The sequence below is a fragment of the Nycticebus coucang genome, chromosome 22 (assembly GCF_027406575.1).
Source record: "Nycticebus coucang isolate mNycCou1 chromosome 22, mNycCou1.pri, whole genome shotgun sequence".
Lineage (NCBI taxonomy): Eukaryota > Metazoa > Chordata > Mammalia > Primates > Lorisidae > Nycticebus > Nycticebus coucang.
The window spans coordinates 4208575-4347946 of record NC_069801.1 but is presented as its reverse complement, the minus strand read 5'-3'; the positions used below and the strand labels follow the sequence as shown (position 1 = coordinate 4347946).

Below are 139372 nucleotides of genomic sequence, written 5' to 3'. Positions count from 1 at the left end.
TCCAGGCGAGAGGTGACCCACAAGGACGTCAGTGGAGTGACGAGCAGGAGTCAGGTTCTGAATTGATTTTGAAGGCAGAGCGGTTGGGATTTGCAGGCAGCTTGGATGTGGAGCTTGAGAGAAAGAGAAGAATCAAGAATGATTCCAAGAAAGGGGAGCACGTTTGTGGGGGAAGATTGAACGGTGGCATCACATGGCCCCAGGACCAGTGCTCTCCCTGGGTGACCTGACTCCTCCCAACACTGTTCTTCTCTCTTCACTCAGGAGGAAACATGAACTCGGGGTTTCTCTACTCCATTACAAGCCTCACAATTGAGAGCTTACTTTCCAGCTATTCACCATTGGTAGATCAAGAATAAACCTGGATGGATGTTAATTAAGTATTTGCTGGCTGGATGCCCATAGCTCAGTAGTTAGAGCACCAGCCACATGCTCAGGGGCTGAGGGGTTCGATCTTGGCCCAGGCCTGGTAAACAAACAAACAAAAAAAGCCGGGCATTGTGGCAGGTGCCTGTAGTCCCAGCTACTAGGGAGGCTGAGGCAAGAGAATTGCTTGAGCCCAAGAGTTTGAGGTTGCTGTAAGCTATGATGCCATGGCACTCTACTGAGGGTGACAAAATGAGACTCTGTCTGAATAAAAAAAAATAAAATAAAATAAACTGGTTGCTCAAGGCTCTGGGAATACAGACATGAGCCACCATGCCCTGCCCAATCCTGTCATTTAATGATTATCAGAGTCAATGTCAACGTGGCTTAGATGCCAGAAGGAAATGGCAAAGGGGTGATTTCGGTTGTTGTCATTAAAAGTAGACAGATCTGGGGCGGCGCCTGTGGCTCAGTGAGTAGGGCGCTGGCCCCATATGCCAAGGGTGGTGGGTTCAAACCCAGCCCCGGCCAAACTGCAACAGAAAAATAGCCGGGCGTTGTGGCGGGCGCCTGTAGTCCCAGCTGCTCGGGAGGCTGAGGCAAGAGAATCGCGTAAGCCCAAGAGTTAGAGGTTGCTGTGAGCCCTGTGACGCCACGGCACTCTACCCGAGGGCGGTACAGTGAGACTCTGTCTCTACAAAAAAAAAAAAAGAAAAAGTAGACAGATCTGGCTCAGCACCTGTGGCTCAAGCAGATGGGGCACCAGCCTCATACATCAGAGCTGACAGGTTCGAATCCAGCCTGGGCCTGCCAAACAACCACGACAACTACAACCCTCCTCCCCCCAAAAAAATAGCCGGGCATTGGGCAATCGCCTGTAGTCCCAGCTACTTGGGAGGCTCAGACAAGAGAATCGCTTAAGCCCAAGAGTTGGAGGTTGCTGTGAGCTGTGATGCCACAGCACTCTACCCAGGGCGACAGCTTGAGACTCTTGTCTCAAAAATAAATAAATAAATAAATAAAAGTGGACAGATCTGTAAATATGTGTCTCCTTTCAGAATATTGAGAAATCAGATGTATCAGAAATGGGAGGTGTCTCTAAGTGAACAATGTGCACCTTTGCTGATGGGCTATGCCTCAAGATCGGTGGTTCTCAAAGTGGGGTCCCTTGATTAATTGCATCAGCATTATCTGCAGATTCTGAGGTCCCACTCCAGCCCTGCTGAATCAGAAATGCCTGCAGAAGAGCCCAGCAATCTCTGCTTCAAAAGCCCTCAAGTGGGAGAATCACCGTTCCAGAGAAGCAGCTCCTCCTTTACTCTTGCCCTTTGGGAGCAGTGAACACCAGTTTGAGTAGGGAGGGATTTTTTTTGTATACCTTTGCCTTGTAGGCACCCTAAATGGAGCTTTTTTAATTTAAAAATTGGCTGTATTTCTTATAAGCAGAGGGCATCACATTCAAACATTTTGGTAGGGGCATCCCACCTATTACACACACACACGCCCAGGTGCTCTGGTAACACAACCCAGTAATGTGCGCAATTTGTGATGGTTAGGATGTCAACACTGAAACCTTTTTCCTCTGGTACAAAGTTTCTCTGCAGAGGAAAACAGTGCCAAAGATGCCAGGCATTGTTGTGTTTAGTCAAATACAAGGCTCACTTTTCCTTTTTTTTTTTTGAAACAGAGTCTTACTTACCCAGCGGCACAGCTCCCAGCAACCTCAAACTCCTGGGCTGAAGCTATCCCCCTGCCTCAGCCTACCGAATAGTTGGGACTACAGGTACCCACTGCAATGCCCATCTAATTTTTCTATTTTTAGTAGAGATAGGATCCCACTCTTGCTCAGGCTGGTCTGGAACTCCTGAGCTCAAGTAATTTACCCGCTTCAGCCTTCCAGAGTGCTGGGATTACACGGTAAGCCACCAGCGCCTGGTCACAGGGCTCACTTTTCCAATGTTCGTGTGACTGAGATAAAACCAACTGTTCTTTCGACATGGCATTATTTAATGTATCAGTGATTCTTTCTAAATAGGGTATAGGGAAACCCTTCCAAAAGCCAGCCTGCCTCACCATTTGAAATGCATGAAAACTCAGTTCTTTTTCTTTTGTGTAATAAAAGTTTGAGTCCTCCCAGCAACCTAGCTGCACGCCTAGTGAGATGCTGCTGAGCTTACCAAGTGCGTGTTCAGAAACACACAGAGAAGTCCTTTCTTACAATCCCACAGTCTGGTGGCCCATCCATCTTCTGTGACTGTCTTGCCTCCCGCTGATACGTTCTCTCGATTTGAAGGAAAATGGTGATGGCCAGGAATTTCATATGAGCAGTAGGTGCTGAGTCAGCGTTGACTGAGCAGATATTTCCTTACAGGCTCAGGGAAACAGGTCACCAGGTCGTTTCCCACCTTCTGGAGCTGGAAACGCTGGGTCAGAAAGAGAAATTGCCCACCCTAATGAGCATAAGAAGTCTGTGTCAAGGGTAGGGGGAGAATTCCCTCATTTTCTATGTCACTCCTCAGAGGCCACTTTGCCTGAGTGAAAAGAGTCCAAATTCCAGCGACAGGCTCTGGGAAGGAGAGAAGAATGCCTCTGCTGATCTCTTTCATGCAGGGTAAACTGAGTCCGCCCACATGGATGAGCCACCTGCTGATGATACTCAACTCGACCATCTCCCCACCAGCACCAGGCTTGGTGGGGGGGGAGGGTGCCTGATGCCAGAGCCAGAACTGGGGTAGGAAGCAAAGCAGCCAGGGTACAGCATCTGCAGGGGTACCCACCCTGTACATGCACAGCCCTGCGAGTGAGCTCCTCCACGCAGCTAGCACCCTCCCCGTGCCCAGACCTCCCCCAAGACACAATTAAATGCTACAGAGGATTCTTTAACAAGGTCTGGTGCCATGAGGACGAAAACAAGCTAAAGGCACTACGGAGCCTAATTCTACAAACCATCGCATCGTCAGCAGTAAATTGTGCAAGAGGGAAAAAAGAAACAGGAGAGGGAATTGGAGGGAGTTTGTTCCCAAACTCCTATTTGGCCATCAGTATCGTGGTATCAGCAGAAACTCCTCAGCTTCCTTCCCGAGTTGTTTCCGGCGTTACTTTGCAATTTGGGAACATCCTACAAAAGTCAGTGGACCATCAGTCAGGAGTGGGCCCTGGTCCTGCTATGGCATTGGGCAAGTCACGCAGCTTCTGTAAGCTTTTCCCTCCTCCTCTAAAAATGTGCAGTACCCATGGCGGCACAGCATGAGTGGTTACGAAGATCAGAGAATACCTCCCCATAAAAAGTTCTTCTGAGAACCCGACACACACTGGAGGTGCCATTCACTCCTAATCATTTACAGTTCTCAGCAGCTCTTTGTCCAGACAGTCATTTTCACTTTAAATTGGAGTACCTGCAGGCCGGCACAGTGGCTCACACCTATAATCCCAGCGCTCTGGGAGGCCTACGCAGGTGGATTGCTTCAGTTCAGGAGTTTGAGACCAGCCTGAGCAAGAGTGAGACTCCCATCTCTTGAAAAATAGCCAGGCATTGTGACGGGTACCCGTAGTCCCAGCTACTCAGGAGGCTGAGGCAAGAGGATCAGTTGAGGCAAAGAGTCTGATTTTTTGTTTGTTTGTTTAGCAGGTTCCGGCCAGGTTCCAACCCGCCGGCCCTGGTGCATGGGGCTGGCGCTCTAACCATTGAGTTACTGGCACCCAGACAGGCAAAGAGTTTGAGATTGCTGTGACCTATGATGCCATAGCTCTCTACTGAGGGTGACAAAGTGAGACTCTATTTCAAAATAAATAAATAAATTGCACTACCTTCATTTGAGTTTATAGGAATTAAGAAAGTAAGTCCTGGTGACTTAAAACACACCCCTGTTTATCTTTTATGTGTTACTTCCTGTTTGTGTTTATAATGCCTATTTAACCCACCAGGCCAAAGTGGGTTAGACTGTCTTCATACTGGGCTCTGAAAGTGACTACGAGATGCAGGCTTCATACATACTCACTTTTGAGTAAAAGGTAATCAAACGTCTAAGTTACACCTGGGCTGGCCTGAGAACAGAGCCACCCGTGGCCGGCTCAGGACCTATAAGGAGAAATGCTCTCCAGATCCAAACACTCACTTCCATTCATTCATCAGCCTCCATTCATTCACTGACCTCCCCAAATCCTCTGAGGATGTGGCCAGGCAAAGAGCCACCATACAGTTCCATTTCAGGAAATGTCCATACTAAGTGCCAAGGACAGCAAAGAGAGAGTGTCTCTATTTGGGAGGACATCGGCAGAGTCAGCCGCAATGGGCCTTGAAGGCCGGGCGGGGCATCCGCGTCTCACAGCATCGTGATTGCGGTTAGACCAGTACCCCTTCTTTACCCACTCGTCCATCCCACAATCTTGGCATTTCTATACCGGCCTGGGCACTCTCGGCCCTGGGTAAGTGGAGGACAGAAACACAGCCTGGCGATTGTGGGAGTTTGCCTCCTGGTGAAGAAGACAAACAATAAAAAATAAATGAATCAAATAAGCAGCCTAGCTTCCTATGTGATAGTCACTTTGAAGTCAACAAAGCTACAAAACGAGACAGGGGACGCGTTGCCAGCGGGGTGCGGATGGTGGGTGGGAAGCTGTGGTGGGGAGAGGTGAGGGACGGTTGCGGGGAAGAGCACATCAGGCACAGGGAACAGCCTGTACAATGGCCCTGTGGAGGTAAAGAACTTGGGCTGAGAAGCCCCTATGACCCCCAGACAGGGAAGAAAGAAGTCAGTACTCAAGGGGACATGTTGGCTTTGATGAGGAACTTGGGTTTTATTATACATGTAGTAGAAGTCCATTTGTGAGACTTTTCAGCAGGGGACTCATATGATCTAACCTTTTTTATTTTTTGAGACAGAGTCTCATTTCGTCGCCTTCAGTAGAGTGCCGTGGCGTCATAGCTCACAGCAACCTCAAACTCTTGAGCTAAAGCAACCCTCCCACCTCAGCCTTCCGAACCGCTAGGACTACAGGCACCTGCCACAACTTCCAGCTGGTTTATTTTTTTCTCTAGTAGAGATTGGTCTCACTCTTTCTCAGGCTTGTCTGGAACTCCTGAGCTCAGGAAATCCACCCAACGTGGCCTCCCAGAGTGCTAGGATTACAGGCCTGAGCCCATATCCCTGGCTGGTCTAAACTTTTTGAGAGCCAGGACTCTGTTTCTCAATGTTTTCCAACTATTTATTGAATTGAATTGAATTTTACCCACTCTGCCAAGAGTTAGCCACAGGAACCTTGGCCAAATCCCTTCACAGACATCTGTACCCCTGAGTCTTCTCTGCACTTGGTAGGCATAAGCCCAGTATTCACTGGACGGAGACTTCAGGGGCCTCCCTGCAATGGGAGGACGGAAGATGGTTCCTTCCAACTCTAGCATTTGCAGGAGTCTGTGACGTCAAACTGCAAAAACAGTCGTAGAGTTATCCAGGCTTCTTCCAGTGCTTGGTTCCGATTGAATTATTATAGCTCCTTTCTCTGCAGAATGACCCAAAAACCCTCCTTGGACTCTCAGCCACAAAGGGGGAATTAACAGTAACATAAAAAGTTAAGAAGGTGAGAGAAGATTATCACCCTTGTCAACAGTAAAATCTGCTGCTGATCTTCAGTTGTGGAGACAGGCACATCTATTATTTATAGAATACAGATTGTTAAATATTAAATACTTGAGCCTGGGATAGTGCGAGGGTAAAACCAGGATTGTGAACTTGTCAAAATCATAAAAATGGTAACTCTTTGCAAGGGTGAGGTGCGCCTACATTTATTACTGCTTTTATTGTACTATAAATTAAGGAGGGAAACCCATGATGTGTCAATTTCAAGTTCTAAGTGATAGGCCATCATCGTTGGGGCAGCATCTGTCTATACTTAACACTGCTTCACAAACAGTTACCAGCCCATTTGCATAGAACTATTGACTAGTTCAGCTGGGAAGCCAGCGACAGATAAGGTTTTCTCCTTATTTACCACAGGAATGGCAGGCAGTCAAGCATTTTATGAGCTGGTCATTTTTCTTGTAGTTACTTGCACATTTGTCCAAAGTTTTGTGCTGATGATGGCAAAAATATTTCTTAAAAATCTTAAAAGTCACATGATGACAACTTAATTCTTGTAAGATGTTTACATCCCTCGACTTATTTTTTTGTGTGTGGGTTTGTTTGTGTTTTGTTTTTTTTTTAAGACAGAGTCTCAAGCTGTAGCCCTGGGTAGAGTGCCATGGCATCATAGCTCACAGCAACCTCAAACTCTTGGGCTCAGGCGATTCTCTTGCCTCAGCCTCCTAAGTAGCTGGGACTACAGGCACCTGCCACAATGCCCAGCTATTTTTTTGTTGCAGTTTGCCGGGGGCCAGGTTCAAACCCACCACCCTCGGTATATGGGGCTGGCGCCCTACTCACTGAGCCACAGGCATTGCCCTTAAGCTATTCTCTTGCCTTACTTTTCTATTTTTAATAGGGATGGAGTCTCGCTTTTTGTTCAGGCTCGTCTCAAACCTGTGAGCTCAAGCAATCTACCCGCCTTGGCCTCCCAAAATATTAGGATTATAGGCATGAGCCACCGCGTCTGGTCTACAGCTCTCAATTTATCCTAATTTATTTCTGGCCTGAATTTTTCATGCAGATTAAAATCTTGAACCACCACCACTTGCTTCATAACATGACGTGAGACACCATGAGATCTGTTTACTTGTCTCTAAGGGCCCATAGATGCAAAAGCTTGATTTCTTGATTTTCTGATCATAATGAAATGATTTTTCCATCTTCTTACAATGAAGATTTGCACATCCAATTTTTTTTTCCTTTCTTAAAAAAAGTGTTGAATTAAGCCAAAATATTTCCAATGAAGTGCCTGATTCAAGTACAAATTCTGCCTGCTAGAGTGGGCAGCCTTATGTTAGATAAGTGGTCAGTGGGAATTATGTATTAAATTATCTCCCTTTAAAACTTATTGATAGGCCAATGCCTATAATCCTAGCACTCTGTGAAGCCGAGGTGGGAGACTCCCTTGAGCTCAGGAGTTTGAGACTAGCCTAAGCATGAGCAAGACCCTGTCTCTACTAAAAATAGAAAAACTAGCTGGGTGTTGTGGTGGACGCCTGTAATCCCAGCAACTCGGGAGGCTGGGGCAAGAGGATTGATTGCTTAAGCCGAGGAGTTTGAGGTTGCTGTGAGCTGTGATGGAGTCACAACACTCTACAAAGGACAACACAGTGAGACTCTGTCTCAAAAAATTAATTAATTAAATAAAACTTATTGATAAACTTATCAATATTTGGATTAATTTTGATGTTAACGAAGTAAATCCTTAACATTTCCATTTTAGGTAGAAAAGGAAAACTATAACTCACTTGTGTAACAATTTTAACCTTGATTATCCCTTTTCTTGATTGAACCCTATACAATGATATTAAATTTAAAAATTAATCTAGCCTGCAGGATGGATAATTAGTCAAAACTAGAGAAAAGTCAGATGAAATTAACAATGAGATCAATTTCTTAATTTTATGTCACCCCTCTTTCTCCTGCACATTTTTTTTTTTTTTTTTGAGACAGAGTCTCACTTTGTCACCCTTGGTAGAGTGTCATGGCATCACGGTTCACAGCAACCTCAAACTCTTAGGTTTAAGTGATTCTCTTGCCTCATCTACCCAAGTAACTGGGACTACAGGGGACTACAGTAACTCTCCTACACCCACGGTGTTGGTTTAGAGACGAGGTCTTGCTCTGGCTCAGGCTGGTCTCAAACCTGTGAGCTCGGGCAATCCACCCGCCTTGGCCTCCCAAGTGCTGGGATTACAGACGTAAGCCACTGCACCCAACTCTCCCTAGGCATTTTGAGGCACATTCTCAATATGAGTTTGTATACCTTCTTCTAAATTCTGCTGAAGTTATAATCTGGAAAGATCTACTAGACTATTCCTTTTAGAGATAGGGAAACTGAGGTAAAACAAAGTTCCATAAAGACAGGAGGAAAAATCAGAAAAAAAAATGATTTAGAAAGAGACTAACTAGGCAAGTGGGAAAAGCCAGAGCTCAGAGGACCTGAGACAACCCAGCCAAGAAGAGAGTGAGTCGGGCGCTTAGACAGGGCACAGGAAGAATTTCATTTCAATTTCATCCAAAACCTGCCCAGGGAACCAGCGAGCAGCCATCCATCCAGTTTGTAGCAGGAAAGCAGAGAGTTCTCAGAGGTAGATCACTGGCGAAAAGGGAGATTCGATGGAATAGATGAAATCATTGAGAACTTGAAAAATAATTGAGAACAGGATTAAGGCAGGTCACGCAAGAATAAAAATAAAAGAAAGGCAATTAGATGCTCTAGGAAAAACTACAGAAAGTATACAAGGAATAAAGATCCCCAAATGCAAACAAAATGCATCATAATGTAAAGCAATCAATGGAATATAAACATTTTTTATACATTTGGAAAAATGGAACAGAGCTCATTGACAGGCTGGGCAACAAACACTCCCCTAAAGATGTCATTATAATGTTTTTAAATCTTTTTCTTTCTTTCGTTCTTTTTTTTTTACAACCCACCAGTAATTCCAGCACTCTGGGAGACCAAGGTGGGTGGATTGCCTGAGCTCAGGGGCTCAAGACCAGCCTGAGCAAGAGTGAGATCTCATCTCTAAAAAATAGCCAGGTGCTGTGGCGGGCGCCTGTAGTCCCAGCTACCAGGGAGGCTGAGGCAAGAGGATTGCTTAGCCCAAGAATCACTTTGTGACCCAGGATGACAAGGTGAGACTCTGCCTCAAAAAAAAAAAAATATATATATATATATATTTTATAACTGGTGGGAGAATTTAAGTACTGTAATATTATGAATACTAAATCTTAACAGAAGAGAGAAAACTCAAGAAAGGACTCAAGAAGAAATAGAAAATCTGAATGGACTTAAAACAAGTAAAGAGACTGAATTAATAACCAAAAATCTTCACACCCCCAATACACGATCCAAAGCCCAGGCCCAGAATTCACGAGTGAATTCTATCAAATGTTTAAAGAAGAATTAACACCAATCCTTCATAAACTCTGCCAAAAAATAAGGCAGGAAGAGGGAATACTTCCCAACGCATTCTGTAAGGCCAGTATTTCGGGATACCAAAATCAGCCAAAGGCATGACAAGAAAGTCACATATCAATATCCCCAATGAATATAGACGAAAAAACTCCTCAACAGGGGCGGTGCCTGTGGCTCAAGGAGTAGGGCGCTGGCCCCATATAGCAGGGGTGGCAGGTTCAAGTCTGGCCCAGGCCAAAACTGCAATAAATAAATAAATAATTTTTAAAAAGTCCTCCACAAAATACTAGCAGATCAAATACAGCAATACCAGAAAATACTAACAAGAGCTGCAAATCAAATCTGTATAAAAAGGATTATATGACCAAGTGGGGTTTATCCTAAGAATGCAACGTTGGTTTAATATATGAAAATCAATAACATAATACACCATTTTAATAGAATAAAGGACAAAACCACATAATCATCTCAACAAATATAGAAAAAGCATTTGACAAAATCCAACCCCTTTTCAACAAACTGGGAACGGAAAGGAGCCCGCTCAAAGGCTGTCTATGAAAAACCCAGAGTGAACTTCATATTTAACAGTAGAAGACTGAATTCTTTCCACTAAAACCATACGTAACACGTGAGATTTACCCTCACCAATTCTACCCAACATTGTACTGGAGGTTCTAGCCACAGCAAGAACAAAAGGCATCTAGATTGTAAAAGAAGTACTAAAACTATCTCTAGACACAGATTATATATGATTTTACATGTATAAAATCCTAAGGAATACACACACATAAATATTAGAACTAATAAACAAATACAATAAGCCTGCAGGATGCAAAATCAATATACAAAAATCCATTGTATGTCTGTCCACCAGTAATGAACAATCTGAAAATGAAATTTAAAAAGCCAATGTTAGCTCAGGACCTGTAGCTCAAGCAGCTAAGGCGCCAGCTGCATACACCAGAGCTGGTGGGTTCGACTCCAGCCCAGATCTGCCAAACAACGACAACTACAACCAAAAAATAGCCGGGCGTTGTGGTGGACGCCTGTAGTCCCAGCTACTTGGGAGGCTGAGGCAAGAGAATCACCTAAGCCCAGGAGTTGGAGGTTGCTGTGAGCTGTGAGCTCTCTACCCAGAGAGCTTGAGGCTCTCTCTCAAAATAAATAAATAAATAAATAGCCAATTTCATGTACAACAGCATCAAAAACTAAAAATTAAAAAATACTATTGAAGGGCGGGGCCTGTGGCTCAGTCGGTAAGGCGCCGGCCCCATATACCGAGGGTGGCGGGTTCAAACCCGGCCCGGCCAAACTGCAACCGAAAAATAGCTGGGCGTTGTAGAGGGCGCCTGTAGTCCCAGCTACTCGGGAGGCTGAGGCAAGAGAATCGCTTGAGCCCAGGAGTTAGAGGTTGCTGTGAGCTGTGTGAGGCCACGGCACTCTACCGAGGGCCATAAAGTGAGACTCTGTCTCTACAAAAAAAAAAATATATATATTATTGAAATAAAGAAGATCTAGGGCGGCGCCTGTGGCTCAAGGAGTAGGGCGCCGGTCCCATATGCCGGAAGTGGTGGGTTCAAACCCAGCCCCGGCCAAAAAAAAAAAAAGATCTAAGTCAATCAAATCCAGTTTCATGAATTAGAAGACTTAATATTAAGAAAGCAATTCCCCAAATTGGGCCACAGATTCAACACAATCCCTATCGGAAACCTACATGTGAGAGGAAGACTAAAAAATCTTAGACGAAAACAGTAAATAATCTTTATGACCTTGGATTAAGGCAATGATTTCTTAGATATATCATGAAAAGCGTAAGTGACAAAAGAAAAATAGATACATTGAACTTCAAAATTTTAAACTTTGGGGATTCAAAGGATACCATCAAGGAATTTTTAACAGTGGAAAGTAAAAACACACCCATAGAATGAAAGAAAATATATGCAAATCATATATCTGATAAGGGTCTAGTATCTGAAATATATAAAGAACACAAATCAACAATAAGCATGCAATCCGATTTTAAAATGGACAAAAGACTTGTATAGATATTTCTCCAAAGAAAATACATAAATGATAATGAATAAGCTTATGAAAAGATCCTCAAAATTATTAATGATTGGCTTGGTGCCCGTAACACAGTGGTTTCGGCGCAAGCCACATACACTTAGGGTGGCGGATTCGAACCTGACCCAGGCCAACTAAACAACTGTAACCAAAAATAGCTGGGCGTTGTGGTGGGCTCCAGCTACTTGTGAGGCTGAGGCAAGAGAACTGCTTAAGCCCAAGTGTTTGAGGTTGCTGTGAGCTGTGACGCCACAGCACTCCACCAAGGGCAACATAGTGAGACTGTCTCAAAAAAAAAAAAGTGTTAATGATTATTCAAACCAAAATCACAAGTCAGATACCACGTGACACCCTCTAAGATGGCTAAAAAAAAAAAAAGCCAGACACAGCAAGGGTTGGTGAGGATATGGAGAAGTTAATGGCTGCTGGAGGTTGAGAGAAAGGGACTAACAGAGATGGGGTTTCTTTTTTGCAAGGACAAAAATGTTCTGGTTTCAGAGAATGGTGCACTCTGGATTTGGAGAATACACATAGTAAAAACCAACAAATTGCGTGCTTTAATGAAGTGAATGTTACAGCTTGTGAATTACATCTCAATAGAGCAGTGATGAAAATAAAAAAAGAGAAGAGGACAAGGTTGGGGATATGTGAGCTACATCTTCATCTTCCTATTTAGGAGTCAAAAGATACTGTCCAGAATCAGTAAAAACACATAACAGAGGCATAATCATAGAACAGCAGAGGAAATTCCAGAAGAATTAAAGCAAGAAGCAATTAAAGTTGTCTTGGGGGAGACAGTTGGAGTAAGAATGTTGCTTTTCAATATTATTATCTCTTTTTTACTTTATTAACTTTTTTATTTGTTATTTTGGCTGGGTTTTTTTCATGGTTGGTTTTGTTTTGTTTTTTGAGACAGAGTCTGGGTAGAGTGCTGTGGTGTCATAGCTCACAGCAACCTCAAACTCTTGGGCTTGAGCAATCAATCCTCTCGCCTCCGTCTTCCCAAGTAGCTAGGACTATAGGCACCTGCCACAATACCCAGCTAGTTTTTCTATTTTTAATAAAAAAGCCTGACTCTTGCTCAGGCTGGTCTTAAACTCCTGAGCTCAAGCAATCCTCCCACCTTGGCCTCTCAGAGTGCCAGGATTATAAGTGTGAGCCATCATGCCCAGCCTTTTTTATTATTTTGTGCATGTGTGTTTATTTCAAAGAAGGGAGGGAGGGAGGGGAGGAGGAGAGGGAGGGGAAGAGGGGAGGGGCGGAGGGGAGGAGGGGAGGGAGAGAGGAAGGGAGGAAGGGAGGAAGGGAGGGAGGGAGGAGGGGAGGGAGGGAGGAGGGGAGGGAGGGAGGGAGGGAGGGAGGGAGGGAGGGAGGGAGGGAGGGAGGGAGGGAGGGAGGAAGGAAGGAAGGAAGGAAGGAAGGAAGGAAGGAAGGAAGGAAGGAAGGAAGGAAGGAAGGAAGGAAGGAAGGAAGGAAGGAAGGAAGGAAGGAAGGAAGGAAGGAAGGAAGGAAGGAAGGAAGGAAGGAAGGAAGGAAGGAAGGAAGGAAGGAAGGAAGGAAGGAAGGAAGGAAATCTTAGAAATGCAGCATTTTTTCAAAGCTCCCAGAGATTGAGGCCAGGAGAAGGGAAGCTTTGAAAGGTACTTGTGTGACACTGAGACAGGAGCCTCTGGACCAAGGCTCTTTCAGGAAACTGCACAATGAACCTATCTCAGCTCCCCACAGGCTGCTATTCTCACCCTCATCTCCTGCTGTGGCCAGATGACCCTGTCTGGGCTTGAGCAAGGGTAATGACTGATGCGGATTTTTGCCCAACCAGCTGAGAGATCTGAGAGTGACACTGTCAAAAATGGAATGGTGAAAAAAATTAACTGTAAAATTAATTAAATGTCATGCACTCAAAGACGCAGTAAGAACAGGGCCAAGGCTTAAACAGTCAGCCCTCAACTTTCATATAGCTCTTTAGTGTCCCCCCAGGGTACCAAGAAATCAGGGGTTCAGGCTGTCCTCAGCCCCCTCTCCTGGGTGGAATCAGTTGCTAAGCTAACACACCACTCAGACAGCTCTCCATTAGATTCAGAACTCAGAAAATTACAAAAACGAAAAACCCAAAACAACAAAAAAACCTTCTGTGTAGAAGATAATTCTGTCCCAGATCTCTCCCTCCGAGTCATGAACATAATAGATTTGACTTTTTACGTCGTTCGTGTGCCCCCCCTAAGAAGCGTAAAGGAAAGGTTACACTGGCAGGCAGCTGGAAGAGAGTTTAATTAATCCCAAAGTGTGCGCCTCATTTGGAAAGTGCATCACAGAAGAATCCTGTGTTTACTGAACTAGATCCTTAAGGCTATTATCCCTCCACCGATGGGGAGGATTTTTCCAGGGGAGCCTCATCCCCTTGTGGTCTGGAAGATACAGCCATTAACACTAAGACCCTCACAGGCAACTGTGATTGAGTATGCTGAGGGTGCTGGAACCTTCCCCTTGGCATCCCCGTGTAAGGCCTAGTCCCCTGCTTTTCTCCTCTCCTGGGGGAGGGGAGCGCACAGCTGGCTTTCCCCAGACCATTCCCTTGAGGAGCCAAGGGCAGTCCTATGTTTGGCTCCTAGTTTCCTGTTCTTTTTTTGAAATAGGATGCTGCCCATGTGCTACAATTAATCAGAAATGGTTGTGCATGAATCTATGCACCTTGGATGACTCTCAGGTCAGATGATCTTTATGAAGGAGGGAGAAGAAGGGGTCCCCAGAGTGAAGATCAAGAACCACCTGAAATACAAAGGGGACATTTGTCCTGGGCTTTTTTTTTGGGGGGGGGGGTGTCTAAAAGAAAAAAAAGAATACAGTTGTGGGCTGTGCCCATAACTCAGTGGGTAGGGTGCTGGCCACATACACAGAGGCTGGCAGGTTCTAACCCAGCCCAGGCCAGATAAAATCAACAATGACAACTGCAACAAAGAAGCAGTGGGGTGTTGTGGTGGGCGCCTGTAGTCCCAGCTACTTGGGAGGCTGAGGCAAGAGAATTCCTTAAGCCCAGGAGTTTGAGGTTGCTGTGAGCTGTGACGACACGGCACTCTACTAAGAGTGACATAGTGAGACTGTCTCAAAAAAAAAAATACAGTTGTGCTTTAATACAGCATTACCTTTATCAATTAAATAAGTGACAAAAAAAACTAAAAAAAAAAAAAGCGAGCAAGCTTAGGTCACATTGTGGATGGATATAATCAAAGACGTGAGGCTAAGGGAAATAAGCCAGTCGCAAAAGGTCACCTGGTGCACGATTAGGTAAAATAGTCAAATTTATAGAGAGAGAAAGTAGAAAGGTGCCTGATGGGGGCTAGAAAGACGGAATGAGGAGTCAGTGTCTTATGGGGACAGAGCTTCAGTCTTGCAGGGTGAAGAGTCCTGGAGATGGATGGTGGTGATATTCACACAACAATGTGATTCCACTGAACTGTGCACTTAAAAGTGGTTACAATCGTAAATTCTATGCTATGCATATTTTACCACAACTTTTAAAAGTAAATTAATTAAGAAAAAATAAGCTTAGGACTTATTCTGTTAAAACATACATGGTGTTCAGCATTCCATGGATTTCAGAGACAGCTCCGAAGTCCAGGCAGGGGTTTCTCAGTGGGCAGCTGAGGGCAAGCCCAGACTCTTCTGGAGACTGGGAGGGAAGAAACATCTCTTGTTCATGAGTAATGACTGTGGTTTTCTGGCAAACATTAAGGAGGAAGGAACTAAAAATACTTATCAGCCGCTCTGCCAAAACTCCACAGTGCTCGGAACGTACCAGGCCAACATGTTGAAGCACTTTCTGAGTGAGAGGGAACTGCCTAGATATCAAGGTCAAAGTCATTTCATGCCTTCTCCTTTGCCTCTCGCGGAGACTGGTACACAGGACAGGGACAGGGTGCCCAGCACCCTCCAGACAGCTGTGCACCCAGGAGAGGGGCAGCAGCAAGAGGAACTGGCCGGGGCCCCAGGATGCAGGTCAGTGACACCTCCCCCACCCAGCGACAGGCCCAGCCGAGCACTGCCAGGCCCCTTCTGCTGCCAATTCAAAGCTAAGACAGAAAGAGCAACGTAGACATTTCCCGAACACTCCCTCCCAAGCTGCAGGAATGCCAGCCCAAGATACCCGCAGAGGGAGTGGGAGAGAAGGAGAAATAGGTGTGGTGAGGAGGTAGCCCCAACAGAGTGTGGTCTTTGAGACCCGAGCTTCCTTCAAAGTGCATGAGAATCGCCAGGACCCAAGTAAAATGCAGGCTCTGACCCAGGTTGAGATCCTGCATCCGAGCACACACCCAGGCGTGCCGGTGCTCGCTGGCCCACGGACCACACTTTGAGGCACCCTCAACAGGCACAGAAGGCAAATAGGGATGGAGGTTGGCATTGTGTGACTCAGGGGTGATGAGGTCCTTCTTTGGGGAGGTCGTACATGTTCTGAATGCTGGCCTTACCATCCAGGTCAGCTTTGGAGCTGACAGCTGTGACTGTATGAGCCAATATGGGAGAATGTTACTCAGCTTGGGCACTTCCGAGGCCCCCTGTGGGTCTGGGGAGCACAGGCACCCACTAACCACTGGAGACAGCATGTTGTTGCAGAAAGGGTACACGCTGAGCTCGGGCTCTGACACACCTGGATTAGAATCCCAGGTCCTCCACATCAGCCACATGACCTTGGGCGAGCCATTGGGAGCCTCCTTTCCTTATGTATAAAGCGAAACTACAAATGGAACCTTTTTGAGATAGAGTAATGTCCCCTGAAAGCTGTATATATCCTAATTCCCAGAACCCATACATATGTTACCTCACGTGGCAAAGGGATATTTACATATGTGATTAAATTAAAGCTCTTAAATTAGGGACATTATCCTGATAGGTCCAATGTCGTCACAAGAGGCAGGCAGGAGGGTCAGAGTCCAGAAGGGGATGTGATGAGGTCAGAGAGAGATCTCAAGATGCAATCCTGCTGGCTCTGAAGGGGCTACGAGCCCAGGGATGCAGGTGGCCTCCAGATGCCAGAGAAGGCAAGGAAACAGACTCCCCCCATAGCCTCTGGGAGGAGCACAGCCCTGCCAAGCCCTTATTCAGTCTAGTAAGACACACTTCCTCCATACCTGTAAGGTAATAAATTTGTGTTTAGGCCTCTGAGTTTGTGACAACTGTGTCAGAGCAGGAGTAGGAAGTGGAATAACCTTGCCCACAAAACGTGTGCGTGTGGCTCCCAGCACAGCGGTCAGCAGGGGCTTGCTGGGGCAACGCATGGTGAGGACACACAGGCTTTGGGCTCTCCTGAGCACGGTTGCAGCTCTACCAAGTGGCGACCCTCCCCCTCCCCCTCCCCCTGTGCTGGGAGCTGTGATGGTTTTTCAGAATGTCGCTCATCACTAAAAGATGACCATAGACTTCGTGAATCTACGCACTTCAGATGACTCTCAGGTCAGACAATCCTTGTGGAGGAAGGCAAAGGAGAGGTCTCCAAAGTGAAGATCGACCCCCCAAAATACAAAGGGGACATTGGTCCGGGACATTCCCACCACCACCGTGCATTTTCCTTTAACTAAGAGAACTGAAGTCCACTTTTTAGAATTTATTTATTTATTTGTTTATTCATTTAGAGATGGAGTCTCACTTGGTGGCCCTGGATAGAGTGCTGTAGCATCCTAGCTCACAGCAACTTCAAACTTTCCTCAGTCTTCCAAGTAGCTGGGACTACAGGTACCCACCACAACACCTAGATACTTTTTCTGTTTTATTTTTTTTAGAGATCAGGTCTTCCTCTTGCTCAGGCTGGTCTAAAACTCCTGAATTCAAGGGGTCCTCCCACCTCAGCTTCCCAGAGTGCTGGGATTACAGGCGTGAGTCACCGCACGCGGCTGAAGTCCACTTAAAAAACAAAAAAATCTCTAAACCTGTACAACAACTTCACAAAGAAAGGCCATCATAAGGGTGAGGAGGAAAGATTGTAACCTAGGTGATCTGCAGCCAGTTCTGAGTCCTTGAGCAAGGCACAGACTAGGAGCCAAGCCTCTTGGGGAAGAGGCAGCAACAGAGGCTGGGCCCCAGCCCAGCTGCTGCTTACTCAGAGCCCCAGCCTCTGTTGCTGCTCGGTCCCCACCATGCCTGAGACTCCCTGGGCCCCAAGATCTCCAAATCTGGACCCAGACCAGGGTGTCATGTATTATAACTACAGAGTAAGTTATTCAAATTATGATCATTTCAGGAACCACTTTCATGAGAAAATAAATTTTAAGTAATAGCATTTTAAACTTTTTACGGTTACATTTGTCATGTGACCTGGGACAAGGTATATTTTTGCACCAAGATGGGACACATTAATTATCTCCAAAGTAACACTCACTCAGTGACAACATTACCGGATGAAAGGACAGGCTGAGCCAGACAGCCGTTTTTACACCCGAGACATGTGAGCCCACATCCAGCCGGGACAGACAGACAGACACACACACACACGAAGGATAAAGGTAGGATAACTGGGCCCATGGTCTAAAGTAGTTCCCTAAAACACAGAAAGATTCCGGACAGAGCAGGTTTTAATTCAGGCCCAGCAAACACAGTAGTTTGTTTTTGTTTTTTTGAGACAGTCTCACTATGTCACCCTCGGTGGAGTGGGAGTGCCGTGGCATCACAGCGCACAGCAACCTCCAACTCTTGGGCTTAAGCGATTCTCTTGCCTCAGCCTCCCAAGTAGCTGGGACGACAGGTACCCACCACAACGCCCGGCTATTTTTTTGTTGCAGTTGTCATTGTTGTTTAGCTGGCCTGAGCTGGATTTGAACCCACCAGCCCCAGTGGCCAGCACCCTAACCACTGTGCTATGGTGCTAAGCCCAAACACGGTAGTTTTATGTGTATGTGAGCGTGCGTGCATGTGTGTGAGTGTGCACCTGTTTTCTTTATTCATTTTTTTTTTTTTTTTTGCAGTTTTTGGCCGGGGCTGGGTTTGAACCCGCTACCTCCAGCATATGGGGCCAGCGCCCTACTGCTTTGAGCCACTCCTTTGCGCCCTCTTTACTCATTTCTTTAGCCGTTAATTACAACAGTTAAACGTTGGTCACATGCTCCCCCAAATTTCAGAAACAGAAAAGAAACTTCAACCAATAATGAACTTTCTCCCTAGTTTCTGTGGGAACACAAAGGCTCTGGGCTGACCCACCGTCTATGTGGGTTCTTCACGGAAGCTCAGGCAGCCGACAGAAGGATCCTGTGAATGGGAGGTTTCCTGGCAGGAAAACCCATGACAGTAGACACAGGAGGCTCACATAGTATCTTTCGTCCTTGGGGAAGACAAGAAGCTTACGAATAATGCTTTGTACAGTTTATACGCTCCTTTTCTATACATTTATCACCTGCTCAGGACTGTCCATATAGTAATCTGCAAGGCCTAGTGCAAAATGAAAATGCAGGTCCTTAGTTTAAAAAGTATTAGGAATTTTGGGGCGGCGCCTGTGGCTCAAGGAGTAGGGCACCGGTCCCATATGCCGGAGGTGGCGGGTTCAAACCCAGCCCCGGCCAAAAACCACAAAAAAAAAAAAAAAAAAAAAAGTATTAGGCATTTTAAGAAAGCAAAGCATTCAGCTAAGCACAGAGCCCTCTGTGACTGCCTCGGCCGCCTGTGAGGCTAGCAGGCCCTGCACGACATTCAGAATCAACCATTTGAAACCGTGTCCTAACGGCAGCCTACTGTGCCCACAGAGCCCCCACCCCAGCCAGCCCGACCTTCACCCATCCCAGCCCCAACTCCCCGCCAATGCTCTCAGCTGCAAGTTATAACAGCCCAACAAAAACTGGCTCAGTGGGTAGGGCGCTGGCCACATACACCAAGGGTGGCAGGTTCAAACCTGGGCCAGCTAAAACAACAATGACAACTGCAACCAAAAAATAGTCGGGTGTTGTGGTGGACGCCAATGACTTGGGAGGCTGAGACAGGGGAATCACTTAAGCCCAAGAGTTTGAGGTTGCTGTGAGCTGTGATGCCATGGCACTCTACCCAAGGCAACAGCTTGAGACAAAAGAAAAGAAGGAAGGAAGGGAGGGAGGGAGGGAGGGAGGGAGGGAGGGAGGGAGGAAGGAAGGAAGGAAGGAAGGAAGGAAGGAAGGAAGGAAGGAAGGAAGGAAGGAATTCTTCCCAGCAATGTCCTTGAGAAAATATTGAACTGATTTATAAACCCATCTCTGCACCAACCCCTATCACAGAAGACCAACCTTGGATTCTTTGACCAAAAACAAGCGAGGGGTGGGGAGTGTGAAAGTACCTTGATTGGCTTCAGCAGCCCCTTCCCCTGCGCAGCTGAGGTCAACTCCTGAGCACAGAATGCTACACAACGGAGAGTGTTGTGGAGACAACTCTAAATTACAAGCCTTGTCCACATCCTTTGGTGAAAATTGCCCACAGGCAGCCAGGTTCTGTAGCACATGACATTGACCCCTATCTGTATTTAACTGGACCATGGACACCCTGACCTGGGACAGACAGTCAGTGGCTCTGCGTTGCCCTGGTATGTAGAAGGATGGACTGGACTAAACGTCAAATGGGCTGAGAGAATGGGACAGTTCGTGTTGAAAGTTGATATTTAAACATTACAGCAGTGTAGAAAGAAGCCATGGAGGCTACAGTGGGCCTCGAAGAAGGAAAAGATCGGCCCCATGTGACTTACAGGTGAGAAAATAAGGGGAGAGGGCAGGGAATGGGAGGACCAGAGCAAAACCCAGAAACTCCTGCTCCCGAGGTCCCTGGGGCAGCCCTGGATCCAGAATAGTCCCTCTTGTCGCTGTGATTCTTCAGTTGCATGTCTGGCTTATCCTGCGCTCCTATGCCCAGCTTCTCTCTCTTCACCCACAGGCTCCTGTTCTTTGTTTCTCTCTCTCTCAGAAGAGTCTCTTCTTACATCAGGATCTTAGGTTTAATTGCAGTTTCTGGCTGAGCGAGAGAGAGAAATACGAAAACATAGCCATTCATTCATTGAACATACATTGAGAACTCTCTGTGCCCTGAGCCCCTCCACTAGGCTTTGGGGGTACGAACCAGAATCTACGATAGCATTAGGGAAAGAGAGAAGACAGACACATAATTATACAGCCACGAGAGAGCACAAGAAGAAGGGAACGATTCAGAGTCCCCAAACCTGGCAGCCTCAGAGCTGAATGTCTCCGAAACATAAACCACACTGGAAATTTACACTCCGAGCTGGGGATGAGATGCAAATGTTTGATAATAAACAAGCGTATGGCAAATTTATTTCAGTTGCCCTCCCCACTGCTTCCCCTGGTTCTATAATCCCTCTACCTCTGTTAAAAAGAATTAAAAACGAACAAACAAGGTTCATCTGAAGAGTTTTGCACAAATTAATTCCTACAGTGGGTAAAGCCCACAAAAGTACAGCTTCTAGTTATTGAGAACTGTGGCAACAAGAGCCATATCCATGGTAACTGATCAGAAACATAGAAAATCTATGATGAATCTCTGATGAAAAAGATAATCAGACTAGATGATACTGACTTAGCATTGAGTTATGGAAATCTTATGCGAAAAAGAATTATACCTTCAGAGAGAACCAGGGGACCCACTTTTCAACACAACATCCATCCACAAAAGAATTCCCAGGGAATTGCATTTTCTCTGAAAATAGCCCAGGAATCTAAGATCCAAACTCTATGTGTTAGCAGGTTGTGGGTTGGGGAGAGGGTCCCAGGGAATGAAGAAGAGCTCGCGTATTTCAATGGGAAATATTTACCTACACTTTCCAGATTCATTTATTTCATGAATGTTCAACAAATCCACTGTAGATTCACTGACTGACATCAGATATGGAAAATCTAGTTTAAGAAAGCCATAGGCTGGGTAAGGTGGCTCGGGTCTGTAATCCCAGCTCTCTGAGGGGCTGAGGCAGGTGGATTACTTGAGTTCAGGAGTTTGAGACCAGCCTAAGCAAGAGCAAGACCCCGTCTCTACTGTCAATAGAACAACTAGCTGGGTGTTGTGGCAGGTGCCTGCAGCCCCAGCTACTCAGGAGGCTGAGGCAAGAGGTTCACTTAAGCCCAAGAGTTTGAGGTTGCTGTGAGCTGTGACACCATAGCACTCTACCAAGGGCAACAGAGTGAGACTTTGTCTCAAAAGGAAAAAAGCCATAAAGTCCCATGGTGGGGAACCTTCTTGCCAGGCCTCCCAAACAAAAAAGGCTTCTCCTAACTTTGCAGAAGCTCAGTTCTCAGAGACAGGTAAAACATATCCATGAGTGAGACCCCAGCAGAGGCCTGGGAGTGACACTGTGACCATTAGCCTCTTCCCGGGGACATTTCTGCCCTTTGAGTGTCTGATAATGGCCTGGAGTGTGACCTGCACCCTGAGGAGACACGGCTACAGGACACTTGGCACCCGTTCTCATCTTTCTGTGTGTCTCTACGCTAAAAATGGGACATATCTACAGACCTTCCCCTCCTTGCCTTGCCGAGACCTTGCTAACATGCACAATGTGCTGTTAACTTATTTCTGAGAAAAATAGCACTGCTTAAATCACAAAGGCTGAAATTTAATTTTTATATTACGGTCGAGAAAATCAAGCCCATGGAGATAGACCTAAGGTCAGCTGAAGGAAACAGGAATTGATTTCTTAATGAAATCATTGGGCACCAAACCCCTGGCCAGATGTGACCTGGCACCTGTCCATCTCTGCTTCAGAGAATCCCAACTGTCGCCCTTTCATACTTAGAAAACAGATTAATAACGTAGCAAGCGGTGATTACATTAAGTGCGTGCCAGCTGCCCTTCCGATGAATTGGAGTGAGTGGTAGTATATTCAAGTTGTGTCTTCAGAGTCTATGAGTTTTGATAATTGAATTTATCCCTAGCAATGAGTACAGTGCTAGGAAATCTAGATAAATGCGTTCCAAGCTTTGTTTGCTTAAGTGTTTCCTCAGCAGGGACCATTAGCTTCCCTATGACTTTTCTGGGCGTTTGTTCATTACCTCTGGGGTAGAACTTCAGTGTTGTCCAGCTTCGCTGCCACCCTACAGAACCTGTTTTTAAACAATATAAGGATGGCGGTGCCCGTGGCTCAAGGTTAGGGCGCCAGCCCCATATACCAGAGGTGGTGGGTTCAAATCCAGCCCCAACCAAAACCTGCAAAAAAATAAAATAAAAATAAATTCTATTTCTAAAAAAAAAACAATATAAGGGGAAAACAAGCAAATCATACCAGAAAAATCAGACAGCTTCGCTTAGTTGTGGGGGGAGGCAGAAAGGGCTGACCCTTCTCCCGTCCCCCCACCCCCCACTATACACACAGCAGCCCCTGGAGCCCTAGGGGCACAGTGTCCACATTTCACTTTCTTGCCCCTTTCCTGATTAATAAAACACCGCTGATGCTTCAGGGAGGAGGCAGACTGGGGGTGGCCTTGGCTTGGCTCTGCGGGGGAGGGGAAGAGCGTGAAAGCTGCCCAGGAAGAGAACACACCGAAGGCAGAGGGCTGGGACTGAGGGGTGAGAGCCGTGCGGAGCCTGGGAGTGGGCCAGACTGGGGGACAGAGGGCTGTGACCTGTCGGGGATGTGGGTGGGGCAAGGACACTTGAATATCAAGCTGAGAGACTAGGCCTTTGTCCTGAGTCCCTGGGCTCTGCTAATTGTGTTTCTTTGCTGGGGCCTCCATAAGGAAGGCCCACAGGCCAGGCAGCCTGAACAGTGGAAATTTATCTCCTCACAGTCCTGGAGACCGGAGGTTGGAGATGGAGGTATGGGCAAGGCTGGCTTCTCCCAGGTCCCCCCTGCTGGCTGTGGACAGCGTCTCCTCCCTGTGTCCTTCTATGTGTGTCTGTCCCAATGTCCTGTTCAAGGACGCCAGTCGCATTGAATCTAGACGCCCCCTCATGACCTCATTCTAACTGAATTCCCTTTTGAAAGACCCTCTCTCCAAATACAGCCATACTCTGAGATACTAGGGGGCAGGATTCACATGTGCGTAAATTTGGGCAACTATAATGTTGAGATTTGTATTTATATTATAATTCATGTTATAATATATATCATATATTTATGTTATTGTATATATAATACAAATGTTATAATTCATATATATTTTAAAATTGTCTGTCAATAATGCAAAATAAATTTGCACGGCTGCAGGCACAGAGTGGAAGTGGAAGGGCAGAAACAGGTGGGAAGTGGAGACCGAGCATGGCTGGGCAGCTGGGGAGCATGAGTGTGACAAGTTGGGAGCAATGAAGGGTCATTATAATTCACTGCTGGCTGGGATGGTGTTCAAAGAACAGAGTAATTAGTGCAGGAGGCAGAAAGTTGGGGCCCAGTGAGGGGCTGGACACACACAAAGGGGAAGTCCCTCTGCGTGTGTAAGTAGAGAATTGGGTGCTGGAACCATCTTCCCTTGCATCTTAATTGATCCTGAAGAAACACCCAGACACAAGGCTGAGTACACCAGTCAGCAGGAGGAGCACTTCCGTCATTAGGGGACTTGATTTTTTTGTGTTGAAATCTTGGAATACACTTGGCAACCCCTGTCCGCCTCCAGAGCCCTCCCAGGCACTCACAAACATAACCCCCAAAGGGGACAGAGAAGAGAGGCTTGACACCCGCCAGCATGTACACGCCGTGTGTATCTCCATGGGACTGCCTTTTTTTAAAAACTTATTTTTAGACAAGCTCAAATGACAATCTAGAAAAGCCAGACTCCAGAGAACAATGAGAAAATGTAGGGAAGCCAAATATAAAAACACTGGCACATGCAAAAAATAAAAAAGTCCATTCACTTCCACAGATTACAACTGGAAATTTCCAGAGGAACGAGTAGATTTTGGAAGAGAAAAAGAGATTATATTTTATGGGAAGAGGTACAATAACCATTCTCTTCCCATAAAACAAGTGATGGAAGATTGTCTCTGCTCTATAGATACACACTGCACATTTTCGGGGTAATACTAACAGGAAATCAATAGGATCTTTTATATGTGGAAAGACATTATCTCTCCCGACTCGAGGCACAGCTAATTGGGCTGCAGACGATCTTCACAAAAACTTGCCGCTCACCATTAATCTTGGTCCTGGGATAATAAGTAGCCTGTGAACCCCCAGATCTTTGTTTATTTTTAAATTATCTTGATTATTAATTTATTTTCTGGGGGGGAGGAGATAATCTTGTTCATTACAGCCACAGAGCCTCCAGAGGACTCCCCATGACAAGTGTCTCCCCTGTGGGCCAGATGCTCTTGAAAACCCCTTTCTACCACGTCCACTCTGGGTGGTGGCCGTATCATTAGCCACCAGATGCTTTATCGGGGCATAATTTGATGGCTATGACAGGCTCAGCCAGATTTATTGGATCTCCTGGTTTTTGCCTTTATTGATCGGAAATAGAACCAAAGTTAATATTAGCAAAAAAACATTTTGCACTGGGTTTTTTTCCCCATGAAAGGCTTTGGCGACCAGTGGCTTTGAACATTTATTATACTAAATGGTTTTGGCCAACTCTAGACCACAGGTCTTGTGATATCTGAGAGACTAAATATTCTGGCCCCACCTTCCCTAGGAGGATCTAAGCACTCTCCTGGTAAAGAACTCTGATTTTTCTGAGAAACCAATTTAATCTTCCCAGAGTAGGGAGCCCACTGAGTGTGGGTCACCACTGGTTCTGCTTGGGCTGCCATGAAAAAATACCAAAACTGAATGTCTTAAAACAACAGAAATGTATTCTCTCACACTTCTGTAAGCCAAATCTGAAACCCACTCAGTGGGCTCTGTACTCGGGGCTATGCTTTCCCCAACAGCTCTCAGGGAGAATCCTTCCTGGCTATCCCAGCTTCTGGGGATTACCCTGGTGTCCCTTGGCTGTGGCTGCATCAGCACTCCCATCAGGGGCCGTCCCCTCCCTGTGTCTTCATGTTCACTCCCTCTGTGAGTGTCTGTGCACAAATTTCCCTTTTTTTTTTTTTTTTTGAGACAGAGTCTCACTGTGTCATCCTTAGTAGAGTGTCGTGGCATCACAGCTCACAGCAACCTCAAACTCTTAGGCTTATGCGATTCTCTTGCCTCAATCTCCCAAGTAGCTGGGACTACAGGCGACTGTCACAACACCCAGCTACTTTTTTTGGTTGCAGTTGTCATTGTTTAGCAGGCCCAAGTTGGGTTTGTCACAATACCCAGCTACTTCTTTTGGTTGCAGTTGTCATTGTTTAGCAGGCCCAAGTTGGGTTCAATCCCGCCTGCCTTGGTGTATGTGACCAGCACCTGAACCACTGATACATGGCGCCAAGCCAAATTTCCCCTTTTTATAAGGTCACCAGTCATACTGCACTAGGGCCCATCCTAATGACTTCATTTTAATTTAATGACCTTAAAGGTCAAGCCTCCAAAGAGTCACACTTGGAGGTACTGGGGTAAGACGTGACCTCCGCATACCAATTTGGGGGACACCATACAGGTTTTGAGGGATGTGCCACAACGTCCTCACCTCTTATTAAATGCAGACTAGAAAATGCCTAATACGGCGAGGTTGCATCAGGGTTTCTTGACCTGGGCACAGCTGACATTTTGGCTGAATAATGCTTTGTTGTGAGGTGGGTTGTCGTGGGCATTATTTAGGCCTTTTAGCAGGATCTCCGGCCTCAGCCCACTGGATGTATGTAGCTCCTCTCCCCATGCTGGTGAGAACCAAAAATGTCTTTATTTATTGCCAAACGTCCCCTAAGTGGGAGGAAATGCTCCTGGGAGAACTGCAGAGGTAAATGAAATGAAAGCCAACCTTACAGAATCAGGGCAAGGTGAACACCTGTAAAGAGGTCAGGGTGCGGCTCGGCACCTGTACTCAGTGGTTAGGGCGCCAGCAGGGCTGGTGGGTTCAAACCTGGCCTGGGTCTGCCTTGCTAAACAAAAATAGCCGGGCGTTATGGTGGGCATCTGTAGTCCCAGCTACTTGCTCTACTGAGGCAAGGGAATCACTTGAGCTCAAGAATTTGAGGTTGCTGTGAGCTGTGATGCTACGGCACTCTACCGAGGACCACATAGTGAGACTGTCTCAAAAAAAAAAAAAGAGGTCAGGGCGGCCACACATAGGTCAAAGCATGTTTCCTGCAAGTGATTGATCCTGAGCAATTCCCTACATGTCTGGATTCCTCCATTCATTTAATAAATATACACGTATTTATGTATTTATTTAGAGACAGAGTCTCACTGTCACCCTGGGTAGAGTGCTGTGGCATCACAGCTCACAGCAACCTCAAACTCTTGTGCTCAAGCAACCCTCTTGCCTCAGCCTCCCTAGTAGCTGGGACTACGGGCACCTGCCACAACGCCCAGCTAGTTTTTCTATTTTTAGTAAAGAGGGAGGGCTCTCGGTCTTGCTCAGGCTGGTCTTGAACCCCTGAGCTCAGGCAATCCATCCACCTCGGCCACCCAGAGTGCTGGGAATTTCAGGTGTGAGCCGCCACGCTCAGCCTAACAAATACCCATTGAGTGACAAGCTACTGGGGCCGTCTGGAAAGTACAGGGTTAACAGTAGCTGGATACTTTCCAGACAGCCTGCAGCACGTCAGGCACCTACACAGGCAGGTAGGGAAAGAAGAGAACCAATGAGCTTTTTTTTTTAAAAGCCCTGCCTCCAACATCGCACATTTTAGCGGGGAAGATGGAGCATCAACAATAGGTAAAGGTGCAGCGTGTTAGAGGGTGATGGTCTGAATGAGAAGACGCTCCCACAAGCAAGGGGGCAGCATGTCGAATCATGTTAGATGTGAGGGATGAATGTTGTAGGCAGAGGGAAAAACAAGGGCAAAAGCCTTGAGGCAGGGACAGCTCTGGGACGTCTGGAGAACAGCAGGAGGCCTGGTGTGGCAGGAGCAGGAGATGGGCAGGGGGGGCGTGTGGGTACCCTGAGTGGGGACTTCATGTCACCCGACATTTACCAGGACCACCCTAAGAAGGGGCTGTAGAAGGGCATTCAAGTACGTGATTGTCATATCCAAGAAAGAAATAGCGACCCAGGGGCCAGCACGATGGTGGCAAGAGGCGTGGTGGGATCCTGGATGCCTGTGTCAAAGGCAGAGCCAGTGAAAGGTGCCAAGGTGACCAACGCAGGCTGGGGCGGGGGCGGGAGCGAGCCTTCAGCTTCAGAGAATGGAAAAATCAGAGTTGCTGCTGACTGAGACGAGAAGTCAACAGAAGGAGCAGGTTTGGAGGAAACATTGGAAGGTTCGTCGCTGATTGCAGTGAAATGAATGTTACACAAAATTTACCATTTTATCCATTTTTAAATGTACAGCTCTGCAGCATTTAATACCTTCACATTTCCAAGCAACCATCCACCTCCGGAACTAGGGCACTAGTCCCAGAGCTGGGCACAGGCTGGCCTGAACTTAGGGTTACCAGACGTCCTTCTTTTCCTGGGACGGACCAGATTATACCTATTGCCCTCTTATAACGAACAGTGGCTCTTTTCACTCTGAAGAGTGCTCCAGTCTGGGCGGTGGTATGGTCACGCCACCTACTCTGAAGTAACAACAACCAGGCGGCATCTCTGGTAAAGCAAGGGTGCAGAGCTTGGGCGACTCCCAGCCTCTTCCCAGGCTCCTCCGGCAGGGGCACATCTCCGGTACTCAGAACCAGCTATAGGATGGTTTACGGTCTGTTTCTGCCAATGCCTAAACTACCTTGGAGGAGTCTGCTGGGGGCAGGGGCCATACCCTTGGGAGTAGAGGGAAGCAGATGCCAAGTCACGCACAGGAGGGCAAGTGCACCACCTCGGGTCGGTCGATGCACTTTCCTCTTCTGCTCACTGGTTCTGACGCACTTTACAAATGAGGCGTCTAGATTGGGAGCCTTTGGCTGTGACACCTCCTGCTAGAATTCCCATCTCACCCACAGTCCACCCTGTGGGACCATCTGCTTCCTTACAGCAAATCTCACCTCACCTGTTGACATGTACACGCACGTGTCAAAGCCAAAGAGAAGCCTGGAGAATGAGCGGCGTGAAGAGCTGGGCTGTTCCCGGGTCGTCCACACTCCATCAGCCCGGAAGGCTGGAATGTGGTAAAAATCAAGGTGGTGTGCAGGTGCAGTCCAACGCCCCCCGGGACACGCGCAGAGGAATGAAACTCCGTGGCAGGCAAAAACGACAGCCCTTGTTTAATTCTGAAGTTTACGTGCATATGGGCACCATTCTATCACTACCTTTCGTTTCCATGGAAACCATTTGTGATGTCACGCAAAGAGGATTCTGACCAGAGTGAGAAAAGAGGAGCAGTGATGGAAACCAGCTTTCCAATGAGCTGCAGGTAGAGAGAGGGACAGGGAAGGAACCAAGCCAAGGAGCCACACCCAGAGCTGTTGTGAGAGTGACTCACTTACTCTTCTCTGGGGTGAAGGCTTGTGTCCCAAGGAGTGCCCAGAATTCATTCTGATGATCTGACTGGCTGCATGACCCTTCCAAAAATCAGCATTACCTTCCAGAAAAAAAGAAAAGTGCATTCTTCAGCCAAGCAGGAAGGCTCCCTGCTATAACCCAGGTGTGGACAGGGACAGGGTGAGGGGGCGGCAGCCACTCCTGGGATTGGCTCTCTGAGGCTGCTTGAACCACTACCACAAACTTGATGGCTTAAAATAACATAAATGTATTTATTTCCTCACATTTGTTTTTGTTTGTTTTTAGGATTTGTTTGTTTAGATCAAGTCTCACACTGTCACCCTGGGTAGAATGCCATGGCGTCAATCCTCACAGCTCACAGCAACCTCAAACTTCTGGGTTCAAGCAATTTTCTTGTCTCAGCCTCCCAAGTAGCTGGGACTACAGGCACCCGCCGCAACACCTGGCTAATTTTTCTATTTTTAATAGAGATGGCGTCTTGCTTTTGCTTAGGCTGGTCTTGAACGCCTAAGTTCAAGCAATCCATCCATCTCAGCCTCCAAGAAGGCTAGGACTGTAGGCATAAATCACCACCCTCGGCCTTATTTCCTCATATTTCTGGAGGCCAAAATCTGGGCGTCAGCAGGTCCAATCCCTCCTTGCCTCTTCCAATTTCTGGTGGCCCCTTGGCTTGTGGCTGCATCACAGTGTCTCTGCCTTTACATCGCTTGTGTCACTTTGTCTAAAATCTCCCTCTTTTTCTTAGGACACCTGTCACTGGATTCTGAGTCCATCCTAAAGCCAGGATGATTTCATCTCCAGATCCTTAATCACATCTGCAAAGACTCTTTTTCCAAATAAAGTCACTTTCACAGGTTCTGGGAGCTAAGATGTGGACAAACCTTCTGGGACCCACTTTTCAACCTGCTACACCCACACAACAGGAGACTTCGCCTTGGCAGGAACTGAAAAAATTCACCTTCTGAGCACAAAATGGGCAAAGCTGCAGGTCTTGAGGTTTTGGCCAATTTCAAAGTAATGGCATGAACAATTCCTGTCATTCCAAGACCTGGGCATGGCAGGGAATCTGGGGCGTTGCCATGGCGATTTCCAACCGCAAAACTTTTGTTCTCTTGTGTTGCTTGCAAGGAACTAGTTACTGGAACCCCCTATGAAACATATGAGTCCCATGGGTGGCACATCACTGGAGTGTCCTCATCACTTAAGGAGAACACCCCTCTGCCATCACTGAAGTAACAGCACCCATTTTGCTCTTGGGATTTCCCCCAACAATATCCTGGAACTTCCTGTCTGAATCACGTATCAAGTGAAACTTAAATCACGTATTAAACCTTGGAAGTGAGGAGGACGGAAGAGTTAGAAGGGAAAAGACCTGCTCTGACACTTACCCCGCTCTAAGACTCGGACGCAGAAGAGATTTGGAAAACACTTGACTCTACCAAGATGCTTTTGGTAACAGGATGGTAAATGAAAGGGCCCCTGTACGAACAGCATGTCACAATTACTGTGACTCTACCAGGCACTTATCTAGATCAAAGGAGCTGGCAGAGGGCCAGGGAGCAGGTGACAGCCTGTTTCTTTAGGAAGCAAAAACTTGGAGAAGCCCTGGCTTTTGCTCACCCTACTTGAAATTTTCATGCAGGTGAAAGCGAAGGTTTGGTTAAGTGCATCAGAGTTTCACCCTGGACAGGATTTTGCCTAAAGGTTCTGTGAGTGATTTACTTCTTCATGAAATAAAGGCCTGTGTGACTGTCCTCTTGTTAACACATCCATCACCTTGTGGGGTCTGTGTCCTGCTCCGAGCCTAGTACTGGGGCCTCGTGCAGCACGATGGGACCTGAGCACCCAGTCTGACTTTGCGGACATGGTACGGAGCCCTGAGGACCTACCAAAAAGGAGGGTGTGAAGGAAAACCCTCTCTTACCACAGCAGAAATGGTTTTTTCTCCTGTAATACTTAGACCAAGATCAGCTTAACAATGAAAACTCAGAACCGGGAAAGCAAAGCCAATGGGATATGTTGACTCCAGGTTATCCATCTGTTTGGAGGTCATGCATTTTTTTAAAGTGCCAGAAAAACAAACACACTGTCTGCAAAATATAAAAAGAGCCCCGCCTCTGGGAAAGCAGGTGCTGCAGGGGCCGTTTCTCCCCAAACCATACCCCTCTATTCTAAACCTTCAGGCCCAGTTTCTGTGCACACGTCCATTCATCGGGACCACAAGTCTGCCCTCTGCTGGTTAAGAGACACTGGAGCCTTAGTCCAACTGGGAAGGGGACCAACGTGGTGGCCCTTGGCCTGCTTCTTTCTTGGGGATGCAGTGGGGGTGCACTTGCCTCCTAATTCGTGGGGGTTTTACCCTGGAGTCAGAGATGCCGAGTGGGCGATGGAACATCCTCAGTCTTGGTGGGTCATAGGTAACATCTACATACCACCTACGCCAGATTATAAAATGAGGCTGTACCCTGAAACCTATCATTATATAAATTAATCTAAATGAGAGGAAATAATAAGCCAAATAAACACAAAAGCAGTAATTAAAAGACACGAGTCTGAGTGTGGATCCTGGTTTCTCTACTTACTAGCTCCCGGAGCTGGGACAAGCACATAACTCCTCTAAATTCCAGTTTTCCTGACTGTGAAAGGAGGCTGTTTATAATTACATCAGGGAATTGTTGAAACAGTCAGACAAGATCATTCATCAGGTAGCACAGTACCTGGCGCATAGGAAATGGTTATTAAATGGAAGCCTAAATATTTTTCCTTTTTTTTTTTCTTTGTTGAGACAGAGTTCTACCCTATGCCCTGAGCAGAGTAGAGTGGCATTGTAGCCCACTGCAACATCAGACTTGGGCTGTGGGCATCCCGCTGCCTCAGCCTCTGAAGCCGCTGGGATTACAGGTGCTCGCTGCAGCGCCCAGCTGGGTTTTTCCATTTTTTTCATGAGTCGGGGGACTTGCTCTTGCTCAGACAAGCCTCGAACTCCTGAGCTCAAGCAATGCTCCTGCCTCAGCCTCCAACAGTGCTGGGTTTACAGTCGTGAGCCACCATGCCCAGCTAATGTTTTTTTCGATTCATATTCTAGAAGCTAAAAAAAAATTTTTTTTGAGACAGAGTCTCACTATGTTGCCCTTGGTAGAGTGCCATGATGTCATAGCTCACAGCAACCTCAAATTCTTGGGCTTAAGTGATTCTCTTGCCTCAGCCTCCCAGGTAGCTGGGACGACAGGTACCTGCCACAACACCCAGCTATTTTTTGTTGCAGTTGTTATTGTTGTTTAGCAGACGCAGGCCAGGCTCCAACCTGCCAGCCCTGGTGCATGTGGCCCATGCCTTACTCACTGAGGGGGGGTGCTTTCGGAGGTGATTAGGTCATGAGGCTACAGCCCTCAAGAATGGGATTAGTGCCCTTGTAAAAAGAGACTCCAGAGAGATCCCTCACCCTCCTGCCATATTAGAGCACAGAAAAGAGGTGGACATGAACCAGAAAGAGGATCCTCCTCACCAGACACCAAATCTTCAGATGCCTTGATCTTGGACTTCCCAGCCACCAGAAACCACCAGAACTGTGAGAAATAAATGTCTGGCTAAGCCACCCAGCCCATGGCATTCTGTTATGGCAGCCAAACGGACTGAGATAGGAGGCTTGCCAAATGGCAGAGCCATGTGCTTCCTGAGCTTAGTGAGAAGGGGGCTTGGGGTTTCCTTGGCAGGACAGCACTCCTGAGGTCCTTGGTACTCAAATCTGAATTCTGTCCCTCTGCCTATCAGGGGAAGAAAACATCTTCCGGCTGCTCCACTCCCATCCTATTTTATTCCCAGCTCTTTCTCTCCTCTCTAGCACACAGTCCCCCTCTTATCTGCCCTTATCTGAGGGGACATATTCTGAAATCCACCAGGGATGCCTGAAACTTCAGACAGTACCAAGCCCTGCATGCACAATTCTTTTCCTGTAAGTCCATACATGTGATAAAGTTTAATTATTTAAGTTAGGCACAGTAGAGATTAACAAGAATAAGTAATAATAAAACAGAAAAACTGTAACAATACATTAGAATCACTATTCTTGCACTTTGGAGCCCTTATGAAATACAACAAGGGCTGAACAAGCACTGTGGTAGGGTGACAGTTGATCTCATAACCAAGGTAGCTGCTAAGCAACAAATGGGCAGATGATGTACAGAGTATGGATGTGTTGGAAAAAGGCACAATTCCTGTCCCAGGTGGGATAAGTCCAGACAGCACAAGATTACATCAAGCCTCAGAATGAGGTGAACTGTTTATTTCTAAAATTTTCCATTTGGGGGGGTTGGGGGTGGAGCAAGATGGCGGCCAAGTAACAGCTTCCCTGCAACTGGGCACAGTGAGTCTGGGCAGATAAGACTCCAGGCATCTCTGGCTGATGGGATTTGCCTATAATCATCCCTTTGAGGATACAGGGAGTCAGCAAGAGACTTCTGGACCCCAAGAGGAGGACAAAAACAGTGGAAAACTGGCAAGTGGTTGCGTGTGTTCAATCGACCTGATCCCGCCAGCAGCCGTAAGTACAAGCAGCAGTGAGACTGCAAACCGGAAAGGCCTTACCTGTGAACTGTTTCAGTGTTTTTGGACTTAGCACACAGTTGAACTGCCTTGCGGAGAGCTTGAGTAGGAGTGCGGAGAACTTCGGGCATTGTCTAGGGCCCCAGACTGAGCCGCTGACTGGATGGAGCTAACAGTGTTCGGCTGTGGGCCGCAGGGAGCCATTGTGAGAGAACTGCCCCGGCAAGCTCCGCCCTCAGGGTCGCAGAGCAAGAATTGGGCGGAAGCTAGTAACCTAGTGACTGAGCAGCCTAAAGGTGGGGACTGAGCTGCCTTCCAGCCTTAACCCTCAGGGGCAGAGTGAGACCAGTTTTGGCACACTGGAGCCTTGGGCTGTTGCCCTGGGTAGAGTGCTGTGGCGTCACAGCACATAGCAACCTCAAACACCTGGGCTTGGTGCTGCCCGGACCTCTGCCTGGACCTCCATAAGAGCTGTGCCACGACCCCCGACCTGAGACCCACCCCTGCCAGGCCTCCACATGCCCTGACCAGGAACTGTGGGAGCAGCGCAACCCTGTGTCCTCCCTCTTGTACCTTCCCTATCTCCACACCCGCCCGCTCGTCTGGCCAGGGACTCTGGTAGCCGCGTGCCCTCCGGAGCCCTCCCTGCCTCTGCACAGAGCCCTTCTCCTGGCCAGAGACTGCTAGAGCCTTGGGCTCTCTGTGCCAAAGTCACTGGGTGCCAGGCACTCCCAGAACTGTGTGCACCACCTCCCGCCCTGTTGCTGGATCTGGGTGTGTCACACTCTGGAGCTGCTTCCACAACCAGAACTCCCTGGCTGGGGCAGCCCCAGAGGAACTACACAAGGTCACTCCCTGCAAAGATCCAGCAACAATAGAGTGATCCCGCTGGGGTCTAATCTTGGAGAGACACCTCCCCAACTCCAAGGACGGCCAGAGGCAATGGTGAAAAACAATCATGAGGCGAAATCAACAGAAAAACTCTGGCAATATGAATAATCAGAGTAGATCAATTCCCCCAAGGATCAATGGGGCAGACACACCACAAGATTCCATGCACAAACAAATAGCTGAGATGTCAGAAACCAAATTCAGAATCTGGATAGCAAATAAGATCAAATTAGAATTCCAAGCAGTAACCCAAAAGATAATATCAAGAATTCAATGAATTCAAAGACCAAATGACCAAAGATTTTGACACATTGAGACAAGAAGTTGCAGCCCTCAAAAATCTGAGAAACACAGAATCCCTCAGTAACAGAATGGAGCAAGCAGAAAAAAGGATTTCTGACATTGAAGACAAAGCTTTCGAATGCTCCCAGACTCTCAAAGAGGAAGAGAAATGGAGGGCAAAAACAGATCACTCTCTCAGAGAGCTCTGGGATAATTAGAAGAAAACCAATATTCATCTTATAGGGATCCTCAAAAGCGATGAAGTGGCTTCACAAGACACAGAGTCTCTTCTCCATGAGATTATGAAGGAGAACTTTCCAGACATGCCAAGAGATTCTGAAATTCAGATAGCAGACAGTTTCAGAACTCCAGCACGACTCAACCCAAATAAGACATCCCCCAGACACATCATAATCAATTTCACTGAAGTTAATATGAAGGAGAAAATTCTGAAAGCAGCCAAATGAAAGAAAACCATCACCTACAAGGGCAAGAATATTAGAATAACTGCAGATCTCTCTGCTGAAACCTTTCAAGCTAGAAGAGGCTGGTCATCAACTTGTAATCTCCTAAAACAAAATAACTTTCAACCCAGGATCCTGTACCCAGCTAAATTGAGCTTCATTTATGACAGAGAAATTAAATACTTCAATGACATTAACATGTTGAAGAAATTTGCCATAACTAAACCAGCTCTCCTGGATATTCTCAGACCTATCCTCCATAAAGACCAACATAATCCTCCACCACAAAAGTAAACCCACCCAGAAAATTTTGATCAAATTCCAAATTCCACAGTCACAAAAGGATTAAAAATGTCCACCAGACTCTCAAAAGGCTTATCAATATTCTCAATTAATGTGAATGGTTTAAACTGTCCTCTAAAGAGGCACAGGTTGGCTGACTGGATACAAATACTCAAGCCAGATATCTGCTGCATACAAGAATTGCATCTTACATTAAAAGACAAATATAGACTCAAGGTGAAGAGATGGTCATCTATACTCCAGGCAAATTGAAAGCAGAAAAAAGCAGGTGTTGCAATCCTATTCGCAGATGCAATAGGCTTTAAACCAACTGAAATAAGGAAGGATAAGGATGGAAACTTCATATTTGTTAAAGATAATACTTAATATGATGAGATCTCAATTATTAATATTTATGCACCCAACCAGACACACCTCAATTTATAAGAGAAACTCTAACAGACATGAGCAACTTGATTTCCTCCAGTTCCATAAGTTGGAGATTTTAACACCCCTTTAGCAGTGCTGGATAGATCCTCCAAAAAGAAGCTGAGCAAAGAAATTTTAGATTTAAACGTAACCATTCAACATCTGGACTTAACAGACATCTACAGAACATTTCATCCCAACAAAACTGAATACACCTTCCTCTCATCAGCCCACAGAACATACTCCAAAATCGACCACATCCTAGGCCACAAATCTAACCTCAGCAAATTTAAAAAAATAGAAATTATTCCTTGCATCTTCTCAGACTATCATGGAATAAAAGTTGAATTCAATAACAACAGGAACCTACATACCCATACAAAAACATGACAGCTAAATAACCTTATGCTGAAGGATAGATGGGTTATAGATGAGATTAAGAAGGAAATCACCAAATTTTTAGAACAAAACAATAATCAAGACACGAACTGGCGGTGCCTGTGGCTCACTCGGTAAGGCGCCGGCCCCATATACCGAGGGTGGCGGGTTCAAACCCGGCCCTGGCTGAACTGCAAACCAAAAAATAGCCGGGTGTTGTGGCGGGCGCCTGTAGTCCCAGCTACTCGGGAGGCTAAGGCAAGAGAATCGCCTAAGCCCAGGAGTTGGAGGTTGCTGTGAGCTGTGTGATGCCATGGCACTCTACCTAGGGCCATAAAGTGAGACTCTGTCTCTACAAAAAAAAAAAAAAAAGACACGAATTACCAGAACCTCTGGGATACTGCAAAGGCAGTCCTAAAAGGGAAATTTATAGCACTGCAAGCCTTCCTCAAGAAAACGGAAAGAAAGGAAGTTAATAACTTAATGGGACATCTCAAGCAAATGGAGAAGGAAGACCACTCCAACCCCAAACCCAGCAGAAGAAAAAAAATAACCAAAATCAGAGCAGAATTAAATGAAATTGAAAACAAAAGAATTATACAACAGATCAATAAATCCAAAAGTTGGTTTTTTGAAAAGATCAATAAAATAGATAAACCTGTGGCCAACCTAACCAGGAAAAAAAGAGTAAAATCTCTAATTTCATCAATCAGAAATGGTAACGATGAAATAGCAGACCCCTCAGAAATTAAAAAAATCCTTAACGAATACTACAAGAAACTCTACTCTCAGAAATATGAAAATCTGAAAGAAATCGACCAATACCTGGAAGCACGCCACCTACCAAGACTTAGCCAGAATGAAGTGTAAATGTTGAACAGGTCTATGTCAAGTTTTGAAATAGCATCAACTATACAAAATCTCCCTAAAAAGAAAAGCCCAGGACCAGATGGCTTTACGTCAGAATTCTACCAAACCTTTAAAGAAGAACTAGTACCTATATTACTAAACCTCTTCCAAAATATAGAAAAAGAAGGAATATTACCCAACACATTCTACAAAGCAAACATCACCTTGATCCCCAACCAAGGAAAGACCCAAAAAGAAAAGAAAATTATAGACAATATCACTAATGAATATTGATGCAAAAATACTCAATAAGATCCTAACAAACAGAATCCAACAACACATCAAAAAAATTATACACCACGACCAAGTGGGATTTATCCCAGGGTCTCAAGGCTGGTTCAATATATGTAAATCTATAAATGTAATTCAACATAAACAAACTAAAAAATAAGGACCATATGATTCTTTCAATTGATGCAGAAAAAGCTTTTGATAATATCCAGCATCCCTTCATGATCAGAACACTTAAGAAAATTGGTATAGAAGGGACATTTCTTAAACTAATAGAGGCCATCTACAGCAAACCCACAGCCAATATCGTATTGAATGGAGTTAAATTGATATCATTTCCACTTAGATCAGGAACCAGGCAAGGTTGCCCATTGTCTCCACTGCTCTTTAACATTGTAATGGAAGTTTTAGCCATTGCAATTAGAGAAGAAAAGGCGATCAAGGGTATCCACATAGGGTCAGAAGAGATCAAACTTTCACTCTTCGCAGATGATATGATCATATATCTGGAAAACACTAGGGATTCTACTACAAAACTTTTAGAAGTGATCAAGAATACAGCAATGTCTCAGGCTACAAAATCAACACCCATAAATCTGTAGCTTTTATATATACTAACAATAACCAAGCCGAAAAAACAGTCAAGGACTCTATTCCTTTCACAGTAGTGCCAAAGAAGATGAAATATTTGGGAATATACCTAACAAAGGACATGAAAGATCTCTACAAAGAGAACTATGAAACTTTAAGAAAAGAAATAGCTGAAGATGTTAACAAATGGAAAAACATACCATGCTCATGGCTGGGAAGAATCAACATTGTTAAAATGTCTATACTATAATTTTATATAATTTTAATATATATATTATATTTTATATAATATATAATTTTAATGCAATTATAATTTTAATGCAATATATAATTTTAATATATATATAATTTTAATGCAATTCCTATTAAAGCAATATATAATTTTAATGCAATTCCTATTAAAGCTCCATTGTCATATTTTAAAGATCTTGAAAAAATAATACTTCTTTTTATATGGAATCAGAAAAAACCTCGAATAGCCAAAACATTACTCAGCAATAAAAACACAGCAGGAGAAATCACGCTACCAGACCTGAGACTGTACTATAAATCAATAGTGATCAAAACAGCATCGTATTGGCACAAAACCAGAGAATTAGATGTCTGGAACAGAATAGAGAACCAAGAGACGAATCCAGCTACTTACCATTATTTGATCTTTGACAAGCCAATTAAAAACATCCAGTGGGGAAAAGATTCCCTATTTAACAAATGGTGCTGGGTGAACTGGCTGGCAACCTATAGAAGATTGAAACTGGACCCACACCTTTCACCATTAACTAAGATAGACTCTCACTGGATAAAAGATTTAAACTTAAGACATGAAACTATAAAAATACTTGAAGAAAGTGCAGGGAAAACTCTTGAAGGAATAGGCCTGGGTGAATATTTTATGAGGAGGACTCCCCAGGCAATTGAAGCAGTATCAAAAATACACTACTGGGACCTGATCAAACTAAAAAGCTTCTGCACAGCCAAGAACATAGTAAGGAAAGCAAGCAGACAGCTCTCAGAATGGGAGAAAATATTTGCAGGTTATACCTCCGATAAAGGTCTAATAACCAGAATCCACAGAGAACTCAAACATATTAGCAAGAAAAGAACACGTGATCCCACCTCAGGGTGGGCAAAGGACTTGAAGAGAAACTTCTCTAAAGAAGACAGACGCCCGATCTACAAACACATGAAGAAAAGCTCATCATCCTTAATTATCAGAGAAATGCAAATCAAAACTACTTTGAGATATCACCTAACCCCAGTAAGGGTAGCCCACATAACAAAATCCCCAAACCAGAGATGTTGGCGTGGATGTGGAGAAAAGGGCACACTTCCACACTGCTGGTGTAGTGCAGTGTAGAAAAAGAAAAAAAAAGAAATATGTTTTCTTTTGTTTCTTCTGGAAGGAAGTTTGGAGAATACACAGAGACCTAAAAATAGACCTGCCATTCGATCCTATAATTCCTTTACTAGGTTTATACCCAGAAGACCAAAAATCACAATATAACAAAGACATCTGTACCAGAATGTTTATTGCAGCCCAATTCATAATCGCTAAGTCATGGAAGAAGCCCAAGTGCCCATCGACCCACGAATGGACTAGCAAACTGTGGTACATGTATACCATGGAATATTATGCAGCCTTAAAGAAAGATGGAGACTTTACCTCTTTCATGTTTACATGGATGGAGCTGGAACATATTCTTCTTAGCAAAGTATCTCAGGAATGGAAGAAAAAGTATCCAATGTACTCAGCCCTACTATGAAGCTAAATTATAGCTTTCACATGAAGGCTATAACCCAACTATAGCACAAGACTATGAGGAAAGGGCCAAGGAAGGGGAAGGATGGGGGGAGGTTAGGGTGGAGGGAGGGTAATGGGTGGGGCCACACCTACGGTGCATCTTAGAATGGGTACAGGCAAAACTTAGTAAAGGCAGAATACAAATGTCTACATACAATAACTAAGAAAATGCCATGAAGGCTACGTTGAACAGTTTGATGAGAATATTTCAGATTGTATATGAACCAGCACATTGTACCCCTTGATTGCACTAATGTACACAGCTATGATTTAACAATAAAAAATAAATAAATAAATAAATAAAATTTTCCATTTAATATTTTTGAACCATGGTTGTTGGAGGGTAACAAACTACGGAAAGTGAAACTCTGGATAAGGGGGGGGCTACTGTACATTACACGCCTGCCTCCAGGTACACACCTGAAATACTTAACTATATGACAGCCACACCACACTGTTAGAAAAATTTAAACACAATTTAATTATTTTTGTGTGTGTGTGTGTGTGTGTTTTTTTTTTTTTTTTTGGCCGGGGCTGAGTTTGAACCCACCACCTCCGGCATATGGGACCCGTGCCTTACTCCTTGAGCCACAGGCGCCGCCCTAAACACAATTTAATTATTGAAGCACTTGTCTTAGGTAACTTATAGTCTAACAGAAAAAATAAATTTCTTTCTTTTTTGTGGGGGGTGGGGGACAGAGTCTAACTCTGTTGCCCAGGCTAGAGTGTCATGGCCTCATCACAGCTCACCGCAGGCTCAAACTCCCAAACCCAAGCAATCCTCCTGCCTCAACCTCCCAAGTAACTGGGACTGTAGGCATGTGCCACCACGCCCTACTAATTTTTAAATTTTTTGTAGAGATGGGGTCTTGCTAGATTGCCAGGCTAATCTTGAATTCCTGGCCTCAAGACATCCTCCTGACTCAGATTCCCAAAGTGCTAGAATTCCAGGCAGGAACTACCGTGCCCGGTCACCAGAAATAAATTCTAAATGGTCAAAATTTAAAAGTAGAGTATAAGTGACGCAAATGGCCAAGCCGCATGACATGATGTTGTACAAAGGGACCTCCCTTATACCTGATCAAACACATGCAGGAGCTTGTATTTTCTCCCTCCAGATATCCCAGTAGAATGTTATTTAAAAAATCAAATGTGGCCGGGAGTGGCGGCTCACGCCTGTAATCCCAGCACTGTGGGAGGCTGAGGTGGGAGGATTGCTTGAGCTCAGGAGTTCAAGGCTTGTCTGAACCAGAGTGAGACCGCCAACTCATGAAAAAAAATGGAAAAACCCAGCCAGGCACAGCAGCCTCGGAGGCTGAGGCAGCAGGATGCCCATAGCCTGAGTCTGAGGTTGCAGTGAGTTATGACACCATTGCACTGTGTTCAGGGAATAGGGTAGAATGCTGTCAAAAAGAAAAAAAAAGAGAGAGAAAAAAATTAATCAAATGTAAATGCGTATAGACAAAATAATGGAAGAGGAGATGACATCAGACCAAAGGTGCCACCAGAATTCTGAATGTGGAGGGACCCATCACCTTGGAAGTGGCTGGTTTACACTGCAGGACCCAGGAGTGGTTCAGGAATGGGAGGCTGGGCAGGGCTGTTCATAGCCTAGCCAGTCATTTTCAACCAGTATGCTCTGGCACACTGGTGTGCTGTGAGAGGGTCTTAGGCATGCCACAAAATATTTTTGAAGATCACTAATTAAATATTTGTAAAAAGAAGTTCAAAGCACAGTAAGTATGTTCTTTTTTGTTTTTTAACTCTTTTTTTATGGACATAATTTAAGTGTGTCACAGAAGTTTAACTATAGGTTCAAGTGTGCCATGACATTAAAAAGGTTGAAAAATACTGGCCTATACAAAGAACAATTTAGAACCCTGGGACTCTGCCCTAGTCCACCCAGCCAAGCAACTACATTGCCCCCACTCCTCCAGGAAGGGTATGAACTGGTGAGGCTCGACAGAAAAACGTTGAAGTCTAGACAGCAGAGCTAGCTAGACACCAGATGTTGTACCAAATATAGGGACTGTGAGAACATCTGGGTACCGAGAAGCTATTCTCAGCCCCTCTCCTTACGGGGATTTTACCTGCAACAGGCAGGAAAAAGGAGGACTCCTTTCTGGGGAAATCAATGTACCCAAGGGTAAAAAAATCTACAGATCTTACATCTGGGGGACCTTACCCTATAACTCTCCAAAAGGCTCACCGGAGAATAGCTTTGAACGGGCACGCAGAACTCCCATGAATACATAAGGAAGGACCCCCAGAATTCTGAGGGAGGTTCCCCACAGGTAAACAGCCTGGAACAAAAAGAGGAAAAAATAACAGGTTATTTTTAGAAATAGCAACAATTAAGGAGTGGAATAAAAATTAAATGCATCCTTGGAGATGTGGGTGAACACACTGCATCCATGAAACGCTTTGGAAGAACAAAAAGAACAATCAGAGAATAAAAAAGAGCTCTGGAAAATTAAAAAATGTAATCACAGAAATTTTTTAAATCTATGAAAGGATTGGGGGATATACCTGAGATCTCCAACAAAAGACTAAAAAGTCAAAAGAATGGAAATAAAAAAGAAAACAACACTGGAGAATCAGTCCAGGAGGCCTGACCTCATAATAAACAGAGTTGCAATAAAAAAAAAAGGACAAAGAAAACTAGTGGAATTAAGTTATCAAACAATCAAATACAACTAGGGAAGAGGCAGGCTTAGAGCAGACCATATGATTCCATTTTCCCAAAAGTGATGGACACAAGTTTTCTTGTTAAAAGAGCCTCCTAACTACACAGCACATTACATTTTAAAAGACAAATACAAGGTATATCACATGGAATTTCAGAATACCAAAGGGAGAAAAAAAAAAAAAAAAAGACAGCTATAAAGCCTAGAACAGAATCTGTCGTATTGCCAACGATACTGGGAAGTGAAAGATAATAAAACAATGGGGGGCGGCGCCTGTGGCTCAGTCAGTAAGGCGCCGGCCCCATATACCGAGGGTGGCAGGTTCAAACCCGGCCCCGGCCGAACTGCAACCAAAAAATAGCTGGGCGTTGTGGCAGGCGCCTGTAGTCCCAGCTACTCGGGAGGCTGAGGCAAGAGAATCGCTTCAGCCCAGGAGTTGGAGGTTGCTGTGAGCTGTGTGATGCTATGGCACTCTACTACCAGTGATAAAGTGAGATTCTGTCTCTACAAAAAAAAAAAAAGATAATAAAACAATGCCTTAAAAAATATGAAGAAAATGTTTTACAATCCAGACTTTTATATCCAGCCAAACGATCTACCTATCAATCTATCAATCAAATATAAAAGTAGATTAAAGATATCCAAGTTCTCAAAAAACCGTGTGACAATTTTCTCTATCAAGACAATGAAATAAACAACAACAGCCAAAGAAACACAGCATTGGGGGTGGGGGGCGGGGAAGGACTCTGATATTGGAAAAAGGAAAAGTGTCATCCGGTGCAGAAGTGGAGCAGGCTCTATGACTCCATATATAAAATTCTAGAAAATGCAAAACAATTTATACAATGATAGTGGATCAGTGGTTGCCTGGAGGTGGGGGCGAAGAGAGGGCTAGATCATAAAGCAGCGTGAGGAAACTTTAGGGGGTGATGGAAATGCTTATTATTTTAATTATCATAGTGAATTCATGGGTGTACTTTGTGTCAAAACTCATAAAATTGTTTACTTTACAGAGGTGTGTTTTATTGCACCTGTGAAAGCTGTCAGCCTCAAAATTGAGTCACTAATGTTAAAAAAAAAAAAAAAAAAAAAGATTTGGCAAATAGAGCCGGGGAGGCCATGAAGAAAGGGCTCTCCTGCTTGTAGGCCTGATAGCAAAAACTATCACGAAAGATGGTAAAAATCACAGCCTCGAACATCACAACCTTATACAAAAGGGACTTCTGCCCAGCACCTGCCTGCCCCTTGTTATTCATCTTTGCAACCAAGGATAATTATGTCAAATCGGTTCCATGACGCTCTGTATTGTTTTCTTCTGAAATTCTTTGTCTTCCTTTACCTCCTCGATACACACATGGTTTACTGTGGCACGGGTACTCCCATTGCAATGATCTCGTCCCAGATAAATAATCTGTTTCTTCGAGAGAGTCTCTCCCTGCGTTATTCAGCTTGGCCCACCTTCCCAATACCAGTTAAACAGTCAAAGGTTTCTTTAGGAGAACAAGAGAATTGCAGGAGTGGAAGACTGGTCAGAGGGGCTGCTCCACAAGGAAGCCACAAAGATAAAAAGGAGGAAGACGCAAAAGAAAAAGAGGCGTACTTGATGTGCTGAGAAGGTCTCCTGTGTTTTATTGGAGCACCAAAAACAGAAGAAAGCTGGGGGAGGTGGTTCACACCTGTAATCCTAGCACTTTGGGGGGCTGAGGCAGGCAGATTGCTTGAGCTCAGGAGTTGGAGACCAGCCTGAGAAAGAGACTTGGTGTCTTAAAAAATAGCAAAAAAGAGAAGAAAGAATCATTGCACAACAGTTGTCACAGAAGCCTAAAGGAAGTGAAATGATTTCACCAAAGGGCTGGAAAACAAAATAACTGAAGTAAATTTCTCTACTCAGAGAAAATAGCTTTTATTAATAAAAGCGAGAGAAAGACATTTTTAGATCAGCAGAGGCTGAGAGAGCTCTCCAAGGGCTCTCTCCCACTCAAGGAAATTCCACAGGGTGCTTTGTTTTTGTTTTTCTTTTTTTTTGAGACAGAGTCTCACTATGTTGCCCTGGGTAGAGCACCGTGGTGTCGCAGCTCACAGCAACCTCAAACTCCTGGGCTTAAGCGATTCTCTTGCCTCAGCCTCCCAAGTAGCTGGGACCACAGGCGCCCGCCACAACGCCTGTATATTTTGTTGTTGTTGTTGCAGTTGTCATTGTTGTTTAACTGGCCTGGGCTGAGGTCGAAGCTGCCAGCCTCTGTGCATGTGGTGGGCGTTGTAACCACTGTGCTACAGCCGAGCCCCACAGCGTGTTTTGTAGGCTGAAAGTCAGTCCCTACCTGGAGGCTCTGAGACACAGCAGAGGACACGGGGCAGGACATTCCAGGCGTGCTCTGAGAGTTAGCAGTGTCTTTTTTTCTGCCTAGAACCAAAGATCCGTGGAGGAAAGCCGGAGGGTAGGAGGCTGACAGATACATGAACCCAAGTCATCCAGGGTCCTCAGTGCAGGCAGGAGGAAGAATAAGAGGGACAGATCCAGAGAAATACACAAATGAAGAAAACGGAAAAATACAGTTGTCAAGGATGGAGACGTTACAAGGAAGGAGGGGGCGGGCAATGTTGTTAAATATGGCTTAGTCCAGGCCAGCTGCAAGTAACCAAATGCCAGTAGATTTGGAATTCCAGAGGTCACCGGAACCTGGAGGCTCAGCCGTGGGCCTGAGCCCCGATGGCAAAGGACTCACAAGGAGCCGCAGAGGAAGCAGAAGCTGCAGGTGCTGCCATCGGAAGTCCAACTCTGGGTTGCCCCCGCCAAGCCTGCCTCTTCCCTAGTCCTCCTCAGCTCATAAATGGTCTTTCTACCCAGCAGCTTAAAGCAGAAATACGGGAGTAACCACTGAATGTTCTCTTCCCTTCCTCCCCCGGGCTCAATCTATCAGAAATTCCCATTGTAACCAGTCCCACCTGGAGTCTATGTCTAACTATCCCTGTGGCTCCTGCCTTAGTCCAAGTCCAAGGCCACCAGTTTCTCTTCCTTGACACACTACCGTGACCTCTAATGGAATAGCAGTGAAGGAATGCTTCCCTTCTTGCTCCCTCTAATCCAAGATCCCTGGAATGATTTGTTAAGGTAAAACAAAATCAGACCCTGTCACGTCCCTGATCTCTGCCTGGGAAGCCCTGGATGACCATGCCCTGGTTTGGCGTCTCTCACCTCCACCACCTCCCCCAGCTGGTGCTTCATTGCCCTCTCCCTGGGGCCTCCACACAATGCTTGTTTCTGTCTCACAGCCTCTGCCCCGGAAGGCTCTTCCTCCAGGTCTTGCAAAGCTGGGTGCTTCCCATCATTCCACTTCCAGTGACCTCCTGAACAGAGCTGACCAACCAACATTGGTCACCTGAGTTGTTCCACCATCACCTCGCTGCTGCATTTTACTTAAAGCACTGACGGTCTGAATTTACCTTGGGTATTAACTAACTTGTTTGTTGTCCACGCACCCCACCCCCAAAACTGGAGTGTCAATTCCCCAAAACTCCAAAGCCCCTTCCTGAACTCTGTCTTCACACTCAAAGATAAGCAGAATAAACACGGTGGGGGAATATATAGGGTGTTAACGAAATCGCCAGGTAACACTGCACTCCCGTGCAAGGCAGATGGCATGAACTTGGTGCTTTCCCGGACTTTCTCCAGCTACTCCTGACAGCTTGGCAAGAGTGCAGAAAGGAAGTCAAGAGAGATGACTCAAACTTGGACAGAGCCAAATGACAAAGGATTATGACATCACTGGATGGCCCAGAAAGCAGATTGGAATGGGAGATCCACCTGGGCCCCTCAGAATGAAGGTGTCGATGGAGGGGGTGGATTTACACACTGGGACCAAGGACCTAAAGTCCATAACAGCAGGGAATCCAGTCTCACAGGCACAGCGGAAGGATGTCTCTGCAGGTAGAACGCTGAGGGGCCTGAAGCCACCCCTGAGCCCCTCCAGGCAGCTATCTCAGCAGGGGCAAGAATGGCTCTTCCTCTGTGCATCTCGACCCTTCCGCAATCCTCATCTTGGCTAAACATGCCAGAGACTAGTCACTGAATGCTCAGGGAGCAAATAATATCGAGGAAATGTAATTCTTGAGTGCCTTCAAATTCTCTCTTCTTTCCTCTAGCTAAGGATTCCCCCCCCCCACCAATCTCCTTTAATGGGGTTATCAGTGCTCATGAGGGAACAGAAGAACAGGCTGAGAACAGCAAGCAGGCACCAAATCCCAGTCTGGACTCAATGACAAAGGAATAACAGAAAGATTAGAGGTAGTTTTTCCTCCTGAATTACAGAGAAGTGGTGTGGATTCAGCTCAGCTGTTGAAGGGATGGGGGCAGGCTACCCACCTCTCCTCTCATTATTACTCAGGAAAAGGGGAGAAGACTGGCAGGCCTCCAGTTAGGGTTGCAAATAAAAATACGGGATGTCCAGGTACATTTGAATTTCAGATAAATAACAAATAATTATCTAGTGTACATGTATGCTCCCATGCAGTATTAGGATACACTAAAAAATTACTCCTTATTTACCTAAAACTCAAACGTCCCTGGGTATCCTGCATTTAATCTGACAGTCTGGTCTCCAGGACATGTTAGATGGGAGGGCACCAGCGCTGAATTGAGCCATTATACAATTGAACACTTGGCTGTGCTGGAAGACAAAATGTCTTGAGGTCATTCTGAATGTGAATGATGGTGGAGATAAATGTCCTTATACTTACAGTTTAAAGACAAAAGAATTCAATAACAGTTGTACATGCGTATATTATATAAAACACGCATATTATGAAATATGTACACACATATAAATATAGTTATATGATATATAATTATATAACTCATCTATAACACAGGTGCACTTTAGGATTTGCTTTACAGCCAAGTTACAAGTTGCTTTGTGGTTTTACCCAATAAAAAGAAAACAAAAGTGCAGAGGGTGGGTGAATGTGGCTGGGTTCTGGCAGTTGCTCTGGGTGAGCTGTTGGGTGTGTATTCTTAACTTCCAGTTTCCATTATTTTGCCCATCACAGATTAGGGTGTTTGCAGGGGTGACACGTGCAAGCCAACCTCTGGAGTAAATATGTTCCTCAGGCCCGTGGTGTGCCCAGGTCAGCTTCCATTTATCACAGCCACTTTCCCTGTAGCCATAATATAAAATCTCGTGGGCCCAAGAGAGGATAGACACAGAGCATCCCTGAGTCACTATTTATTTTGTTTGAGTGGTGATAAAAACCAGGTCATTCTCAATCATAGAAACACAGACCAGGGCGTACTGAAACATATGTTATGTTCCATTTATATAATTCCTAGAGGCTGTGTTTTCCAAAGCAGAGGAGGGATGGCAAAGAACTTCTCTACCCAAGTAAGCGTTATGGTCCAATTAATGTCTAAAAACCTAGGGAAAAAAGAAATGTCTCCACATTGTAGTTTTTCCCCCCAGCCTCTCTGTATGAAATTCTTAAAGACCAGCCAATGTCAGCATGCAGTTTAGCTCCAATTACAGCTCTGCAAAGGAGAAAAAAGAAAAGCTCATAAAAATTCCTGCCAGAGCTGATGGACCATGGAAGCTGTTGAGGGGAAGCCTCGCACAACTAAAGAAATAGCCCTTAATTTACAACCTGCCTGACAATTCCAGACTGATTCAACACTCCTTCTCCGCACACCTAAGTGTCTCATGCCAAAAGATCTGAGGAGGACAGGGCAACTTGGAAGGGATGATACCAGCCCAGATGGTGAACATCTGGTTAAAAATTACAAAGAGAATCAAATCAACTTCTCAAATCCACAGACAGGTGTTTGGGGCTTCCCAGGAGACCGGCTTATGAAGGGCAACAGGGTTGGTTCTGGACGGACGGTTAGTAAAGGAACAGCAAAGGTTCCTGAGAATTGCCACAGGGCAGGAAGTACCAAACAGGTGGCAACCGTATGGGCCGCTGCCCATCTTCTCTTGACAATGGCATCGTTTCAAAGACATTTAAATTATTTAGGTTATTGTAACCAAGACATCGTTAATAATGCACCGAACAGCAGGCACCAGGTTGAAATCAATTAGACTCCGCCGCTAAATTATAAGGGAGAAATTTACAGGAGAATGGCTCCGGGGTAGCACCGTAGGGGTAGACACGCCTGCCAGAGACAATTATATTAGGAACCTAACGAGTGAGTATTGCCTCGTTGCTTCGGCAGCAAAAAAGATGGCCAGGTGCTCCTAAATTTAGGGCAATAATAAATAAATGAGAGGAGAAGGCCCCTTCTCTGGGCGGGAAGGCTTCTGAGTGGCTAACAGAAAAGACAATGGAGGTAGGCACAAAGCTCATTTTGGAGGTTTTCTGTGCGAAAAGAAGCCAGCAAGTGTGGCCATGAAGACCCGCCCAATGGCACGGGCTGTCGCAGCCCAGGTGGGGACCTCAGGGATCTGCATGCGCCCTGCACTGGGGGCACCGAGCGCTTCTTCCCCGAATATGACTTTAAAGTTTACCTTCCTAGTTCAGGAAAAGCTCCAGGGAGGCCCGGTTGGAGCTGGCCCGGGTGTGCGGCCTGGCTGCGGCCCGGCCCGTGGGCAGCACGTGGAGGGCGCCTCGTGGCCACCGCCCGGGCCACCCCGGCGCCGCTTGCCGCCCTCAGCCGCGCGGGGGCGCACAACGCAGACGCGCTTCTGCCGGGCGCGGGCGGCTCCGCACCGCCAGGGGCCGCTGTGGCACAGCCGGGCAGGCCCGCGCCGTTCAGCCGCGTATCTCCGGGCCCTCTTGGGCACGGCCTTGCCGGTTTGGCGGGGTGAAAGGTTGCGAAGATGGCGACGGCCTTGAACGAGGAGGAGCTGGACAATGAAGACTATTACTCGTTGCTGAACGTGCGCAGGGAGGTGAGGCCTTCGGCGGGACTCAGTAGGGGTCGAGTCCAGGCCCGGTCGTTCGGAAGGGCCGGGTTGGCGGCCACCGCCCCTCCCCCGCCACAGCGGCCCCGGCCGGGTGGAGAGGCCGCGTGACCCCGGCGACGTGCGTGCCCGCTGGCCGACACAGTCGTCCCCACCGCCCTTACCGTCCCGCCAGGGGTGCCGGGGTCTGTCTCTGCCCCTGCTGTCCGCGGCGAACGCGCCTCGTGCGCTGTGTCCAGGCAGGGCCAGAGGTCCCCACACCACAAGAGGAAACACGGGTTCCAAGGAGGCTACCTGAGTGCGGTTCTCAGTCCCCCGGGTCCCGGTACCGCACTCAGGTCACATGCCCGTCCTGGCTGAGAGCCAGTGTCATCGCCCCCGGCCAGCACGATGGCAAGCCGGGCACCAAGGTCACAGGCACCAGGGAATCTCCCCAAGACCCTATCCAGTCCCAGAGCTTTCCGTGGGGATGCCCTGCCTCTGAAGTGAGTCCAGCCTTAGAGGCACGCGTCTCCTTCGTTCTCCTCAGTTACTGCCCAGAAATTCAAGGCAGAGCCTTCTAGACGTACAGCCTCAACTCGGAGGCCGCATAGTAGGAAGAAGTTTTAGGCCAGGAAAGAAATGGTGCTGTCACGTGGCTTCAGCATTCAGACCGAGTGCCGTACCTTGTCTCCTCACCGAATAAAGACAATGCGCGAGATTCTTACAGTAGGGCCCCAGGACATGCAGAGATCGGTGTGAAGGGCAGGACAGGCTTCCAAGGTCAGGTCACAAAGTGGATCGTTTGTCTCTAAGCTGCTGGGTCCAGACTTTTCAGCCCTGCCAGAGAATCCCTAATTCCATCTGTCAGGTTTTCTAGTGGCGATCAAAGCTAGCCAACTTTGGCTACCCTAAGCAAACCTGGTCCCGTGTATGTTGTTAGTAAATACTGGTCTGGGTGGTGTTTTAATAGAAGCTCCCATCCTTTTGAGTGCTTATTTTGTGCAGAGCCACTGTGCTGAATGAACTCTTTATGTTCACAGCCCTTAAGGTAGGTGTGATAATCCTTGTTTTATACAAGATTAATTAACTTGTCTAAAGTCACACTACCAGAAAGTCCAAAAGCCTGAACCCTGGGCAGCCTCACTCTGGAGCCCCAGCTCTTGAGCTTTATGCTAGTCTGCTTCCTTACCAGACCTCAGGCTGCAAAGCTGCAGGTCTGGTACTATGTCCTTGGGCACCTCACATAAGAATCGCTCAAATGTACGAGCCATTATACTATAAAAATATCCTGTGAAATATTTTGGGGAATTGGAGATCTTGTTAGGCTGCTATAGGACACCTGGGAGATCTTGGTTTCTGTAACTAATCAACAATGAGGCTTTAGGCAAATTACTTCTTTAGCCTTCAGTCAGTTTCTTTCCCTTTGAATGAAGATGTCTGGCTATTTGTTTATTTATTTTTTTAGAGACAAGATCTTGCTCATTGCCCAGGCCAGAGAGCAGTAGCTCACTTATAGCTCACTGCAGCCTCAAACTCCTGGATTCAAGTGATCCTCCCACCTCAGCCTCCTGAGTAGCTACAGGCAAGTGCCAACACACCTAGCTAATTTTGTTTTTAAGTTTGTTTTTTTTTAAAGACAGGGTGTTACTTTATTGCCCAGGTTAGTCTCAAACTCCTGTTCTCAAACAATTCTCTTGCCTCGGCCTCTCAAAGTGCTGGGACTACAGTTGTGCACCACCGTTCCCAGGCTAGCCAATTACTCTTTTTTTCCTAGATCCTAGAAGCCAGACAGTAAGTACAGCTGGTCTTTCTGAAATCAACCTATACATGAGTGGTAAGAAAGCCACTCATTTATAGTTAGTCTGGGTAATCAGGAATTGAGCAGCCATTTACCAGGCTTACTGGACCTTAGGCAGCTGCAGATCAACAGATTTAAAAAGATAGGCATAGCCAAAGTTGGAGGTAAGTTGTCAAAGGTATACCTTGAAACTGCTTGAATTTTAGGCCCTGTTATTGCTCTTGGACTTGTAGATAGAAGTCAAAGAAATGCTTCTTTAAAAATTTTTTACTTCTCCCAGTAAGTCAAGGCACTTCTCACATTGATGGTTATTGGTTAAACATACCTTCCTGCTTAAGTCGCTTTGTGTTGCCTTTGTCAACAAACTGTTAAACTCATCATCGGGGGTGATGTGCTGATCTTCTGTCCCAGGATTCCACTGGAAGTTCTAAAAGTGATTGATATTTATCAAGTCTGGAGTTGATACTGATTGGAAACCTTTAGTGTATAAGATCAAATCTGAAGTTGAAATAACATGATTTAGTTGGAGAAAAAAGTAACAGTCATCGTGACGCTCGCATGTATGGTTGGAAGAATACATTAATATCTGTTTATGTGTTTGTTGGCAGTTCTAGAGCTAACTTCCATGTAACTATAACTATGAGAAGCAAGGTCCTCTTCCCATCGGTACTTCAAAGGACCTTCAAAAGAACTCTTCATGTTCAGTAGAGTTGAGAAACTTTTCCTTGGATATCTCCAATGGAGCCTGGGCCTGGTGGCTCATGCCTATCATCCTAGTGCTTTGGGAAACAGTAAGATCACTTGAGACTGGCCTGGACAACATAGTAAGACCCCAACTCTTAAAAAAAAATTAGCTGGGCATGGTGGTGTGCATCTATAGTTCTAGCTACTCGAGAGGCTCAGGTGAGAGTATAGCTTAAGGTCAGGAGTTTGAGGTTACAGTGAGTTATGGTCAGGCCTCTGCACTCCAGCCTGGGCACCAGAGCAAGATCCAGTTTCAAAAGAATAAAAAAATCTGAAATGCAAGCGACTTGAGATAAAACAGAGGAATTCTGTTTTAAAATTATGTGTCACATTTTAGAATAAAAGTATTTGAAGCAAAAAAAAATTATAAGCATAATAGGATTATACAATCAGAGTAATGTAGAAATGTCAAAGTCAGCTTAAGAATCTCCTTCCTCAGATTTTAAACTTTAAAGTATCTCCTTAAATTTGTATTTTAGAAAGTGAAGCAGGTAGCTAGACAGGACCTAAACTTTGCTGTAAATAAAACTCATGATCCTTAATGATTCCCTTTCTCTAGTCTTCTAGATTTCTTGTTTGCAGAGTGAAGTGGTCATCTATCTGCCTTACCTGCTTCACGTTGAGGGGAGGAAGTAATTTATTATTATCTAGTTGGGTGGTGTTAGGCACATGATGTGGTGCCTAAAATCTACCTCATTGGAGATTTCCGGGATGATTTTCCAAAATTTACTTCAAACCCTTTCAAATGTGAAAGGATTCCTTCACAGTAATCAGAGATAGAATTCCCTGATTCTCATACTTTTTTTAATTTTATTTTTAATTTTTATTTTATTTTATTTTTTAGACAGAGTCTCACTATTTTGCCCTCAGTAGAGTGCCGTGGTATCCCATCTCACAACAAACTCAAACTCTTAGGCTTAACCAATTCCCCTGCCTCAGCCTCCCAAGTAGCTAGGACTACAGGTGCCCAACACAACACCCAGCTATTTTTTGTTGCAGCTGTCGTTGTTTAGCTGGCGTGGGCTGGGTTTGAACCTACCAGCCTCTGTGTATGTAACCACTGTGCTAAGGCTCTGAGACCCCTGATTCGCATACGTTTTATAGAAATTTTAATTGACACTTTCAAACCGAGTTTATTTCTAAATAATTGACTCCGATTCCTGGTTAATCAGTGTCCTTTTGGCTCTGAAAGAATTTCATTTTTACAGCATATCATTTAGCAGTGTTTATAACCTATTAAGTAAAAAATAAAATTTAACAAATAAAAAAGTTTTGTTCTTATGGTTCATGTATGAATGTCAGTGACCCGGAGTCTTCATCCTTCAAAAACAGCCGTAAAAGTACAAGTGCAAAAGCATCACCTACCAGTCAAAAATTTCCCCCAGTCCCTACATTTTTATTCTTTAACCTGGTTAGTGTAGGGTACATCGTTCTTTTCATAGTTTTTTGTTTGTTTGTTTTTTGAGACAGTCTCACTTTATCACCCTCAGTAGAATGCTATGGCAGAACAGCTCGCAGCAACCTCCAATTCCTGGGCTTAGGCGATTCTTGCCTCAGCCTCCCAAGGAGCTGGGACTAGAGGCGCCCGCCACAATGCCTGGCTATTGTTTTGTTTTGCAGTTTGTCTGGGGCCGGTTTCAAACCCACCACCTTTGGTATATGGGGCTGGCGCCTTACCCACTAAGCCACAGGCGCTGCCCCTTTTCATAGTTTTTAGTTGTCTGTGTTTCACGGGCTGCCGGCTACAGCCTGACAGGCTAAACATTTGAGTTTGGACTGCAGTTAGGAAGGAAGGGGTAAAACAGTGGAGGATGGTCCGCAGGTCACACTCAGGATTGACCTGGGGTCAAAGTCACCCACAAAGGAGGAGGCAGCCAGCCCCTCCCCCAAACCAGGACAACTCTGCTATCTACCAAAACTGAGTGTTAAGAGGTCCAGCCAAGCCAGGGCACGTTCAGCCCTAAAGCTGTGAGCCATGTGTCTATTCATTGCTTTGCTTATCTACCCTCATAGTGGGCAGTTAATTTAGTCTAAATGAGAAAAATAAAGATGAGTCTGAGAAGGTCACTTCCTTCGGTGAGTTGCCCATTAGCTACACTATATTTAAAGTTTGATATTCCTAGCAGTGATCCCAGTTAAATGCATCCCTTGGGCACAAAGGGTTAAGCCTTGGTTGTCTAAAACAGGCCTTATCCAGATGACTGCATCCTTTAGGGTGTCCTGTCAGCCAAGAAGCTGAGGAACAGGAATTTCTGACCCATGCTGCCCACCACTTGGACGATCTTGAACAAGTCCTTTAACCTCTCAGAGCCTCAGTTTACTTACCTGCCTGATGGTGGTAACATTACTTGGAAGATACTCAGAGGATGGAGAGAGGCCACTTAGGGCTTTGCAACAAGAATCTTGTATTCAAATCCTGTTTTTTACTCTTCTGGGAGTCTTATGCCTCTAGGCTGGTAGTTTCACCTTTCTGCTCACTTTCTGTAATGGGGAAATGTGGGTAACAGGTAACAATGTCTTAAGCACTTTCGGCCAGCATGAGGCTTGCTGTGTGGTGAGGATATACAGAGATCAAGTGCCTGGTGTGAATGAGTGTTCCATTAATACCGAGTGTTATTTCTTGGATTTTGATAAGTATGAGGTTTTGCTTATTTTAAAAAGACATACATGTAGATAGAAAGCCTTGATGTGCTTCATCCTGGCTAAATTTGATGTTCAAGTATTATCTTACTAAAAGGCGGAGTTTCTGCTAAGTGTTAGGTTGTGAATTCTTTTTTTTTTTTTTTTTTTGTAGAGACAGAGTCTCACTTTATGGCCCTCAGTAGAGTGCTGTGGCCTCACACAGCTCACAGCAACCTCCAACTCCTGGGCTTAAGCGATTCTCTTGCCTCAGCCTCCCGAGTAGCTGGGACTACAGGTGCCTGCCACAACGCCCGGCTATTTTTTGGTTGCAGTTTGGCCGGGGCCGGGTTTGAATTCGCCACCCTCGGTATATGGGGCTGGCACCCTACCGACTGAGCCACAGGCGCCACCCAGGTTGTGAATTCTTGAAGTTTTCTTTACTCTTTCTGTTCAGAACACAGAGTTTATTTTCTTCAAAGCGCTGATCTTTCTCTGAACTGTTCTTCCTGCAGAGTTGACTTGAGGGGTGGGGCACTTTCCTTTATGTTGGGGCTCAGCCTGGCAGTATGATGCAAGCTCAAGGGTAATCCAGAAAAGGGGTGTCTGGGATAATTGTAGAGTAGGACCCAAGACACAGTGTGAGCTCTCAGCTTTAAAGGGGCAAGCAAAACGGGAGTGAGGGTGGGGAGTTGGGGATACCTGGGCAGTGGGTTTCAAAGAGGATTCTCTGCCTGTGGGCAGGGAAGGAAAGGTGAGGGAGGATGCCCAGCCACTTCTGTGACCTCTCATAGTGTAATTAGCAAACAATGTGAGTTTAGATTTCAAAATGTATTTCTTTAATGAACTGTAAGCCAGTTATTACCTTTCTGCTTTGGGCATTTCAAATAATTGCTTCTTGAAATTTTAATGCTCTAGTTGTATTATCTACCAAAATAACCTCTTTTTTTCTTTCTTAAAGAGAATTCAGTTGAAAGCTTTTGGACGTGTATTTGCTGTGAGTTTATTAATAAAATGATGGAAAAGAAAATCTGGGACGTGAGAGTAACAGGTTTTGCTTGGGTATAGAATTTTAGTGTTTACTTTCATTAAATTTCCCTTTAGTTTATTCATACCGTGTGTCTTTCGAGAAAGGGTGTAAAGGTAGGCGCAGCGGCTCACTCCTGTAACCCTAGCACTTGGCGCGGGGGGTAAGAGAGGTGGACGGCTTGGGCTCACAGGGTTGAGACCAGCCTGCCAAAAAGTGAGACCCTGTCCCTACTAAAAATAGAAAAACCGAGGCAAGAGGGCTTGAGCCCGAGGTGGAGGTTGTTGTGAGCTATGACGCCACAGCACTCTACCCAGGGCAACAGCTTGAGACTTTGTCTCAAAAAGCAAACAAACAAAAAAAAAGGATATAAGACAACTAACAGATGAATAAACAAAATAAAATAGCATAGGGTGGCGCCTGTGGCTCAGTGAGTGGGGCGCCGGCCCCATATACTGAGGGTGGCCGGTTCGAACCCAGCCCTGGCCAAACTGCAACAAAGAATAGCCGGGCGTTGTGGTGGGCCCCTATAGTCCCAGCTACTCGGGAGGCTGAGGCAAAAGTATCACCTAAGCCCAAGAACTGAAGTTTGCTGTGAGCTGTGACATCACGGCACTCTACCGAGGGTGACTCCATCTCTAAAAAAAATAAACTAAAATAAAATAAAATAGCATATATTTCTAAAGGGGACAAGTGTGTTTTAAAAGGAGACCAGTAAGACTATACTTTGAGGGATCATTTCTATAATTCGTTACAAAAAGAGACCAGTGTTAATGTTGCTGCTTTGTAACCACCAGTGTGGCACTGACCTTATACGGATCCCTCTGCCTGGAAGAAGCTTGTAGCCTGGAGTGGAGCCTCCTCTAAGACCAGAGCATAATGGCTGGATTCCTGCTTGGCTGACAGAATGTCAGAACCACTTGAGTGTGTTCTGCGTGTTATGAGTGTACAGAGTTCCATCCTCAGTTTACAGGAGTCAGAAAATTCCTCAGCATTAAAATGCCAAGCCCAAAGGGATCAAACACAAGAAGTCTGCATGGGTGGGTAGAAATAACAGATGAACATGGGCAGGAGAAAATACACGGTCAGGCTTTTAGGGAAAAGCAAGCCAAGTTCTAATGTGAAGCTAGAAGATCTGAACCATCATCAATTCTGGCAAAACTCAAAAGTTCAAAAAGAATCCAGGAGCTTGTTTCTAGAGAGCCTGGCTTTTTCATGTACTATTGTGTCCCAGAGCAACAGATAAATACATGGACGTGACCAGGAAGAATCATGAAAACAAAGTTGTACAATGACAGGAAAATATTTTCTGGCCCTTGGGATGACCTGATCAGGAGTCAGAATTTCTGCTTCTGATGGCCCGTCTCTGTGTTGTGCAGAGATACATGTAGGAGACGTGATCCCCGCCCTGCCTATGACCCTCGACATGTAGGAGACATGATCTCCGCCCTGCCCTGTGACCCTCAACGTGTAGGAGACGTGATCCCCGCCCTGCCCTGTGACCCTCAACGTGTAGGAGACGTGATCCCTGCCCTGCCCTGTGACCCTCGACATGTAGGAGACGTGATCCCCGCCCTGCTCTGTGACCCTCGACATGTAGGAGACGTGATCCCCGCCCTGCCCTGTGACCCTTGAAGGCAATGTGCCTCCTGCCTTGTCTTTAGTATTTGGGATTCTGGGGTTACTCATTGTCTAATCCTTTTTTCAAATTTATATTGCCATCTTGGTATTGTGAACTTTACAAGTTTTTCCTTAACTCTAGGTTAAGTAGAGCTCAAGGTTAAGTAGAACTTACTAAAGTTTCAAATGGCTCGGTGCCTGTAGCTCAGTGGGTAGGGCGCCGGCCACATACACCGAGGCTGGTGGGTTCGAACCCAGCCCGGGCCTGCTAAACAACAATGTCAACTGCAACAAAAAAAAACAGCCGGGCGCGTGGCAGGTGCCTGTAGTCCCGGCTACCAGGGAGGCTGAGGCAAGAGAATTGCTTAAGCCCAAGAGTTTGAGGTTGCTGTGAGTGTACCATGTTCCATCCTCAGTTTACAGGAGCCAGAAGCTTAAGCCCAAGAGTTTAAGCGGCACTCTACCGAGGGCGAAAAAATAAAACTGTCTCATAAAAATAATAAAGTTTCAAAGGTTATTCCATGTTGTGGAAACTTGGAGTTGACTGTTTCCTGTTCAGCTTTTCCCATTCAGTTATGATTCCGTTACTTCTCTCTGGATGACTTCCAAAATCATGTAAAATGTAGTGTCCACCTGACCCCACTTAGAAGTTTGAGAGGACAGCTGAAGCCACTTAGCCTGCACCTTTCCTGTTAAACACCAATGAGGTTTTGTTGGTGGTGATTTGAAATGGCCAGAGATGAGGGTGGAGCTTGGAATGGGGTCTTTGTGAGAATGGTGGCTTTAAAGAGCTTGGCCTCTGAAGTCAGGTGTGACTTTGACTTTTTTACATTTTTTTCTCTTTACATTTTTGATATAGAATCTCATTCTGTCACCCAGGCTAAAGTGCAGTGGCATCATCTAACTCATTGCAACCTCAAACTGCTGAGTTCCAGCAATACCACCCCACCCCCCGGCCTCAGCCTCCCAAAGTGCTAGGATTACAGGCATGAGCCACCTCGCCCTGCCCTGAGTTTGACTTCCTGGCAGCCTCATCTGGGGCAAACTACTCAACCTCTCTGAGCCTGTTTCTTTATTCCTAAGATCCAGACAGTTTTACCGACATGGGCTGTTAGGAGAAGGCATGGACGTGCCTACCATAGTTAACAGCATGTTACTCTGTAACATAAATGCCAGTGTATGTATATTTTTTAAACATCTTTTTATTTCTAGTATCCTAAGCATAGAAGTAATAAGTTACTGATTTTTTTTGTTTTAGGTAGGCCCTGGCCAGGTTCAAACCTGCCACCCCTAGTGCATGGGGCTGGTGCTCTAACCATTGAGCTATGGGCATCCAAGAATTTACTAATTATTTATATTAGTTGGATGAGTCTTTGATCCAGTAAACACGTGTTCCCTCTGTAGGTTGCCTTTCACGTTCCTGAACTGAAGCTTGGTTCGAGTCAGGCCACACAAATTACTAGTTTCTAGCCAGCTTTTGGGTCAGGAGTCCAGGACTCCTTCTCCGTCTTAAGTCATTTGATCTTTTGATTCTCAGCAATTTTTGTCTGTAAAATGGGGTTCTGAAGACCCCCAACCTGAAGACATTTTGTGAGTACTGATATATTAAATAAGGAAATATCGGCTGGGTGCCCTGGCTCACGCCTCTAATCCTAGCACTCTGGGAGGCCAAGGAGGGTGGATTGCCTGAGCTCAGGAGTTCAATATAAGCCCGAATCTCTACTAAAATAGAAAAACTAACTGGGCATGGTGATGAGCACCTGTAGTCCCAGCTACTCGGGAGGCTGAGGCAAGATGATCGCTTGAGCCCAAGAGTTTGAAGCACGGCACTGTACTGAGGGTGACGGTGAGACTCTTGTCTCTAAGTAAAATAAATAGATGATGAAATAGCAGTAGAATTATTTTGTTAGCTAAAGGTATTTGTGACACCATTGACAACTTGAAGTCTCCTTTGGCTTCTGTGATGCTCTTGTCTTTCTTTTTCCCCTTGCCAGTTGCTTGTTCTCTCAGAGTCCTTGCCCAAGGTTCAGTCCTCACTGCCTTGGCTCTAGCGTCTGCCCACACCTCCACCTGCCTTCTGGACGTCCTGCCTAGGAGCTCAGATTCATTTTCTCCTCCCCGGACTACCTCTGTATTTCCCCCCCAACCCATACATTTGAGCCCAAAAGCTTGGAATGCTCTTTGATGCTTCAACTCTATTTAGCATTCAGGACTGAGCTAAATTGTTCCTTTAATTATTCCTGAATCCTCCCAGGACATCAACAGACTCTGATCCCTTCCCTTCTGTTTCACCTTCTCCACTGCCCCTGTAATCCCTGAACTTCTGCAGCTATTTCCTTCAGGTCCCCCTGGGTTTGTTTTATTCTTATTCCTGTTTTAGTCCAGCTGTACCAAATCCACATTAACAAAGAGTACTAGATACATTATTTCTATTATAATGATTTCTATACATTATTTTATTTCTGTACCCAGAAACATTGTACGGCTTCCTTTGTTCCTTAGGTAGGGGTCAAACTGTCTCCGTTTTTAAAGCCCCTTATAAATTAATGTTTTATGTATTTGCTATCTATTCAGTGGTGGTGGTCTACCTCCCCCCACTGTAAAGGAAGCCCCATGTGCTCAGGAAACGTGAGGTTCACCATTATATCCCTGCACAGTGCCGGGCACACAGTAGCTACTGCGTAGTGTTGGCTGAATGGATGAGCAGATGGGTGGGTGTCCACATCGATTTCTTGCCTGTTTCTTGCCAGTTTGGTTAGTGCTCTGGGTTTGTTTGATTGTTTTTTGAGACAGACTCCCACTCTGTTGCCCAGGCTAGAGTGCCTTGGCATCAGCTTAGCTCACAGCAATCTTAATTTCTGGGTTCAAGTGATCCTCCTGCCTCAGCCTCCCAGAGTGCTAGGATTACAGGCATGAGCCACCGTGCCTGGCCAGCATTCTGTCTTTCTGTCCTCAACGCCAGACTGTTTCTTCAGGGTATTATTTCCTCCTGAATTGCCTCAGCCCCTCTCCAATGCCCTAAGCAAATCAAACAAAATCCACCTTTTGTGTTCCCATTCTATCTCACTGCCTCCGTGAAGTTTGCATTTTGTCCTGACTCCTCTGAACTTATTTCTGCACTATTAATATTAGTAGTTCTGTCCTACGTTGTTTAGTTAAATCCACGTGTATGTGGATTTGGGGGGGAGAAACCCCACGTCTGTGCATCATCTTCTCGAGGGCAGGGACCGATTGTATTTCTTTTGCATCTCTGGCTGTTCCCAAAGCCAGCTGACATTCAGGACACTTGCTGATGGAAGTGACAAGTATTTGCTAATGTCATGCCCACCTTGTCTGGGTATGTTTTACTTTATGAACTACCCATATTCTTGAGGAGCCCCTGGCAGTTTTGGCAAACAAATTATTTGGGAGGAATTTTATATTGGAAGGAACTTATTAGTTAAATTTTCACTAATGAAAAAATTGTTTGAAGTCAGGCACAAGTGGAAGGGCAAATTCAAACCCACACCTTTGTGCTGGGGCCCCAGAGTAAGCCAAGGCCTAGGGAGACTCCGCCAAGCCCGGGGATGTCGTGCTGCAGTGTGAAACAACAGCTGGCTGGGCTTGTCCTTTTCATTTGGCAGAAATTGATTGTCGTCCTCTTGTTCTTTTCTGCAGAGGGAAAAGGTTGCTTATTTACAATCTTTTGCACTAGCGCCATTAATGATGCTTGTAAAAGAAAATAAGTTTCAGAGGGATCAGACATGTTTTTGTACAGTTATTTTTTTGGCCATTAAATAGAGCTGAATTTTTACAGTAAACATAGGTTGGTCTCCCTTTAAATACTGTTTTCCTTGCAATGTTCCTGACAAAGATGAGTGAGACAGAAGGAGTTAGCATAGTCTACGCCCCATGCTCGATGTTCTAGGATGATTCCACATCCATTGTTGGGGTCTCTTATTGTTTGAGGATGAATCCTGTGGGCAGGACCTTATTTCCAGACCTTGCAAAGCTGTTCCGCATATAAATGAAAAGGGAAGAAGGCTTTTCTGAGCAGTAAAGATGGCATCAGAATATGGTGAGGCTGTGTAAGAGAGGTTTTATTGTGTAAAGCTTCAGTCTTCATAGTTAGTCATTTTTCTTTCTTTCTTTCTTTCTTTTTTTTTTTTGGAGACAGAGTCTGACTTTTGTTGCCCTCAGTAGAGTGCCGTGGTGTCATATCTCACAGCAATGCCTCAAACTCTTAGGCTCAAGCAATTCTCTTGCCTCAGCCTCTCAAGTAGCTGGGACTACAGATGCTGGCCACAATGCCCGGCTATTTTTAGAGACGCATTCTTTTGCTCAGGCTGGTCTCGAACCCATGAGCTCAGGCAATCCACCCGCCTTGGCCTCCCAGAGTGCTAGGATTATAGGTGTGAGCCACCTCGCTGGCCCTTTCTTCTTTCTTTTTTCTTTTTTTTTTTTCTTTCTTTCTTTTTTTCTTTTTGAGACAGAGTCTTGCTCTGTTGCCCTGGGTAGAGTGCTATGGCGTCATAGTCATAGCTCACAGCAACCTCATCCCCCTGGGTTTGAGCCATTCTCCTGCCTCAGCCTCCCTTGTAACTGATACTACAGGCACTGACCATAAGGCCTGGCTAGTTTTTCTATTTTTAGTAGACACAGGATCTTGCTCTTGCTCAGGCTGGTCTCAAACTCCTGGCTTAAGCAATCTACCTGCATTGGCCTCCCAGAGTACTAGGATTATAGGCATAAGCCCCTGTGCCCAGCCTATAGTTGGAATCTTTACAAAATGAAGTAGGAGAGTTTTTTGTTTTTTATTTTTTTTTATGAAGTCCAGCTAAATGGTTGCTTTTTAATGTCTGTTAAGTGAGTGGCTTAGTCTCTCAGTGTAATCAGTTATCTGCTGAATGACAACAAATGTGACACACGTTTTCTCCGTGAAACAACGCTTACTCCCACAGAACACCCGTGCTGTCTTGGCGTTAAGTGGCTCTGAAGTCTGCTTTTTCCTTTAAAGTGTGTGCCAACCAGCTATCATAAGAAATGACGGGTTTTTATTAGCCGATGCAGTTTGTTTCAACCAGATTATTATGGAACATATGGACAATAATGAATCTTCAGTTGTAGTCATCAGGCAAATGGTCCCAAATCTAATAGAATATAGTTCGTGGAGTCTTTGAACCTGAAAGTTTTGAGTGAGTTTGAAATTAGAGGCTTTCGCAACAGGCATCCTGGAGACTTCAGTATTCCCAGAGTGAGTCAGTGTGGAGTACGATTAAGTTGTCGCCCGTGTGCACCATTCAATCTTCAGAGCACTGGGTGTTGTCCTCATGGCGGCATAAGCACGTCCATCTGCCCCACACGGGTTACTACTGCGCTTCTTGGTCTCTCTGTGGCTCAGTGAGGCCGCATCACTAGTTCCAACCACAGATGTGCATGGACGCGGTGTATGTCACTTCCAGGCTCGAGCTACTAGATGCCAGTGTGAGCCAGAGGGTCTCATTCACCTCCCTGTGTCCTGGCGATTGACTGTGGTTCCAATACGTGCCTGCTCTGTCAGCTGGGACCTGCGGACATTGTAGAGCGGCCCGCTGAACTGAGAGGGATGTGTAACGTGAGGGAGAAAGAGACCGTAGGCGTCTTTGGACTGTTTGTTACCACAGCGTCATCCAGCCCAGCAGTTCTCAAGCTTTTTCGTTTCAGGACCCCTTTACCTTTTCTTAAATTATTGAGGATCCCAAAAAGCTTCTGTTTATGTGGATTGTAGCTATTGATATTTCATTAAAAATTAAAACTGAGTAATTAATAAAATATTGCTGTTGGCTTGGCATCCATAGCACAGTGGTTATAGCACCGGCCACATCCATCAAAGCTGCTGGGTTCGAATCCAGCCCGGGCCAGCTAAACAACAATGACCCTGCAACAGTGACAAAAAAAAAATAGCGTTGTGGCGGGCATCTGTAGTCCCAGCTACTTGGGAGGCTGAGAATCGCTTGAGCCCAAGAGTTTGAGGTTGCTGTGAGCTGTAATGCTACGGCACTCTACCCAGGGCGATAGCTTGAGACTCTCTCAAATAAATAAAAAAATAAAATATTACTGTCGAACAAGACAAATACAGGTGTACTTCTTGTATTTCAGTTTAGGCATAAGGAAAACGTAGGGATTTCAGAATAACTCTGTCGAGCAGTAGTGAGGTTACAGATAGACAGATGTCACGTCAGGTTTAACTAAACATATCAAGAACACAGTAAAAGGGACTGGGCGTGGCGGCTCACACGTATAATCCCAGCACTCTGGGAGGCCGAGGCAGGTGGATAGCGAGACCAGCCTGAGCCAGAGCGAGACCCAGTCTCTAAAAATAGCCAGGCACTGTGGCAGCTGCCTATAGTCCCAGCTACTCAGGAGGCTGAGGCAAGAGAATTGCTTGAGCACGAGAGTCTGAGATTGCTATGAGCTATGATGCCACGGCACTCTACCCAGGGCAGCAAAGTGAGACTCTCTCCAAAAAAGTAAAAGAACTGAGAGTGAATTGCGTTAATCTTAAAAACTCTTGTATTTATACCCTAAAATTACACCTTAGAAATTTCTAGACAACCGGGCGGCACCTGTGGCTCAAGGAGTAGGGTGCCGGTCCCATATGCCGGAGGTGGTGGGTTCAAACCCAGCCCCGGCCAAAAACTAAAAAAATAATAAATAAATAAAATGTGTGATTTAAAAAAAAAAAAGAAATTTCTAGACCACATAAGACACACACGCACATTCTGTTCACCACTGGAGCAGTGAGAGCACATCGTGGAGCCCCAAGACGACCCTGCTGTCCATGCGTGAGACGGTGAGTGAAAGAGGAAAGTAGCAACTTAGTAGCCTCATAAACACAGTTTGACCTTGTAGACCCCAAAAGGGTCTCAGGGACTCCTGGGGTGCCTCCGACCACACTTTAAGAACCACCGATGTGTCCTGGCCAGTGCAGTCTGCAGTCACAGGGTGACAGACAATGCTCCTCACACACGTTAGCTCTCTTTGTCAAGTGAAGACGAAAAATCAAAGCCAAGTGGAAGTGTACTCTGCATATGTGCTATCAGTCAATTCCAGACAGAGTATGAGTGGAATTGACTGATACTATTTCCATCACTAGAACTTAAATAGTTGAAAAGGTAGCAACTTCTCCAACTGCTCAATTGTTTAGGGGAAGCGAGTGTAAGGAAGTGGGAGCCAGGAGCTTCTCTAAGCATGCTGTCACAGCAGAAACCAGAAAAAGACAATAGGTTTGATTCTGTAAAGATGAAAAACGTGTTTCTTAAAGGAGCAAACCTAAAACTTAAATAAAAAACTAAAAAGGAAATTTGCAAGATACTTATTTGTTAAGAGGGTCACATTTCTAATATATGTAAGGAATTCTTAGAAATCAAAGGAAATGAGGAGATGATTTCATGAAAGAAATCTGAAGTGCAGATAAATATGGACAAATGTTCAGATGCAAATTAAAACAGATGACATATAGAGGGAGGGCCTACCGCATTAACAGAGTTTTGGGTTTTTCTAATGGTAGGACAGAGGACTGCAGCTGCCCAGCCAGGAGATAGGAGGTTCGTTTTCTGGAGTCCTTAGAGGACTAAGGACCAGGGAGTGCTTAGAACCTAGACACAAGACCCATTTGAGAATGTTGTTATATTGTCTTTTTTTTTTTTTTTTTAGAGGCAGGGTCTCACTCTTGTTTCCCTGGGTAGAGTGCTATGGCATTATCACAGCAACCTCAGTCTCTTGGGCTCAGGTAATCCTCTAGCCTCAGCCTCTCCAGTAGTTGGGACTACCGGTGCCCGCCATGGAGCCTGGCTAGTTTTTCTATTTTCAGTACAGACGAGGTCTCGCTCTTGCTCAGACTGGTCTTGACCTCTGGAACTCAACAATCCATTGGCCTCGGCCTTCCAGGGTGCTAGGATGACAGATGTGAGCCTGCCTTTACCCTTGATGAGTGGTTGGCTCAATTTCTTTACATCCTGGAAAATACTTGTTATTTTTTGTTTTGTTTTATTTTTGATAGTATCCTAATGGGTGTGAGGTGGCATCTCATGGTTTTGATTTATATTTCCCTAGTGATTAGTGATATTGAACATTTTTTCATGACCTTATTGGCCATTGTAAGTATGTCTTCTTTGGAGAAATGTCTATTAAAAGTCTTTTCCTCTTTTTGAATTGCGTTTGCTTTTTTGTTGAATTTTGGGAGTTCTCATTTTAGATATTAATCTCTTATCAGATATATTTGCAAATTTTTTTCCCATCTTGTGGGTTACCTCTTTACTCTGTTGCTAGTGTCCTTTGATGTACAAAAATTTAATTATTTTTCTTTTAGAGACAGGGTCTCACTTTATCATCCTTGGTAGAGTGCTGTGGTGTCACAGCTAACAGCAAACTCCCAACTCCTGGGCTTAGACAATTCCCCTGCCTCAGGCTCCTGAGTAGCTGGGACTACAGGTGTGTACCACAACGCCCAGCTATTTTTTGTTGCAGTTTGGCTGGGGCCAGGTTCGAACCAGCCACCCTCAATATAAGGGGCCAGCGCCTTACCCACTGAGCCAGGGGCTGCCCCAAAACTTTAATTTTCTTTTTTTTTTTTTATTTTTTTTATTAAATCATATTTGTGTACATTGATATATTCATGGGGCATCATTCCCAAAACTTTGATTTTCATGGAGACTAATTTGTTTTTTTTTTCTTTTGTTGCCTGTGCCTTTCATGTTATATCCAAGAAAGCAGGGCCAATTCCAATGTCCTAAAGCTTTTCTCCTATTTTTTCCCTAATAATTTTAATGGTTACCTCTAATGTTTAGTTCTTTTTTTTTTTTTTTTTGTAGAGACTGAGTCTCACTGTACTGCCCTCGGGTAGAGTGCGGTGGCGCCACACGACTCACAGCAACCTCTAACTCTTGGGCTTACGCGATTCTCTTGCCTCAGCCTCCCGAGCAGCTGGGACTACAGGCGCCCGCCACAACGCCCGGCTATTTTTTTGTTGCAGTTTGGCCGGGGCTGGGTTTGAACCCGCCACCCTCGGCATATGGGGCCGGCACCCTACTCACTGAGCCACAGGCGCCGCCCTAATGTTTAGTTCTTTAATCCATTTTGAGTTAATTTTTATAATGTTCTTAGGTAACACCATTCTTTTGCATGTGGACATCTAGTTTTCCAGAAAGCATTTGCTGAAAAGACTGTCCCTTCCTCCATTGAATAGTCCTGTCATTCTTATCAAACATCATTTGACCAACCAGGTTCAATGGCTAACACCCAGCATCTGGGAGGCCAAAGCGAAAGGATTGCTTGAGCTCAGGAGTTGGAGACCCACCTAAGCAAGAGTGAGACCCTGTCTCTACTAAAAATAGAAAAATTAGCCAGTCATAGTGGACAGCTATAGTCCCAGCTACTCAGGAGGCTGAAGCAGGACTATCGCTTGAACCCAGAAGTTTGAGGTTGCTGTGAACTAGGCTGATACCACAGCACTCTAGCCCTGGGCAAAAGAATAAAACTGTCTAAAAAACAAAAAAAATCATTTGACCATATATACAAGGATTTATTCTGGTGTTGTATTTCTGACTTTATGCCAATACCACACTATTTTGATTACCATAGTTCGGCAGTAAGATCGTGTATTGTGAATTCTCCAACTTAGTTCTTTTTCAAAATTGTTTTGGCTTTTCAAGGACCCTCTTGAATTTTCATAATGAGTTTGAGGGTCAGCTTTTCCATTCCTATAAAAAGTATCCTTTTGATAGGGATTGTATTGACTTTGTAGATTGCTTTGGATAGTGTCGATCATTGAATATTGCATCTTCCAGTCCATGAACATGGGGTGCCTTTCTGTTTATTTATGTCTTTTCATTTCTTTTAGTGGTGTTTTGTAATTCTCACTGTACAAATTTGTTAAGTTAGCTCCTAAGTGTTATTGTCTGTGATGCTATTGTAAATAGAACTGTTTTCTTAATTTCCTATTCAGATTGTTTGTTGTCAGCACACAGAAATGTAACTCATGTTTCTATTACCTAGCTGAATTTGTTTTTTAGTTCTACAGGTTTTTTGTGGAATCTCTAGGAACATATAAGATTGGATCATCTGAAAATAGAGATAATTTTACTTTGTCCTTTATAATTTGAATGCTTTTATTTCTTTTTCTTGCTTCATTGCTCTGGCTTGGCAGTGGTGTCAGGATAATACTGGCTTTATAGAGTGAGTTTGGAAGTGTTCTCTCCTCTTCAATTTTTTGGAAAAATTTGATAAATCTTTCTTGAAATATTTGGTAGCAATCACCTGTGAAGCAATGAAGTCAAGGGCTTTTCTTTGTCTGGAAGTTTTTGATTACTGATTCAGTCTCCTTACTAGTTATAGGCCTATTCACATCTTCTGTTTCTTCATGATTCAGTCAAACTACTCAGTCAGTAGTTTGTTCTTTTTCTAGCTTTTTAAAACAAATTATTATTTTTACTTGTTTTAGAGGCAGAGACTCAGTCTGTGAGACTGGAGTGCAGTCGCACAGTCATAGCTTACTGCATCCTTGAATGGTTGGGCTCAAGTGATCCTCCCTTCTCAGCCTCCTGAGTAGATAGGATCATGGGCATACACCACCAAGCCTGGATAATTTTTAAATGTTTTTGTATAGATGAGGTCCCGCCGTGTTGCCCAGATTTGTGTTCAATTTCTGACCTCAAGCAGTCCTCCTGCCTAGGCCTCCCAAAGCACAGGGATTACAGGCATAAACCACTATACCCAGGCAATTATTGATTTTAGATCTTTCTTTTTTTTTTTTTTTGAGACAGAGTCTCACTTTGTCACCCTTGGTAGAGTGCTATGGCGTCATAACTCACAGCAACCTCAAACTCTTGGGCTTAAGTGATTCTCTTGCCTCAGCCTCCCATGTGGCTGGGACTACAGGCGCCCGCCACACGCCCGGCTACTTTTAGAGACAGGTCCTCGCTTTTACTTAGGTTGGTTCATACTCCTGAGCTCAAGCAATCCACCTGCCTCAGCTTCCCAGAGTGCTAGGATTACAGGCGTGAGCCACTGTTTCTTATGTTTTAATATACAAGCACTTATAGCTATAAGTTTCACCCTGAGCACTGCTTTTGCCTCATCTCACAAGTTTTGGTGTGTTGTGTTTTCATTTTCATTTGTCTCTAAGTACCTTCTAATTTCACTTGTGATTTCTTCTTTGATCCTTTGGTTGTTTAAGAGCATGTTGTTTAAATTCCACATACTTGTGGATTTTCCAGGTTTCTTTCTGTTGATTTTTAACTTTATCCTGTTGTGATAGGAGAAGCTATTTTGTATGATAACTATTTTATTAACTATTTTATTGAGACTTAGTTTGTGGCCTAAGGTGTAGTCTATCCTGTGAAAATATAACTAGATGATTGAGATGACAAAAGTTTATAGACTTAAAACAGGATACATCTCTTAATTTTATTGTAGAATTTTAGAAGTAAGTATGTAACTTTAGGTATCATTTTTAATATCTCATTACATTTTGAAATGGTATCAATATTTTTATGATAGTGAAGGAGATTATTATTTATGAAATATCAAACCAGTGACCTTAGCTATTCTGTTATGATGAAAGGCCCAATCTAACCTTTTATTGAATGTGATATTTATTAAAAATGAAACTTCTTGTTTCCATTACTTAATCAATATTATATTAAGCCATTTATTAATATGGTTAGAGAAATCAATAGTATATTAAGCCATTTATTAATATGATTAGAGAAATACATATTCTATTTCCTTGTCATGTAGTTTAATTTTAATAACCAGGAAATAGCATTCTAATGCAGTCAGTCAAATCTGTCTCATCCCATGTTTGTAACTTTTATATGATGCTAAAAAGAGCAATTAAAATTTGCAGAAGGAAAATAATTAGTACTGCCTGTTTAAGAAAGAACAGGCCCGTTTTACCTTGTCACATAAATAAACTTACGTGGAGAAGAAATATTTTATTTTCCCATTATTTACTGTTATTTGGTATGTTGGTAAGTGGAGCAACAAATATGTATAATTAAAGTTGTCAGGGAAGAAAAAAAAACATAGCATGAAGAAGAAAAAAGAGAAAATGCAGAGATGAAAATATTGAGGCCTGTCTCCTCTAGGGAGCTTTGTATTTTATTGTAATAGAATATACATACATACAGAAACATGGTCATCTCATGACACAGGTCAATGGATTTCACAGGCGTGGGTGAATGTTCCTGTTGGTGCGCGGGGGAAGGGTATGCTTTCTCTGAAGTGTTCCCATCTCAGTGCGTGGTTGAAGTTGAGCTGTGGTGGAGATGACGATGATGGCTAAGTGTCATGTTCCTACCGTGTGCGAGGCACTGCTCAGCACTCGTGCTGGTGTTACCTCAGTTACTCCTCACAGTACCTCAGAGAGAGGCATCATTGTCCATACTTTTCAAATGAGGAAACAAAAGTTTTTAATAGAGCTGTAATTTGGGCTTTTTGCTGCCTTTTTCTGCGTGTTGGGCCACTTCGTAGTTACTGTCTCGTTGCGTTCTCACTCCCTCCTGGGAGGTGTGCACAGGGGCAGGTCAGAAAGCTCAGAGCTGGGCAAATACAGGCCACGACCCCAAAGCCCGTAGCCAAACACAGGGACAGCCGGAGGGAGAGAGGGAAGGCAGGCATTGTTCCAGACTCTAATCCCCAAACCTCACCAAAGAGAAGGTGGAAGAAGATGAGCACAGAACGGGGCAGAAGTCTGCTTAATTCTTGGAGGCAGAGGGGATGCTCAGTCAGCAAGATCCTTGACCCTTTCCTGATGGCACAGTTAATGGAAACTTTCAAGGAACTCCTGATTTGAAAAGGAATTTGAAGCTGAGCATAGTGGCACACACCTGTAATCTGAGCACTCTGGGAGGCCAAGGTGGGTGGATTGCTTGAGCTCCTGAGATTGAAACCAGCCTGAGCAAGAGTGAGACCCCTTCTCTACTAAAAACAGAAAAATTAGCTGGGCTGTTGGTACACACTTGTAGTCCAAGCTACTTGGGAGGCTAAGGCAGGAGGATCACTTGAGCTCAGGAGTTTGAGGTTCCTGTGAGCTATGATGCCACAACACTCTGCCCAGGTTGACAGAGTGTCTCAAAAAAAAAGGGAATTCAAGCAGAGGTGCCTCTGTGCAGATACCCAGGAAGGTCTTTAAAGAACAGCAGAGGGGCTCCGGTCTGCTGTTCTCTGAATAACAGCATCATGTCAGGTCAGAGTTGGGAGGCTCAGAGACGTCTTCACACAAGCTCCTGCTCCTCAGAGGAGGCTGGCCTGGGTGAGAGGTGAGGAAAGGGGCCTGAGAGTAGACACCCCATACTGTGTGACCATGGGCCTCCCTCGTGGCATCCTTCAGAATTCCTTGTAGAGCCTCCGGTAAATTTGCACAGGTTTCCACCTGAGTAACTTAAACCTGTGCAAAATATTTAAATTTCAGGCCACAAGTTATTACTAAAGTGCAGTGAAGTTTTATATTTTTTGTTGGTAAAATCACCCATTAGCCAGGACACAGTGGCTCATACCTGTAATCCTAAGGGACTGTATTCCCAGCTAACTTGGGAGGCTGATGCAGGAGGATCACTTGAGCCTTAAAGTTTTAGGTTGCTGTGAACTATGATGCCATGGCACTCTTCCCAGAATAACAACACAGTGAGATACTGTCTCAAAAAAACCCAAACAAACAAAAAAGCCATCCATTAGTCCTGGAATTGAAAGATAATGAAAAGTTGTGGAAATTATTAAGAAATATATAGCAGCATTTTCCTTTATAATCTTGATCTCTTCCCTTGGGGATCTGTGTTCAAGTCCTCAGCATCCTCTTTGAGGACCTGCCCCTTCTTCTGCACTGCTGGCATGTTGTCAGTGACCCAGAAACATACTTCAGTTGTTAAAATGGTGGCATTGCCTCCCCAAATTAAGCGTTTACTTAACGTACCACCTGGATAGAGCTGCCCATTCAGCGTCAGCTCTGATGGTCAGCATCAGACCCAAATGGTCTCTAAAGTCAAACATGGTACTGCCCAGACCAGAGCCGAGGGCTGTGTAATAGACCTAGGGCCTCTGAGGAACTTTCTTTCCGAGAGCTTCTTGGTGGCTGGAAGGCGGGCCCTGGAGACTGTACGTTTTCACATCACTGCTCCCTCCTCTCAGTGTGGCTGAAAATGAGACTCACGCTGCTCTGCGCCTCACCTGTGCTGTCAGTGTGCTGCCCTCCCCTCAAATCCACCCGTAGGAGAACTGGAGAGTTTGTGTAGGGCTTGGGATTGGGGTTGGGGAGAGGTTGGTGACTGTAGGAGAGAGAAGCATTCACAGGCTACCTTGCTGAATTGGAGCTGCATCTTGGCCTTACCGTTTTACTGGACTCGGATTTTCAAGGATTGATGTTCATTAAGTCATTGAATGGATGTCATTTCTGTCTAATGGCAGGTAGCTTTTCCCTTCCTGAACCTGTTCTCTGCTGAAAGTGCCTTGGCATGATTTCTTTCAGATGACTGAGGTCAAAGAGTGAGCAGGTCTCCGTGACATTTCAGTTCCAGCCCAGGGCACACTGAGCCAGTCTGGAGACACGCGCTTCCGCTCCATCTGATAGCAGCGTTTCCCGGCAAAACCCAGTCACTATTGATGTGTATAATTGAGCACTTTAAAACTGTGAATAAAAGAAGCCTTGTTGAGGCAATAAGGCATAACTTCATTATATCCTACATGAAGAGCCAGCATGTTGGGACGTGGCTGATGGGTCCTATTTCAAGGCTGATTCTGGTAATGATAATGTTTAAGTAGCATTGATTGTTCTCTAATTGAATTTTTCTTTCTTTAGGCCTCTTCTGAAGAGCTAAAAGCTGCCTACCGAAGGCTGTGTATGCTTTACCATCCAGACAAGCACAGAGACCCAGAGCTCAAATCACAGGCGGAACGACTATTTAACCTTGTTCACCAGGCTTATGAAGGTCAGTGGAGGGCTTGGCTCCATAGAAACATCCTGGTAGCAGATACTCGATTTTTAAGAGACTTGATTTGTAGCGGATAGAAAAAGAGAGTCCTTAGAGGTGTGTAAAAGGGTGGTTAGTTTAGTACTTTTTACTGACAGGGTCCTTTGAAAGAGTAGTATTTTGCTTTGGAAATCAATATGTGTCTAGTACATAGAAAATGAGAGTCCAGGTGAAGGCAGAGCCGTCTCCGCTGCGGGGATGCTCAGGTTCTAAATCGTTTACCACTTTTCTCCTAAAGGGAACTCGTAGAGGTAAAAGGCCGATTGTTACTGGGAAGCTTCCTTTGTTCTCTTTTTTGTAAGAAGATACAAGAATGTGTTTTTTCATCTAAAAGTGATTTTATTGGTTCTGCAATATTCAGTTAAAGGAATATTCTAACAAAAGAAAGAATATATTAAGAAGGCTAGTAGGAAACAGAACCAAATAATTTACATTTTTATACTTACATCTTGTATACAGGAGAACCTCCATAGCAATCCCCTCCTTAAGTTGACCTAATTTTCATGGAGCAGATGTGCAGGACATGTGCACATCAACACAGCAGGCCTCGTTCCTTATGTTGACCTCTTCTAGGTGTTGACCAGTTTGTTACCATCCCTTGGGTGGTCAGCTTACAGAAGTCCTACTGTATATACAGAAAATTTTGTGATATATTTGTTTATAAAATATTGAAGTGATAGATCAGTGGCTCATGCCTGTAATTCTGTGAGGCTGAGGTGGGTGGATTGCTTAAGCTCAGGAGTTCAAGACCAACCTGAGCAAGAGCAAGACCCTGTCTCTACTAAAAATAGTAAAAGTAGCTGGGCGTTGTGGCAGGCACCTTTAGTCCCAGCTACTCTGGAGGCTGAGGCAGGAGGATCACTTGAGCCCAGGAGTTTGAGGTTACAGTGAGCTATGAAACCAGGGCACTCCAGCCTATGGCCGTAGAGTGACACTATATCTCAAAAAAAGAGAAAAAATTAAAGTCACTAATGAATGCCAAGTTCATGTTTGGGATGATGAAAAGTTCTGGAAATAGTGATGATATTTACACAACATTCTAAATGTATTTAATGCTGTTGAGTCATAAGTTTTAAAATAGTTAAAATGGTAAATTTTATGTCATATATTTTCCACAATCAAAAAATTAAAATTAAAAACATATGAAATCACTCTTAAGATATATGACAAGTGAAATAAGCTATTTATTCCAGAACCATTTGGTGATTTGCTTCTTAGACTAAAAATTAGGAAATGTATTTTTTTAGAAAATCATAAATCTGTCTCACTGTAGACATATATATAGCTCATGGTGCGTTTCACTTTATAGTTGTATTGAAAAGTTAGATTTGGGGTGGTGCCTGTGGCTCAAAGGAGTGGGGCACCGGCCCCACATGCCGGAAGTGGCAGGTTCAAACCCAGCCCTGGCCAAAAACTGAAAAAAAAAAGTTATATTTTAATGACTAATAAAAATCAATCTGGGGCGGCGCCTGTGGCTCAGTCGGTAAGGCGCCGGCCCCATATACCGAGGGTGGTGGGTTCAAACCCAGCCCCGGCCAAACTGCAACCAAAAAATAGCCGGGCGCTGTGGCGAGCGCCTGTAGTCCCAGCTACTCGGGAGGCTGAGGCAAGAGAATCGCTTAAGCCCAGGAGTTGGAGGTTGCTGTGAGCTGTGTGAGGCCACGGCACTCTACCGAGGGCCATAAAGTGAGACTCTGTCTCTACAAAAAAAAAAAAAAAAATCAATCTGTAGTGTATGATAAAAGTGTGTGGTTGGTGTATTGATATTATCAAATTTAACTCTACTCAAACCACCTATATGGTGGTTGTCCCCAAAAGCATCTTACTTTTATTGTATTCTGTTGACTAAGTGGCTTCATTAATCTTCCTTTAGTGTTTTGGAGATTTGGAGTTAACAGAAAAACCCTAGCAGTACTTGTGAAAATGCTACAACAGCAGATCCAGTCTCCTTGTACTTAGCCTAAAGGGAGACTAAAGTAAAATAGGGAATAAATAATTCCTTATTAAATCCTGGATGTTAACTCAAGAAGTTTGGCTGCCACATTTTTCCAATGGTCAGCATTTCTTTTTGCTCAATAGATTTAAATGTGGATAGAATCATGTTCACTGTTTTTTAATTGAGCATAAAAATGTATGGAAACTCTCAGGGGAGAAGAACTGCAGAGGTCTTAACAGAAGTTGGTAGAAGGGAGGAGAAAGATAATGACCCTCAGCCTCACTGACATTTAAGTTCAGTCTGGATATCCTTTGAATAGCTCTCACCCTTACTGAGAAATTCTTTCCTGATGTACTTTCAGTGATGTGGTTGACATCATTTTGAGAGGTGTTTGTCTTTTTAGATGATTTATAAAGAACCAGGTATGGTAACAGGCACCTGTAGTCCCAACTGCTTGGGTTGGGGGGCAGGCACAGGAGGATCACTTGGGCCCAGGAGTTTGAATGTAGCCTGGGCTACATAGAAAGACCTTGTCTCCAGGCTGGGCACAGTGGCTCGTGCCTATAATCCTAGAACTCAGGAGACCAAGGTGGAAGGATTGCTTGAACTCAGGAGTTCGAGACCAGCCTGAGCAAGAACAAGACCCTGTCTCTACTAAAAATAGAAAAATTAGCCAGGCTTGGTGATGGGCACCTGTTGTCCCATTTACTTAGGAGGCTGAGGCAGGAGGATCATTTGAACCCAGGATTTTGAGGCTGACGTAAGCTAGGCTGAAGACCCTATCTCTAAAAGGAAAGAAACAAGAAAAGGCTGGGTGCCTGTAGCTCAGTGGTTAGAGTGCTGGCCCCATGCACCAGGAGTGTCAGGTTCAAACCCAGCCAGGGCGTGCTAAACAAAAAAAAAAAAAGAAGAAAGGGAAAAAAAAAGATTTATAAATAAAGAGGAGAGATACACATAAAAATGTAGACTATCCTTTTAATTAATAAAACTCTGCAGAATAAATAATAAAACATTTTTCTAGTATCAGATCTTATCCCTAGTTTTATATTAACCTTCTTTAGAAACTAGAATCAACTCTTTCAAGCCAGCATGATTTTATACACGGTGGCAGAAATTCTTTTAAATTCACCTGTCCTGCGGTGACACAGGATCCAGTACAGCTTCCTACGTGATGTGCCTGGTACACTGTATGCCCGTACCTGACGTTTAAAGAGTAGCTTTGACACTGAGACAGTCCAACTTTTGTCCTTCATAGCTGCCTAAACACGTCCTAAGCTGCATCAGAAAAGCCATTAGGAGTCAAGACAGGGAGGAAATGAAGAGGGTCTGTAGAAGGTCGTGATTGGATGGGGAGGAAGAAGAAGAGGTGGATCCATCTAATGACACTATCGTCAGTGTTTTCAGAGAGGACTGGGAAGTGGGTCTTGTGCTTTGTAAACATGTTTGATTTTTAATTTGCAGTGCTTAGTGACCCCCAAACCAGGGCCATCTATGATATATATGGGAAGAGAGGACTGGAAATGGAAGGATGGGAGGTAAGAGAAGCTGTGCGTCTGCTGTCCCTGAAAAGTCATTAAACAGCCCCCGAAACCTTGCCATCTGTGATAATGTCTGTGAGAGTATTTAAAAACTTTAGAGTCCCCTTCCTTGCCTTGTGTTACAGTTTTGGAGGTTGAATTGTAGACTTGGCTTTGCCACTTTGTAACCCTGTGAACTCAGTTATCTGGTTTGTCCTTAGCATCCTAATCTGTCAAGCAAAAAGGAAGAAGAAGGGACTGTGGTAGTAAATTTAACCCAGGGGCTGGGTGGGAGCTGGCAGGCGGGGGGCTGGTGGGAGGTTTCTTCAAGGGGGCCATTCTGCCTGCACCTGCACACTCCCTTCCACCCTCCACAGTTGTGCGCCGCGTTTTGGAAAAGCTGCTGCTGTATCTGTGCTGCTGGGAATGGGTTATGCATGTCTGTGCTTCTGGGGAAGTGTTAGGCATGTGAACAAAATGGAAGCAGAGAAGCGTTGAGAGCTGCTGGGTTTCCTTGTCTGTAATGACACTTCTGGTTCTGAGGTATGATAATGTTGTCAGATACAATGCGGGAAACAAAATATATAGCAAGTATCTATGAAATTGGTTGCCCTGGGCAGCCTTGCTGTGTGAGAATAGGCACTAAAATTCAGACAATTTGTTTTCTTTTACTTTGCCACTGAAGAGCAATAGAGCCTTGGGCAAGTCATTGGGCTGCTGGTACTTTCGTGGTTTTATCTGAAAAATGAGTATGAAAATTAGTTGTAGGCAGTGCCCGTAGCTCAGTGGGTAGGGCGCCGGCCACATACACTAAGGCTGGTAGGTTCGAACCCAGCCCGGGCCAGCTAAAACTAAAATGACAACTGCAACAACAACAAAAATATCTGGGCGTTGTGGCGGGCGCCTATAGTTTAAAAAAAAAAGAAAAAGAAAAAAAAAGAGTTGTAAAACTCTAAATTGCTACAGGGATATAAGGAAATTAAAGTAACTTGGTTCTGATGCCACGGTGGAGTCTGTTGATAACAGTGAATTGGCTCTCGTTGAGTTCCTGTTTCCATCATGTGAGCTTCCCCTTGAAGTTCTTCCAGTGTTTCATCTCAAGTATTTGTGCCTCTCCCACTTCCAGCACGAACACCTTCTAAAGGCTTTCAGATAAGAGGTGGAAGAGCTGCAAAATGGGGCTTGATTCCTTCTCTCTAGAATGTCTGTGGCTTTGGACCACGCCATTCTACTTACAGCCCTACACAGTGAACTGCAGTTGCTGACGCTGAATACCTGGGAGGTCTGCATGGAAATCATCTGGGGACCCTGCATCCGAGGAGTCTGGGCTGGCCAGGCCGTCCAGTCCCCACACGCTCTGTTCTGTCACATCTGGCCTTTCACTCATGCATCCTTCCGGCTCCAGTAGGCAGCGGTCTGTGTGTGGGTGGCCGGCTTCATGGAAGGAGCAGTGCCTCCCGTCACTCAACAATGGCATTAGTTCTCTTAGCTACAGGCTGAGTCCAATAGCTTATCATTTTCTCTTCCAGAAAGAAAAATAGAATCCTGTTGTAGTTATTTTCACCACATAACCTTATACACCACTTTAAAGCTTCCTTGTTTTTAAAGATGGGGGTGAGTTGCAATTTTTAAGGCAGCCACTGGAGCCACTAAAAAGCTGCAGGATCCCCCAACATATCCCCCCTGCAGAATTCAGGCTGTTAGTCCCAACTCGGCCGGAGTGATGGGGTCTTCCAGCAAAATACCACGTGGTTTCCTGTCACCAAACCGGATCACCTTCCCATTGGAAACAGTGTGATTATGAACATATGTAGGCATCTTCTCTTAACGCTGAGCGTAAGCAAAAAAAATAAAAATACATAGGCATCTCATCACCAGGAAATAGGGGGGAAAAAACCCATATAGACAGTTGCAGGTGGTGAATGGATAAACTTTATATTCATTTTTTAGTGAACTACTTTAAGACAAATAGGTTTTTGCGGATAAATTAGCTTTTTTTTTATTTTTATATTGATACTGAGCTCTTATTGCAAGATGAAAATGCCTTCAAGGAGGACTAAATGAAGGTTACTCCCCAGATATTTACTTGGAGATACATTAGTGCTTAACAATAGGAAAATTGAGCCCCTCATTCATACTGTACAGGAAGAGTCTCGCTGAATTCATGCCCTTTGTGGAGCTGGTGCCAGTGTCCTTGACGGAGTCCCTGCGCCTGGCTGGACTGTCTCCTGTGAGGATCTCCTGCTGCGCCACCTGCTTTCCCTGCAGGGAGGAAGTTGTGTCCCCTTGGGGCCGTTGCCAGTATTTTGAAGGGTGTCCATTTACCACATATTTATTGGGCTACAGGTTTTGGGAGTCAGTGACGAATGAAGGGCATTGTTAACGCCCTGAGTGTCCGAAATGCCTTCAGTCCAGAGATCTGAAGTACTCAGCAGACACGGACGTCCTTCCCACCCCGCAGTACTGCCACCTGCAGTGGGTGGACGCTGAAGAGGAGACTGGAGCTTTCTGTAGATTGTACAAAATATTGGCCCTATCTTCAGTCATTAGGGAAGTTTTCAGTCTTTTTTTTTTTAACCTTCAGGAGACTTTGTTATCTCTGGCACGATTCCAACAGAATGAGGTGCAACCATTCCTGACTTACAAAACCGGACATTTCAGTTCTTGAAGTTAGTTGGCCATGCTCATGCAGATGCCCGCAGTGGAAACGAAATTGGTCTTTGCCTCAGAATAGCAAAAATCCAATTTTGAACTGTGATCATTTTGACAGCGCTGAGTCTGGTCATGGCCAGCAAGTGGGATAGGAGCCCCGTGACTCATCTCCTGTCGGGATCTCTCTCGGGTGTTAGCACACATTCAGAACTCGTGCTTCAGCCTGGGTCATCTGCAGTTTAGTGTTTGTCATCTGTCCTTCACTTTTCCCCGTCTCTCTGACATCAGTCTTGCAGTGCTTGAGAAAGTCAGCCTCTGTCACAGCCTGTAATGTAGTCCAGACAATGAAAAACTGGGAGACTTAGAACTATCATCAGCGCAGAGATGTGACCAAATGCAGGAGGTGTCTTGGATGGGACCTGCAACAGGAAAGAGATGTTAGTGGAAAAACTGGTGAAATTCAAAAAGGCTGGGTTTAATTAATAGAAGTGTGGTGATACTGGTTTCTTAGATTTGACAGATGTCTCGTGGTTATATAAGATGTTCACATTATGGGAAGTTGGGTGTAGGGGATATTAGAACTTTCTGTACTATCTTTTCTAAAGTTCTAAATAATTTTGCAAAATTATCCCAAAATAAAAAGCTAGCTAGAATCAGAATTTTCGAACTGGACAACATCTTGAAAACAGTGTGATTTAACGCTTCTCATTTGATACAGGAGACCCAAAGCTTAGCGAGGTGAGGTGACTTGCCCAGTGTCTCCCAGGTTGGAGGTCGTGTCAGAGACAGAGACTCTAGGTGTCTGTCCTGTTTCTGTTATGCCACCCAGCTTCTGGATATCTCCTTATTCCTTTCTTTGATAAATCTGGTTTCCTGGCTGGCATAGGGATAGACCTAGCTGATGAATGGTCCAGGTGAACAGGATAGTTGTATAGATTCACGACCTGTAGTTGATACACTGTTCAGGAAAGCATCGAAAACGTCTGGTATTTACCAGCTGTAACACAGCTTAGGACGCTTGTTCCCAGATCTTCTATCTAGGGTTGCTGAGATGGAGATGAGCAGCTTGCACTGGCTTAATCCTGTTCCGCTCTCTAGTGTCAGGTCTCTGTTTGAGGAAGGATGTAAATAATCAAGGCTGCCAGAGGCCCGTGGGAGCCAGTGAGATGCCCTGCCCAGCCAAATATCTGTACGGCTCTAGGGGAGCCAGCAAATTGACTTTGCAGTTAGCTCTGATTGTGCACCAACTGTTTGCAAAACTTGTATGAAGTATGACTAGAAACAGAATGATTTGGATTCTGGCACCTTTGGATTATTTGACTCTGTAGCTACTGCAGAGAAAAAATAATTTGCAGCCATTAATTCAGTCTGTAAAGGTTAAATAGCTAGAATTCCTCAAGACAAATTTTTTTCTGCTATAGCTTCTTTGGAGCTGATATTTAACAGTTTTTTTTTTAATTTCCTACAGAATTTGAGTCAAGATTTTAGTTCCCAGAATCTTACAGATTATAGATGTATATATACACACACATACATATATAGTAGTGTATGGGCATATACTTTTTTTTCTTTGTTTTTGAGACAGAGTCTTAACTATGTTGGCCTCGGTAGAGTGCCGTGGCATTGGCGTCACAGCTCACAGCAACCTCAAACTCTTGGGCTTAAGCGATTCTCTTATCTCAGCCCCCCAAGTAGCTGGGACTATAGGCTATTTAAATAGACTCCGGCTGTTTTTTTGTTGTAGTTGTCATTGTTGTCTGGCAGGCCCGGACTGGGATTGAACCTGCCAGGCACCATAACCACTGAACTATAGGTGCCGAACCTGTATGAGCATATCCATGGGTCTGTTTATATCACTGGCTAAAGTTACGGGCATTCAAACTTTAATCTACATTTTTGAAACTAGCATCTTGTTAACTAGAATATTGGGTTATGAAGTCTTTTCATCCAGATTGGGGCTGCCTCTTTAGTCTGGCCATGTTGAGGAAGCACTTCCCATCCAGACTCACAGTCTCACACCTAGACCTTGCCCTTGGTGATGGGTTGCTTAGGTCACTTTTGGCAGGGGCCAGATAAATCACAGGTCCCAGCTAACTTGGGAGGCTGATGCAGGAGGATCACTTGAGCCTAAAAGTTTTAGGTTGCTGTGAATAATTTTTAAAGAATTTTAAATCGTTTTTTTCTGGATCTTCAAAGTAAAATAGTTGATTGCCTCTGTTTTTCCTGAAGCTCTCTTATTTTGTTTTCATTTGATGAAGGAAGATACTAACGATAGATTAAGAAGATGATAAAAACTTTGAAAAACTATACCTTGTTTTTGTCCAGGCCCAGCGGGGCGGCCTTCAGGAGTGAGAGTAGCATGACCAGGTGCGCTGGCACTGGTATTTCTGAGCCCGGGCAGAGGGAACCTGCCTCACCTGTTAAGTAGAAGAACCTGTTAGGTTTCCATGCGGTCACACACCAATTCCTGTCATGCCATCTGGGTAGTGGGTTCAAACCCGGCCCCACCCAAACTGCAACAAAAAAATAGCCGGGCATTGTGGCAGGTGCTTGTAGTCCCAGCTACTCGGGAAGCTGAGGCAAGAGAATCGCCTAAGCCCAAGAGCTGGAGGTGGCTGGGAGCTGTGATGCCATGGCACTCTACCAAGGGCGACAAAGTAAAACTCTGTCTCTACAAAAAAAAAAAAAAAAAAAGAACCATCTCTCCCTTTTTAGTAAATATGATTTATATCAGTTTAGTAGAGGACATAAAATTGTTTATATTATTTTTCTGTGTTTACCTCCTGAAAGTAGTGAACACATTTCTCAGTTTTCTTTGGATGGGCTAGTTTTGTATTTTTCTATTTTCTTGAAAAATAAAATAAAAGCTTGGCGCCTGTAGCATAGTGGTTGTGGCGCCGACTATATACACCCAGGCTGGTGGGTTCGAACCCAGCCCGGGCCAGCTAAACAACAATGACAACTGCAACAAAAAAATAGCCAGCATTGTGGTGGGCACCTATAGTCCTAGCTACTTGGGAGGCTGAGACAAGAGATTCACTTAAGCCCAGGAGTTGGAGGTTGCTGTGAGTTGTGATGCCACAGCACTCTACCCAGGGCGATAGCTTGAGACTCTGTCTCAAAAAAAAAAAAAAAAACATGTATACACATACATACATGCAAACATATATAAGAAATGACATAAAAGACATTTGACCTATGAGAAGAGGGAATGTGGATAAAGGAGGAATCTCATCCTTTTTACTTCCCATCCTTCTGAACTATTAATTTTTGGCAGTAAGTATGTATTTTTTAAAATAATTTGAAAATTTAGAATTTCCAAGATAGCTTTTTCTCACATCACCCTCCTTTTGAGATAATCTCTGAGCAGCACCTCAAGACTTTCCTGTGTTTCTCCCACTGACACAGGGATTATGACACACACACAGAGACACCCCAATTATTCCATTTAATGACTTTGGTCATGATAAAAAAAAGAGAAAAGAGGCTCCGCGCCTGTGGCTCAAGCGGCTAAAGTGCCAATCACATACACCTGAGCTGGCAGGTTCGAATCCAGCCTGGGCCGCCAAACAACAATGACGGCTGCAACCAGAAAATAGCCAGGTGTTGTGGCGGAGGCAGGAGAATCGCTTGAACCCAGGAGTTGGAGGTTGCTGTGAGCTATGATGCCGTGGCACTCTACCCAGAGTGACAGCTTGACTCTGTCTCAAAAAAAAAAAAAAGAGAGAAAAGAACAATTGTTTTTCCTGTCCCACTTCATGCTCTGTGTGTCTCACAGGTACGTAAAATTTTGTGGTCATAAACAGGGCCCTTAGAAACCGTCAGTACGGCGGCCTCGTTCACAGGTGGAAGGCCAGGAAGCCTCTCCTTTCTCATGTTTTTCCACCTCTTTGAAATCTCATCTCAGTGTCTTCCTTTCATGCTGAGCTAAGAAAGGCTACACTGGAATGCCTCGTCTTCTCTGATGGACATCATCATGCATCCCTTAGTTCAACGTGGTCTGCTGTTTGGTGCCTGAGTATTTTACTAGCATATAACTGACATCCTGCATTCCCAGGTTCATATCCTACTGAAGGATTCTTGTGATTCTGAAATCCCCAGACCTGATAGGTGAGACCCTTTGGTCCCAGAAGCTCAGAAGGCATCTTTAGTGATTGCCCCAGCACACTAGGGAGAGCCAGCAGGCCTTTGTTTTGATATTTAATGTTTGTTATCGAGGACTCATTTATGCAGTTTAAACTATGAGATTTAAGGTGAAGGAGTTTTTGTAAGATTTCTGCAGCCTCGCGGGTGGATTGCCTGAGCTCATGAGTTTGAGACCAGCCTGAGCCAGTGTGAGACCTCATCTCTAAAAAATAGCCAGACATTGTGGCGGGCGCCTGTAGTCCCAGCTACTCTACCAAGGGTGACAAAATAAAACTGTCTCACACACACACAAAAAAAATTCCTGCAGCCTCAGAGATAAGTCACTAAAATAAAGAAAAGAATGTTTATGTCATTCTGGAGAGCCCAGGGAAATCTCAGCCTTGCAGTGATCTGGCGGGTGGCAAAGCCCTCCCCTCACGGGGGCCATCTGATAGAAAATGCATTGCAATTCCCTTGGGCTCTTAAGGTCCTGGGGACTGGCACAGCAGGACCACAGGCAGTAGGCATGCCAGAGAGTCAGTGATTTCTTCACCGGTGTCCATTTCTCTCACTTCCTGGGTCCTCACTGCTCTTCTCTGCTTGATTCTGTCGTGGTAGGTTGTGGAAAGGAGGAGAACCCCAGCTGAAATTCGAGAGGAGTTTGAGAGGCTTCAGAGAGAGAGGGAAGAGAGGAGGCTGCAGCAGCGTACCAATCCCAAGGTAAGCCAGGGGCCAAGTTTAATGAGGACACGTTGAAAGCCACCATCACCAGAAACCCAGTCTAAAATAACTAAGTGGGGGCGGCGCCTGTGGCTCAGTGAGTAGGGCGCCGGCCCCATATGCCGAGGGTGGCGGGTTCAAACCCAGCCCCGGCCAAACTGCAACAAAAAAATAGTCGGGTGTTGTGGCGGGCGCCTGTAGTCCCAGCTGCTCGGGAGGCTGAGGCAGGAGAATTGCGTAAGCCCAAGAGTTAGAGGTTGCTGTGAGCCGTGTGACACCATGGCATTCTAGCCGAGGGCGGTACAGTGAGACTCTGTCTCTACAAAAAAAAAATAATAATAAAATAACTAAGTGGGGGTGGCTTAAAGTAATCACATACAGAGCAGGGTGGGACGAAATTCTGCTGACATTATTTTGCCTCAAAGCGGTTGGTATCTTTCTGGATAGCCAGTCCCTGATAGCCAGTCCCTGATAGCCGTCAGCAAAGCTGCTGCTGGTGACCAGGAGACAAGTGTTTTGAACCATATTGAGAGAAGACAAAAACCAGTCAATCCCCTGAAGCCGAGGGGATTTCCCAAGCAGAAATATAGGCTCCTTCTCTAAAACCTTTTCCTGTGACTGTGACACCCAAATCCTTGACACTGAAAACAAGTTAGAGGACGGTGTCAGGAAAGGGCAACCACTTAACTGCGTAAGCATTTAAGCAGCAGAACTCTGTGCTTACCAGTTAGAATATGGAGAGCCAAATGGTGCAGTGTTTGGGACATCTCCAGATTGTCACACAGAGCCCCTGCTTCCTTCTCTCCAGGGCATGTGCCATGAGCACCAGGCTCTTTCTGAAGCCATAAGGTGTCCTGGATCCCCAGTGGAGTTTGGGTCGTTTAACCTAATGACACTACTGAGTCAGAGTTACTTTTCAGTCCTGTGTACAATATCTTTTTCCTTCAGTGTTCTAGGGAGATTGTTTTGAGTATATATCCCAGCCCTGTGGCATCTACAATATCCTGGTCAATTTGAGATGCCAGGGTACTGAGTGCCTAATTGAATGTGGCCCAGTGTACTGCTCAGTAGTGTTTAATGAGAGGGCTCAGCATGCTGGGTGCAGGAGCTCACACCTGTAATCCCAGCACTCTGGGAGGTTGAGGCAGGTGGATTGCCTGAGCTCACAGGTTCGAGACCAGCCTGAGCCAGAGCAAGACCTTGTCTCTAAAAATAGCCAGGCATTGGCTCGGCGCCTGAGCTCAGTGGTTAGGGTGCTGACCACAATACACCAAGGCTGGTGGGTACAAACCCGGCCTGGGCCTGCTAAACAATAATAACTGCAACAAAAAAATAGCCATGTGTTGTGGTGGGCGCCTGTAGTCCCAGCTACTTGGGAGGCTGAGGCAAGAGACTCCCTTACGCTCAAGAGTTTGAGGTTGCTGTGAGTTGTAACACCACGGCACTCTACCCAGGACAACAGAGTGAGACTCAGTCTCAAAAATAAACAGGAGGGCTCAGCGAGCAGGCCCTATCAGTGTGAATAGGATGGCTGGGCAGACAGCCAGTATCTGTCATGATAAGGAGCTGGCCCCCCCAAACCCTTACTCTTCCATCAGCCTCTACTCCCGGGATCTGTATCAACTCAGGGTGTTCTTAGAAGGAAAGGGGAAGCCATATAAGGTAATGAAAAGCATCATTTAAAAATTTTTTTTCTTTAAATATTCTAAAGAAAAAGGACAAGTATTAGCTTAAGCTGGGAAGCATGGTGAGATAGACCTCCCCAATTATATTCTAGAAAGCAGATTTTTTTTAAAGGCCCGTATAGCATTTAAGTACCGTGTATTCAGAACATTTCAAAGTACACTTCTCCTGCGCGCCACCCGCCCTCCCCTTCAGCAGATGCTGACTCCAGTAGTGCAGAGTTGTCCTTTGGTCAGATGGAGGGGGAAAATCGAGGTGCTGGGTGAGCCAAGTCAAAGGATTTGAGATGTTTGCAAGAGATGGAAAGCTCTGAGGCACCATGCACTGTGCTGGCGACTCCTGCTGAAAGCTCCCAGCCCATGCTCAGGGCAGGGCACCACGGGAAGGTCTGGTTTGGAAGGCCAATGTGGCACCTGGAGGCAAGGGGCAAAGTGGGCAGGGCCTGGCAGGAGCAGGCTATTCTGGCTGGAGTGTGCTGCATTCAGAGCAGTGAAAGGGAGAGAGAGCCTCATGGTCATCCTGAGCCTGTACCGTAATCCAGTCTGCCATCTGGGCATGTGTGGCGCACTTGCTCAATGGGTTCTGTGCAGTTGTGTTTGTGGGATGTGTCTGTGGAGTGAGGGAACACAGCTGTGCCCATCTCATACAAGCATGCAAGTTATTAACATTTCTTTTTTTTTTTTTTTTTTTGTAGAGACAGAGTTTCACTTTATGGCCATTGGTAGAGTGCCGTGGCATCACACAGCTCACAGCAACCTCCAGCTCCTGGGCTTAGGCGATTCTCCTGCCTCAGCCTCCCGAGTAGCTAGGACTACAGGCGCCCGCCACAACGCCCAGCTATTTTTTTGTTGCAGTTTGGCTGGGGTTGGGTTTGAACCCGCCACCCTTGGCATATGGGGCCGGCGCCCTGCTCACTGAGCCACAGGCGCCGCCCAAGTTATTAAAATTTCTAATACTTTGCTCCTTCCATAAACTGCTTCCAAATAGATAAAACATTTTATAACCACATATGTGGAGTAATAGCCAGATGGTGGCTGTGCAGCATTTTGAGATTTGAGCTGGATCTTTCATTCCAGTTGAAGGAGAAGGAGAGGGAAGGAGAGAGTTCTTTGCTTTCCAAGATAAGCAGAAATGTTTGGAATGTCCTCATCCTGGGAAGGAAGAGGTGATCTCTTTTAAGAAGACCATAGGAGCCGGGCATAGCAGCTCATACCTATAATCCCAGCACTCTGTTCGGCCGAGGCAGGAGGATCACTTGAGCTAAGGAGTTGGAGACCAGCCTGAGCAAGAGTGAGACCCCATCTCTACTAAAAATAGAAAAATTAGCCAGGTGTTGTGGCGAGTGCCTGTAGTCCCAGCTACTTGGGCGGCTGAGCAGGAGCATAGCATGACCCACAAGCTTGAGGTTGCTGTGAGCTGGGCTAATTGCACAGCATTCTAGCCTGGGATAACATAGTGAGACTCTGGGCTCAGCAGCTCAGTGGTTAGGGCGCCAGCCACATGCACCGAGGCTGGGGGGGTTCGAACCTGGCCAGGGCTGCTAAACAACAATGACAACAACAACAAAAAAAAGCTGGGCATTGTGGCAGACGACTTGGGAGGCTGAGGCAACAAAATCGCTTAAGCCCGAGTTTGAGGTTGCTATGAGCTGTGACACCATGGCATTCTACCAAGTGCGACATAGTGAGACTCTGTCTCAAAAAAAAAAAAAGAAAAGATGAAGAGGACCACAGGGAGTCACATATCATGAGCTGTTCTTTTTTTTTTTAGACAGTCTCTCATAATACCCATCAGTCTCTCTCTCTGGCAGCCCTTTTGAGCACCTTTAGAAAAGACCAGGTGATCTCAGCTCATCAGATGAGAACATTGCTGCCTTGTTCGTGGGTGGAGCAGAGGATTAAGTGAGGAATGTTTGGAGGGGGCTTGACTGTCCAACTCTGAGAGCATATGTTGCTTTATTTTTTGATCCTGTTACAGAATAATTTCATGGAGATTACTACATTATTTCCTGGACCGTTCCATTCTTTTGCTGCTATAGAGGTTAATGTAAACTTCTTGGCAAGACCGCCTTTGTAATTTGGAAAGGATCTATTATCAGCGTGGTTGATGCAGTGGCTGAGAAACACAATTCAGCTGTGTCACAAAAAAATTGTAGATGATGTATCACATAAGGCATATAACCATAGTAATATTTCTAAATTCCAAAGTGTTTTTATAAAGATATGAGTACATTAATTAATTATTTTGAAAGGATTTTTTTTTTTTTAATTTTTGGTTGCCATGGCTAGTGATTACAGCCATCAGAAGAGCCTGTGGTTTTAACTTCAGTGTGTTCTGTGGAAATGATTCTGATGTCATAAAACTGACTCAGCTTGGCTGGCAGGATAATAGAGCAGAAGAAACGCTGTTTGTGCCCATGTGTTTGTTGTGTTCAATGGCAGGAAGGGGCAATTTGCCGTGTGCAGAAATGGGCTGCTGTTGAAATTGGAGAGATTGGGAAGCTGTCACATAAGGAAAAGGGACAAAAGCCTGGCTGATCAGTCTGGGAAGGTGCTGTGATACAGATCTGGGCCTTTGGAGAAAAGTCACGGCCTTGGCTATGTATGTAGAAGGCGCAGAGGGGCTTGCAAGATGAAAAGCTGTTTGTCTTTAAGTATTAGTTAGAGGGCTCTTCCCCCGCATCCCGTCCCCATAATCACTTACAAACAAGACTTCAGCATCAGAGACTCCTGTTTCTGATGGGGAGAGTGCAGTGGGATAGGAATAGTGGTTGGGCTGGATTGTTTTTAGAAACCCTGGTGCCTTTGAGTTTGGTCCTCCATAAAATTAGAAAATACAGGTTCCTTCATTTCAGATAAAATGATTCTGTAGGAACAGTCATCACCAGGGCCATCTTGGGTTTATCACATCTCACATTGCCTCTTCTCCCTTGTTTTGGTGGCATTTTCCTTTAGTGAAGACTTTGACAGAGCTGGGCTCTGTCCACTGTATTCTCCAATTAATAGGTCTGTAACAGCTGTGTATTCTTCAATGATTCTCATGTATCATCCTTCCTCACCAATGACCTTTGCTCACGCCTGTAATCCCAGCACTGTGGAAGGCTGAGGAGGGAGAATTGCTTGAGCTCAGGAGTTTGAGACTTGCCTAAGAGTGAGACCCCAACTCCTAAAATAATGAACAACCCAGCCGGGCACTTCAGTGAGTGCCTGTGGTCCCAGCAGCTTCCCGAGGCTGAGGCAGCGGGATGCCCACAGCACGAGGTGGGACTCTGTTTCAACAATAACAACAACAACAAAAAAGCAAAGAAAAAAAATAATAAGATAAAAAAAAAGACCAACAAAAATTCCTCATGTTGTCCTTATAATCACATAAATAGTTCAGCATGGGTAGTGTGATGTGCTAATCTGATCACGATGCTTGTTAACAGTGTACACGTGTCACATCATCATGTACACCTTGAGTATATTATACAATCTTTTATTCATCAATTAAATATTTTAAAAATTTAAGAAAGATTTGAAACTCCCCAAAATAAACAACTGCTTCTACTGAAAGAAGCCCGATGAGTAACTTGCCAAGAAGCTTTCCATGGTGGGACAGAGGCTCCAATTCACCATGCTCAGAATCTCTGAGTGATGTTGATGAAGACGTGCTTTTCACACTCACGGTTGACACACAGCTGAGGGAGAAACCTAAAATTCTAAAAGAGTGATCAAGAATGCAGGGTTTCAACTGCAGACTAAAGTTTAGCAGGGGAAAATGTGCCAGCTGAGAAGAGGACATGGTGAAAATGGTAGGTTTTCACTGACTCACTGGGTTAATATTAGCAGTTTTGTGGGTTGGGGGGAAAGCTGTTTGATTTAATCACAAAGTAATTTAAATTGATTGCCTGTCATGTGCTAGGCACTGTTAGAAAGTGGACATTTGGCAGAGAACAGAACAGACAAGACCTAACCCTGTCGTGGAGCTTAGCATTCTAGAGGCAGATAATATGCAATAAATGAAATATGCCGGTTACATACCAGAGTGAGGGAGGAAGGGTCAGGCCTCACTGAGGAAGGGACTCTGGAGCAGAGAGGGAGGAGTGTTCCAGATGGAGGAGGTGGCCCACAAAAAGGCCCGAAGCACCAGTGGGTCTGAAACAACCCAGGAGCAGTAAACCCAAGGGACAGTGTGAAGTCAGAGGTGCAACCTCCAGTTCCTGAGTGTGAGCCAGTGTAGGGGCGGAGGCCGGGCTGGGCAGGGAGGGCTTCCATCTGGGCCAAGTTCTGCTGGATCAGAAGTGGCTGAAGTCTGATGGCCAGAGAAGAGGAGGCTGGGCCTGGTCTCTTCTTGCTCCAGGCCTTTCCTATGAGTAGTGGTGTCATTTGGTTCTGTTAGATCCTTCTGAGCAAGGAACAGGTGAGGCTTACTGACATGAGAACACTACTGATTTAAAAATATGCCTTTAAAGGCCTTTTGGAGAGGCTTGGCACTGTAGCTCAGCGGCTAGGGTACCAGCCACGTACACTGGAGCTGGCAGGTTCAAATCCAGCCCGGGCCTGCTAAACAACAAAAATCACCAGGCATTGTGGCAGGCGCCTGTAGTCCCAGCTACTTGGGAGACTGAGACAAAAGAATCACTTAAAGCCCAAGAGTTTGAGGTTACTGTGAGCTGTGATGCCACGGCACTCTCCCGAGGGTGACAAAGTGAGACTGTCTCCAAAAAAAAAACCTGTTGGAGATCATTTTTATTTATTTATTTATTTATTTTATTTTTTATTTTTTTTTGAGGCAGTCTCACTTTGTCACCCCTGGTAGAGTGCCATGGCATCACAGCTTATAGCAACCTCAAACTCTGGGCTTAAGTGATTCTCTTACCTCAGCCTCCCGAGTAGCTGGGACTACAGGCGCCCGCCACAATGCTCAGCTATTTTTTGTTGCAGTTGTCATTGTAGCTTAGCTGTCCCGGGCTGGGTTCAAACCTACCAACCTTGGTGTATGTGGCTGGCACCGTAACCACTGTGCTACAGGCGCCAAGTCTGGAGATAATTTTTAAGTAGCTTCTAGTTTTAAAAACCTTCATGTATGAGAAGTTTTTTAAAAACTATTTTTATCTAAGTGATATGTGGAAATGGTTTAGAGCAGGGGTGGGGAGCCTTTTCATGTTGGAAGGCACATTAACTTAGCTGTAATTAAATAAGGCCGCATTCAAGAAACTTCAATTAGATATGCTTAAAATTTTACATTATTTGGTAAAAATCTAATTACTAATGTCCTTAATAATTTCAAAAAATGAGAACTTTTTAAATTTTAAAGTAACCTTTTAATGACTTTGTTGTTTCTGCTTTTTGTTGAAAAGCATTTAAATATTTGGTGGCTATGTGGAGGTCCCAGTTTCAGTTGATCCTACAGATGGGTATCAGTGATTTGTGACTTTAAGGGCACCTTGATTCAGGTTAGGTGAAGAGAACATAAATTTGCAGCAGTGAATGGTTGAAAAGCAAGAAAGCTGTTTTGGGGGCATGTTGCTGTAGGCGTGAATATTCTGCGTTTTTCCATATTTTAATTGGGTCTTTCTTAGCATCAAACGATGACTTTAAAATGACATCTGCTAAGAGCTCAATCAGTTCCATCTATAGATCTTTAGGTGCCTTGGTGATATCAACCAGGTGAAGCTGAAATGCTAATCTGAGTGTGCTGTCATGGTTCTCAAACTCAACAACCTTTCATTGTCTTCTCCGATTAATAGGTCTGTAATAGCTGTGTATTCTTCAATGATTCGCATGTACCATCCTGCCCACCAATGACCTTTGCTAACTGAGGAAAATGTTCATCTGAAATATCCTTTTGAATTCAAAGAGATGTTTTGGAGAAAAGATAGCTTTTTCAAAATGCTTGAATTTTTTGCCACATATCATATGTGGAATTATTTTTTCTTTGCAAAGAGACATTCCAGTCATTTTGATTTCCTAAGATATCACACAGATATGCTGCATCCCCATAAAAATCTTCTTTTAATAATCACATTGCTGATTCTGTTCTTTATGAAATTTAACTTTTTACAGAGGTAAAATTTTGGCTGTCTGTCCCTGTGACAGCACGCTTTAGAATAACACAAATCCCTTGGGCGGCACCTGTGGCTCAGTCGGTAGGACGCCGGCCCCATATACCGAGGGTGGCGGGTTCAAACCTGGCCCCGGCCAAACTGCAACCAAAAAATAGCCGGGCGTTGTGGCGGGCGCCTGTAGTCCCAGCTACTCGGGAGGCTGAGGCAAGAGAATCGCTGAAGCCCAGGAGTTGGAGGTTGCTGTGAGCTGCGTGAGGCCACGGCACTCTACCGAGGGCCATAAAGTGAGACTCTGTCTCTACAAAAAAAAAATAAAATAAAAAATAAAAACCAAAAAAAAAAAAAAAAAGAATAACACAAATCCCTCTGAATCCTCATCATTCAACTTCAGCGTGTTATGAAACTGACCATGCTAGGTTTCATTTGCACCTATATAGTTTACAATATTTATAACTTCTTGCAAAGTGTCACTTAAAATAGTAGCTCTAATTAGCACAGAGATTTTGCTGATGCAAAATAGGATGAAAAGAATGAGAAATCTGTTCTGTTAACACCTTATCCATGCAGTAAACCGTTCATGTTTTCCTGACATGGAAGGTGTACTGCGTGTACATACTAAATTTGTCAAATTCAATCTAACTTCATGACATTTATCTTGAAAGCTATTGAAAGTATCTAATCTGCCAGATGTGATGGCTCAGGCCTATAATCCTAGCACTCTGGGATGCCCAGGCAGCTGGATTGCTTGAGCTCATGTGTTCGAGACCTTCCTGACCAAAATCAAGATCCCCAACTCTGCTAAACATAGAAAAACTGAGGCAAGAGGATTGATTGCTTGAGCCTGAGTTGGAGGTTGCTGTGAGCTATAACACTACAGCACTCTACCCAGGGCAACAGCTTAAGATTCTGTCTCAAAAAAAAAAAAGTATCTAATCCCTGTGTTGTGTTTACAAGAGCCCGCAAAGTGAGTAACAAAGAAAATCTTATTACCTGAATGAAGTGTAAACCTGCACCATGTCATTAGTATCAGTTGATTCATCCAAAGCAACTGAATAATATATATTTTCTTTTTAATAGAATAACATACTCTTCCTTTATTTTTGAGACCAAGTCTCACTCCACTGTCCAAGCTAGAGTGCCATGGCCTCAGCCTAGTTCACAGCAACCTCAGACTCCTGCCACAAGTGATCCTTCTGCCTCAGCCTCCCAAGCAGCTTGGACTATAGGCGCCCACCACAATGCCTGGATGATTTTCCATTTTTAGTAAAGATGGGTTGCTCTTGCTCAGGCTGGTCTCTAACTTCGGAGCTCAAGTGATCCTCCCACCTCAGCCTCCCAGAGAGCTGGGATTACAGATGTTAGGCACCACACCCATCCTAAGATTTTTTTTAATTATACTGATTATGTGAACAATAAGGGTAATATAAACAGAATCATTTTTGGCATATGCTCACATACTTTAAATCAGTTCACCAGTCCTGTGCCCCTGACATCAGCGTTCTGTGTCGCTACAGAACTCAGTGGCTTACAACAGCGATTTGACTTTCTCGTGGCTCTGGATTAATTGGGCTCAGCAGGAGGGTACCCAGAGGGTGCTCGAAGGTTGCAGCCAGATGGCATCTGGCTGTGGTCATCTGCAGGTCCACGGGATAACAGAACACAGCATAACAGCTGCTTATCTGCAGCTGTGGACTGGGGTAGCCAGGGTAGCCTGGCCTCCCCCGTGGCTAACTCAGGTCTCCTCACAACCCAGCAGGCTGCGGGCAGTTAGACTTAACATGTATCAAGTGGCACCTCCAGCTGTGTATTCCAGAGACCTAGATGCAGAGCTTCTCTTGACCTGGTGTTGAAATCAGCATCATCACCTCAGTGCATTGTTGGACAGAAGCAAATCTCAGGACTAGCTCAGAATCAGGGAGAGGGCTGTAAGGGTGCTAGTTCCCACAGGCACGACTCTTCTGGAGCCCTTCTTTGGATTCTAACTGCAGTGTGTTGGCACTGTTTTTCTGAAGAATGTATTTCCAGTATCTTTTTTTTTTTTCTTTTCATAAATTTGCCTACCATCTTGGTGAAAGTTATATTTATAGTCATAAATTTGAAGTTTTTAACACATTTAATTGATTCTTCTCTGTATACCATATTATTCTTAATTTAGAAAGTACTTTCTCAAGTTCAGATTTCTTCATTTTAGAACATATAAATATCTTGGCCCAAGCATTTTTACAGGTATTAACTCTTTTTAACTCCATTCAGAATAGTTTTCTTTGACTGATTTTTTTTATAAATTGTCTTTATTCATGATCTTTTGAATGTTTCATCAGATTGAAATGCTGTAAAACTGTTATGTCTTTTCAGTTCCATTTCATTCCGGGACAGAATATAAATTTAACCAATTAAACTTGACAGCTCCACCAAAAGATTCAAAGATAAAGATACTCAAAATGCCATTCTGGAATTTTAAAATTATTATCTTATAAACTCTTTGAGCTCTTACTTAATTTGTTCTGTTTTTCCTCCTAAATAGAGCAATTTCATAGTATTCTTGGTTACAAGCTTTAGTTTTAGCGATTGCAGTTTCTTAGGCATTTTTTAAAGCTGCAGGGGGTTTTGTGTTTTTTTTTAAAAAGGATTTCTACAAAGGCCTAAATATTCTGAAATATTTAAAATATTCAAAAACATTTGTAAATTTTGGCAGTTGCATCTTCATTTTCCATCGTCACAGCTTCATTTTGACACAATTATGCATCGTATGTATGTATAGTACAACTAAGTCTAAGAATCTTTCTGCTCCACTCGTTTCTTGATTCAGTAAGAGTATTTTTTTTATACTTCCTCCAAATTGGTATTTGAACATCACCACTAAAAAAAAAGGAAAGAAAGAAAGAAAAAAAAAATGCTCTTATATTCAGCGTGGAACTTTTTAACTGAGCTTATGGTAGCATTTATAATGGCAGGTGTTTCACTTTCAATGGAAATCAAGTGATTATTAGGATTGATGGATTTTCCGTTTGAAGCATCTAATGCACTGATATAAAGCTAGCACCGGCCGGTGCAGTGGCTCTCCCCTATAATCCCAGCACTCAGAGAGGCCAAGACAGGAGGACCCCTTGAGCTCAGGAGTTTGAGACCAGCCTGAGCAAGACCAAGACCCTGTCTCTACTCAAAATAGAAAAATTAGCTGAACGTTGTGGTGGGTACCTGTAGTCCCAGCTGCTTGGGAGGCTGAGGCAGGTAGATAGCTTGAGCCCAGGAGTTTGAAGGTTGCTGTGAGCTGGGCTGATACCTTGGCACTCTATCCAGGGCGACAGAGTGAGGCTCTGTCTCAAAAGAACAAAAAAAAGCATTATGAGCATTTACGAAGTTTTGCTGATAGAACAGCCGACCCAGGAGCAGCTCCTGCTCTATTTTTCACTAGTGCATTACAGACCCTGGAAAGGAGAACTTGGAGACACTAACACAGAGGAATTGCCGTTGATCTAAACAGAACGTCATTTGTTCCAGAGTGCTGTGTAAACGCACACGCTCCCAGATGCTGGTGCTTCCTCAGCAGATCTGAGACTTGGTTTTCAAGTGGTCAGAGTTAGCACTTTAGATGGTCAGTGTGGAAAAACATTTTATACAACTTACAAGTTTATCAACTTTCTGGAAAAATAGAAATTTAGTACTTTTTTTTTTTATTAAACATTATGTTCAATCTCATCACATTCTGTACAGTTGATGGAAGAAGAAAACGTTACCAAGCAAGAAAAACCTGTAGACTTAGATGAAGCATTACTAGATTCGAGCCACTGTCTGCTTTTATATGGCCTGTGAGCTAAGAATGGTTTTTAAATGGTCAAAAAAAAATCAAAACTTCTGATTCATATCATTTAACAAATGATGAAAACATTGTGGCCTGGATGTTTGGATTGCTTTCCACTAGGTTCTGCAGCAGAGCCAGCCTGCCTTGGTAGCCCACACGTTTTCTTTCTTTTTGTTACTGTTTTGTTTTTTTTTTTTCCTTGTTTTTTTTTTCTTTTTATTTATTTTTATTAAACCATAGCTGTGTACATTAGTATGATCGTGGGGCACCATACACTTGGTTCATAGATCATTTGACGCATTTTCATCACATTAGTTAACATAGCTTTTGTAGCATTTTCTTAGTTATTACTTTTTGTTACTGTTTTGTTGGATTTTTTTTGTTTGTTTTGAGACAGAGTCTAACTCTATCACCCAGGCTAGAGCTCGGTACAACCTCAAACTACTGGCCTCAATTGATCTTCCTGCCTTGACCTCCCAAAGTGTCAAGATTACAGGTGTGAGCCACTGGGCTCAGCCCCACTTTGTATATGCCTAGAGCTTCCCACAGGTGTGGCTGACTTCCTTGCAGATAGCATAGGCCAAGGCACTGGCCACCTCCCTGATATGCCAAGTGGGCAGCAGCACCTGATGCGTCACCACCACCACCTGAGACTAGGGGGAGTTAGCTGCACCCACTGTTGTGTAACTGAGCACTGTGCACACCCTCCTAGAAAAGGAGGTGCTGCTGACATCTCATCTACAAGGAGATGGCAGAGAGTGACAGTCATCTGAAGCCACCGTGTGTCTCTCACATACCACATACCTATAGATGAGGCTGTGGCAGGTGCTGGAAGTACAAAGTCTATCTGCAAAACCCATTATGGCACAAAAAGGACAAACGTGGGCTATTTTCTAAAGCAACAGAAACAGCAGGATTAAACTGGTGTTACTCTAGATAGACTCGAGACCGCCTGCACCACCCTCTCTGAACTCCGGCCCTGCCTCCTCCTCGCGCCTCCCCTGGATGCCCACCAGGGCACCCCTCCTTTCTGTCACACAGTCCGGAGCTGTCTTTCAGGTCATAAGAATGTCTTGTGTCTTGAACTTGGAGGTGGTTTCATGAGTGTATACATCTGTCAAAACTCACTGAATTGTGTACTTCGGGTGGGTGCAGTTTATATTATTATTCGTAAATTAAACCTCAACATAGTTGTTTGGAAAAATGGGCTGCAATGAATCTGATAAAGATTATATGTGGTTATATATAGCAGAGCCTCCGTCATTGACCACCTCCTTAAATTGACCTAATAGATGGGCCACACAGCACGTGTACATGTAAGTACATAAGGCCTAGGTCCTTATGTTGACCAGTTGGTTACAGTCCCTTAGGTGGTCAACTTACAGAGGTTCTGCTATATACCCATTTTAAAAGTTAAGACTATAAAAGAGAATAATAAACATTGACTTTCTGAGTAAGGAGCATTTTTTTATCAGTCAGCAAAATTTTAGCTTAAAATTTCTTAATATGGGTTTTTTTCTCATAACATAATCCTTAATTTTAGAAGGTAGACCAATATTTGTCTCCCATTTTTTCACAGTTTCTTTGTGCTTCTTTATCTTTGACAGTATTTTTATGTTGTACAGTCATTTTTGATGTAAGAGGGTTTAGAGAAAGTATGTAAGCCCTTCTAGGTTGTTGTAGGCATTCCCGGGTCCTGTCTGGTCTCTGAAAATCTCATTGTGTAGCTCTTACTTCTTTTACTGACACTTTTGTCCTTGGCATGCTCTTCTGCAGATGTGCAGACTAGCCTTCCTGGTCAAATGATGCGCTCCTGCTCTGGAAGCCTGTGGTGCTCTGCAGTTGTTCGGTTTGAACTGTGACTTTCATGCTTTGCGGGCTTCATGGTGGAGTGTCATCCCTAAACCCAGCGTTCCGTGGAATCAGATGACTTACTCAGTCAAACTGAGCTACTTCTGCAGCGTAGCATCTTTCATTACCCAGTTCCACCTTCGTGCTGACTGCTTGCCTTTCTGCCCCAGGGGACGATCAGCGTGGGAGTAGATGCCACTGACCTTTTTGATCGCTATGATGAGGAGTACGAAGATGTATCCGGAAGTGGCTTGCCACAGATTGAAATTAATAAAATGCACATATCCCAGTCCATTGAGGTAAAGCACACGCATGCCTCTCCATACAGCAGGGCTGGAGGTAATGAGGCGCAGCATGCTGAGCAGCTGGAATGAGAGTCTGCTTGGGGTTGTTCTCATCTTTATTTATGAAAGGATGCAATTAGCAGCTTTGAAAAAAGAGAGAGAGAGAACTCCAGTCACAGCCTTGTGTGTTGCTGTTCTGCGGGGCTGGGGGTGCTTAGCTCCCAAGGTCTCAGATAGTTCATGGCCTTGGAGAAGTCAAAGCACAGGTCACAGTGGCTTTAGGAGAGAAAGCAGACCTCCATGGATAATGCTAACAACTGGCTTTAATTTTAAGGCATACTTTATTAGGTGCAGCTCTGCACCCTGACCCATGGAGTCAAGAAAAGTTTACCTTTCTCCTCACTCTGTGGATGTGGCAGAGTCAGGCCATTCTCCTGTGGGTCTCTACCGCTTCAGCTCATTCGTTCATTCTCAAATACATCAGCTAACAATATGGGAGTCATAACTCGGGGACACTCCTTTCTTAGAGCTACCAGAGTCAATTAATACAGCCATGGGGCAGCGCCTGTGGCTCAGTAGGTAAGGCGCCGGCCCCATATACCGAGGGTGGCGGGTTCAAACCCGGCCCCGGCCAAACTGCAACCAAAAAATAGCCGGGCGTTGTGGCGGGTGCCTGTAGTCCCAGCTACTCGGGAGGCTGAGGCAAGAGAATCGCCTTAAGCCCAGGAGCTGGAGGTTGCTATGAGCTGTGTGAGGCCACGGCACTCTACCGAGGGCCATAAAGTGAGACTCTGTCTCTACAAAAAAAAAATACAGCCATGGGAAGGTCTTCAGTCCCTTCCAGAATCCTAGTGGTAGCCAGGACTGGAGAGGCATATAGTGAAGGTACTGTGGGAGCCAATGTCATTGGGACCCAGAGAACCCAGCATTTAACCCTATGCTTTCCCTCCGGTGTTACGAAATTTGTCCATTAAAGCTTTTGAAAAAGTTATCTCCTGGGCATCTCCTGTGGCTCAAAGGAGTAGGGCACTGGCCCCATATGCCAGAGGTGGTGGGTTCAAACCCAGCCCTGGCCAAAACTGCAAAAAAAAAAAAAAAAAGTTATCTCCTTGGCCACATGCACTCCAGATAAGAGTGAGAGAAGGGTGAAGGAGTGAGATAATCACACGTCCCTGCGGCAGTGTCTCTGCGTCCAGCCCCATGCTACGTCACGGTCATTAGGCTGCTTGCACTGGCTTTTGCTGTTGCTCTGATGGATTACCAGCAGATGTCATTTTCTAGGCGCCCTTGACAGCTACGGACACAGCCATCCTCTCTGGAAGCCTCTCGACCCAGAATGGGAATGGAGGGGGCTCCATTAACTTTGCTCTCAGACGAGTCACTTCTGCAAAGGGATGGGGAGAGGTAAGATGGGGACCGTGCAGAGCCTTATTTCTGAAAGCTAACCCTCAGCCAAACCCATCAGCCCCATTGTGTGCAACAGGGTGACAAGTGTCAAACTTCTGTAAGTTGACTGGCCCAAAAGAAAAACAAGTCTCATTTCTAAGGAGTCCTATTAGTCTTCCTAACAACATTAGGGTCAAAAACAAGATTACCTTTGAGATGCAACTTTCAATGCTCTAACCTCTAGGAATTCAGCATCTTTGTTCCCTTTTTGAGCAAATGCCCATGAATGAATGTGCCTTTTCCTGCACAGCTCACAAAGCAGGTGCCTCTTTCAGTGCTCTGCTCCCAGTTGGCGGTCACTTAGCAAATTGAGCTGCATCAATTTAACATTGCAGAGTTGCCTTAAAAGTCACCTAGACTAGGAAATGAGGCAACTAGGTGGGCTGCAACTTCCCAGCTGTGGAAATGCTGGTGACTGTAACATCAGACCTTGAGAACCATCTCCAGTCACCGATGATCGCTCTGGAGCAGAATAGACATGCAGAAAGGTCAGCACTGCAGGGGGGGGGGGGGGTGCCTGATAGCAGCAGCACTCTGCAGAGAGAACTCTGCTGAGGGGCGCAGTGGCGGCCAGTGGGTTCCCTGTTTTGTCCTGAGCCAGGAAGGTGAGGATCAGAGGCAAGCAATATTTTCTTTGGCGTAGCCCCTTTCTGCAACGTGCCATTGAAACCTGGGCACCCTCGTATCCCTGGCAGTTGATGCCTCCATTTGGCAAAGGTTAAGATGAGAGCGTTAAGAATCATGCACTCGGGTGGCGCCTGTGGCTCAGTGAGTAGGGCCCCGGCCCCATATACCGAGGGTGGCGGGTTCAAACCCAGCCCTGGCTGAACTGCAACAAAAAAATAACCGGGCGTTGTGGCGGGCACCTGTAGTCCCAGCTGCTTGGGAGGCTGAGGCAAGAGAATCGCGGAAGCCCATGAGCTGGAGGTTGCTGTGAGTCCTGTGACATCATGGCACTCTACCGGGGGTGGTAAAGTGAGACTCTGTCTCTACAAAAAAAAAAAATCATGCACTCCCTTCTTTTAGACCCTGGCAGAGAATGCTGAATTAAGTGAAGGAATCATGAGTAGAGGTGCATACCTGAGCCTGTGGTGCTGCTGCAATAAAAACCCTGCTAATACTTTGTCTTTTTCCTTTCAAACAGTTGGAATTTGGAGCAGGAGACCTACAGGGGCCTTTATTTGGCCTCAAGCTGTTCCGCAATCTCACACCAAGATGGTAAATATAAGAGATAGATCCTCTTTGGTGGTCTTGAGACTAGAACTATGTATTATTCTTCTATCACAGTCACTGGCAGTCTTGCCTGTCCTGCAAAGTTACTGAGCATGTGGGGCAGATGCAGCTGGCGTAACGCCCAGGCAGTGTGAGTGGGAAGCAGCTGGACTGCAGGGACCTGATCCTGGCCCCACCCCAGTCAGGTTTCACCCTCTGTGGTGATCACGGCCCCCACCCATGCCACTAGGTGGTGCTGGGAAAGTGCCTTCGAGGGGAAGTTATTTACAGTCAGAAATACCTGAGGACTTGCGGATAATCTTTGTCCCAGAGGATGTCAGACTGCCTAGTCATCAGGTTGGCATCCTGTCATTTCTGTGGCTGTTGTGATGTCACACTCCTAGAACTGTGCATCCCTGTCCCTTCTAGAATGACAGCATTATCCTTATTTCCCATATGGTGTGGGCCTGCTTGTCCATTTGAGCTCAGATAACGGAGAGAAAGTAAAGAAAAACTCTCCTCTCGGTAGGGTGGAAGAATATAGCTGAAGGAGTCCTGGGTGGGATGCATGGGATGAGAAAGTTACTGCAGCTCCAATGGGACCAGCTCTGCAGGCTTTGCCCCAGTCCCTGCCCACCAGTCTGGCCATTCAGTCCACAAAGCATGGGGTAGGGAGTCCAGGCAAGTTCACAAGTCAGCCTGACACAGGGAGAGGCAAGCTCACAGGAGCAAGAGGACATGACATGGGGCAGGTGGGGACCTCACCTGCACAGCTGGGGCAGAGGCACCAAAGCAGCACCCAGGCAGAGCTCAGAGGTGGAAAGGGTTGGGATGTGCTACCATTGGGCAAGTGGGTCCAAGAAGGGGACAGGGATCTACCTCTAACCAGACAGTCAAGTGATAAGGTGTATTGTGTGTGTACCTTGTCTGACCTTGTCTGCCATTTTCTGGCAGAGCCCAGATGTCTGCTCACTGGGCCTAGGGTCTAGGGCTGGCTGGTCAGCAGCTTTTTTTTTTTTTATTATTGTTTGGGATTCATTGAGGGTACAAAGAATTAGTTTACACTGATTACATTTGTTGGGTAAAGTCCCTCTTTTAATTGTGTCCCACCCCCAGAGGTGTACCATACACCGTGACCCCCACCCCTGTCCTCCCAGTACCTCATTCCCTACCCCCACCTTGTATTAGCTCATCTACCACCTTCATATTAGAATTAAGCACATTGGATTTTTGCTTCTCCATTCCTGTGATGCTTTACTAAGAAGAATATGTTCCACCTCCATCCAAGTTAAAGATGTAAAGTCTCCATCTTTTTTAGTGGCTGAATAGTATTCCATGGTATACATATACCACAGCTTGTTAATCCATTCCTGGGTTGGTGGGCATTTAGATTGTTTCCGAATTTTGGTGATTATAAATTGAGCTGCAATAAACAGTCTAGTGTGAATGTCCTTATGATAAAATGATTTTTTTTTTTTAATGAGACAGAGTCTCAAGCTGTTGCCTTAGGTAAAGTGCCATAGTGACAATATAGCTCTCAGCAACCCCCAGCTCTTGGGCTCAAGCAGTCCATTTGCCTCAGTTTTTTTTATTTGTAGTAGAGACAGGGTCTTACTCTGGCTCAGGCTGGTCTTGAATCTGTGAGCTCAAGCAGTGCATCCACCTCGGCCTCCCAGAGTGCTAGGATTATAAGCCACCACGACCAGCCAAAATGATTTTTTTTTCTTCCTAGTAGATGCCCAGTAATGGGATTGCAGGATCAAATGGGAGGTCTAATTTGTGTTCATTGAGGATTCTCCATACTTCTTTCCAAAGAGGTTGTGTTAGTTTGCAGTCCCACCAGCAGTGTCAAAGTGTTCCCTTCTCTCCACATCCTCACCAGCATCTGCAGATTTAAGACTTTGTGATGTGGGCCGTTCTCACTGGGGTTAGGTGATATCTCAGGGTACTTTTGGTTTGCATTTCTCTGATGATTAGGGACGATGAGCATTTTTTTCATAAGGGGTCTTGAGCTTTCTATAGGTTTGGAAATTAAATTTTGTTAGAGTATAGTTTATATTAGACTTGAGAATGCAGATTCTCAAGCATTGACCTGCAATGACAGGTTTAAAAACAAAGGCACTGACTGATAAACAGGAGTGCCTGGACAAGCTGTGGGTGTGCTGCCCAGGGTCCCGAGTCCTCAGGTCAGGTTACAGATGTCCTCTGAGGGGTATATCTCCGTAAGCCATCGGAAGTCAGAAATATTTTGAGTTGAAATGCATTTAATTATCTGATAAACCCATCGTGATGTTGAAAAATCCAAAGCAGAACTATTATTAAGTGGGGACCATCTGTATCTGCAAATCCAAACCCACTTAAAAGGCTGCTCATGAAATCCAGTGTGGTGGCTCAGCCCTGTATCCCAGCATCTCGGGAGGCCAGGCCAAGAGGATGGTGTGAGTGTTATGGATCACTTGAGCTCAGTAGTTCCAGTCCAGCCTGAGCAAGAGCAAGACCCCAATCTCTACTAAAAATAGAATTACCCAGGCATTGTGGCGTGCACCTTAGTCTCAGCTACTCAGGAGGCTGAGGCAGAAGGATCACTCCAGCCCAGGAGTGTGAGGTTGCTGTGACCTATGACACCACAGCACTCTACTCTGGGTGACAGAACAAGATTATCTCAAAAAAAAAAAAAAAAGGTTGCTTGTTTATGGAATTAGGTCTACAAAGGCAGCCAGCCCTGCCTGGTGTATGCTGGGCTTTCTCCACCAGAGTCTGTTTTTCTCTCCCTGTAGGATAGTGCTGGACAAAGTGCTAAACCTCCTTGATAACATAAAGATCTTGTTCTTTATTGTGATTCTGTTAAATTTCACTCTCTAACTTTTTCTTGGAGTTCTAGGTGTGGCTTTTTCCCTCCCCTCTCCCTGTTTGCCCCTCCCCCCCCCCCGTGTGGCTAGAACAGAACCATGTAACCATTTCCTAGTGTGACTTGAGTGTACAGAAAATGGAATAAATGAGAGAAAATGTTGGGTTGGGCCCTGTGGAGAGCAGGGAGTTAGTTCTTAATTCCTTTGGCCTTGGGAAGCTGTGGGGGGTGAGTAGAGGAGGGTCACAAGAGCCATCATATTCATTGTTGCTGTAAGGACAAAAGCATCATCTCCAGAGCTTAGAAGGAAGAGAAAGAAACTAAATTTAGCCAATTTATTGAGTGCTGGGCTGTTTACTAAAGAAACTAGCTGTTCAGCTTTCAGCACCTTGAATGAAGTCCTGGGAATTCCTCTTAGTGAAATGAAATGCCCCTCTTTAGCCAGAAGATGGGGCTGGACTCCCTCAGACACAAACTGCGGAGCCTTCCCTGGAACTAGTTTCTGCACTGACTTTGCCGGTAGCTCCGGCTAGCAGCACACACCTGGGCAGTTTTCTAAAGTACACTGAGGCCTCAGCCCCACCCAGGGGTTCTCAAACTGCTGCACGGTTTAATCTTTGGGAGATTTTTCAGCCTATACTGAAGAAACCAGAATGCTCAGGGTAGGAACCAGCCAGCGGTGGTTTTCTTCTTTTTCTAGATGAGCTAGGTGATTCCAATGGGCAGCAAAGTTTGGGAACACTGCCCTGAGCTACGTGATTTGAAAACCTCCCCAGGTGATTCTGACTTGCAGCAGTATGGCAGGTACTGGCTGAGGGCTGCAGGTTCCTGTTTGTTAGAAAGTCAGAGTGGACCTAGGGTGGGGAGTACAGATCTCCAGGGAGGATTGCTGCCCATGGCCCTCCCTTACGCTGTGGATGGAGGCCTGGTCTCCTGCCTCTCCTTGCTGGCAGTCAGCCCAGGAATTCATAAAAGTGACAGCGAGATCTTAGCCTAACAGAGAGGAAGTGGCAAAGAACAGTTGAGACCAGCTACCATCCTGGACCCTTTCTATCTGTGTGTCCCCCCAGCTTTGTGACGACAAACTGTGCTCTGCAGTTTTCATCCCGTGGAATCCGACCTGGCCTCACCACTGTCCTAGCACGGAACTTGGACAAGAACACTGTGGGCTACCTGCAGTGGCGCTGGGGCATCCAGTCAGCCATGAACACCAGCATCGTCCGGGACACTAAGACCAGCCACTTCACTGTGGCCCTGCAGGTGAGCCAAGGAGCTGCTGTGGCTTGAGGAAGGTGTCCAGGCACTCAGCCAGGTTCCTGCTCGGGGCCAGACTGTGGGGAGCTTCAGAGTGTTGAGATGACCTTGTTCTCAGACGCAGGTAGCTGTATGTGGATTATCCTGAAGCAAAATGACATCTGGGAGCACTGGTTGGCAAAACCTAAAGCAGACTCATTGTACTCAGATGCCACCCTGGCCAGGCAGTGGGTGAAGAAGACCTGGTGAAGGTTGCTGTCACCAGCTGTTGCCACTAGGAACACAGACTCAGCATTGCCAGAAATTTTTCTTTTCTTTCTTTAAAGATTCTCACTCTGTCGCCCTGGGTAGAGTGCTATGGCATCATCAGAGCTCATAGCAACCTCTTGGGCTCAACTGATTTTCCTGCCTCAGCCTCTTGAGACTACAGGTCTGCCACCATGCCCAGCTAGTTTTTCTACTTTTAGTATAGACTGGGCTTTCTCTTTCTCAAACTGATCACCAATCCCTGAGATCAGGCAATCCTCCCACCTTGGCCTCCCAAAGTGCTCCCAAAGGCGTGAGCCACCTTACCAGCCCAGGAATTTATTTTTTTTCATGAGAAACTAGAAAACTGGATTTTTGTACACAGTCTCCTTAATTTTTTGTCTTTTTTTTTTTTTTTTTTTTTCTGAGACAGTCTCATTTTGACACCCTTGGTAGAGTGCCATGGCATCATAGCTCACTGCAATCTCAAACTCCTGGGCTTAAGCAATTCTCTTGCCTTAGCCTCCCAAGTAGCTGAGACTACAGGCGCCTGCCACAATGCCCAGCTGTTTGTAGAGATGGCTTCTCACTCTGCTCAGGCTGGTTTGGAACCTGTGAGCTCAAGCAATCCACCTGCCTTGGCCTCCCAAGTGCTAGGATTACAGGTGTGAGCCACCGCACCCAGCCTTTAGTCTCCCAGTTTTTTTTTTTGTTTTTTTTTTTTATCTGTCCAACTTGCATATTTATTGACAATAGGAGACCCTACACCAGGAAGCCACGCCCACAGAGTCCCAGGTCCCTGAAGCAGGATCCTCCCTGCCCCATTTCTGCAATAAACTCTTAGGCTTTAGCAGTCGTCTGAGCTGCCCCCAAGGCTGTGAGCTGCTGAATCTTCTGGCTCATCATTTCCATGACAGCCTGTTTCATGGCATGTTTCTCCTGGAGAGCTGGCTGGATTTTCTCCATCTGCTTCGTAAGAAAGTCTATCTTTCTCTTGAAGAAGTCCTTGGCATCCTCAACTGTCTTCTCTACGTAGTAGCCAGTTCCCACATCAATGAGCACATGTTCCACATCATGTAGCTTCCCAGGGACATACACAGAACTTGTCAGTGGGACGAGTAATTCTTTCCCTTCGTTGCTCTTGTTCAGCACGTTCAGACAATCCTTGGCTTCCACATACTTGGTCTGTACTACTTTTAGCTGGGCAATGGACGTGGACAAGAACTCCACTTCCTGGTCCAGCTGATTTTTGAGCATTTCTAGTTGCGGCAGATTCAGCTCAGTGATGTTAATCGACTGCGCCATGTTGGGAAGGAGGACTTACCTAGTCTCCCAGTTTTTAAATACTGACTACTACAAAAATGTCATACACATAGTGCAGCTGCTGATCACAGCCTGTGCATGGTGGGTGCCCAGAGCTGTGGGAGGGAGTTGCATGTGCGTTTACTCTCTGTCTTCTCAGCTGGGGATCCCTCACTCCTTCGCACTGATCAGCTATCAGCACAAATTCCAGGATGACGATCAGACTCGTGTAAAAGGATCCCTGAAGTAAGTCCTGGCCTAACATAGCATGCTGGGTCTGTGTGGGTGTTTCTTAAAGTGCAGCCAGGTGGCAGGAGTTGCTGACTCACGTGACCATCTGTGTGTGACGTTTCTTGAGAGCCTCCTGTGGGCTGCAGTCCCAGCCCTCAAGGAACGCAGAGTCAGATGGAAGGACTTCCCTGTGTGCATCCCACCCTGGCTCTGCTAGTGACCGAGGGCGCTGGTCATGAATCCACTCCCTACACTTGGCAGGTGGTGGTAGGGATTGAATGGGGACCCAGCCTCTTCACAAGTGATTAGAGTCTGCTCCCTGCAGGGCAGGCTTCTTCGGGACGGTGGTTGAGTATGGGGCCGAAAGGAAGATCTCCAGGCACAGCGTCCTGGGTGCTGCTGTCAGTGTCGGGGTCCCTCAGGGCGTTTCTCTCAAAGTCAAGTAAGTTGAACCGAGCTCTTTTTTTAGCCAAGGAAAGTCTGGCAGCTTGACTCAGCTGGGCTGAACTAAGCTGTGGGTAGAGAAGCCTTTGCTTTGTAATTTCGTTCTCAGAGACAGTTCTTTCTACCTTTGATGCATAAGCAGATGTCAGGGTGTGTACCACCACACCTGGCTAATTTTTTTTATGTTTTGCAGAAATAGAATCCAGCTGTGTTATCCAGGCTAGTCTGAAACTCCTGGTCTCAAGTGATCCTCCTGCCTGGCCCTCCCAGAGTGCTGGGATTAGAGGTGTGAGCTGCTGTGCTCAGCCTTGTTTTCATATTCTCTGCAAGCGTATTTTCTTATATGTCTTTGAGCCTAATTAAAATAGCTGCTTAGGCACGTAGCACAGTGGGTATAGCCCCAGCCACATACACCAAGGCTGGCGGGTTCGAAACTGGCCTGGGCCAGCTAAACAACAATGACAACTCCAACAAAAAAATCCCCGGCATAGTGGCGGGTGCCTGTAATCTCAGCTAGTTGGGAGACTAAGGCAAGAGATTTTTTTTTTTTTTTGGCCGGGGCTGGTTTTGAACCCACCACCTCTGATATATGGGGCCAGTGCCCTACTCATTGAGCCACAGACACCGCCTGGCAAGAGATTTTTTTAAGCCCAAGAGTTTGAGGTTACTCTGAGCTGTGATGCCTGGGCACTCTACCGAGGGCGACATAATAAGACTCTGTCTCAAAATAAAAAAAGAAAAGAAACTCTGTGTTCTTTTATGTTTCTCTAAAAAAAGTATTGATTTTTCTTTTTAGAAGGCAGTTCACTTGGCTGAACTCAAACTCCAAACTCTGACTCACCTTGTGGTGGCAGTAGCCAAAATCTCAATACAGTTATTTTAGTTTTAGCTAGTCCCCTCAATAGATCAAGGAGGTCATTGTGAGATTTGTGCCACATTCATACACATAATTTGATGCTCCCCATTTCTGGCTATAATTTTTGGCCATTCGCCATTGCAGCTGCTGTGTTTCCCAGACTCTGAGCTCTGGTTCTTCAACGTAGTAAGTTTCCTTTCAAGTTCTAGCCAAGCCATATGGTACTGGCTGAGACTTACTCTCAGGCTGAAAGCTGTTAAAGAAAAAAATCAGCTGCGGTGGTGACTCACGCCTGTAATCCCAGCACTCTGGGAGCCTAAGGCAGGTGGATTGCCTGAGCTCAGGAGTTCTAGACCAGCCTGAGAAAAAGCAAGACCCCATCTCTACAAAAAATAGAAAAAACTAGCCAGGTGTTAATGTCAGGCACCTGTAGTCCCAGCTACTGAGGAGGCTGAGGTAAGAGGATCACTTGAGCCCAGGAGTTTGAGGTTATTGTAAGTTATGACACCACGGCACTGTACCCAGAGTGACAAAGTGAGACTCTGACTCAAAAAAAAAAAAAAAAAAGAAAAAAATATCCATGAACTTTGCAGTCCCATTCCATTCTTCCAAGTCCCAGCCCTTGTTTAGCATCTGAGCGGCTGCTCTTCAGCACCACATACCCTTTGCCGTTGACATGTGGTCCAGAGTTTACAGATTGGTCCAGTAGGAGCCACTCCTGGAAGTAGAACCTCCTTCACTCACTAACTTTTGAAATCTTCATAACCTTATTTCAAACACATCAATTCAGGACAGAGATGGGACTTGTCTCCTGGAGACTTGGAGCAGTGTCCGTTCCTGTCTTCCAAGGCCTCTGACCTAGCACAGCTACAGTGGACATTTACCCTGGGGAAGCATTACTCTGTTGTGTTGACCTCTGACCTTGAGGTCAGCAGACAGTGGACCATTCTTCTGTCACATGTGTCCAGTTTGGCAGCCCAACTTCTGAACAGGGAACCAGCGAAAGGGCCTGGGTTATGAAACAGGCAGACTCGGGGCTCCTTGTAACTTGTGTCTGTGGGTCTGAGCGGGACCTTCCTGTGACTGAGACCCCCGTTACCCTTTTCCTGGGAACTTCACTCACCCTGGGTGTTTGATGTTTTCCTCCCTCCCAGGTTAAACAGGGCCAGCCAGACATACTTCTTCCCCATCCATCTGACGGATCAGCTTCTGCCCAGTGCTGTGTTCTATGCCACCGTGGGGCCTCTCGTGGTCTACTTTGCTATGCACCGTCTGATCATCAAACCTTACCTCAGGGCTCAAAAAGAGAAGTGAGTTTACAGCATGCCATGGGGACATCACTAAACCCTGTGCTTTGGTCTTCTCATCGTTAAAGTGGAGATAATAACAGGACCTGCCCCACAGGGTTATTAGGAAAGTCGAATGAATGACTAGATGGGAAGCACGGAGCAAGGCGTCGGCCGCTGGAGCACTCGAGGAGGTCACATGGGCCTTCTCATCACCAGTTGTCGGACGGCTGGCGTCCATCTGTCATTCCTGCTTTCAGAAAGGGCTGGAGTTGGTTTACAGGATTGTTGAAACACCAAACCATGGCCACAAGACGTAACAAGTTTCCCTTTCTCTCATTCTAATTGTTTCTCTCCCCGGCCTTGAGTTTTGAGAAGAACGGGTTCTGAGTGCTAATGGTGGACATGCATTAATTCTAGTTCTAGAAATCATAGAAATGCAATTTATTTTGCAGTTTCCTTTAATCTGTTAAGGTCTAACATTCGATCTAGATTCTTTGTGAGACCATCTCTACAAAAAACTGAGGGTGGTTTAGTTTGTTACTTTACACTGATAATTTAAGCTTTGAGACTCTCAGAGAAAGGAGTAAAAACCCTCTTCTGGGCTCCTGTAGCCTTTGAATTACTATAGTTCAGGGTCCTAATTTCCTAAGACTCTTGAGGTTTAAAACAAAGGATGTGCTGGGTCCAGTCATCCGATGTATGTATACCTGGGGGCAGGCCAACCCCAGGTCCCAGTACTCTGCTGTAGCAAAACGTATCTACATATCCAAAATAGTATCATTTAATAATCCCCAAAGGTTGGAATCTCCTGAGATTCTCTCAGGTGGGGTCTTCTTCCCAGTGGGTGACTTGTGGGCCCGGTGAGGACGCGAGGCAGAGCCACCTGAGGATAAATGAAAGCTGCAGGCCTGGGACCGACAGACTTGCCCGAGGCTATCTGGGCAGTGTTTATTTGTTAAAGTTCTAGAACTAGAACTCCAGTGAGTTCACAGACTGTCCGGTAGGGGCTGTCGGCTCAGAACTGGGCAGCACCGCGCTAATGAGCGGACTGTTCTTCTCACACCAGGGACCTGGAGAAGCAGAGGGAGAGTGCTGCCACTGACATTCTGCAGAAGAAGCAGGAGGCAGAAGCCGCGGTAAGTGCTCGGTCGGCCCTGCCAGGCCTCGGACCCTCTTCCTGCCGCTGTTGTGTAGGACCCAGCATGTAATGAGTGGTCCTCTGCCCTGACCCTCATTTCTGTGCTGGGGCTGTGTGAGAGCATGTGTCACCCCCACGGTGGTCTCATTAACCGTTTTAATCTTCACATTGCTTCTGGGATGCCATGCTGGGGAATTCAGTCCCTGTCCTAAAGATCACATCCAGTTACTGTCAGTAGGCACAACAAGGGTTTCTAAAAAGTGGTTGGTATGAGCCTCTGTGTCTTCCTTTTTTAAGTGTCCTGCCTTTTACGGAACATGAGAGAAGAGGGACATGCGGGGTACATGGCAGGCGCACTGTCGGGTTCTCTGTGGTCAGCACCTGGCAGACCACCGCCTGGAACATGCCTCAGGCTGGGTGTGCAGCCACAGTCACATGCCGATCTGAGGGGACAGCGCAGCTCTGCCCAGTTTAATGGTACCATGGGAGAAAGTGGTTTCTTTCTCAAGAGGAACTAGGAGTCCAGCTTCTCGTGTGAAACCTCTTTTTTTTTTTCTTTTTTTAGGGCAGAGTCTCTCACTCTCACCCTGGGGTTGACTGCCATGGCATCATCACAGCTCTCAGCAACCTCAGATCCTTGGGCTCAAGCGATTCTCTTGCCTCAGCCTCCCAAGTAGCTGGGACTACAGGCGCCTGCCACAACGCCCGGCTATTTTTTTCTATGTTTAGTACAGATGGAGGTCTTGCTTTTGCTCAGGCTGATCTCAAAGTCCTGAGCTCAAGCAATCCACCTGCCTTGGCCTCTCAGAGTGCTAGGACTACAGGGGTTATAGCCACCACACCCGCCATGAAACCTCTTTATTTCTAAATGCTGACAGCCTGTTCAGTGTGATGTTATTAGGCCCATGGAGCCTACCCACCCACATCACGGTTAGGGCTTGTGGCACTAAAGGTTCGTCTTTACCTGCTGACCCCACCTACTCTGGGCCTAAGCATTTCCAAGTGGTCCAGTTGGGGAGCCAAGTTCTTGAGGTGTCTTGCCTCCCTCCCCTTCCCTACCTGAGCAGCTATGTTTGCGTGGACAGGGGATGCCTGTCTGTGGCCCTCTGAGTAAAGGTGGAACAGACCCCATAGGGCCCTGACAGGGTCACTCTTGTCCTTTTGCAGGTTCGGTTGATGCAGGAATCTGTCCGAAGGATAATCGAGGCAGAAGAGTCCAGAATGGGTGAGAAAGCTTGTCCTCTCTGGGGTGGGTGCTGCCCAGGTAGCCCAGGTCTCAGCTGCCCAGGGAGCATGCCTACCTCTGCTCTGACCATGTCCACCCGCAGGGCTCATCATTTTGAATGCCTGGTATGGGAAGTTTGTCAACGACAAGAGCAAGAAGAGCGAGAAGGTGAAGGTGATCGACGTGACTGTGCCCCTGCAGTGCCTGGTAAAGGACTCGAAGCTCATCCTCACAGAGGCCTCCAAGGTACCATAGGACCTGCTGCCACCTGCCATGTGCTCACAAGGTCCCAACACAAAGAGGGGATTCGGGGGTAGATTCAGGCTGACGTGGCCAGCCTGGCCCACACCCAAACAGGATCCTCATTGGAGCTATTTACTTCATTCATCCAGCCAGCCATCATCCATGCATTCATTCAGCCAGTGTCTGCTGAGCTGCTGCCACATGCCACGCACAGTAGCACAAACACAGCACACACCTGCCTTCGTGGCATCAGCATGCACAGTCTCTGTCACCCTGGGCTGTGACATCATAGCTCACAGCAACCTCAAACTCCTGGGTTTAAGTGATCTTGCCTCAGCCTCCCGAGTAGCTAGGCCTACAGGCCCCTGCCACAATGCCCAGCTATTTTTAGTGATGAGGTCTCACTGTTGCACAGGCTGGTCTCAAACTCCTAAGCTTAAGCAATCCACCTGCCTCAGCCTCTCAGAGTGCTGGAATTACAGGCGTGAGCCACCACGTCTGGCCCCATGACATCAGCATTCTTTTTATTTTGCCTTGCTCCAAAAGAGAGTGAGGTCGCCTCTGGAGCTTGGGGCATGGCCCATCCAGAATTAAAGTGCACATCAGCTCACGCCAATGAACCCCTGACTCCCGGAAGAAGTCATCCAGGGTCTCTGACTTGCAAGGGTTTCTGTGAAAGCCTGTTTACCTGGAGGAAGGGGCCTATGTTGAGAGGTCTAGGACAACACGTGCCACACTTTGAGATTCTCATTTCTTTCTTCAAGCTCCAAAGTTTGCCTCTCCTTCCACACTGCACCTCAGGTGGAGGTGGAGAGGGTCAGTGCTGGGTCTCAAACTGTCCAGAGTCATGTTTAGAGTAACAATCTGTTGGTTGCAGGCTGGGCTGCCTGGGTTTTATGACCCATGTGTGGGTGAAGAGAAGAACCTGAAAGTGCTCTATCAGTTCCGAGGCGTCCTGCACCAGGTGATGGTATTGGACAGCGAGGCCCTCCGGATACCAAAGCAGTGTGAGTAGCTGCCCTCTGCAGGCACCTGCTAGGGGGACATCAGAGTACGAGCTGACGACCACTTTCCCCAGTTGTCCACCTGGGCGCAGGGAGGCCAACTAGATGGGCTTCATGACGCACTCACAGCCCATGACTTACACCCTAAGAAAGGAACTGTGGCCCTCCCACAGGTGGAATTAGAATGAGCTATTTGCTTGGAAACTCCAGCTGTATTGGCTGGATATGGAAGCAAACCTCCATGTTTCAGAAGCAGTTGATTCTAGGCAGCCTGTGCTCTGCCCAGTCACTGGCCCAGACAGCTGCTGGCCCTTCCAGATGACTGCTGTGCCCCTTAAGTGGAAAGGAGTGTGGACATGGTCACCTTCTTATAGCCTGTGTCTGTCTTTTTACAGCCCACCGGATTGATACAGATGGATAAACTGCTTGAAAACCAGACTTTTAAAAGGCTGCAAAAAATCTTGTCTACAAATTTGGAAGCAGGGAAAAAAACCCAGACATCAGACATTTTTATTTTACATTATTTCCATAGAAAGTGGTACCGTACCAATTATGTGAAGGGACACGCAGACACTTCAGCTTTTGTGGGTGCTGTGGGTAGGACCAAGGCAGCCCCACCCTGGACCAGACCGCAGCATGGCCCCCCAGCTGTCTTCCCAAGGATCATGTTCCTGGAAGGGCCTTGGTCTTCAGCCCTCCTGGGTTCCCCCAGGGTCCTCAGCATGTGTGTTCCCTGCAGCCGCTGGTAGTTCTGGGCTTTGTCTGGAGATCACTGTGGAACACCCTGCCCCACACATAGGACTGTGACCTACTCCTAAAGTCACACTGAACGTGGGGGAGAAAGTGGAAAGGGAGAAAGGCGTTTCACATGTTGAGGCCTCCAGATCCAGGGAGCATCTGTTCGGTCTACTTCCCACAAGCCACCTTCTTCTGCTGAAATAATACCACGTGAATCTGGAGAGGATTGTGGGTTTATAAAACTGCTTTTTATCTGAGAAAAAACAGGTTTGGAAAACTAGTCTCTTTATTCCCCACTCCCAGAGTTCAAATCATTCCACTGTCCCTGGCTTGGGACAGTATGGTAGAACTCCTGGTGCCCAGGCCCATCTCTGTGCTTCCTTTGTCCCTGTGGGAAATTGCCCTGCTGCCAGTGGGTGTGGACTGCCCCACATGGCACAGCCTGGCCCATCTGTGCCCACCCATCTCTAGAGCACTGTGGTGGGATGAGGAGGGTAGCAAGGTCAGGGCCAAGCTTTGGGTGAGGGGTGCAACAAGACCAGGGGTCTGACCCATGGTCACCAGGGCTGCCCCACGGTGCCCAGCAGGTGGTGCTGGTGACACCCTAGGGGCCTCTACTTGCCCGTCCTGGATGCAGACGAAGGAGCAAGGCCTGTCGCCTAGGCCCTGGAAGTGGTCACTCACTGACACCTCCAAGCAGGTGCTGTGTGGCCAGCAGCCATGACAGCTGGCCCTGGGGACTGCTCTGGCCTCCAGCTCCCTTGAAGCTATTGCCAACGTCAGGTTTTGCTCCCTGGCCCTGGTATCAGGGCAATTGCTAAGAACCTCCTTTGGTTTTTAAAGCAGTTCAGGTGGGCCAGTTCTGAAAGGAAGTTCCTTTGACTGCCCCGACTGGCAGCTGCCCATCACAGCCGCTGCACGAGTCTGCTATGGATGCGGCTTGGGTGCCCTCTGCTGCAAGCAGTTCTGGGCACTAATCAGTCCTCTGTTTTGTTTGAAGTTGGCTGTACAGAAAGCATTCTCTTCCCACAATAAACCTTTCCTAAAAGCTGGGCACAGTATTTCTCAGTTTATCTGTGTGCTCTGCCACAGCCTTCCGAGTGTCCGGGACACAGGTGCACACCAACACCTCTGGCCTGCGCGTTCTTTTTCAGAGTGCGGAAGGAGGTGCTCCCCGCCAACGCTCACTTCTGTATCCCTCACCACTCAACCCCCTTCAGACCATGAGGTGTAGCTTATGCTATAGTTCCATCTTCTCCATTAAACATTTGCCTGAGATAGCACCCAAAGTAAGGAAATCAGTTAGGGTTTTTTATTTCTGGGGTTCTTTTTGAGATAGAGCCCCACTATGTTGCCCTTGGTAGAGCTGTGGTATCACAGCTCACAGCAACATCAAACTCTTGGGCTTAAGCGATTCTCTTGCCTCAGCCTCCCAAGTAGCTGGTACTACAAGCGCCTGCCACAACACCCGGCTATTTCTTGGTTGTGGTTGTCAGTTGTTTGGCAGGCCTGGGCTGGGTTCAAAGCCACCAGCTCTGGTGTATGTGTCCGGCGCCTTACCCACTGAGCTGCTTATTTTTTTTTTGATAGTTCTACCCTGCCCACTCTTACAGGCAATAGGAAGTCAGTCTTAGTAGCAGGGAACGCAGCAGGAGGGAAAACTCAGAGGAGAAAACACCACAGTGTAGAAAGACACTTTTATTCTGTTGTTCGTTCAAACCAGGCCAGGAGAGGACTCACTCCTTGGAACAGGCCCGTTTCAGCTGTCGAGGCTGACGGAACCGCTCACCCCACCAGAGAGTCAGCTGTCACTCCCTCAAAGAAGTGCTCCTCGTGCTGTGGTTCCCATGATACCTGTTAGGCAAGTACTGAAAGGACAGTGGTCCAGATGCCAGCCTCATACTGGACTTGGTGCTGCAGGAGGCCCCAGCCTGTCACTCGGGGATCCACTCTCCTGGCCTGCTACTGCGAGGTGGCCTGCCTAGGGTCTCCATGCCCTGTGCAACAAGCCTCCCTGCCAACATTCATGTTGGCAGCAGGCAGAAGTAGCCACAGCCAGAGCCCTAATCCAGTGCCTGGCCCTGGTGCTGCCACTGCCCCCACATCCCAGAACCTGTCAGGCTCAGCTCCGCTGCTCTGGCCGAGGCCTGGCCTGGGGTCCCCGCTGCGCCTCTCTGTGGGCACGGAGGCGGCTGGACATCTTCTGCATCACCATCCTCTGGGCCTTCAAGCGCTTCCGGAGCTTGTCGTTTTCCTTCAGAGTGAGGAAGAGTTTTTTTTTCAGGGCATCTAAGTCCAAAAGGGCATAGCTGTGGTCAGATGGCTGCTTGAGGAGCGATCTTCTCAGCCGTGTGGGGCTGCCTGGCCGACCAGGGGCCTCTGCTGCTTCTGGTCTATGTGGCAAGACCTGAGGACAGAGGTGAGAGGTGACAGGTGTCTGAGGGCAAAAGCCAGGCAGCACAGGAGGGTGGTGGGTCCGGCCTGCAGGAGGCCTGTACTCAGCTCAGCACCCACTTCCCACCGGTCTCCTGAAATCCAAGTATGCCCCAATCATGATGGTCACTTTTACTGGGAAGCTCAGAAATTAAGACTGCAGACCCTGCTCCTTCATCCTACATGGTAGATTCTTTGAAGCAAATCATTTAAGGCTGCGCCCCACCAAGCACATGACCCCACGTCTTACCTGCCTGGTGAGGCCTTCAGTGTTCGGGGGCAGCTGAAGCTCTTCCAGCACAGCGTCCACGTTTCTCCCAGAGCTGTGTTCCTCGGCCGCCACCTCAGGAAGGACCTGGAGACAATGGCAGAATCAAGCAGGTGGTGTCTGTGGACACCAGATCCACCCCAGCTGTTCCCTGTCCATCCTAAATAATCCCCTTCCCATCTTGGAAAGCGGTACAGACCAGCCACAGGTCTGCGGCCACATAAACAGCCATCCTCTCCCTTCTACACACTCTGAACGGGACCCTCAAACAGGTACGGGCCTCACTACCATGGTGATTTCTCTGATACTGCATGGAAAGCAGGGAGCCTGAAAGGCTTCAGTTCTCCCTCCCTCTCTGGGAAACAGAATCCCTGGCATGTGGGGAAACACAACAGCCTCACGGGCAGCCTTGCTGGGCAGGTGCCACCCACTAGGTCTCAACCCAAGGCATGATTTCAACATTCAGGTAAACAGCCCTGGTACCCAACTCACTTTTTCTTTCTGCGAGCTGGCATTTCCTCTCTCGCCGGCAGGGTCTGTGTTCTCCCTCACCAGCTGCAAAACAGACAGGCGTGGAGCAGAGGCAGGCAGGCTCCAGGGCCAGCTTGCTTGGGAGGATGAGGTCTACGGACCCCAAGATCCCCCAACAGCCAGGCAGGGGCCTCAGGCACCACGGTCCCCATGCTCAGCCTGGAGCCTGCCATATCTAAATTTCTTAAACTGACCAGAAGCCCAGCTCAGTCCAGTTCTCAATGCCTGCTTGTTCTCCTTCTTCCAAAGATGTTCCCAAATCACGGAACCAGTGGCACAATTCACACATGCCACCCCAGGGCCTGGCATCCTGCCTCACTGAATGTCTGCCCTAAAAGCGACAGCATGTGGCATCTCCTCTCATCACTGGCATTACCAGTGCAGAGCCTCAGTCCCGGGCCTGCCAGGTGTGCTGACCTCAGAGCAGAGCCTGCCTGAGCTGAAAGAGGCCAGAACCACCTCCCTGCAGCCTGGCAGCAGAAGCATCAACCACTGTGACTGTGACTACACGTGTCCCCCCCCAACCCCCGGTTGTGAACCTGTAGTTTACTTCAGGGACAAACATTTTACACAAATACATGAAAGTGACTCCACTCCATTCCACTTATTAACAAACATGCACCCACTCTGTGCCAGGCGAGCACCTGGACACACAGCAGCCCCGCACGGGGCTTACTTGTAAGGATGACTGACAACCCGAAGGAAGTAAGCACTGCAGGTGCCAGGAAGACCAAGGGGCAGGAGGACCAGCAGGGCACAGGGAGTGCGGGGCAGCAGAAGGTCACCAGCTGCAGACATGTGGCCAGCACATGGTGCCCTGCTTCTGCGGTCTGACTCCAGCTCAACTTGCAGCGCCCTTCCCTCTCCCACTGGCCTCGTGCTTGTCCCCCCACTACATTGCCTTCCTGCTTCAGTGGGTGCATCCTGTGAGCCCAAGTCAGGTTCCACAGAATTCACTCATGGCCAGCCGTCCCTGAGCCCTCTCCTATGCCAAGCCTGCATGCCCTACCCCTACCCAGAGGTGTCCACCTCCGGGTCCCATGGGTACCAACAGATCCTCATGCTTGAGAACAACCTCCCCACAGGACCAGCCACAGTCTCCAGGGGCTCAGTAAGCTCCACCTCCCTGATCACCCCGGCCTACCTGGTAGGTCTGCAAAGGCCACCCGCTAGTCTACCTGCCTCACTACATCTTGCCTTCAGCTCAGGCCTCCTGACTATAGTCAGCTAGGATGCCCCTCTGCCTGCAGCCAGAGGGCGCCTTCCCAAAGCCACATCCCTCCCACAGCTACAGAATGAACATTCACGTCCCTGCAGCACTATGTCAAAACTCTGGCCCCCAGACAGACCAGAGACAGCATTAGAACATGAGGCCTTCTGGAGCTAACTAGGCTGAGAAGAGAACAGAGCCCTCCTGAGGGGACTGGTGTCTTAAGAAGACAAAAGGGTGCACGCTCACTGTGCTATCTGCCCTCTGCAAACCCAGAAGAGGGCCCTGACCAGAACCAACATCTGGTGACCTGCCAGCCTGGATCAGTACTGTTCCTGAACAGGCCGCAAATCTCTTCCACTCCACGCTTCTTTACCACTGTCCCCTGGTCTTCCTCTGTCACTGCCCTGGCAACACCTTCCCATTCTCTTGACCCAGATATCTGCCTTTACCATGTCAGCTGCAGCCCCAACAGCACTCGGCACAGGACCTGGATGGCAGTGGTGCCCACTGCCAAGCCCTGGCTGGCTTCTCGGGCACAGTGCACTGGCTCTGGTGCAATACTGGGCCTGCAGCCTTTCAGGTGGGAAGGTCCTCACTTCAAGTCTCCAGCCCATGGGAGAGCCAGTCAGGGTGAAAAAGAGAAGACCCAGCTCCTGGCTCATTTGCTTCTCAACAGTGTGCTGGTGTGGAGCACGATCTATTTTTAAAGTGGCTTTTCTTTGAGACAGTCTTGCTTTGTTGCCCAGGCCAATATGCAGTGGCTTCAACAGCAACCTCAAACTGCTGGGCTCAAGTGATTCTCCTGCCTCAGCCCCCTGAGTAGCTGGGACTACAGGTGCCCACCACAATACCTAGCTAATTTTTCTATTTTTAGTGGAGATGGGGTCTCTCATTCAGGCTGATCTTGAACTTCTAAGCTCAAGGGATCCTCCCCCCTCAGCCTCCCAGAGTGCTAGGATTACAGGGATGAGCCACCACATTTGACCTAAAATGACTTTGAATTATGACTTCTCTTAAAGCAAAGGTCACAGCCAGCAGGGACACAGGCTCTGGACCCCGGAGGCTTGACAGTGCTGCTTTCCTGGCCTTCACTTTGCCTGCAAATGCCACCACCACCCACCAACTGCTGGGTGAATGGTGCTGGCTGAGTCTGAAGATAAAGGGCACTATCGTGTCCCTACCTGCGTGGGGTCCTGAAAGGCAAACACCGTGGGCACAGCATTGTGCTTCAGGTTTTTGCGGTTCCCAAAGGCACTAAAGCACTCAGGTTTGAAGTGTTCAGAGCAGATAACCGTGTGCTGTTTGGGCTTGAAGTTGCCCCGGCCGATGTTCAGCACCCACTCCTTCAGCAGCTCGGGGCGGCTGAATGGGAACCTATGGGGCCAAAGCAGGACATGTGAGACCTAGCAGAGCTGAATTCAGCGCTTGAGAGTCTTGTAGAATTTTCACACCACCACGAGTATTTTATGTTTTGTTTTTTTTTTTTTTGTAGAGACAGAGTCTCACTTTATGGCCCTCCGTAGAGTGCCGTGGCCTCACACAGCTCACAGCAACCTCCAACTCTTGGGCTTAAGCGATTCTCTTGCCTCAGCCTCCCGAGTAGCTGGGACTACAGGCGCCCACCACAACGCCCGGCTATTTTTTGGTTGCAGTTTGGCTGGGGCCGGGTTTGAACCCGTCACCCTCGGTATATGGGGCCGGCGCCCCACCGACTGAGCCACAGGTGCCGCCCCACCACGAGTATTTTAATGGAAGCTTTGGAAATTCAGTAATCTCACTTTGTTAAATCACATCAAATTTCTGGAAGCTTCTGTCATGGCTGTCTCAGCATCCTCAATGGGAAACCTGAGACCGTGAACATGGCCTGTGCACCCAAGGGAGCTATTTTTGAAGTTCCATTTGCCAGGAGCCTTTGTTCATTGCTTCAGGAGCCTGCCACTTGCAGGGTCCTGTTCTTGGTGCTGGGGATGTGAGAGTGAACAAGAAAGTCTCCCAGCAAGGAGCCTACATCCTAGGAAAGGGAGGCAGCCCCTAAACCATGAGAGGGCAGATCTCGAACTATTTTGAAAGCCACGCAATAAGGTTTGACTGTGGGCCATGAAACACAGAAGGAATTTCAAGTTTCAGAAGGTAGTGGCTACTGGAGGAGCTGGTTGGAGGAGCAGAAGTTTGTTTTAGGTACTACATTTGAGGTGCTTTTAATTTTTTTTCCCCTGAGACAGAGTTTCACTCTGCTTGTTTTTCTTTTTTTTTTTTGCAGTTTTTGGCCAGGGCAGGGTTTTAACTCACCACCTCTGGTATATGGGGCCGGCGTCCTACTCATTCAGGCACAAGCACCACCTCTTTTTTTTGTTTGTTTTTTGAGACAGAATCTGACTATGGTCACCCCCAATAAAGTGCCGAAGCATCACAGCTCACAGCAACCTCAAACTCTTGGGCTTAAGTGATTATCTTGCCTCAGCCTCCCAAGTAGCTGGGACTACAGGCACCCGGCTATTTTTTTGTTGCAATTGTCATTGTTAGTTCAGCTGGCCCGGGTGGGGTTGGAACCCGCCACCCTCAGTGTATGTGGCTAGCACTGTAACCACTGTGGTCAGGCATTGAGCTGAGTCTTACCCTGTTGTCCCAGGCTAGAGTATCATGGCCTTAGCTTAGCTCTCAGCAACCTCAAACTCTTGGGCTTGAGCAATCCTCTTGCCTCAGCCTCCCGAGTAGCTGGGAACCACAGGTGCCACCACAAAGCCCAGCTAGTTTTTCTATTTTTAGTAGAGACAGGGTCTCTTTTTCAGGCTGGTCGCAAACTCTTGAACTCAAGGGATCCTCCCACCTCAGCCTCCCAAAGTGCTAGAATTATAGGCCTGAGCGACCACCCCCACCCTTGAGGTGCTTTTTAGATTGTTCCTGTGGAGTCGCAGGTGGGCACATTTGACTGGAAATGTCAGTGGGGTGGACCCTGCATAGCCCATAAGCCTGGGTGAGATCGGTGCCCTGGGCAGTCAGCTTGGATGGGGACCATCACTGGGTCACCGCAAGTGCTCCCCCACCTATGAGAAAGGAAGAGGGCAGAGTAGCGTCCTACAGACCAAAGGGGAAAAGCAATCAGAGGTCAATGATCAGCATGTCAAATACTACAGAGGCGGGGTTAAGATAAGGACAGACACCTGACTTGGCATCTTAAGGCTCCCTGGTGACGTGACAAAACCCTTTTGTGAGAGTAGAAACGGCTTCAAACAGGGGGCGGCGCTGTCCCAGGCACATACCCAGTGGAAACAAGCAGGCACAGGAAGGCTGTCCAGGACAGCGTATTGGCCGCAGCCAAAACACCCTCAAACGGATAAACTCCAGTACAAAGTGTTTAATGGAGTACTAGTGATCAAACGGAATGACAGACGGCAGGCCACAGTTCCCCGTGGGGCGTAGAGGACGGTCTGGGTGTGAGGTCTCTTGGGGGCTGGTACTGCTCCAATTCAGGGGTGTGCACTTGAGGAATGTGTACTTATGGTCTTTGCATTTTTGTGCGTGTTACACTTCAATCAAAACATTACTACAAAAGAGAGTGTAATGGTGGGTGTGAAAAACCAGCTCAAGCCACCTGAAGCGTTGTGCTCGGAACAGGACCGAGAACCCGGGCACCGCAGGGCACGAGTGCGCCCTCCTAGGCAGGGCCGCAGACCCAGCACCTCCCACCACCCCGGACACTTTGGAGGGCTCTCATTCCTCTGCTGCAGCCGCCCAGGTCCCCCCCTTCAGGACCTGACGCGCGGCGAGGCTCAGCAGGACCGCGGCCCCGGGCGGACTCGTTCGGCTAAGCACCTACCACGCCCTGGCCGCAGCCGAGGCCAGCGGAGCTACGCGCACAGGCCGCCGTCAGCCGCGCGCGCCTGCTCCGCCGCTCTCCCCGCGGCCGGGCCGAGGCAGCGCTGGACCTCTCGGGCCCATCCCCCGGGCCCGGCGGCCGCACGCCCTCGGGCCTCCCCAGCCATCCCGCCCCGCGCGCAGAGGCCTCCGAGCTCCCCCGGGGCCCCAGGACCGGGCCTCGCGCGCCCTGGCGCCCTAGCCTCTCACCGGTGGAAGGTGAGCTGCTTCCTGCGGCTGTTGTAGCGGTTGCAGCACTGCCGGGCAGCGCAGGACTTCGGCATCTCCGCAGCCGGGCCCGGCTGCCCCTAACAAAGATGGCGGCGGCGGCGCCTGCGGGCGCGCGGGGCGGGACCGCCGGGGCCACTGGGAGCGGGAGGCGGGCCTGGCTTGGCTCCAGGGCGCGCTCGCCCGGAGGTCCCCGACACCCCCGGAGGTCGAGAGGGTCCTGGGCGCCACGTCTAGGTGCTCGCGGCCCCACCTCAGGCCCGACACCCAACCCCCATCCTTGGGCCGACGCTAGTCTCTCCCCAGTTCTCTATAACCGGTCGCCCATGACCTTGCTTTGCGCCCCCCCAAAACATTAGGCCACCAACAGCCGTGGATGACCAGAAATGAGAAAGACCCAACCTCAATTTAGTCAATATATTTAAGGCTCCGAGAAGCGTTAATAAACAGGTTTTAGCTCCTCTGATGGCGCTGGAGAAGGGAATAATTGGCCACTGGTTGATCTCAGGTAAGAAGCCAGTAGAGGCTCAGGCACTGGGAACCCGAGAGCAGATGGGCTCCCGCAGGGAGATTCCCCTACGGGCCTGCAGAGCCTCAGAGGGTGCAGCTTCACAAAGCAGGCTAACCATTCACTTGGGTTAAGAAGCTAATCCAGAATTTCACGAAGAAACTGAAAGCTACTCATGGCTGTAGTCTTGTCTCTGAAGAATTCACTAGAAAGTATATTTAAAGAGCCCTGGGCAAGCCGAGCGCGATGGCTCACCCCTGTAATCCTAGTGGATTGCTTGAGTTGGAGACCAGCCTGAACAAAAGTGAGACCCCCGTCTCTACTAAAAAGATAGAAAAAAAACTGTGGCTGAAACTGTCTCACCAAAAAAAAAAAAAAAAAAAAAAATTTTTTTTGGAAAAGAAAAGAGCCCTGGGCATTTTTCAGTTTGCCATACCCAACTCAGACTTTTACTTCCTTGGGTCCTCAAGTAATGTTTGGGGAAGTGATGATGGGGGGAAGAAACACAGTTGTCCTTCAGCACAGAACACAAAACACCTGAAGCTAGACATGAACCTCAAAGTAGCAATATATTTATTTACAAAATATACAGTTTCACAGAAACAGCTTCGCTTTATACACATAAACTTTAAAATTACACAGAACCATGTAAACGATGTTAAGTGTCTGGCCTGGCCAAAGCTCACAGGAGGGGCCTACGCTGGGGATAACATCTTCTGTCCCCTCAACTTCACTAGCCACCAACCAGGAGCCCCTGGATGGGTCATGCCTAATTTGCATATAGAAGCTGATTGCAGCTGCCCAGCTCAATCTAACACAAAAAACCAAGGTGTCTTGACTTAAGACACCACCCACAGGGATAGATCTGTTAAAAGAACAAAAATGCAATCAAGAAACAGAAACCGAGATGAGTATCAAATGCATTCCAGAGGCATCAAACCTTCCAGCACAGGTAACAATTGCTAGCATTGACAGTTCTACTCTAAAACCAGTCATATTATTCAAATGCACTTTAAAAATCTCCTGTTTTTTTTTTTTAAAAAGAAAAATGCTTTGGAACTTTGGTTATTCTCATCATGGTGAAGACACTGGACAGGCATTGTCACGGGGCAGATCTTTGGCAAATTCCTCTCCACCTCATCTTGGATGTTTGCCCTAGTCAGAGCCAGACAACCGTCTGGAGAAGTTGTTTCTAAACCAGCTTACTATTTTTCTCTGCAGAACAGTTTCTCCCTTGGTGATCCTCACAATAAACTGGTTTCAGAAACTATTTCTCTCTCCTTATAAGCAACAGAATATTTTTTAAAAAGACAGTTGACTGGACAAGTGTGAAAGATACAGGGACAAAAAATGGGCTCTGAATAGCCAAATTATGGTTCAAGCCCCTTGGTGCTTCAGTGAGAGAATGTGGAAAGTCTGCCTGGCCCTGCACAAGGTGCCACATGAAGGGGCAGCTCCCTGGCAGGGATACCACAGGCCCACCCTGCTGCAAATAAATATTACTAACGTGGGCAGTCTTCCCTTTCCATGCCTTACAAAAAACAATGCTTATGAAAACATATTCAATTTACAAAACACGTTTGAGAATAAGTATTGAACTGCTAAAGAGCAATGTCAATTTTGGAGAAAACTGAACCCCTCTTCTCCCTCCCAGCCCCCAAACTAACAGTGTCCTGGGCTGCACTGCCCTTGAACAGAGAGTTCTGCAGGGACTCACAGCGCAAATTCTCTGGTTCTCCTGAGCTAGGTCTCCAGGGGCCTCTCCAGTTTAGGATGCTAATAAAGACCTAAGGAGCTCCACACAGGTCAATGATACATTCCTGAAGGCCTCAGTTACCCTATCACTCACTCAACAACATAAACCAAAAAAAGGGTCCAAGTCCCAACCTTGCCCCGTGGAAGCAGCAGGCCAGCCTGCGTAAGGGGCACACTAAGACCTACGCATGTGAGAGGCCTCTCCCCTAATTTTTCTTTACCCATAATTTAGAGGAACCCCATTTGGGTCCCAGTGATTGCCTAACCTCTATGTTGTTACCAGAATAAGGTGAGTGGAACAGATGAAGAATGAACCTAAGCACCCCCACATTTGAAAACAGCTAGCCTAGGCCTCACCAGGACACCTCATATACCCACTGGAGAGAAAGGGCACTCAGCAAGAAATAGCCCAATACTTTTGGCTGTATCGTGCAAAGACAGGTTTTTTACATCGTGCAAAACAGGAAACTGAGTTGTGAACACAGGCTACCTCAACCCCCCAACCAACCCCCTTTTCTACAGAGAAGGGGCCACATTGTCCTTTTAACAAACACAAGGAAACCTAAGAACCACAAGCCACCGCGTGGATCGTCTCAGAGTGAGGCCAGAGGGTTCCCACCAGCGGCTCCTGTGGACAGGTGACAGTGAGGCAGAGGGAGCCACTAAGGGGAAGCTTTGACAGGTGCTGCACAGACACTTCTGGTAAAAGACTTAACACACAAGAAAAAGCTTTTACACATATGGCTGTTCATTAACAGGCTGGGGAAACTAAACAACTTCCCTCCCCAGCACAGCGGTAGCAGGACTAACAGATAAGCACTTGTTCCAATTGGCGGGAATTTGTTAACAATGATAGCAAAAACTCACAACTACCATGTACCCTCATTTTCAGCTGAACCAAACCCACTGCACTTGGGTGTTTAGTCCACCTCCACTGCAGAGAACACGGCTCTGGCAGCAGCTTTGGCCAACGAAGATTTTATTCGGTACAGTTTCTACCTGGACAATCTGTCCTTTTGCTTAGGCACCTGAATGGCAGGGATCTGCCCGCACCAGAGCGGAGAGTTCTGTGCTCAACTAAGAGAGGGGCCAGGAAGCCGGCCGTCCCTTTCAATTCCTTGCCTGCAGCCTCCTCACCAGCAGCAGTCAGTCCAGAAACAGCTTCCGGGAGCCCATGCGGGAGCGGTTGGAACGGCGGATGTCAAACTTGGAGTCCCGGCACTTTTGGCAGACAAATACTTCTGGAACATTGGATTTCCGGATTTTTGCACAGGACAGGTGAATCCAGGTGTGGCACTCGTTACACTCGATCATGGGGCGGCCCGCAAATGGCTTCATGCAGAAGCAGGTGACGAGGTCCCAGGAATCATCATCTGCAAGAGAAAAAACAAAAGAAACAAACACATGAGAAGGGTGGCGACCTTTCATCCCTCCCTCCCCACCAGCAAGCTGCTTGGTCTGACAGGAGCAGCAGCTGAGTTCAATGAAACTGGTTACTCAACTAACAAAAAAAACTTCTGATGCTTCTCTCTGAAAATGTAGAAACTGCACAACAAAAAGCACCAAAATGTGGGGCAACCCAGGAGAGGTTTACTGATAAGCTACACAACTTTTACATTGAGATCCGTCTCGTAATCTTGGCTCTAACAGAGACTGACCCCTTCCTGAGCACCTCAGCATCCACCTTCCTGCCCTTTCCTTCTCCCTCGAGATGGTGGGACACTCTACTGTCACACTCGATACAAGGGACCTGGCCCTCTATCCCAGAGAGATGACCACTTAAAATAACCTCTCTTCTGGGCGGCACCTGTGGCTCAAAGGAGTAGGGCACTGGCCCCATATGCCAGAGGTGGCAGGTTCAAACCCAGCCCTGGCCAAAACTGCAAAAAAAAAAAAAAAAAAAAAAAAAAAAAACAATAACCTCTCTTCTAAACACCAGCTAATAAGCATGTCCACCCTGCAGGACACTTACCGGAGTCCACCATTATGTCCTCATCATTGCCAGTGCTGTCCTCATCTCGGAACACCACCTGCTTTCCCTGCCGGACGATAGTCCGTTTGCCTTCAGTTTTTATTTCTTTGCCCTGATCAGGTGACACAGTGGCACAAGACCCACTCGAGGGTGTGTCAGAGTCCCAACCCGAGCAGGGGTCACTGGGGGCCTGGGGAATATCCTGCAAGGTGGGGCTCGTGGGGTTCTCCCCATAGGCATCAGCAGTGTCAATCTTCAGCAAGTTACCCCTGTACCCCTCCTTCTCAGGCACATCACTGTCCCTTCGCTTCCTCTTCTTCTTCTTCTTTAGTTTGTCTGTCTTCTTTCTGTCCAGCAAGAAGTTGCTGGGTTTGGCTCGCTGCAAAAGAGTGGGCTGGAGGTGGCTAAAGCAGCGGTCAGAGACTGGCAAGGGCACCGGGGATGCGATGTCAGTGAAACCAGTGTCCCAGCTGTCACTGTCAATAGTGCCAGTGGTGCTGTTGGCAGGGCTGGGGCTGCTCCTCAAAGGGAGTTCCTACAAGGATGGAGGCAAAGGTGGTGGGTTCAGGTTGCTGAGACTGGCCCCCCAGCAGAGCAACCCCTGCCCTCCCTCAGCCACAGGCCTTTGTAATGTGTTCCTACGGCCTTGAACGTCTTAGTTTCAAGAAACATCATTACAGTTTAATATGACACCTTGAGGAGAGAAACCACCTCCCCCTGCTGACCCCGCAGCCTTCATCACAGGCACTCAGTGGCATCTGTGGAAAAGAATGCTGCAGACACTGTCTCCTACCCTCCTGCCTTTCCCTCGCTGCCAAACCTCTCCTGCCATTTGTCTTCCCAAGAGATTTTTTTTTAATTAAGTGAATTTAAATTAGCTTTGAGAATTTCCTGACAATCTTAAAGAACTGGACACTTCCCAAAATATTGCAAAAACAAGTAGGTAATTACTGCCCCAAAGCAGTGAGCTCAACTCTATAGTTGTTTCACATGATGTAAGCACCTGGCCGCACTGCTCAGTATGAAGTGAGCAGTATCCTACATGGCAAGTGGAAATAATAAACCAATACTGGGGTTTTGCCTCCTGGAAACCATGGATTCTTTTTATTTTATTTTTCAAGACAGTCTCAAGCTGTCACCCTGGGTAGAGTGTCATGGCATCACAGCTCACAGCAACCTCCAACTCTTGGGCTTAAGAGATTCTCTTGCCTCAGCCTCCCAAATAGCTGGGATTACAGGCGCCTGCCACAATGCCCAGCTATGTTTTGGTTGTAGTTGTCATTGTTGTTTGGCAGGCCTGGGCTGGATTCGAACCCGCCAGCTCCAGTTTATGTGGCTGGTGCCTTAGCCACTTGAGCTACAGGGTCTGAGCCAGGATTCTTTTATTTTTAGTTTAATCCAATATGAACAAGGCTCCTGACCTTTGGGCCCCACAACAGCTCTGGTCCACAGTCCTGCCCTCTTCTCAGCAAGGAAGCATTGGTTCTAACCCCAAGTCCTTGAAGGTGCTAGGTATGTGGTACTCACAGCAACCAGGAAGTTGCAGGAAAGGCAGGGTGTACACCCCAAGTCCACTCATCCGGTTGAATCCCAAGCTCTACCACTAATTAGCTGACAACCTAGAACAAAGTGATTCCCTCACTGAAGCTCAGTGCTGTCATCTTTAAACTGGGGATAAAAAAAAAAAAACAGCACCCCTAGCCGGGCATCGTGGCAAGTACCTATAGTTCCAGCCACTTGGGAGGCTGAGGCAAGAGAATCATTTAAGCCCAAAAGAGGTTGCTGTGAGCTGTGATGCCACAGCAGTCTCAAAAAAAAAACAAAACTGCACTTTGGCTCAGCACCCATAGCTCCATGGTTAGAGTGCTGGCCACATACACTAGGGCATACTGGTTCGAATCCAGCCCTGGCCTGCTAACCAACAACTAAAACAACAAAATAGCCGGGCATTATGGTGGGCACCTGTAGTCTCAGCTACTTGGGAGGCTGAGGCAAGAGAATCGTTTAAGCCCAAGAGTTTGAGGTTGCTGTGAGCTACAATTCCATAGCACTCTACTGAGAGCATCATAGTGAAACTGTTTCCAAAAAAAAAAACCAGCATCTACCTCCTAGCAATGTAGGGCCATGAAAAGTGGCCATAGCAGACACTCAACATTACTGGTCATTAATAAAACCAAGCAGGATCACAAAGCGTTCGCAAATAAACTTTGAAAACTTATTAAGTCAGGCTGCACCTGTGCCCAGTAGGGCACTGGGTTCAAACCCAGCCCCGGCCAAACTACAACAAAAAAATAGCCAGGCACTGTGGTGGGCGCCTGTAGTCCCAGCTACTCGGGAGGCTTAGGCAAGAGAATCGCCTAAGCCCAAGAATAGGAGGTTGCTGTGAACTGTGACACCACGGCACTCTACCAAGGGTGACAAAGTGAGACTATCTCTAAAACAAACAAAAAAAATTTATTAAGTCATTTCTGGACAAGCCTGTAATTTCTGTTGGAGCTTTAGGAACCAATTCCCTGGCTGATCAAAGTTCCCAAGAAACAGATTTCTCTGCAGGACCACTGCCTGAGGTCATCCTGAGCAACCCTCCCAGATCCACTGTCCCAGTGCCGTGGTCAGCCACCCAAGAGGATGCAGTGAGAGAACCCGGGTCTGTGCTTAGAAGTAACGGTCTCCATAGCTCAGATGATTACCTCCTTCGGATAAGGGATATAACCAGCATAGGCCAAGACAAAGGTGCAGAATTTGTTGAAGTCTTCCACAGTCCTGCGCCTTTTGTAACTTGGGGAATATTCCTGTTAACAAGAGAAAAGAATGTATTTGCAGGAGACACGTCTAGGTGGAATCACAGAAACAGTACAAGCCATCTGGGCTTCTCCGCCAACCATTCAAAAAGTACAGTTAGATTTAAAGACAATCTAGAAACAAGATAAGGTAAGTTCAGGTCAAGAAGCAACACCATTTTCAGAAAGTTGAGAGCAGAGTGCTGAGAGTTTATGCCAAGAACGCTGGGAAACTGGCTGGAGATAAAAGCTTGTACAAAAGTCTACTTCTTAGGCGTCACAGGGCATTTTCTGACTGTATCTATTAGTCCCTGCAGGCCTATCAGGAATCTAGTAACTACTTTTGCTAGATTTTACACTTCGAATATCAACTGGGGCTGCAGCTGTAACTGAAGTATTTTAAGTGATTTCAAAAGTCAACTACTTCTTAACCTTCAGAGTTGGGTCAGGCCTGGGACCCTAGAGCTTAAAACCGCCCCCCTCTTGTAACCCAGCCAGTGGTGCCTGAGGGCCCACTCACTTCTGTGCAGAGGTGCCATGCACCCAAAGGTTTTCTAACTCAGAGAATAAGCCAGAAACGTTCCTGCTAGGCTTAACTGCACATTTAAGATGGAATACTAGAGAATTCTCCCTGTAAGTCCCACCCTCATTCAAACTAGAAACACACATAAGGGATTTCCTCCTAAGAAAGAGTCTGCAATGGGACAAACACTCCTGATTTGCTCCGAATCAGAACAACTGTGCTTCATTATAGTTTATTTGCCAAGAGTATCAGGGAGGTGGTGTCCTTTAAGTACTTCATCACCCACACCCTCCATCCTTACCTAGGTGCTCAATTTATCTTCCCAGAGGTTGGAGCCCAAGGCCCCATGCTAGATGAAAGCCAGGGGGGATGTGGGAGAACAGAGGACCTGGGCAGGAGGCAAGAGCCCAGAGGCCCAGAAGTGCGGCCCCTAGATTTTATTCCGAAGTACACTTTTTAAAAGAATTTTTTTCAACTCGGTTCTAGCAAACCACCTACCCTCCACACTATCGGACCTCGAAGGCTGTCCAATTAGCCAAGGCAAATACAGCACCCGCCTCTACGTTTTCCGCAATTCAGAGATCCGGCCCCCACCGCAGGGAAAAGCTAGCCGGCCACCCTCTCGGCCCAGTAGGGAGGACTGAAGCCCCGTCCTCGAACTCTCCCAGAGAACTTTTATTTCGGCGGGGAACGTGCAGAAATGGGTCGGGACCTGGACGCCCAGCGGAAGGCGGCGGCGCCTTAAGGTCGGGCGGAGACGCAGCCCGGGGGTCTGCGGGGGAGGGGCCCACGTCACCCCCCAGCTGGCCGGGCAGGCCGCAAAAGGCAGCGAGGCCCCCTCCCCGCGCTCCCGCGGAAGCTGCCCCCCGGCGACGCTCGTTCCCGGAAGGTGCGGGGCCCATCCCGCGGGGATGTGGGGGGGGGTGGGAGGCGAAAAGGATTTAAGGGTCCCGCGCGGCTCCACGAAGCCCCCGGGGCGGCAACGAATCCAGCGCGCCAGGCGCCGCCTCCCCTCCCCCACCCGCCCGCGGTCGCCCGACCCGCACTGAGACTCCAGCGGGCATGGGGGAAGGGGCCGCGCGGGGCCGCTGCGGGGGGACGGCCAGAAGAACCGAGGGCCGATCCCCGGAAGGAGGGGGAGTGAGTTGGGCGGAGCGAGCGGAGCCCGCGGACAGGGGGGCGGGGGCCCCCGAGGGGGGCCGAGGTTGCCGAGGGGTGCTGGGGGGACAAGGCCGGGTCCCGACAACGAGCAAGGACCCCCAAAAGACCCGGGTCCCCGAGCAGCAGAGGGGGCGGGGGCCGATCCGGCCGCGCGCGGAGTCAGGGGGCGGGGCGCGGGCCGCCGGGCCCTGGGGATTAGGGAAGCAGCGGGGGCTGCGCGGTGCGGAACCCGGTCCGAGGGGGGCCACGAGCCGCCGGGAGGGGGGTAGGGGATTCCTCTGAGAGAAACCGGAGCACAGGGCCGGCGGCGGCTCAGGCACCGTCTCCCGGGCGGGGAAGGAGTAACAGGCCGGCGGGGAGGGGCTGGGGGCGCCGACAGGTCTGGGGGCTACCCGAAGCCGGAGAGGGGCGTCCCCGGGCCGAGGTTTGGGAGCGGCGGCCTTGAGGAAAGAGCGCGGGGAGGACAGACGTCGGGGAAAGGGACACCGAGGCGAGGGCTGGTGGGCAGGACCAGGCGCGGGCCCGAGCAGGGGGCGGGGGTGGGGCTCCCGGGGGGGCGACGAGGGAAAGGCGGGGGAGGGGAAGGCGGCTCTCGGGGAGACTGGGGTCCGGATTCTCGGGGAGCGCAGGATCGCGGGGGAGGTGGTCGGGGGCGTTTCGGGAGCAGCTCTCACTCACCTCCGGGTGGAAGGCGGCGGCGCAGGACTCGGAGTCCATGTTCCAGGCGGGGGGCGGCGGCTGCGGGAGTGCAGGGCCCGGGATGCGGCCGAGGGGCAGCGGCGCCGCTCGGGGCTGGGGGCTCCGGCGGCTGCGCAGGGTGAGGGTGGACCTGGGAGGGGTCGCCCCGGCCGGAGGAGACGGGGGGCTCGGCGTGTCGCGTCCCGGACTCTGTAATCCCGGACTGGCGGCTGCACAGCAGAACAGAGTGGGCGACGCAGCCCTCGCGGCCGGCGCAGCGGGAGAGGCGAGAGAGTCGCTGCGAGGGGCGGCGGTAGCGGCGGCAGCGGCGGCGAGCGGGAACCCGACCGGCTCCCCGACCTGACGCCCAGTTCGGCTCGTGTCTCGGGAGGGAGGGCGGGAGAGCCGCGAGGCCTGTCGGGAAATGTAGTCCGGTGGCGACTGGAAGGCGGGGGCGCGGGGGCGTGGCGCGAGCTGTGTGCGGCGCATTACGGGGGTCGTAGTTGTCGCGCCGCCAGAGCGCCGCACAAAGGCCGCCCCGAGGACTCCAACCCCCATGGGGCTCCGCGGCGGCGGCCGGTGTGAGGGGGCGGTGTCCTTCGGGCTTTAGCTGCTCGAGCGGGGGTGGGGCGGGGGCTAGCGCCGACCCGGCCGCTGGGGGGAGGGGCGGCGCGGGCCCCAGCACCTCGGTCTCCGCGGGCGGGGTTGGCCCGGGCGCCGGGGGTGGAACTGACGGCCTGGGTCGCTATGGGCGGCGGCAGCAGCAGCTAGCGCCTCCTTTTTCTCTTCAGGCGCTCGGGGCTTGCGCCCCTTTGTGGGGCGGGGTCCCCGTGGCCCTGGAGGGAGTTGGGGGAGCGGGGGCGGCGGGGGCGGGGCGTGACGTAGCCTGGACCCGGCGGAGCGAGTTCGTTTCCGCCGCTGCGGGGGTCCTCGCGGGCGCCTCCCGGCTCCGGGGTCTTCGCGGACCGCGGACGGAACCCGGCAGGGCTGAGGTTGGACGGGCTTTTTCTGCCGGATTCGCTTTTGGGTGCCGGGTTAGTGTATTAAAAAAAAAAGAAATCGATACCAGCGCTGTCAGTGTCTTAAAGATGTTTGCCTTAAGTTCGTTTTTTGTTTTCGCCTTCGCTTAACCTTGGAACCGCCCCTGTTTTCTGACTTTTATTTCCTGAAAATATTCTTCCTACGATTACAACGGTGGAGGGTGAGGTGGAAACATGGTGTTCGATATTTGGTATTGACATTTACATTTACCTTGTTTATCAATGCTTAAGGATCGGCAGTGTTTAAATGCCACACCACCAACTGTTTTACAACTTCATGTGTTGAAGGTTGACTCTGGACACTTTGATCTTGACTGCTCTGATGACATTACCAAAAGCCGGCCTGGTATTCTCTAACGTTGTAAACAACCATTTGAAAGGAAAAATTGTATATACAAAATGCAGATGATTCCATAGCTTCAAAGATAAACTGTTAAAGGAGAGTGACAAAAAATATATTTTTTGAGACAGTCTCACTATGTCACTCTCAGTAGAGTGCAGTGGTGTCACAGCTCACAGCAACCTCCAACTCTTGGGCTTAGGCAATTTTCTTGTCTCAGCCTCCCAAGAGAGTAACAAAGTTTTAAATTTAAATCAGAAAACAGACTCTCGGACTTACTGGAAAGATGAGGTTGAGAGAGAATACTAAGTTAATCGGCTGTTTTTTTTCTTCTTTCTTTGGAGACAGTCTGACTTTGTCACCCTTGGTAGAGGGCCCTGGCTCAGCTCACAGCAACCTCCAACTCCTGGGCTCAAGTGATCCTCCTGCCTCAGCCTCCTGAGTAGGTGGGACTACAGATGACCACCACAACGCCTGGCTTTTTTTAAAGACTGGGTCTCACTCTGGCTCAGGCTGGTCTCCAGCTGGTGAGCTCAGGCCATCCACCTGCCTCAGCTTCCCAGAGTGTTGGGATTATAGGCATGAGCCACCGTTTCCGGCCTATTAGTTGGCTATTGATGTTTCAGTGGGTAAAATAATTCTGATGATAACAATGGTTAACAGAGTTTATTGTAGAAATACTTTTCTGAGTTGCTGTGAGTGCTGACGCTATGGCAGTCTATACTAAGGGTGACAAAGTGAGACTGTCTCAAAAAAAAAAAAAAACTTCTCTGAGCCTCAGTTTTCTGTTTTCTAAACTATAAAATTTTTACTTAGTGCATGTTCAATAAAAGGTAATTTACTGTTGTTTTATTAATTTCTGCAATATCAAAACCCATTGGTGGGCTCCCCAGAGGTAATAAATTGGGATATTCTACAAGGTCAAACAGATAAAATTACTAAGATAAAAACAGACATTCTGGACTTGCCTCTCAAGATTTTATTAGAAATTTATCACAGATTTGTCAAACTCAAATAATTTAGCCGCAGATTTAGAATGTTATCTGATCATAGTGACCAGAATAAACATCCTGAGGTTAGGCAGTGCTACCCAGGGTCAGATTCACCAGGAGCAACTTGTTTTGCCCAGATAAAAAAAGAGTTCAAGAAGGCTCAGGTGCCTGTAGCACAGTGGTTATGGCTCGGGCCACATGCACCAAAGCTGGCAGGTTCGAATCCAGTCCTGGCCAGCTAAACAGCAATAACAACTGCAACAAAAAATAGCCAGTCGTTGTGTTGGGCGCCTGCAGTCCCAGCTACTCAAGAGGCTGAGGCAAGAGAATCGCTTAAGCCCAAGAGTTTGAGGTTGCTGTAAGCTGTGACAGCACGGCACTCTACCAAGTGAGACATAGTGAGACTCTCTCAAAAAAAACTAAGAAGGATATTATCCTACTGCTGGTTTAAAGATGTAAATACCAAAAAGAATCACTGCTAGAGGTGAAACCCAAGTGAAAGAAGAGGGGACTTTTTTATATCTGGTCATTATTCCCTATGGTAAATTTTTCACGTAATAAACATTAACTCTAAAAAAAAAAGTAAAGTAAATAAACATTAACTCTTTCCCCAAAGAGACTAAGAAATTGATTTTCAAATTTCAAGTAATTTAAAGGATTAGCTCAGAATAATAATGGACTTACCTAAGCCTAAAATTCAGGGACTTATATTGGACTGCTAAATCAGGCTAAGGAAGGAAAATCCCAAACTTGGATTGTGTCATGTGACAGACTTACAGTCCTAAGTGATAATTCTTGCTGTGACTGGGTATTCAATAGGGATATCTGAGATATGTCCTCGGAAAACAGTAATTTTTAGTACATAGGTGTGATCAGTACCTTCCTGCCACTCCAGTGGAAAAAAAAAAACTATGATTCATAGAGAAGGATAGTTTTTGTCTCTCCTTCAATTTCCCTTAGAAATTTAGACATTCCTGTTTACCATCCCTTCCCTAATCTCAAAATAAAGACAAGTTTTGCACTGTGCCAGTATCATAGCTAATGATATTTATCTGAGATGCAATTATTGCTAACTGAAAACTTTTCCCAATAACCGCCCCATGAAGACTGGAAATATAATTAGCATTGGAAATTTTTAACAGTCCCTACAGGGACTGAACAACTACGAAAAAAGACTATATAACCCAGTAGACCCAACTCAATAGTTTAATATGTAGCTGTGGAATAACAAAGTTTATATTCCCTATATGGTAGGCTAAGGTTCTTTCAATATCTCTAGTTTCTCAAGTACTCCTGGGTTCCAGGGGGTGAATCAGGAATTCCTTTAGTAATTCAAGAGATTAGCCACAGTAGACAGATCCTTCTGGCCTATGACTCTTTGTTTTCTGGTTTAAAAAAAAAAATTATACCTGCTGCTGAATGCTAATTCTCAGATGATTATAATTACTTAGGAGAGGTGGGGAAAAAGCCAACATTAACACAGGTTGTGACAAGTTTAAAAATACTAATAATACTATGGTTTCCCAGTAAGTAACTTGAGAATGTGGTTATTTTAATTTGAGTTACCAAATACAAATACAGCAGCTCGGTGCCTCTAGCTCAAGCGGCTAAGGCTCCAGCCACAGACACCGAGTTGACGAGTTCCAATCCAGCCTGGACTGCCAAACAACAATGACAACTACAACCAAAAACTAACCGGGCACTGTGGCAGACACCTTTAGTCCTCGCTACTTGGGAGTCTGAGGCAAGAGAATCGCTGAAGCCCAGGAGTTGGAGGTTGCTGTGAGCTGTGTCTACCCAGGGTGACAACTTGAGGCTCTGCCTCAAAAATAAAAAAAACAAATACAGCTTCACCTTCCTACTGGCTACACTACCTTCATTTGGGGGAACATTCAGGAAAGCTTTTGCTTCCCATTTTAACTCTTTGTGCTTGAGTGTGGGTGTGAATTTAACTAAAGGTTTATTTTTCCCAGAATATTTTTTTTAATATTTTCTTTATTTCTTCTTATAGGGAAATTACCTTTATTTTTGTTACAAAAATACATAATACATAATATTTGTGGGGAATTTAAACATCATTAAAAAACAAGAAATAGGGCGGCGCCTGTGGCTCAGTGAGTAGGGCGCCCGCCCCATATGCTGAGGGTGGCGGGTTCAAACCCAGCCGGGCCAAACTGCAACAAAAAAATAGCCCGGCGTTGTGGCGGGCGCCTATAGTCCCAGCTGCTCGGGAGGCTGAGCAGGAGAATCCGTAAGCCCAAGAGTTAGAGGTTGCTGTGAGCCGTGTGACTCCATGGCACTCTACCTGATACAGTGAGACTCTTGTCTCTACAAAAAAAAGAAAATAAAGAAATGTAACCTTCAAATCCTATTGCCCAGCTATAATAACAGTTGATAAATTGAACATTTTTTTCTAACCCCCATTTATTGAGCCATCAGTCTTTAAATAAGTAGAATAATAATCTCCATGCTTTAGGGGAAGTTGCTATATACATACTAGTTTTTTACTTATAATATATCAAGGACACCATTCAATAATAATAAATGTAGATCTATAATATCTCTAAAATATAGTTATTTTTAATAATTACTGAAGTGATAGATACATCTCAGAATAATTTTTTTTTTTGAGACAGAGCCTTAAGCTGTCACCCTGGGTAGAGTGCTTTGGTATCATAGCTCACAGCAACCTCCAACTCGGGTTCAAGCCATCTTCTTGCCTCAGTTTTTCTTTTTCTTTCTTTTTTTTTTTTTTTTGCAGTTTTTGGCCGGGACTGGGTTTGAACCCACCACCTCCGGCATATGAAGCTGGAGCCCCACTCCTTTGAGCCACAGGCGCCACCCTTGCCTCAGTTTTTCTATTTTTAGTGGAGATGGGGTCTTGCTTTTGCTCAGGCTGGTCTTGAACTCCTGAGCTCAGGCAATCCACCTGCCTTGGCCTCCCAGAGTGCTAGGATTACAGGCATGAGCCACCATCCCTGGCCCTAATGATATATTCTTATGAATTCTTCCTACCCTCTGTTTTCTGCCTTGCTTATTTCCAAGAGATGGGGAAAAAAGTGAAAATTCCTGAAAATTGTATGTTTTCAACTTTTGGTACCCTAACTTTAGCATATATATGTGTATGAATAAATTGCAAACAATAATATGTAGACTATATATTGTCAGCTTTTCATATAGTGAAAAATATGACTATTGCATAGAAGAATCAAAAGGGTTTTTTGTGTTGCAGTTAATACTAGAATATAAATATAATAGCTAACACTATACCAAACTGTTTAAATGTTTTTACTTACAGTATCTCATTTACATATATAAATGCATTTAATAGAGACTACTATAACACCCCTTAAAGAAAAAGGTTTATATATAATAAGTGCATTACAAACGACACAATGGGAGGCCTATAATCAGAAAAAAAATTAGGGTGTTAATTATCTGAACATGGTAGCTGCTAAGCCCAGGAGTTCAAGGTTACAGAGAGCTATGACTGTAGCCACTGCCTTCCAACCTGGGTGAGAGAGACCCTGTCTCTAAAAGGAAAAAAATAAGGCCAGGCACGGTGGCTTATGCCTATAATCCTAGCACAAAGGGAGGCCAAGACAGGAGAATTGCTTGAGCTCTGGAGTTCAGGGCCAACCAGAGCAAGAGTGAGGCCCCATCTCTACTAAAAATAGGAAAATTAGCCAGGCCTCATGGAGGGCACCTGTAGTTCCAGCTACTGGGGAGTTTGAGGCAAAAGGATCTCTTGAACCCAGTTTGAAATTGTAAGCTACCATGTCATGTTGAGTACACTCTAGCCTCGGGCAAGAGTTCTAATTATTCTAAAATTAGAATTTAAACAATCAAAATTAAGTAGTTTAAAATTTTAGTATTGGGCCAGGTGGCTCAAGCCTGTAATCCCAGCATTCTGGGAGGCTGAGGCAGGTGGATTGCTTGAACTCAGGGGTTCAAGACCAGCCTGAGTAAGAGTGAGAACTCCATCTCTAAAAAACAGCCAGTGTTGGGCGGCACCTGTGGCTCAGGGAGTAGGGTGCCGGCCCCATATACCGAGGGTGGTGGGTTCAAACCCAGCCCCAGCCAAACTGCAACAACAACAACAAAAAAAATAGCCAGGCGTTGTGGCGGGTGCCTGTGGTCCCAGCTACTCAGGAGGCTGAGGTAAGAGTATCACCTAAGCCCAACAGCTGGAGGTTGCTGTGAGCTGTGACACCATGGCACTCTACCAAGGGTGACAAAGTGAGACTCTGTCTCTAAAAAAAAAAAAAATAGCCAGTGTTGTGGCGGGCGCCTGTAGTCCCAGCTACTCAGGAGGCTGAGGAAAGAGAATCACTCGAGCCCAAGAGTTTGAGGTTGCTATGAGCTATGATACCAAGGTACTCAACCCCAGGGCAACTGAGTGAAAATCTGTCTCAAAAAAAAAAAATTTATTTTTTTAGTATTAAATGGTACCATTATAACCTGGGTATGGTAGCTTCGTATCTGTAATCCCCGCACTTGGGTAGGCCAAGGTGGGAGAAAACACTTGACAAAAGGAGTTCAAGACCAACTTGGGCAACATAGCAAGACCCCAGTTGTCTCTATAAAAAACAGACAAATTAGGTCAGGCAAGGTGGCTTATGCCTGTAATCCTAGCACTCTGGGAGGCAGAAGCCTGAGAATCCCTTGAGCTCAGGAATTTGAGACCAGCCTGAGCAAGAGCAAGACCGTCTCTACTAAAAATAGAAAAATCATCTGGTCTGGTGGCGGGCACCTATAGTTCCAGGTACTCCGGGCAGGAGGATCACTTGAATCCAAGAGTTTAAGTTTGCTGTGAGCTAGGCTGACAGCACTGCGCTCTAACCTGGGCAACAGAGTGAGACTTTATCTCCAAATAGACAAATTGACTGAGTGTCACGGTGCACACCTATAGTCCCAGCTACTCAGGAGACTGAGGCAGGAGGATCACTTGAGCCCAAGAGTTTGAGGCTGCAGTGAGCTACCGTGATGCCATTGCAATCTATCCTGGGCAACAGAACAAGAAGTTGTCTTTAAGAAACTAAGTAGGGCGGCACCTGTGGCTCAGTCGGTGCGCCCGGCCAAACTGCAACAACAACAAAAAAAATAGCCGGTGTTATGGCGGGCGCCTGTAGTCCCAGCTACTTGGGAGGCTGAGGCAAGAGAATTGCTTAAGCCCAGGAGTTGAAGGTTGCTGTGAGCTGTGTGATGCCATGGCACTCTACCAAGGGCGATAAAGTGAGACTCTGTCTCTACAAAAAAAAAAAAAAAAAACTAACTAAATAGTCTCAGCACCCATAGCTTAGCGGTTAGGGTGCTGGCCACATTTACCAGGGCTGGCAGGTTCAAACCTGGCCTGCGTCAGCCAAACAACAATGACAACCACAACAACAACAAAAATAGCCGGGCGCTGTGGCAGGCGACTGTAGTCCTCGCTGCTTGGGAGGCTGAGGCAAGAAAATCGCTTAAGCCCAAGAGTTGAAGGTTGCTGTGAGCTGTGACGCCATAGCACTTTACCTAGGGTAACATAAACTCTGGCTCAGAACAAAAAAAGTAAATAAATAGTACCATTATTCGCTAAGTCACATTACCAGGGCTAGGCTTGGTGTCTCATGTCCATAATCCTAGCCTCTGGTACAGGCAGAGGCCTGAAAATCCCTTGAGCTCAGGAAGTTAAAGACCAGCCTGAGCAAGAATGAGACCCAAGCTCTACTAAAAATAGAAAAACTAGCCTGGTGTTGTGGAGGTCATCTGTAGGCTCAGCTGCATGGGAGGCTGAAGGAAGAGGATTCCTTGAACTCAGGAGTTTGAGGTTGCTGTGAGCTTAGGCTGATGACACATGGCACTCTAGTCTGGGACAACAGAGTGAGACTCTCAAAAAAAAAAAATCACATTATTTTAAACAAGTTACTTAGGCAAAGATTTTCATAATTTTAGAATAAACATATATATATTTTTTGAGACAGAGTTCTTCACTCATTTGCCCTGGGCTTGAGTGCGGTGGCATAGTAGCTGACAGTAACCTCAAACTCTTAGGCTCAAGCTATCCTCATGTCTCAACCTCCCAAGTAGCTAGGAGTACAGGCACCCTACCAAAATCCCAAACTAGTTTTTCTATTTTTAGTAGGGGGTGTGGGGGTGTGTGTCTCACTCTTGCTCAGGCTGGTCTTGAACTCCTGAGCTCAGGTGATCCACCTGCCTCGGCCTCCCAGAGTGTTAGGACTGAAGTTAAATACAAACATCTCCCCCACAACTACTGTTGGGCCTTATTAAACTCATCCTCACCAAACAATGTTTCTACCACACCACTGTGTTGGATGATCTTGGAAGAGTTTAAATCATCTTAATTAATACAGTTCGCTGACTATATCAATGGCGTTGTCATACTAAGATCAATGAGTTTCTCACATTCTAATTTTGAATGCATAAGACTGACAACCAAAAGGAGGAATTAAGTACTTGCCTGGGTTAGTAGGTTATTCAAAATTCCAAACACAACTGATAGAATCTAAATCCGTTCCTTTCTTTTCTAACCACATTCTTTTATTAGCTTAACTATTAATATATACACATGGTTTCAAATGCTTGCCTGTTGGTCTTTATAAGTCTTCTCCAAAGACTGTGCCAACCTACCCAGAACCAAGTATTAATAATACTTTTCTCAAGAACTGAAATTTTATTTTGAACTTATTTTAATGGACAGGCTTTGTACGTTGAGTACAGAAAGCAAACACATGCAAGCAAAACCGAAATGAACTTGACCACCTAAAAAACCTGTTAACTTCACAATGTTCTTCTAGGCATAAGAACATATATAACAAATAAATTGGGTCATGCTATGAGTAATCCGATTTTTCGGATTTACACACAGTTTGAACTCTTTCTGTTGCAATAAATATCTACATCATTATTCTTCCAGGCAACAGACACAGTTGTTTAAATAACCCCCCTGTTGTTAGGAATACAAAAAAAACACTCAATTTTCAA

The 139372-nt window shown here is 46.5% G+C and overlaps 4 protein-coding genes and 1 non-coding gene across 7 annotated transcripts; 2 read left to right on the top strand and 3 right to left on the bottom strand.

Annotated features, from left to right (window-relative positions):
* Positions 1-49022: 49022 nt before the first annotated feature.
* Positions 49023-113159, top strand: DNAJC11 (DnaJ heat shock protein family (Hsp40) member C11). Of its 3 annotated transcripts, none has more exons than XM_053575495.1 (17): positions 49143-49230; positions 50690-50806; positions 71845-71974; positions 75414-75487; positions 82865-82966; positions 96522-96650; positions 97917-98039; positions 99226-99299; positions 103212-103401; positions 105104-105189; positions 105500-105616; positions 107629-107784; positions 108830-108899; positions 110069-110126; positions 110230-110372; positions 111247-111376; positions 111769-113159. In XM_053575495.1, the coding sequence occupies exons 3-17, from the start codon at positions 71887-71889 to the stop codon at positions 111792-111794; spliced, it is 1566 nt and encodes a 521-aa protein (XP_053431470.1). In that variant the 5' UTR covers positions 49143-49230; positions 50690-50806; positions 71845-71886; the 3' UTR covers positions 111795-113159. The 3 variants fall into 3 exon arrangements, with proteins under 3 accessions (XP_053431466.1, XP_053431470.1, XP_053431467.1); XM_053575492.1 differs by having other exon boundaries at positions 50690-50810; XM_053575491.1 differs by lacking the exon at positions 50690-50806 and having other exon boundaries at positions 49023-49230.
* Positions 104371-104958, bottom strand: LOC128574642 (prefoldin subunit 5-like). Its single transcript, XM_053575503.1, has one exon. It carries the CDS (start codon positions 104944-104946, stop codon positions 104482-104484), a length of 465 nt encoding a protein of 154 aa, XP_053431478.1. The 5' UTR covers positions 104947-104958; the 3' UTR covers positions 104371-104481.
* Positions 113160-113800: 641 nt separating the features above from the next.
* Positions 113801-120747, bottom strand: THAP3 (THAP domain containing 3). The gene is made up of 5 exons (XM_053575500.1): positions 120622-120747; positions 117738-117930; positions 115305-115367; positions 114795-114899; positions 113801-114518 (listed from the first exon to the last, which is right to left on the bottom strand). The coding sequence occupies exons 1-5, from the start codon at positions 120693-120695 to the stop codon at positions 114234-114236; spliced, it is 720 nt and encodes a 239-aa protein (XP_053431475.1). The 5' UTR covers positions 120696-120747; the 3' UTR covers positions 113801-114233.
* Positions 120748-121695: 948 nt separating this feature from the next.
* PHF13 (PHD finger protein 13) lies at positions 121696-130387 on the bottom strand. The gene is made up of 4 exons (XM_053575501.1): positions 130017-130387; positions 127565-127666; positions 124875-125409; positions 121696-124275 (listed from the first exon to the last, which is right to left on the bottom strand). The coding sequence occupies exons 1-4, from the start codon at positions 130053-130055 to the stop codon at positions 124049-124051; spliced, it is 903 nt and encodes a 300-aa protein (XP_053431476.1). The 5' UTR covers positions 130056-130387; the 3' UTR covers positions 121696-124048.
* A 3013-nt stretch (positions 130388-133400) lies between these two features.
* LOC128575756 (U4 spliceosomal RNA) lies at positions 133401-133542 on the top strand. The gene has a single exon (XR_008377151.1). It is a non-coding gene; the product is annotated as a U4 spliceosomal RNA (small nuclear RNA).
* The last annotated feature ends 5830 nt before the right edge of the window (positions 133543-139372 follow it).

Excerpts from the sequence above, each read along its gene's own strand:
- PHF13 (XM_053575501.1), bottom strand. The coding sequence starts at position 130,055 with ATGGACTCCGAGTCCTGCGCCGCCGCCTTCCACCCGGAG. Across the intron at positions 127,667-130,016 it reads CCGCCGCCTTCCACCCGGAG|GAATATTCCCCAAGTTACAA; the intron begins GTGAGTGAGAGC and ends TCTTGTTAACAG. Across the intron at positions 125,410-127,564 it reads ATATCCCTTATCCGAAGGAG|GAACTCCCTTTGAGGAGCAG; the intron begins GTAATCATCTGA and ends CCATCCTTGTAG.
- DNAJC11 (XM_053575491.1), top strand. The coding sequence starts at position 49,159 with ATGGCGACGGCCTTGAACGAGGAGGAGCTGGACAATGAAGACTATTAC. Across the intron at positions 98,040-99,225 it reads CTGCAAAGGGATGGGGAGAG|TTGGAATTTGGAGCAGGAGA; the intron begins GTAAGATGGGGA and ends CCTTTCAAACAG. Across the intron at positions 108,900-110,068 it reads AGCAGGAGGCAGAAGCCGCG|GTTCGGTTGATGCAGGAATC; the intron begins GTAAGTGCTCGG and ends GTCCTTTTGCAG.
- LOC128574642 (XM_053575503.1), bottom strand. The coding sequence starts at position 104,946 with ATGGCGCAGTCGATTAACATCACTGAGCTGAATCTGCCGCAACTAGAA.
- THAP3 (XM_053575500.1), bottom strand. The coding sequence starts at position 120,695 with ATGCCGAAGTCCTGCGCTGCCCGGCAGTGCTGCAACCGCTACAACAGC. Across the intron at positions 117,931-120,621 it reads AAGCAGCTCACCTTCCACCG|GTTCCCATTCAGCCGCCCCG; the intron begins GTGAGAGGCTAG and ends TTGGCCCCATAG. Across the intron at positions 114,900-115,304 it reads CCAGCTCGCAGAAAGAAAAA|GTCCTTCCTGAGGTGGCGGC; the intron begins GTGAGTTGGGTA and ends CATTGTCTCCAG.